We start from the raw sequence: 144,179 nt of genomic DNA, 5'->3' as shown, positions 1-144,179 counted from the left end.
GTATTTTTTAAATATTTTTTTATGAATAAAAACTATATGTTATCGCTTTGTCATTATGGGGTATTGTGTGTAGATAGATTTTATTTTATTTAATCCATTTTAGAATAAGGCTGTAACGTAACAAAATGTGGAAAAAAGTAAGGGGTCTGAATACTTTCCGAATGCACTGTAGCTATGCGGGCTAGCAACTTTCCCTTTGCTAGCCAGCCAACTAAATCTATCACACAATCACATCAAGCAGCTGAAATGACAGAAAACTATCTGCACTTTTGTTTGTTTTACCTTGGATTATATTGCCATTTCTTTGGATATATCCATTACAATGACCCTGATAAATTAATTTGCCTGGCTCAGAAGCTGTCAGTCTGGTCACATTCATACACATGGCACGGTGGAGGTCACCAAAAAAACGGCAACATTGATCCACAGGTCGGAGAGGTAGACAGCAAGGTTTAACAGAGTTTCCTGCGTAAAAGACAGATTATGCACTGGTGCATAAAATTCATGGCATAAAAACACAGGAAGCACACCATGGCGGTAATCAGAAACTCATCAGAGCAAGGAATTACACAAAAGGCTACACAGTGTATTCAGAAAGTATTCAGGCCCCTTGACTTTTACCACATTTTGTTACCTTACAGCCTTATTCTAAAAATGATGAAATCGTTTTTTCCCCTCATCAATCTGCACACAATACCCCATAATGACAAAGCGAAAACAGGTTTTTAGAATAATTGGCAAAAGTATAAAAAAATGTAATTAAAAAAATACATATTGCGATGAGACTTGAAATTGAGCTCGGTTGCATCCTGTTTCCATTGATCATCCTTGAGATGTTTCTACAACTTGATTGGAGTCCACCTGTGGTATATATTGTATTATTGACTGTATGTTTGCTTATTCCATGTGTAACTCTGTGTTGTTGTATGTGTCGAACTGCTTTGCTTTATCTTGGCCAGGTCGCAGTTGTAAATGAGAACTTGTTCTAGCCTACCTTTTTATTTATTTATTTTTTATTTCACCTTTATTTAACCAGGTAGGCAAATTGAGAACACGTTCTCATTTACAATTGCGACCTGGCCAAGATAAAGCAAAGCAGTTCGATACATACAACAACACATAGTTACACATGGAGTAAAACAAACATACAGTCAATAATACAGTGAAAAATAAGTCTATATACAATGTGAGCAAGTGAGGTGAGATAAGGGAGGTGAAGGCAAACAAAATATATATAAAAATAAATAAAAATATAAAAAGGCCATGGTGGCGAAGTAAATACAATATTGCAAGTAAAAAAAAAACACTGGAATGGTTGGTTTGCAGTGGAAGAAAGTGCAAAGTAGAGATAGAGATAATGGGGTGCAAAGGAGCAAAAATAAATAAATGAATACAGTAGGTAAAGAGGTAGTTGTTTGGGCTAAATTATAGATGGGCTATGTACAGGTGCAGTAATCTATGAGCTGCTCTGACAGCTGGTGCTTAAAGCTAGTGAGGGAGATAAGTGTTTCCAGTTTCAGAGATTTTTGTAGTTTGTTCCAGTCATTGGCAGCAGAGAACTGGAAGGAGAGGCGGCCAAAGGAGGAATTGGTTTTGGGGGTGACCAGAGAGATATACCTGCTGGAGCGCGTGCTACAGGTAGGTGCTGCTATGGTGACCAGCGAGCTGAGATAAGGGGGGACTTTACCTAGCAGGGTCTTGTAGATGACCTGGAGCCAGTGGGTTTGGCGACGAGTATGAAGCGAGGGCCAGCCAACGAGAGTGTACAGGTCGCAGTGGTGGGTAGTGTAAGGGGCTTTGGTGACAAAACAGATGGCACTGTGGTAGACTGCATCCAATTTATTGAGTAGGGTATTGGAGGCTATTTTGTAAATGACATCACCGAAGTCGAGGATTGGTAGGATGGTCAGTTTTACAAGGGTATGTTTGGCAGCATGAGTGAAGGATGCTTTGTTGCGGAATAGGAAGCTAATTCTAGATTTAATTTTGGATTGGAGATGTTTGATGTGAGTCTGGAAGGAGAGTTTACAGTCTAACCAGACACCTAGGTATTTGTAGTTGTCCACATATTCTAAGTCAAAGCCGTCTAGAGTAGTGATGTTGGACAGGCGGGCAGGTGCAGGCAGCGATCGGTTGAAGAGCATGCATTTAGTTTTACTTGTATTTAAGAGCAATTGGAGGCCACGGAAGGAGAGTTGTATGGCATTGAAGCTCGCCTGGAGGGTTGTTAACACAGTGTCAAAAGAAGGGCCAGAAGTATACAGAATAGTGTCATCTGCGTAGAGGTGGATCAGAGACTCACCAGCAGCAAGAGCGACATCATTGATGTATACAGAGAAGAGAGTCGGTCCAAGAATTGAACCCTGTGGCACCCCCATAGAGACTGCCAGAGGCCCGGACAACAGACCCTCCGATTTGACACACTGAACTCTATCAGAGAAGTAGTTGATGAACCAGGCGAGGCAATCATTAGAGAAACCAAGGCTGTCGAGTCTGCCGATAAGAATACGGTGATTGACAGAGTCAAAAGCCTTGGCCAGGTCAATGAATACAGCTGCACAGTATTGTTTCCTATCGATGGCGGTTACGATATCGTTTATGACCTTGAGCGTGGCTGAGGTGCACCCATGACCAGCTCTGAAACCAGATTGCATAGCGGAGAAGGTATGGTGGGATTCGAAATGGTCGGTAATCTGTTTGTTAACTTGGCTTTCGAAGACCTTAGAAAGGCAGGGTAGGATAGATATGGGTCTGTAGCTGTTTGGGTCAAGAGTGTCCCCCCCTTTGAAGAGGGGGATAACCGCAGCTGCTTTCCAATCTTTGGGAATCTCAAAGAGAGGTTGAAGAGGCTAGTAATAGGGGTGGCAACAATTTCAGCAGATAGTTTTAGAAAGAAAGGGTCCAGATTATCTAGCCCGGCTGATTTGTAAGGGTCCAGATTTTGCAGCTCTTTCAGAACATCAGCTGACTGTATTTGGGAGAAAGAGAAATGGGAAAGGCTTGGGCGAGTTGCTGTGGGGGGTGCAGTGCTGTTGACCGGGGAAGGGGTAGCCAGGTGGAAAGCATGACCAGCCGTAGAAAAATGCTTATTGAAATTCTCAATTATAGTGGATTTGTCGGTGGTGACAGTGTTTCCTATCTTCAGTGCAGTTGGAAGCTGGGAGGAGGTGTTCTTATTCTCCATGGACTTTACAGTGTCCCAGAACTTTTTGGAGTTTGTGTTGCAGGAAGCAAATTTCTGCTTGAAAAAGCTAGCCTTGGCTTTTCTAACTGCCTGCTTAAATAAAGGTGAAATAAAATCAATTTAAAAAATATTAAATTGATTGGACATGATTTGAAAAGGAACACACCTGTCTAAATAAGGTCCCACAGTTGACAGTGCCTGTCAGAGCAAAAACAAGTCTCGGTGTGACAGAAAGGTGGAATTGAGGAGAAGGAGCCCTCTCCTGGCTCATCGGACTCCCAGACCCTGAGAAGCGAGTCCAACGCCAGCAGCGTTGGGTTCAGTTCAGTTATGTGGGAACACAAGGGGTTCATATGAGGACACTATACAGTGCATTCGGAAAGTATTCAATATGACCTTTTCCCCCCCAAAATTACTTATTCTAAAATCTATTCAATTATTTTTTCCTTCATCAATCTACACACAATACCTCATAATGACAAAGCAAAAACTGTTAAGAAATGTTTGCTAATTTATTTAAAGAAATATAAAAAAATATCACATTTACATAAGTATTCAGACACAGTCTTCTTGGGCATGACTCTACAAGCCTGGCACACCTGTATTTGGGGAGTTTCTCCCATTCTTCTCTGCAGATCCTCTCAAGCTCTGTCAGGTTGGATGGGGAGCGTTGCTGTACAGCTATTTTCAGGTCTCTCCAGAGATGTGCGATTGGGTTCAAGTCCATGCTCTGGCTGGGCCACTCAAGGACATATAGAGACTTGTCCCGAAGCCACTCCTGCGTTGACTTAGCTGTGTGCTTAGGGTCAGGGTCATTGTCCTGTTGGAAGGTGAACCTTCGCCCCAGACTGAGGTCCTGAGCGCTCTGCAGCAGGTTTTCATCAAGGATCTCTGTACATTGCTCCGTTCATCTTTCCTTTGATCCTGACTAGTCTCCCAGTCCCTGCCTCTGAAAAACATCCCCACAGCATGATGCTGCCATCACCATGCTTCACCATAGGGATGGTGCCAGGTTTCCTACCAGAAGTGATGCTTGGCATTCAGGACAAATTCAATCTTGGTTTCATGAGACCAGAGAATCTTGTTTCTCATGGTCTGAGTACTTTAGGTGCCTTTTGGCTAACTCCAAGTGGGCTGTCATGTGGCTTTTACTGAGGAGTGGCTTCTGTCTGGCCACTCTACCATAAAGGCCTGATTGGTGGAGTGCTGCAGAGATGGTCGTCCTCTGGAAGGTTCTCCCATCTCCACAGAGGAACTCTGGAGCTCTGTCAGAGTGACCATCGGGTTCCTGGTCACCTCCCTGACCAAGGCCCTTCTCCCTCGATTGCTCAGTTTGGCCAGGCAGCCAGCTCTAGGAAGAGTCTTGGTGGTTCCAAACTTCTTCCATTTAAGAATGATGGAGCCAACTTTGTTCTTGGGGACCTTCAATGCTGCACATTGGTACTCTGACAAAAGTTTGTGCTTTGACACAATCCTGTCTCGGAGCTCTAGGGACAATTCCTTCGACCTCATGGCTTGATTTTTGCTCTGACATGCACTGTCAACTGTTGGGCCTTATATAGACAGGTGTGTTCCTTTCCAAATCATGTCGAATCAATTGAATTTACCACAGGTGGACTCCAAATCAAGTTGTAGAAACATTGGAAACAGGATGCACCTGAGCTCAATTTCGAGTCTCATTGCAAAGTGTCTGAATACTTATGTAAATAAGGTATTTCTGTTATTGAATTTTTATACATTTGCAAACATTTCTAAAAACCTTTTTTCACTTTGTCATTGTGTGGTATTGTGTGTAGATTGATGAGGGGGGGGGAAACTATTTAATCCATTTTAGAATAAGGCTGTAATGTAACAAAATGTGGAAAAACTCAAGGGGTCTGAATACTTTCCGAATGCACCGTATGCGTCATTTGCGTAGCCTACCAGTCAACCATGACATGTATATAACGTAGCCTATGAATACAATCATAGTGAATAAATACACTCGTAGTGTAAGACAACTGTTGCTTGGGCCGTTTGTTATTGATATATTGAATCTAACCTTATACCACCCTACATGAAGAGCAATGTCAGAAGTAATTTATGTTAAAAAAATGGAAAGGTATATCCACAAGTTAAATTGTATCGAGTTGGTTTGCTGTTGACATTGAAAATACAAAAGGCGCAAAGTCTTTTCAAGCCAGAATGTTGAATAAAATGATATTTAAACATACTTTACCCGTTGTCCGTGCTGTTGGTCCTTTTGTCGGTAGGAAGTCGAGATAAAATGTGTTTTATGCTTTTATGCCGTTTTTATGTGTATAACATGATGTACAAAAATATATATGAGCTGTTTTTAAAGGAAATGCAATAACAAAAACTTTTCCAAAACTCTTTTACATTTTTCTATTTTTTTTATGCACCCATGAGCTCTCGTCAGGTGAACTGGGGCGTATTCATTACGCCTATTCTGTTGCAAAACGTTTCTTAAATGGAAGCAAACGAGGAGGGACCTACCTGAATTTGTCCAATATAAATTCATGTTTTTTCCATTTTGCAACTGATTACACTCCTGTTATACCTAAATATCCTGTGTGTGTGTGTACAATATAGGCTATGCAGTGTGTATTCCATTCAAGTTCATTTCTATGAGCAACCATTTCCTTATCATGCTGTCTGGAAAAATTATTTGGGGTGTGATTAAATGTGTTGGCACTTACATCATTTGTCTTTTGAAGGCCATTTTTTCCTCCTGAATATGCAAGATAACATGGGAACAATGCAGAATTGTATATATTTTATTGACTCTTTGAAACATATTTTATTTTCTTTCCCTGGAGAGCATTTACCATCTAGAGTAATTACAAAGTCTCTATTAGGAAAGCAGTGCACGTGAATGTATGTCGGAATCTGTCTTTTTACATTTGTGCTTCAAATCTCTGGGCTCACAAACACCCGTGATACTACTTTCACAGATTGACGCCTTTGTCCATTCATTCCAGGTGTCCTCCAGCATGGCCGAATGCATGGTTGTTTAGGGCATTACAAGGCATAATAAACTTTCTTTATGCCTTGCTCTTTTTGCAGTTCTTCAAAGCATCGGCCAGGGCAGCCAGTACCATGTCAGCATTGGTCTTCTGGCAGTTGTATCCCATCAGACCCACGCGTATCACCTGGGGTGAAACAAAATGGTGGCCACATCACTGACAGAGCTCACATGATTGCTCAAGACACACCAGTATGCAAAATTACGTTGAAAAGATGTCTTATACAGATGTCAAAGATACGTATTTTCCAGACGTTGAAATCAGGTGCATTTTAGGTGCTGAATGAAAGGGGAACATACATATTTTCCCGGACGTTGAAAATATGTCTTTTACAGACATTGAAAAAATGTGTGATTCTATGGCCAAATTTCAACTGCTATACACTCTCAAGTAAATGTTGTATCACAAAAATAATTTATCATGCCTCTTAATAGAAAATAATAAAAAAGAGGAGCCAACTGAAGACTGCATATGGAGTTGGTTCCCCCTTTGCTGCCATAACAGCCTCCACTATTTTGGGAAGGCTTTCCACTAGATGTTGGAACATTGCTGCAGCCACGAGCATTAGTGAGGTCGGGCACTGATGTTGGCCGATTAGGCCTGGCTCGCAGTCCAATTCATCCCAAAGGTGTTTGATGGAGTTGAGATCAGGGGTCTGTGCAGGCCGGCCAGTCAAGTTCTTTCACACCCATCTCGACAAACCATTTCTGTAAGGACCTTGCTTTGTGCATGGGGGCATTGTCATGCTGAAACAGGAAAGGCATTCCCCAAACTGTTGCCTCAAAGTTGGAAGCACAGAATTGTCTGGAATGTCATTGTATGCTGTAGCGTTAAGATTTCCCTTCACTGGAACTAAGGGGCCTAGCCTGAACTATGAAAAACAGCCCCTGACCATTATTCCTCCTTCACCAAACTTAACAGTTGGCACTATGTATTGGGGCAGGTAGCGTTTTCCTGGCATCCATCGGAACTGGTGAAGCGTGATTCATCACTCCATTGAACGTGCTTCCACTGCTCCAGAGTCCAATGGCAGCGAGCTTTACACCACTCCAGCCGATGCTTGGCAATGCGCATGGTGATCTTAGGCTTTTGTGCGGCTGCTCGGCCATGGAAACCCATTTCATGAAGCTCCCGATGGACAGTTCTTGTGCTGACGTTGCTTCCAGAGGCAGTTTGGAACTCGGTAGGGAGTGTTGCAACCAAGGACAGACGATTTTTACTTTACACGCTTCAGCACTCGGCGGTCCCGTTCTGTGAGCTTGTGTGGCCTACCACTTAGCGGCTGAGCTGTTGTTGCTCCTAGATGTTTCCACTTCACAATAACAGCACTTACAGTTGACCGGGGCAGCTCTAGCAGAGCAGAAATTTGACAAACTGACTTGTTGGAAAGGTGGCATAGGATAGGATGCCACGTTGAAAGTCACTGAGCTCATCAGTAAGGCTTTTCTACTACCAATGTTTGTCTATGGAGATTTCATGGATGCATACTCGATTTTATACTCCTGTCAGCAACGGGTGTGGCTGAAACAGCCGAATCCACTAATTTGAAGCGGTGTCCACATACTTTTGTTTAAGTAGTGTATGTATTATTTCTCCTATCCATCACATGCACTTATGTCAGCTTTTTCAAAAGCTTTAACACTGGCAGCGATAATGTTCAGAATAAACCAACAGACCACTTCAACTACAATAACATTCTGAGTAACGGTTGTTGAATGCACTGACTGTAAGTCACGTTGGATAAGAGCGTCTGTTGAATGACCTAAATGTAAAGCAAAACACTTGCAAAGCATGCTGGGTATAAAATTTAAAAAAGTTGTTTTATTGCCGGTGCAGTGAAATGTGTTGTTTTTTACAGGGTCAGCCATAGTAGTACAGCGTCAGGAGTTAAATGCCTTGCTTAAGGACCCATTGACAGATGTTTCACCTTGACAGCTTGACAGCAATTCAAACCAGCAATCTTTCGGTTAGTGGCCCAACGCTCTAACCGCTAGGCTACCTGTTGTCTCTTATTATTCTAATGAGCTCCGCCCCCAAACAAGTACACATTTGGTCAGTGCGGACCTGATCCAAATCAGAACAAATCATAGACGTCTAGGCTATGTTTCACAAGTTTGAACGTCATCATTTAGTACAGTAGAACACAGTATGGTATGGTACAGGACAGTAAAGTTTTATTCAGTAGAGTACAGTTTAGTTCAGTAGAGTTAATTAGAGTAAAGTAGGGTACAATACAGTACACTGTACTGTATTGTACTGCACTCTACTGTTCTGTACTGTGCTGTCCAAACTTGTGATACATAAATGTCTATGATTAGTTCAGATCTGAACCAATTATAGATGTCTATGTTTGGGCTAATCAAGGCCTGTCCGGATGTCTGTGGACGTTGAAATCAAGGCCGGTCCGGACCAAAAAAAGATGGAGGACCAAAACAGGAGGTCCAAAAGACGTCGCCTGATGTCAAATGCTTAGTGGGACAGCCTTGACAACAACAAGGTACTTTCTTCCCTACATTGGTTGTCTAACCATCCAATTGGTTCTACAGACAGGGTTTCAGCTCCCATATCAAATGCAATGGTTAATAAACATATTCATGTTAGTAGTTATGTATAGGCAATTAGCTAGAACTTTAACATTCCCTTTACACTCACCATGCCAGTGGAGGGCCCCAGGCCCCCAGTGATCTCCATATTGTGGTGCTTCATCATGTACTGCAGCATCTCTCTCCAGTTGTAGCCCTCAGGAATGGCAATGGTGGTGACGGAGGGCAGCCTAAGGTCCTGCATGGAGAAAATACCACGGTCCCACATTTAGACACACCTCTGTGAAATTCAAGACCAAGGAATTACACCAGCCTTGAAATTGGAGGGTGTTAAAAAAAGTGACACTATTATTGTAGAATGTAAATTGTTTGTTGACAATCTGTCTGAAATGGCACTCTATTCCACACTGCACTACTTCATATGAAAATAGCATCTGGACAAAAGTAGTGCGCACGGAATAGGGAATAGGGTGCGATTTCAGATGCATGTCTTTTACCTTGTTCTGGATGAATAGCTTGAGCCCCATGTCTTCCAGGCCCTTCCAGAGGTACCCTGCCACCTCCCTGTGGTGCCTCCAGGACTCCTCCAACCCCTATGGGAAGACAAAGACTAGGTACTGATGGGACAGGCACAGTAAGCCTGAAACTGGTCCGAAACTGCTAGTAAATACTTTTTTCTGATTTATTTAGAGAATTAGAAGCAATGTTCAAAGTAATCAGCTAATAGGACTGCATCATAATAAACATAAACATGGTTTATTCATTAAGGTTATTATTCCATTATGGAGGGCTCAGTGCACCTCATGGAGGGCTCAGTGCACCTCATGGAGGGCTCAGTGCACCTCATGGAGGGCTCAGTGAATCATATGTGCTTACCGTAAAAAATGTATTAATAGCCTGCCGTTTATTTGCTTAAATCACTGAACACAACAGGCACTTGTACTAGAGCCAGGCTTCTATTTGAGCTAGGTATCTATTTCCTTAATGCACACAGCTTTTGCTCATTTGCATAGTTAATTGTTTAATCCCAGCATTCACTTCCAACATTTTAATACATTTCTTAATTTCCTGTACTGTGTTATCATTTACACACTTTCACATTTAAACTCAGCAAGAAAATAAACGTCCCTTTTTCAGCACCCTGCCTTTCAAAGATAATTAATAAAAATCAAAATAACTTCACAGATCTTCATTGTAAAGGGTTTAAACACTGTTTCCCATGCTTGTTCAATGAACCATAAACAACTAATGAACATGCACCTGTGAAACGGTCGTTATGACACTAACAGCTTACAGACGGTAGGCAATTAAGGTCACAGTTATGAAAACGTAGGACACGATAGAGGCCTTTCTACTGACTCTGAAAAACACCAAAAGAAAGATGCCCAGGGTCCCTGCTCATCTGCGTGGACGTGCCTTAGGCATGCTGCAAGGAGGCATGAGGACTGCAGATGTGGCCAGGGCAATAAATTGCAAAGTCCGTACTGTGAGACGCCTAAGACAGCACTACAGGGAGACAGGACGGACAGCTGATCGTCCTCGCAGTGACAGACCACATGTAACAACACCTACACAGGATCGGTACATCCGAACATCCCACCTGCGGGACAGGTACAGGAGGGCAACAACAACTTCCCGAGTTACACCAGGAACGCCCAATCCCTCCATCAGTGCTCATACTGTCCGCAATAGGCTGAGAGAGGCTGGACTGAGGGCTTGTAGGCCTGATGTAAGGCAGGTCCTCACCAGACATAACTGGCAACAAGTCGGCTATGGGCACAAACCCACCGTCGCTGGACCAGACAAGACTGGAAAAAAGTGCTCTTCTCTGACTGGTCGCGGTTTTGTCTCACTAGGGGTGATGGTCGGATTTGCGTTTATCTTCTAAGGAATGAGCGTTACACCGAAGCCTGTACTCTGGAGTGGGATCGATTTGGAGGTGGAGGGTCCGTCATGGTCTGGGGCGGTGTGTCACGGCATCATCGGACTGAGCTTGTCGTCATTGCAGGCAATCTCAACGCTGTGTGTTACAGGGAAGACATCCTCGTCCCTCATGTGGTACCCTTCCTGTAGGCTCATCCTGACATGACCCTCCAGCATGACAATGCCACCAGCCATACTGCTCGTTCTGTGCGTGATTTCCTGCAAGACAGGAATGTCAGTATTCTGCCATGGCCTGCGAAGAGCCCGGATCTCAATCCCATTGAGCACGTCTGGGACCTGTTGGATCGGAGGGTGAGGGCTAGGGCCATTCCCCCTAGAAATGTCCAGGAACTTGCAGGCGCCTTGGTGGTAGAGTGGGGTGACATTTCACAGCATGAACTAGCAAATCTGGCGCAGTCCATGAGGAGGAGATGCACTGCAGCACTTAATGCAGCTGGTGGCCACACCAGATACTGACTGTTACTTTTGATTTTGACCCCCTCTTTGTTCAGGGACACATTATTCCATTTCTGTTAGTCACATGTCTGTGGAACTTGTTCAATTTATGTCTCAGTTGTTGAATCTTATGTTCATACAAGTATATACACACGTTAAGTTTGCTGCAAATAAATGCAGTTGACAGTGAGAGGACGTTTCTTTTTTTGCTGAGTTTATTGTGTCTTAGTATGCTTCTATAAAAAATTAAAAAAAATCCTTGACAATAATTATTCTCCTCTTTGACTGTGCATTTGTCAGTTCTTACTTTTGCCACTAGAGGGCAACCAGACGATGTCTGGGGGCTTGTACTCCCGAAGTTGATTGTTTTTGTGCTTGCCAGTTAGCTAGCAGTTCTCAGTTGTTAGCAGCCAATGGCTGGCCGTTTCTTATTGGCGATAAAAACGGATGATTGCCTTAATTTTTTGAAGTCATTACTGAATTATTCAATGTAACAAATTAAACCTTGTAAACAATACATAGTAATTCATGATAACCTCCTAAACAAATCATTTGGACCCAGCGTTTATTTGAAGCAGGCATTTATTTACTGAAATGTGTGCCATTGCCCAGCTATTAAAAGGGACAGGCGGCTATTTGAGACTCAGCATTTAATTGAAGTTTTACGGTAGTCCAGGTTTACAAGCCTATGAAGAACATGTTGCACGAAACAAATCTTCTGGTCAAGCTAATTCACACAGAGCTCAGAGGAGAGACCATACAGCTGCACAGGTCCCTAACTCAAGTCTGCAGGCCATTAACATGGACAGGGCCAAGGCAGACCTTCTGAACCGACCCATTCACATGGAGTTCATAGGGGAGAGCAAGCAAGAACCCCTACCATACAGGACAACGGTGAACATGACAACCTAACATCTTAAAGAGGTGAAATGGCATAACTGCCATTCTAGTCAAACAGAATCTTTGCCACAGAAGATCACTGTGTTTGTTGAAGATCCCATGCAGTACAGATCTTTATCAGATCATTTGAACATGTCATTGAAAGTAGAACAGACTGTGCTAAGGACAGGCTGTACTTTCTTGAGTGGTACACTCGGGGACAGCCTAGGAGCTGTCAGCATATGTCTCATGACAGAGGCTACCCAAGAGCTAAGGAACTGCTCAAAGAGAATTTTGGTAATGAATATCAGATAGCGTCTGCATTAATGGAGGAGGCCCTTGGCTGGTTAACCGTCAAGGCTGAAGGCCCCAAAGCACAGCAGGCCTTTGCTTTATATCTCAGAGGGTGCTGAAATGCTATGGAGGAAATAGATTACATGCAGGAACGGGATCTTGCATCCAGCATGATAGTACTTGTCATGAAACTTCCATACAAGCTAAGAGAAAGGTGGAGGTCCACTTCCTGTGAGCTACAATAGCGACGGAGCAGCTGGGCAAAATGCAGTGACCTAGTTCAGTTAATTAAAAAACAAGTTAAGACACAGTATTTACTGACCCTGTGTTTGGTAACATCCAAGTGTCAACCGTGACAGAGGTAACATCAAATACAACCTTGCTAAACCCATAGACCACAAGTACACCTTTGCCACCAGTGTAGCAACCGCTGAGTCAGGGTTCAAGCAAGGGTTCAAGCAACAACCACAACAGACCCCATGTTAATCTGTCTGTCTGTACTGCAGTGGTGGTCACACTGCAACTGTGTCCATTACTAAATGAGAAGTTGAGCAGGGAGAAGATACCTCTTCTAAAGGAGAAAGGCATCTGCTTTTGTTGTCTGACAAAGGGTCACATGAGCAGAGACTGTAGTAGGCGTCTCATATGTGTGCAACTAAGTCCCCCTTCGTGTGGAGCTACAGAAAAGAGGACCAGGAATATTGAGTCGGTGAAGAGAGGTTTGTTCTATCCATCATACCGGTTCATGTGAAATCCAGCAAAGGAAACAAGGTATTGCTAACATATGCCTTCTTAGACCCAGGTAGCTCAGCAACATTCTGCACCGACAAGCTGGCTCAGCAGCTGAACGTTACAGGAACAAGAAGGAACGTCCTGCTGCGTACCATGGGTCAGGAAAGGCCTGTCAGAGGTGAGTGGGCTTGACACCAACAAGTTCATTAAACTACCTGAAGTTTACACTCACAAAAACCTACCAGTGACAAAGGAAAACATTCCCAGACAAGATGAGATGTCCAAGTGGCCATATCAGGGAGAGGTTAAGCTGTCACATGCATGCTGACATTGGATTGCTAATAGGAACAAACGCATCACAAGTAATGGAGCCCTGGCAGGTAATCCATAGTCAAGTAGAAGGCCCGTATGCTGTCAAGACTCTACTAGGATTGGGTGGTAAGCTGTCCACTTAGAGAATGCAGTGACCAACGTGACACACAGGTACCGGTCGCTGCCAATAGGATCTCCTTGATCGACCTGCAGGACCCGACTAGCCACTGTGACACTGATTTCGGTGAGAAGGTGGAGAAGTCTGAAAGGTCACAGCGAGTTTGCCATCTGAGGTGGTGAAGCAGAGTGCATCAGCTAAAGCGACACATGATGTCATACCCCATGTCATACACCCACTCATTTTGGCTCTTTCCTAAACAGGTGTAGATAATGGTTGTTGCCTCACGTTACATACAATAAGGGGCCGGTAAGTAAGAGCCAAATAGCAGGTTTTGTTATTTGTATAAATTCGATTTATATTATTGTTTATATGCCATTCTGATTGTTTGTCATATTGTTTGACTGATCTTAATCACTTGTAAGTGTCTATGCCTCCCTCTGCAGGCTGGAGATGGCTTAAATAGTCATGGGCGCAGAGGCCTGCTGGGAATAGCTGGCTTGTCTTTTGACCGTGCTTCCTTTGTCTTCGTGATATTGTTCGATTGTTTGATCCAAGAATTCTTAAGTTATAGCTTAAATATCGTCTTTTGATTTCCTTTTTGCAACATTTTGTAGCCAAGATATGGAATAAATGTTACTTTATTTTTTACAGTAAACGACCTGTGGACATTCGATTTTTGGATTCATGGACTACACACGGCAGGAACAAATAGTCAGCTCATTCTCCACTGTGTAAGGAAAAGAAAATAGGGTTTTAAAATGGTTACAAATAGCCACTACACCTTCTCAGCAAGAATAGCAAGACTTTCCCTCAGGGAAAAGAACCCAGACACTGGTCCTGTGTGGTGGTATCTGAAACGGAGCAAAATGAAAGATTGTTATTTATTTATTTATTATTATTTCACCTGGTTAGGATGGGAGATTTTCTCACAACAAAGTACTGTTCGTTGAGAATACTGTAGACTTACAGTCTGGCTGGTTGACCATCATTTCCCCAATAGTTAGACAAGTGGGCCATGTCAAAGAGGTAGGACACTGGTTTTGTTTTCCTGTTGAACATCTTTTGGCTGTATGGGGGGTTTCAAGAGGGAGTGTGTAAAGTCCACATTTCTCAAAATTCAAACATTAATTTGGTCTCCGTTCAATCATTCCCCCTCGTTCTTCCCTCTCACACGCACGCACGCACGCACGCACGCACGCACGCACGCACGCACGCACGCACGCACGCACGCACGCACGCACGCACGCACACACACACACACACACACACACACACACACACACACACACACACACACACACACACACACACACACACACACACACACACACACACACACACACACACACACACACACACACACAAACCCTCACCATGCTCTTTCATTGAAGGAGATGGGTGCTGTGCCAGGGGGTGCATTCAATGCCTTTTGAGAGCCAGTGTACAGGATGTCAATATCTACAAAGACAAGAAAACGATGACATCATACACCCATACACAAAGACAGACAGACTGAAAATGACATAGGTGTCTGAAGCTGTCTTACTCTGCTGGTCCATGAAAATAGGCGACGCCCCAAGAGACGCGACAGTATCTACAAGAAACAGGGTATTGTGTCTGAGGAGAGAGACGAGAGAGGAATTTAGGCCTTGAATTTGAAGCCGCTGTCATTATTGTGTGAACTGACAGAAATACAGTGGAGATATACTGCAGTATGTTTTGAGATGGAGCAGAGTCTCACTTGCGGCAGAGGTCTCCAATGCCGTCGACAGGGTGGGCGAGGCCAGCAGAGGACTCTCCATGTGTGAGGAAGAACAGAACGGGCTTGTGTTTGGCCAGGGCCTATCGATAGACAGGAGATAGGCAGTCAGATAAACAAAATACTTTTGGCACGAAATACCCTCCATAGTTACCCAAGCCCTTGTCATGTTGACTATATGAACTTAATATATAGGCTATATGACTGCAATCAGGGCAGGCTCTGGCCTTTTGGGGGCCATAAGTGACATTTGGTTGGGGGCCACCCCACCAAGTGGATACATTTTGTTTGTGGCCCCCTCTCTTGAAGGCGGAGAGAAAATATAAGAATAGAATATGTTTCTAAACACTTCCACATTCATGTGGATGCTACTATGATTACAGATTGTCCTGAATTAATCATGTGTAATGATGAGTGAGAAAGTTACAGATGCACAAATATCATACCCCCAAGACACCTCTCACCATTACAATAATGATATTTTTTGGGGGGGGTATGACATTTATGCCTCCGTAACTTTCTCACTCATCATTATTCACGATTCATTCAGGATTATCTGTAATCATGGTAGCATCCACATTAATGTAGAAGTATTTAGAAACATATTATATTCTTATTTACAATAACGGTGACTCCAAAATGACAGAAAACATTATTTACCATTAATTTCTATTGGGTACAAAATGATCTGAAACAACCAAAACAAACAGCAATTGCATCCAACATGTTTGTAGAGTTATAATCTTGATGTAATCATTGTGTGCTAGGAATATGGGACCAAATACAACAGTTTTGACTACTTTAATACACACAAGTGTAATTTCTACAGTGGTGGAAAAAGTACACAATTGTCATACTTGAGTAAAAGTAAAGATACCTTAACAGAAAATGACTTAAGTAAAAGTGAAAGTCACCAAGTAAAATTCTACTTGAGTAAAAGTCTAAAAGTATTTGGTTTTAAATATATTTACACTACCATTCAAAAGTTTGGGGTCACTTAGAAATGTTCTTGTTGTTGAAAGAAAAGCAAATTTTTTGTCCATTAAAATATCATCAAATTGATCAGAAATACAGTGTAGACTATTGTAGCTGGAAACGGCTGATTTTTATGGAATATCTACATTATCAGCAACCATCACTCCTGTGTTCCAATGGCACGTTGTGTTAGCTAATCCAAGTTTATAATTTAAAAGGCTAATTGATCATTAGAAAACCCTTTTGCAATTATGTTAGCACAGCTGAAAACTGTTGTTCTGATTAAAGAAGCAAATAAACTGGCCTTCTTTAGACTAGTTGAGTATCTGGACCATCACCATCTCAAAATGGCCAGAAACAAAGACCTTTCTTCTGAAACTCGTCAGTCTATTCTTGTTCTCAGAAATGAAGGCTATTCCATGCGAGAAATTGCCAAGAAACTGAAGATCTCGTACAACGCTGTCTCGCTTCACAGAACAGCGCAAACTGGCTCTAAACAGAATAGAAAGATGAGTGCGAGGCCTCGGTGCACAACTGAGTAAGAGGACAAGTACATTTAGAGTGTCTAGTTTGAGAAACAGACGCATCACAAGTACTCAACTGGCAGCTTATTAAATAGTACCCGCAAAATACCAGTCTCAACGTCAACAGTGAATAGGCAAATCCTGGATGCTGGTTTTCTAGGCAGAGTTGCAAAGAAAAAGCCATATCTCAGATTGGCCAAGAAAAATAAAAGATCAAAATAGGCAAAAGAACACAGACACTGGACAGAGAAAGATTGGGAAAAAAGTGTTATGGACAGACGAATCCAAGTTTGAGTTGTTCGGATCACAAAGAAGAACATTTGTGAGACGCAGACAAAATAAAAAGATGCTGGACGAGTGATTGACGCCATCTGTCAAGCATGGTGGAGGCAATGTGATGGTCTGGGGGTGCTTTGGTGGTGGTAAGTGGGAGATTTGTACAGGGTAAAAGGGATCTTGAAGAAGGAAGGCTATCACTCCATTTTGCAACGCCATGCCATACTCTGTGGACGGCACTTAATTGGAGCCAATTTCCTCCTACAACAGGACAATGACCGAAAGCACAGCTCCAAACTATGTAAGAACTATTTAGGGAAGAAGCAGTCAGCTGGTATTCTGTCTATAATGGAGTGGCCTGCACAGTCACCGGATCTCAACCCTATTGATCTGTTGTGGAAGTAGCTTGACCGTATGGTACGTAAGAAGTGCCCATCAAGCATATCCAATTTGTGAGTGGTGCTTCAGGAAGCAAGGGGTGAAATCTCTTCAGATTACCTCAACAAATTGACAACTAGAATGCCAAAGGTCTGCAAGGCTGTAATTGCTGCAAATTGAGGATTCTTTGACAAAAGCAAAGTTTGAAGGACACAATAATTATTTCAATTAAAAATCATTATTTACAATCTTGTCAACGTCTTGACTATATTTCCTATTCATTTTGTATGTTCCATGTATGTTTTCATGGAAAACAAGGACATTTCTAAGTGACCCCAAACTTTTGAACAGTAGTGTAAGTATCAAATGTAAATGTATTTGCTAAAATATACTTAAGTATCAAAAGTAAAATTATAAATCGTATCAAATTCCTTATATTAAGCTAACAAGATGGCGCTCATTTTTTTGTGGATAGCCAGGGCCACGCTCCAACACTCAAACATACGAAAAAAGCATGTGTGTTTAGTGAGTCAGCCAGATCAGAGGCAGTAGTGATGACCACTTCTCTTGATAAGTGCATGAATTGGACCATTTTCCTGTCCTGCTAAAGCATTCAAAATGCAATAAGTACTTTTGGGTATCAGGGGAAATGTATGGAGTAAAAAGTACATTATTTTCTTTTGGAGTGAAGTAAAAGTTAAAGTAAAAAAGATATAAATATTACAGTACAGATACCCCCCAAAACTACTTAAGTAGTATCCTAAAGTATTTTTTCTTAAGTACTTTACACCACTGAATATCTAAATGGTTCATCCAATATTGAAGAAAATACCCTTAAATTAAAGCTGCCAGTCATTGTAACATTTCAAATTCAGTGCTGGAGTACAATCCCCCCCCCCCTACCTGGTCACAGGTAAGGGTTGGTGACCTTGAAGTTGCCGAGGAGCCTGTATTGAAACCTGTATTGAACAATCTCTATGTGAATGCTACTTTGGGAGGCCTAATGCATTAACAAACAATTACCTTTTCAATTTCTTCATTGCTGAAAACTCCACCCGGTGCTTTTACCATGATGTGAACATTGGCACCTGGAATAAAGCCAGATGAAAGTCTAATATCCGGACAAAACAGATGTATACAAGACCATAAACAATGTTCTCAAATTACATCAACTCGCAAACACTGGTCTTGTTTCGAGACCGCTGAACTCGTGAGTAAAACCGTGCGTAAAACATACCCATTCTCTCGGCGATTTCAGCCACTCGCTCTCCCCATATTCCATTGACAGCCACGAGCACGCTCTCCCCGGGTTCTACCGTGTTGAAGACGGCGCACTCCATGGCTGCGTGTCCCGAGCCGCTCATCGCTATCGTCATGTTGTTCTGTGTCTGAAAAGCGTACTGGATCCCCTTCTTGATGTCGTTCATGATCTACAAGCAACGCGTCAAATTGTTGAATGAAACAGTTGTAGTTCTAGGCCTACATAGATTAATATATGAGTGGTTCATTAAATCTTTTGTCAAATGTTGATAGATCAGTTGTGAAGGGTAAAATGTGTCAAAATGCTTATTTGACGCATTCACAATTACGCATGAGACTTGTTTTGATAATTCCACAAATTGTGAAAAAATATATATATATTTTATTTCACATCTCAATTTATAAATAACAAATAATATCCTAAACGTGTTCCTTCATATTGACCATGAATTTAAAAGCGCACTGAGTAGTCTATAAATAACAGAACTGCTGGATAAAGAAACCCCTATGGCGGTGCCATAAAGTAAAAAATAGTTATCAAACAATGAACTTATCAGCAATAGGGGTTACACATTTACCTCGTACATTTCTGGGTGCAAATGGCCGATAATTCCCCTACCACCTGCGGCTAAAACGCGGGGCGGCACGTTGGACGGTCCTGGTCCGAACAGGTAGCGGAAAGGAACCTCGAGCGGCCGGAGGATGCACTCCGGGGGCGGGATGGTCACCGAGGACATGGCACGGTCAAGGCGGCGGTGTAGAGGCGCGCTCATCGGGAGCAGCGATACCTCCACAGCCGCCTTTTGCGCCAGCAGCGCTCCCCTGCGAAACAAAGTCCGCTGCATCATCGTTAGCTCCTCGCTCTGGTGTTTACGACGACTGTGACTTGCACTGACAGACAGAGGGACTGGAGTTGACTTCGGGTTTTGGTGAAGATTTAAAACAACAGGTCTTTGACCTCTTGGGCACCGAGCGTTGTGCGTCACGTCATGGACAAAACTGCACAGAGGTGGAATTGGCTCAAGTGTTCTATATTATATTGTCAACCATCAACTGTTAAAGATTGTTCACTTTTACATACTTTTTAACATTATCGACGAATTATTAATGAGAGCATGTGATTATCATGACCATATTCATCTGAAGGCATGTGTTTCCTAGTTTGAATGGATGAAGTTGTAGAGGGGGTTTATACTATTACCAATATTTGCTCATTTGTTAAGAGGCAATGTAATGTCTTTATTGGTAATTAGAGGATATTTTACATGTGAAATGTTTTCTCCTAGGTCATGACATTAGGAGTTAGGCCTACCTGAACGTTATCTCAAACACCTGTTATATGGAATATTTTGGGAACAAATTTTTGCTATACAATGTTCACTAAATATCCACTTATCAATTGAAACGTTAAGAAGCATAATTACATTTATTTCAAATACGCATAGTATAAATAACTAGCTTGTCTATCATGAGAGAAGTGAAGACTTGCACTTGGCACAGTTTGGAAATAGGCATGCTTCGATCCAGTTGAGTTTGGTTTTGAGTTGTTGCAGGAGGTGCATGCTCTGTTGATCTTCCCCACCCCCTTGTGCTGCATTCGCTCGGGATTTTAGAGGAGTCTACCCTTTTAAAGTGAGAGGATTGGCTGAACAGAGGACAAACAAAGAGGCATGTGCCTACACACACATGCGATAGAGAGAGTGCACATTCACTTTCATGTGTACCAAATTAAATCAATATTTCACTCGTCTGTATAGAGCCCTTTCCTCGAAAAGTGAGTTAACACAGGCTTTTGTGGTTAATGGATCATTATTTAAAATGGAATTTGAGTTGGCCATAATTGAAAAACAACTCACAGTAACATTTCCCACTGATTCCTGTGTCAAGAAAAAGTAATAGAACAACTTCATACAGCTCATACTCAAAATCAAATGTGTTAATTCATTCATTCATTCATTGTATAAAAGCAGAGGCTTGCTAGCTGTAACCAGCTCTTTCAGTGAAGCAAATCTCAACGTCACAGAGAGAACTTTCTTTGGTTCCAAGAAGCACGCGTTCTATACTGTAAAAGTCATGGCTACTCAAACTTTTTGAGGAAACCGATTACCTAAAAAAAAGTTAAGAAACCTAAAAAACTAAATACAGCAGTGCTACCTTCATATGAGTAATACAAATGCAGTTTTTTTTGAGTACACTGTACTTAAATGTAATGTCCCCACTAAGCCACACCTCAAATCATTTCCCAGTGTACCTTGTCTTTTCGATTGAATTGTAGAGTTACTACCCATGATTGTATTTGTTAGTGACAGAGACATGGTTGTTGAATTCCTTCATTGTCATTCTTGTGGCCTACATTAAGTGAGTTCCTGGCTGAATACTATTATCATACTTGAACCATTACATATATCATAAGGCCTTATACATTGGCCTGAAACTCGTTGTTTTACAGGCCACATCAGGCTTGCAAGAAAGGTTGCAAATCTCTGTAAATACTTTTCCAGTAATCTTCCAACCAGGGTTTCTGGAAAACTTACTAGAATTCTGAAACACGAACTATTCACATTACGTTGGCTTGGAAAGTGATGAGCAATTCCTATTGGAATCTAGCCAGCATTAGGCTATCCAACAGTTGACATTTGTATTCACCCGCAACCTGCATTCATAATGACTGCCAAGGTTAAGAAGAGTAGGCAAAAACTACCTAACACATTTAAACGGGAACAACCATTTCAGTAACAGGTGCAAAACTGCAATGATTGGATTAGTTTAGAAACAATTATATATTTTTTTATAGCATAACATTTAATCAATCAATCAATGTACATGCAAAAACACAGAAATTAAAAACAATTTTAAAAAAGCTATCTGCAGTAGAGCATGCTGGGGAAAAAGGTCATTTGTTATCACAACTTACAAAAATAGAGTTGGTGTGACTTACATTTACACTAAACAAAAATATAAACGCAGCATGCAACACTTTCAGACTTTACTGAGTTAAACTGAGTTACAGTTCAAAGAAGGAAATCAGTCAATTGAAATAAATTAAGCCCTAATTTATTGTTTCACATGACTAAGCAGGGGTGCAGCCATGGGTGGGTAGGCCCACCCACATAGGCCCACCCACTTGGGTGCCAGGTCCAGCCAATCAGAATGCGTTTTTTCCAACAAAAGGGCCCCCTGGGTTGTGAGGCCGGTTGAATGTACTGCCAAATTCTCTAAAATGGTATTGGAGGTGGCTTATGGTAGAGAAATTAACATTCAATTCTCTGATAGCCCTGTTGGACATTCCTGCAGTCAGCATGCCAATTGCACACTCCCTCAAAACTTGAGACAGCTGTGGCATTGTGTTGTGTGACAAAACTGCACATTTTAGAGTGGCCTTTTATTGTCCCCAGCACAAGGTGCCCCTGTGTAATGATCATGCTGTTTAATCAGCTTCTTGATAACCCACACCTGTCAGGTGGATGAATTATCTTGGCAAAGGAGAAATACTCACTAACAGGGATGTAAACAATTTTGTGCACAAAATTTGAGATTATGTGCGTATGGAACATTTCTGCTATCTTTTATTTCAGCTCATGAACATTAGGACCAACACTTTACATGTTGCGTTTATATTTATTTTTAGTATAGATTTGAGTCAGTATCACATAACTATTTTAAGTAATAATGACTTTTCATTGACTTTGAGTACAGTGAAGTCATTCAGGATGGGAGTTTTGACCAACTTGTCAACTTAAAGGAGTTCAAGGAAAGAAGGAGTAAGTTAAATTAAAGGAGTTACTTGAAGGAGTACTATAATATACATTTGATTCACACCATAAATTGATCGATTGAATGAGAATCCAATGTGATAGCCAGAACTCTATTTTGAGAAATCCATGCAGAAACACATTATAACAATAACACAGTATAACAATTGTGAATGAATGTGTAGTGGACAGGATTAATAATTTAGAATTTTCCTCGCTTGATGAAACAAAGCTGTGAGTTTCTCGAAGTAGGGGGCAGTTCAATTGGCTTCAAGTTTGTCGAGTCTGGTTTAGCTATTATGTTACAACAGGATCTTGAACGATCCGTGTGCCTCCATCTGATGTCCCACGTGGTCAATAATTAGACAGACTGTTTATCTCTGTGGCCTTTGCGCTAGAGAGAGAGAGAAAGCACGAGAGAGAGAGAGAGAGAATGGGGTGAGAGGAAGAGAGAGAGAGAGAGAGAGAGAGAGAGAGAGAGAGAGAGAGAGAGAGAGAGAGAGAGAGAGAGAGAGAGAGAGAGAGAGAGAGAGAGAGAGAGAGAGAGAGACAGAGAAAGAGAGAGAGAGAGAGAGAGAGCGAGAGAATGGGGTGAGAGGAAGAGAGAGAGAGAGAGAGAGAGATAGAGAGGGGGTGAGAAGGGGGTAAGAGGAAGCGAGAAAGAGACGGAGAGGGAGAGGAAGAGAAAGGGTATATTGATTTGGTTTGGGCAAAGCGAAAAAGGGGAAATCAAATTTGGCATGATCATGAGCACCGTCAGGACACCTGTACTGAATCTAAATGTACTTGTCCCACATGTCCAAATAACATGCCAGCTTAATACTGTTTGTCCTGCCTAAATCATGTCTTTCCTTATCTGATGAACAGAAGAGCAGAAGTGACGTCTGTCAGGCTATCAGTTTGTCACTGTTGTCCATCACAAACCGAGCATACAATTTTTGTGATCCTTGCACAGGTCAATACTGCAAAACAGGTTCACAAAATGGTGACCTTCAAACATTTGATTATTTTTATAAGCATGTATTAGTCTTTAATATCTTTTGTCTCTACGTAGCACATTTTCAAATGACTAAAGATGTTAGGTAGCACATTTTCAAATGACTAAAGATGTTAGGTAGTCAGAATCATTACTATATTATGAGAGTAAAATGAGACATGATAAGGTGGTCATAGGTTCTTATGGCAGATCTTACAATGCATTGTAACCACATCATAAAGGATTTGACGGTCTCCTAACCAACTGTGCTATTTTGTGTGTTTTTTCTCATTGTTTGTAACCTATTTTGTACATAATGTTGCTGCTACTGTCTCTTATGACTAAAAATAGTTTCTGGATATCAGAACAGCGAGTACTCACCTCGAACTGGATGAAGATTTTTCTTTAATGAGTCCGACGCAAAGGATATACTGCTCCTCCGAGACCAGGCCCGAATCCCCGTCATTTGCGTGAAGAGAAGACGGAAATACAGGGGGCGGAGAGCGGGGTGCCTTGTGAGAATTCGTTGGCGAGTGGGTAACCCGCCTCTACTATCCGTTCTATTGGCTAACGTGAAATCACTGGAGAATAAAATGGATTATCTCCGCTCGAGACTATCCTACCAGCGGGACATTAAAAACTGTAATATCTTACATTTCACTGAGTCGTGGCTGAACGACAACACGAATAATATACAGTTGGCGGGGTTTCCGTGGGTTTTCCGTGCATTGGCAGGACAGAACAGATACGTCTGGTAGGACGGGTGGTGGTGGTGTGTGTCTATTTATAAATAACAGCTGGTGCGCGTTGTCTAATATTAAGGAGGTCTCGGTATTGCTCGCCTGAGGTAGAGTACCTCATGATAAGCTGTAGACCACACCATCTACCAAGAGAGTTTTCATCTATATTTTTCGTGGCCATCTATTTAGCACCACAAACCGATGCTGGCACTAAGACCGCACTCAATTAGCTGTATTAGGCCATAAGCAAACAAGAAAATACTCATCCAGAAGCGGTGCTCCTAGTTACCGGGGACTTGAATGCAGGCAAACTTAAATTCATTTAACCTAAATTCTACCAGCATGTCACGTGCAACCAGAGAAAAAAATAACTCTAGACCACATTTACTCCACACACAGAGACGCATACAAAGCTCGCCCTCCATTTGGAAAATCTGACCATAATTCTATCCTCCTGATTCCTGCTTACAAGCAAAAACTAAAGCAGGAAGTATCAGTGACTCGCTCAATATGGAAGTCATCAGATGACGTGGATACTACGCTACAGGACTGTTTTGCTAGCACAAACTGGAATATGTTCTGGGATTCATCCAATGGCATTGAGGAGTATACCAACTCAGTCACCAGCTTCATCAATAAGTGCATCAACAACATCGTCCCCACAGTGACCGTACGTACATATCCCAACCAGAAGCTATGGATTACAGGCAACTTCCACACCGAACTAGAGGCTAGAGCTGCCACTTTCAAGGAGCGGGACACTAATCCGGACGCTTATAAGAAATCCCGCTATCCCCTCAGACTAACAATTAAACAGGCAAAGCATCAATACAGGACTAAGATTGAATCCTACTACACCGGCTCTGACGCTCGTCAGATGTGTCAGGGCTTGCAAACTATTATGAACTATAAAGGGAAACACAGTCGCGAGCTGCCCAGTGACGCGAGCCTACCAGACGAGCTAAATGCCTTTTATACTAGCTTAGTGGCAAGCAGCACTGAAGCATGCATGAGAGCACCAGCTGTTCCGGATGACTGTGTGATTACAGCCGATGTGAGCAAGACCTTTAAACAGGTAAACATTCACAAGGCCGCGGGCCAGACGGATTACCAGGACGTGGACTCAGAGCATGCGGAGACCAACTGGCAAGTGTCTTCACTGACATTTTCAACCTCTCCCTGACCCAGTCTGTAATACCTACATGTTTAAAGCAGACCTCCATAGTCCCTGTGCCCAAGAAACCAAAGGTAACATGCCTAAATGACTACTGCCCCATGGCACTCACATCGGTAGCCATGAAGGGCTTTGAAAGGCTGGTCATGGCTCACATCAACACCATCATCCCAGAAACCATAGACCCACTCCAATTGGTATACCGCCCCACAGATGACACAATCTCAATCGCACACTACACTGCCCTTGCACACTTGGACAAAAGGAACACCTATGTGAGAATGCTGTTCATTGACTACAGCTCAGCGTTCAACACCATAGTGACCACAAACCTCATCACTAAGCTAAGGACCTGGGACTAAAAACCTCCCTCTGCAACTGGATCCTGGACTTCCTAACAGGCCACCCCCGTGGTCGTATGGATAGGAAGCAACACATCTACCAAGCTGATCCTCAACATGGGGGCCTCTCAAGGGTGCGTGCTTAGTCCCCTCCTGTACTTCCTGTTCACCCACAACTCCACCACCATCATTAAGTTTGCTGACAACACAACATTGACAACGACAACGACGAGACAGCTTATAGGGAGAAGGTCAGAGACCTGGCAGTGTGGTGCCAGGACAACAACCTCTCCCTCAACGTGAGCAAGACAAAGGATATGATCGTGGACTACAGGAAAAGGCGGGCCGAACACGCCCCCATTCACATCGACGTAGTGGAGCAGGTCGAGAGTTTCAAGTTCCTTGGTGTCCACATCATCAACAAACTATCCTGATCCAAACACACCAACACAGTCGTGAAGAGGGCACAACAACACATTTTCCCCTCAGGAGACTGAAAAGATTTGGCATGGGTCCCCAGATCCTCAAAAAGTTCTACAGCTACACCATCGAGAGCATCCTGACCGGTTGCATCAACGCCTGGTATGGCAACTGCTCGGCACCCGACCGTAAGGCGCTACAGAGGGTAGTGCGTACGGCCCAGTACATAACTGGGGCCAAGCTTCCTGCCATCCAGGACCTATATACTAGGCGGTGTCAGAGGAAGGCCCAAAAAATTGTCAGACTCCAGTCACCCAAGTCATAGACTGTTCTCTCTGTTTCCACACGGCAAGCGTTATCGGAGTGCCAAGTCTAGGTCCAAAAGGCTCCTTAACAGCTACTACCCTCAAGCCATAAGGCTGCTGAACAATTATTCAAATGGCCACCTGGACTATTTACATTGACACCCCCCTTTGTTTTTACACTGCTGCTACTTGCTGTTTATCATCTATGCAAAGTCACTTTACCTCTACCTACATGTACAAATTACCTCGACTAACCTGTACCCCCTCACATGGACTCGGTACTGGTACCCCCTGTATATAGCCTCGGTATTGTTATTTTATTGTGTTGTGTTGTTTTGATTAGATTTGATTATCTACACCGGCTTTATGTAATAGTGACAGCTGTCCAGCAGATGGGGTTGAAACATTGAGCTTCTATTACCCTCCTCAGCTTCCTCTATTTTTTATTTTTTATATTTTTTATTATTTAACCTTCATTTAACTAGGCAAGTCAGTTAAGAACAAATTCTTATTTACAATGACAGCCTACACCGGCCAAACCCGGACGACGCTGGGCCAATTGTGCACCGCCCTACGGGACTCTCAATCACGGCCGGTTGTGATACAGCCTCTATGACCATGCTCTGATAGAGAATATGATCCAAGGATATTGTCTATTCAAAATGATGACTTTGTAAATTGATCTGAGAAAGAGCTTCATTAGAATATCTCGGGAAGAGAACTACAGTATCTTGAAGGGAGGAAAATCCCATTAATATATTTACTTCACAGAGATCACTCACGAAAATACAAATACAAGGAATCACATGGTGACTTCTTAGAGTATTTCTAACATATCTCTGCTCTCTACTCTGTAACAGCGTTGCAGTCCAGTATAATAACACAAATCCTTTGTGTCAATAGACAAAGAAACCATATTTGCCAGAAACAATGACCCAAATTGTTGACTAGTGTCCACACAGCTGAATACTTGAACTCGAACAACAAAGACTTCATTCACTGAACAGCCAGTGGATGCATGTTTGGTGTAGTACTGTATGTGTACATGCATTGACCCGGGATAGAAGTACAGCGTTACTCTCTACTGTTTAGCTTAGTGAGACACCAATGAGATCTACCCCACCTCAAAGTACTGTATCTGTTCTTTGTATAATGGCGGCAACACATGGATCCCTAGCCATTTCCTATCCATCCCAGCCTTTTCATTCCGTTTGCTCTCTCCCACAGTTCCCCCCTCCCTCCTCCCTTCTCTGTGTTGCATCACTGGGTTCGTCTGGTGTGCTATTATTTCATTTTTTCCCTATTGTATTCACAGGAATGTCCCTGTATTGATGTGTAATATTGTTATTATTGTTGCAATACATTTTTTTCTTTCTTAAATAACTGATCTCTACTGCCTGCTCCCACTACGATGATGCTGATGTCATCACTGACTCCCAGCAGCCTTGGCTGAGGCACCTGAGCCATTTTTCTGTGGACCAACCAAAGGTCGTTCTCTTCTGAGCTCGCCTCCTGCGTCCATCTAGCTCTAGCCTAATTCCTCTCCTCTCTCCTCCCTGTCTACTCCCCTACCCTACCCATGTCTGGCTGGCTGGCAGACAGACTGACGCGCTACTGTGTACCAGGCCCTGTTGTTAGAACCCATTCACCCATAGCCCTGACTGGGGTGGTCTAGCTCTGTGTCTCTTTCTATTGCTCGGGGCGGATACTCCCTGCATGGACACACTGAGGGAGGCTGTTAGCTGATATCGACGGGAGGAAAAAAGATCAAGGAGGAACCCACTGCGGTCGTCGAATTCGAGGTGGTTAGGTAAAACGATTGAGATGTGTTATTTTCTGATGAGATGTTGTTTTTTGATCATGGCCTTGGGTTGACGCAGTGGGGAACCAAGGGTGGTGCTCCGCTCTTTCTCAGCGTTGAAACAATTGTTTTTACAGGTTTACAGAATAACCGTGTCAATAGCCTATTTAATTCAATCTGATTCACAGTCAAAATAAACAACTACATATGATAATCCTGGATTTGCTCATGTGTCGCAGGGATGGATTTATGGCCGGATGAATTCAATGACATCGATATTTACAGTGGGCGAATAGCATAGCACCAAATGGAGTGATGGCCAGTAGCCTATTGCTTTGACAGTGCGTTTGCATTGAGGTGCGGCAGCGCAAGATGTTGGAGAAGACAATATTTACGTTATGTCGGGTCTTTTCGAGTGCAAACAGAAAACCACGAACTAGGTCGGTGCATAATATTTGTCACTTTAATATCCTTGTCGATTATGTAATTTATGTACTTATTACGTTATTTTTTTTGCGGGCTGTATGTTTTGTGATGCTGGCAAAAATATGTGTTCTGACGGTGTGCACATGAAAGATATGACTGGGGAGATGTTTCGCAACCACGTTGGGTTGATAGCCTATTGCTTTCTGTAGAATCAAGGAAATCATGAAATGTAACAAGCCAAACTATTTTGTAATGGATGGGACATTATTTGGTCAAGAGGCCTACCGACGCAGGCCCTAATTAGGCTACATATTGGCATTGTCAGCTGCAGCGTTGTAGACGGAACATATTTAAATACCCATCGAGAATGAAGAGAAATAAGAGCAGTGATCGATTGTACAGATAGCCACGCTAGCTTTGCCCTCATGTTGGTGCTAGCAAGCAGGCTATGTAGTGCTACACATTGCTTTAAATTGACAAATTAAAATACTGTATTAAAATACTGTATTATCTATTTTAGCTGTATATTTACAGCAGCATACTGTGAATTATGATGCATTGTGGGAAAATGTGGGTTGAGAAATAATCTCTGGCTCATTAACATATTTTGAGGTGCGCCTTGTAGAAAGGCTATATTTTCTTGCACCCATTAGTTAGAATGCTGTACCCCACATAATACAGTAGGCTACATACCAATATATAAAAATATGTATATATTTGTTCTGTATATCTACAGTAACACACTGGCTACTATACTGTTAGAAATGTACTGAAACACAGTACCACCACCCACAGAATACAGTGACAAACTGTGTTTTGGGAATTTAAAAACCTTTCTCTGTAAAGCTACAGTAATTTACTGTAATTCAGTACTCCTCCAACATAATATAGTACCATACTGTAATTTTGGAGTGCCAAAAGCCTTTTGCGGGTTCATGGTATTGTTGTGGCCCATTAACACATTTCAATAATGGGCAGCTGCAGCCCGCAATTTGGGGCATTCCTGTATGTGGGCATTCCCCCTCAAGCATTCCATTGGTTCCTTCATGAACAGCCCCCCGCTAGCACATGAGGCTGGGGTGACACTATGTAGCTAACTAACTAGCTAACTTGCTCGTTAGGGACACGGTGTGCTAACGAGCTAACTTGCTCGTTAGGGACACCATGTGCTAGCTAGCTAGTTAGTTAGCTAGCGAGCACACGGTGTTGCCACCGCCTCCCGGACTACCAGACTAGCTGGCTAAGCTAGCACATAGTGTCCTTCGCTCTCGCCTGTTGAACACCTGCCCTTGCCATCCTTAACAGAACTGCGAGAAAACAGCGACTGACAGGCGAGGACAAAGGACACTGTCTACTGGTGAATGGTTAGCTAACTACCGTTGTCGCCCCCTCCCCTTCTTCTCTGGGGTTTATCGGCATCCAACGCTATTGTGCATTAACGCCACCTACTGTACTGGGGCGCCCAAAGCCTCCCCCTCCTGTCCTAGCTTAAAAATGTAACAATATACAGTGCATTCGGAAAGTATTCAGACCGCTTGACTGTTTCCAAATTTTGTTACGTTACAGCCTTATTCTAAAATGGATTAAATTGTTTTCCCCCCTCATCAATCTACACACAATACCCCATAATGACATCAGGTTTTTAGGAATTCTTCTAATTTATATTTTAAAAAAAATATCACATTTACATAAGTATTCATACCCTTTACTCAGTACTTTGTTGAAGCACCTTGGCAGCGATTACAGCCTCAAGGCTTATTGGGTATGACACTAGAAGCTTGGCACACCTGTATTTGGGGAGTTTCTCCCATTCTTCTCTGCAGGTCCTCTCAAGCTCTGTCAGGTTTGATGGAGAGCGTCGCTGCACAGCTATTTTCAGGTCTTTCCAGAGATGTTCGATCGGGTTCAAGTCCGGGCTCTGGCTGGGCCACTCAAGGACATTCAGAGACTTGTCCCGAAGCCACTCCAGCGTTGTCTTGGCTGTGTGCTTAGGGTCATTGTCCTGTTGGAAGGTGAACCTTCACCCCATTTTGAGGTCCTGAGCGCTCTGGAGCAGATTTTCATCAAGGATCTCCCTGTACTTTGCTCAGTTCATTTTTCCCTCGATCCTGACTAGTTTCCCAGTCCCTGCCGCTGAAAAACATCCCCACAGCATGATGCTGCCACCACCATGCTTCACCGTAGGGATGGTGCCAGGTTTCCTACCAGAAGTGATGCTTGGCATTCAGGACAAATTCAATCTTGGTTTCATGAGACCAGAGAATCTTGTTTCTCATGGTCTAAGAGTCCTTTAGGTGCCATATGGCTAACTCCAAGCGGGCTGTCGTGTGCCTTTTACTTAGGAGTGTTTTCCGTGTCGCCACTCTACCATAAAGGTCAGATTGGTGGAGTGCTGCAGAGATGGTTGTCCTTCTGGAAGGTTCTCCCATCTCCACATAGGAACTGTCAGAGTGACCATCAGGTTCTTGGTCACCCTTCCTGACCAAGGCCCTTCTCCCCCAATTGCTCAGTTTGGCCGGGCGGCCAGCCCCTGGAGAGTCTTGGTGGTTCCGAACTTCTTCCATTTAAGATTGGTAGAGGCCACTATGTTGTTGGGGACATTCAATTCTGCAGCCATTTTTTCCTACCCTTCCCCAGATCTGTGCCTCGACACAATCCTGTCTCTACGGACAATTCTTTCGACCTCATGGCTTGGTTTTTTCTCTGACATGCACTGTCAACTGTGGAACCATATATAGGCAAATCATGTCCAATCAATTTAATTTCCCACAGGTGGACTCCAATCATGTTGTAGAAACAGCTCAAGAATGATCAATGGAAACAGGATGCACCAGAGCTCAATTTCGAGTCTCCTAGCAAAGGGTCTGAATACTTATGTAAATAAGGTATTTCTGTTTTTATTTTTAATAAATTAGCAAAAAGAATCTAAAAACCAGTTTTTGCTTAGTCATTGTGGGGTTGTGTGTGTAGATTGATGAGGGAAAAAAAGATGTAATCCATTTTGGAGTAAAGCTGTAAAAGGAAAAGGGAAAAGGGAAAGGGGTCTGAATACTTTCCGAATACACTGTAAGTATAAAGAGGGGTTCCTGAAGATGCAGGAATGCCCACATGCCGGAACTCCCCGAACTGCAGTCCGCAATTGCACCCTTCTCACAAATTTGGAGGTATACCTTGGAAGAGGCTATACTTGTTTCACCCGTCAGTGAGAGTGCTGTACCAATGTAAATGAGATGTGTTTGCACATTGTTACAAGACTGTATACAGTCACTATATGACAAATCTTTCTATTCCTTTGGCCTGTTTGTGAGTTTAGTGTTGGTTGTTCATTTCTGATTGTCTAGTTCACTTGCTTTGGCAATGTAAACATATGTTACCCATGCCAATAAACCCCATTGAATTGATGTGCGGTAGTAGTTTCCTAACAATTAAATGTATATAGGGACCAGATCAGAGTGGCGTCAAGTTTCAAACCTTTAATGATTGAGTGTTTAGCCATGTCCTTTCGATCTTTTTCGTCCTGGGAGTCACTGCCAGTTTAGACCTGAGTTTAGACCTTGCCATAACCAAGGTCTAAACTGGCAGTGACTTGACAAGTTCAAGTGAAACAAAACACCAAATTGGTATGCTGATATATATAATTACCTATTTGCTGTTAGCAATTGCTGTAATTTTATTACAGTAACATTTAACAATAAAGTACTGTCTGCTGTATATTTACTGCAGCATTCTCTAAATGATAGTGTATTGTATGAAAATGTTGTGGGAGGGGAAAGCATCACTGGCTCATTAACTTATTTTGAGGCGTGCCTTGTAAGTGGCTATATTTGATGCACCCGTTATTGAGAATGCTGTGTACCAATTGAACTGATATGTTGGAGTAGTTTTCTAGCTCTTTAAGGTGTATAAAGAACACGTCAGTGACAGCAGGTCTTAAACTTCAAATGGTCGAATATTTATATGTGTCATTTTGATCTGTTTTGCACTGTAATCACAGCCAGTTTGGAAGACTTTGTAGGCCTCTAGAAGTGCAAGTGCTAATCAAATGCTAACATGCTTACAGTGCGTTTACTTTTTTTACAGTGTTGGTGCTGTCATTGCTCAGAATTTTACAGTAACGTACAGGACGCTAGTGGCAAGTTACTGTGAACATAGCAATGTGCTTTGCACTAGCCAGAGATGTGCAAAGATACATCAGAACGGTATCTTGTAACAAATCCAGGTTAATTTGAAGACCAATGTATCCTTAACTACAACAACATTCCCAGTAACGGTTACAGAAACGGGTTACTTGCTATGACTTTGCTAAATACTGCCTGTTGTTGGCACTAGCTACTGGTGCTGAAAATCTTCAACAGTTTACTAACCACTGTGCTTCCTGTAATGCACTGTAAATTCTAGAAATACATAATGGTACTGTAGTCAGGTGTTCCAGTAATATGCAGTACATTTGTGTTACAGTAAAGGGCCTGTAAATCTACAGTGATTTACTGGTTTCTGTGCTGCCAGTAATTTACTGTAAACATGACAGGATTTTTTCCCTTTGTACATTCGCTAAGAAAATCTGCGAAAACTTAAAAACAACATCAATGGAGAAGTCAACATACAAGTGTAAGTAAAAATAAATGCAAATAAGTTAGAAATTGTGCTACTAATGACGGCACAAACACGTCTCGTAAATGTTTTTGTTAGGTTATTATTTGGAAATTGTACAGATAAAACATTTTCCTTCTTCAGAAGTTCCAGCTAGGCAGGCTGACGTTAGTTAGCTAATTCATTTGCTAGTTATCACACATTAGGTGTATATTAATAATGATATACAGTATGATGACACTCATTTTCATAACAAAAAAACAGGAAGATAAATATAATAGCAAGGTTCAATAATTTGCTGTTAGTGAGAAAAGGGAAAATCTATTGTAACAGAGACGTAGGGAGTCATGAAGCAGGTGCAGTTGGTGAGTTTAATAATAACTAATGTGGCGAGATACAAAACAAGAGCAGCGTCTGGACAAGAAAACAGAACCAATACTGTCTGTTGAATGAGGCTACAGAGTGCTAGATAAAGGGGAAGTAATCAAGGCAGTGATGGAGTCCAGGTGTGTATAATGATGGGGCACAGGTGTGCGTAATGATGGTTGCCAGGTGTGCGTAATGATGGTTGCCAGGTGTGCGTAATTCTGGGTTGCCAGGACTGGCGCTTAGTAAACCGGCTACGTCGTGCTCCGGAGTGGGAGAGTAGGAAATAGATGCCTATTTCCCATGATTTATTTCATTTCCATGATCATTGCAGAATAAATTCCTCACCTTTTCTGACTGTGATGTTTTCATATTTGCGAAATAGCCTATAGGCCTACAACAAGTTAAGATAGGTTACCATTTGTCCCATCTCTCATTTAATTGCACCCAGTTCACAGTAGTAAATAGATAAGCTATTTAAAGTATTTTGCTCTATTTGATCTGAGATGGTTCACCTTTTCCATTGACGTTTGAAGGCTACGTCTGAATACTGTATTGTCAAATTTCCAGAGCAGACAATATTTCACTTTTAAACATAATACATATATCATAACCATTGCAAAGTATATTCCTCACCTTTTATGGCCATGATGAGTTCGTATTCCCCAAGTAGCCATATAACAAATTATCGTGCGCATCTCTCATTGTGCCTATTCGATATTATAATTTCACATTTTTATATCCGAAATAGAGTGCAGTCTACATACAGTAGAATTTAACAGGTGAACAGACAGTTGATCTTTTGCATTCATGTGTGTAGGCTACCACTGTATGTGGGCCTACTGTAGGCTAGTTTAGGTTAGAAAGTAGAAAATGTTTCAGAATTGGCAGACAGTGCAGCATATTTAGGTTCATGAAAAAGTAAATACAAAACATTATTGAATTCAAACAATCTGTTTACAGGTTCACAACAATGTGCACTTGTTTTTGTCTTTCAGAAAAGGTCAGATACAGCAAATGTCACTGCAAAAGAAAATATTCTGTCAACACCTCTAAAGACATTTGATCAAGTTCGCCATGCAATGCTATTTCCTTAGATACTGTCTTGGCCTAATTCCAATTCCTCCCCAGTATACAGAAAACAAGGGTGTTATTGTGACTATAAAAGGGGTTATTTGCGGAGGGATAGGATTCTACCAAGAACCGTTTTGATCAGAAGAACCCTTTTTGGAAAACTACCTAGAACCTTTAACATCCTATGAACTGTTTTTGGAAGTCTTTGATGATTCTTTGGAAGGCAAGAAGTGTTCTACAAAGACCCATTATATCATTTTTACCCAGCATGCTCTATTGCAGGTAGCGTTTCAGAATTGTTTGTTTTACTGTAATATCTGTGTTTTTGCATGTACATTGATTGGTTGATACATTTTATGTTACACACATATAAATAACAGACAATTTTCTAAACTAATCCACTCTGTTAGTAATTGGATGTATGGCACCCGTTACTGAGATGGTTGAGACAGTCTCAATATTCAATCTTCTCTACCTTGGCAGTCATTCAGAATGCAGGTTACGGGTGATTAACAATTCCACTTGTTGGATATCCTAACTCTGGCTGGATTGCAGTAAGAATTACACATCACTTTACAAGCCAACATTATGTGACTTGTAAACCAGGAGATTCTTAACACCACTGTGTTAGGATATAACATGGCCCTTAAAGAAAGGTCTTCTGATACAGTAAATATGATGTATTGTCATAATAAGGCTGATGGGCTCTCGTTAGAAGCCTTCATAGATGGTTTAGGAAGAACCTTTAGATGATCAAATGGTTCTTGGTAGAACCCTTCATAGACGGCTCTAGGCAGAACCATATTTTATGCATGGGGTTCCTTGAAAATGTCACGTTCCTGACCTGTTTTCTTTTGTCTTGTATTTATTTAGTTGGTCAGGGCGTGAGTTGGGTGGGTTGGTCTATGTGTGATTTTCTATGTTGGGATGTTTGTGTTCGGCGGGTATGATTCTCAATCAGAGGCAGCTGTCAATCGTTGTCCCTGATTGAGAATCATACTTAGGCAGCCTGGGTTTCACGTGTGTGTGTGTGTGTGTGTGTGTGTGTGTGTGTGTGTGTGTGTGTGTGTGTGTGTGTGTGTGTGTGTGTGTGTGTGTGTGTGTGTGTGTGTGTGTGTGTGTGTGTGTGTGTGTGTGTGTGTGTGTGTGTGTGTGTGTGTGTGTGTGTTGTGGGTGTTTGTATCTCGTGTCAGTGTTCGTGCCACACGGGACTGTTTTCGGTTTTGTCACGTTTGTTGTTTTTTGTATTTGTAAGTGTTCAGTTTCGTTTTAATAAATTATCATGAGCACTACCCACTCTGCGTGTTGGTCCGATCCATGCTCCTCCTCGTCTGAGGAGGAGAACGACTATGACGACCGTTACAGAAAAACCCTACATAGAACCCTCTGCAAAGGGTTCTACCCAGCACCAAAAGGTGTTCCTCTATGGGGACAAACCGAAGAACCCTGTATGGTTCTACTTAGCACCTTTTTTCCCGAAGAGTGTATAATGCTCGTTCACAGTTTCACGACATGTCTGATTTATAACGGGAAACATGCGTATACGTATGGCAAGTTTATACATCTCAATGTTTTTGTGCGTGCGCAGTCTTTTCAGACATTTATTTAAAAAAACATTTCTTAGATGATGGCATTACAAATTCGTTCAAATTAGATCTTCATTCAAATCACCATCTCACTATGGCTTCCCTCTCCACAGGTGTTAGGCATCTACCCGGTGACAAGCCCCTCCTGACTGAACCCCTCTATAGTCGCGGGCGCATCCCCCTCACTGACAGGCATCATGGCGGGGGCTTCAGTGAAGGTGGCCGTCCGGGTCCGTCCCTTCAACTCTCGAGAAATCGGGAAGGACAGCAAGTGCATCATCCAGATGTCAGGGAACACCACAAGTGAGTATTGCATATTTGTATTATAAGAAATGTCTACTATATGTTATTGGTGTAAGAAAACACATGGACCTGAGGACTTCAGCTTTGCTCTTTCGGTGTAGGTTACTTCTTGATTAACCTGGGCTGGATGTTAATTGGCCCCCGAATCAGAAGGCCTATCCAGGGTTGGGCTACCACAACCAAAACAAAACATTTCTATTGAAAAATATTTTGGTTGGGTGATTGGGGGTCCGCCCTGCCTAAGTACTGTTAGGGGAAATGTTAGAGTCTATGTAGCTAATGTTCTATACTAGTAATATCTCTGGAATATGTATTGATGAATCCTTGAAAGGCATTCTATTGGGATATACAGCATTTTCCAGTCTGATAACTCCAGGCAAAGATGTCCTCATCAATAATGAATTGATTTGATTAAATATTTACTAATATGGTCTGCTTTAGATTGGGCTTTTAGGAGACAGCCTCATATGGCATTTTAAATGGTTTTGGAGGTGCTATACATTCGATCTAACACCATCTCAAGCTTATTTTAATAAATTCATCACTTCACAACATAGACCCTTCATGGTGGATTCCGATCATCTCTACTGTAGAGAATCACTGAAACATTGCGCTTCTGCCATTTTCTGCTTGGTGCTCGGAACACATGCTTGAAAGCAACAGGATGGTGGGTAGTGAGGCGTGCAACACATGAGACATAGCCTCCAATGGGAACTGAGAGCCTGTCTCTGTGTGTATGTGTTTGTGGGGGTGACCTCTAGAGCTTCTCATCCCTCATCACATGACCCAGAGGGTCCAAAAGGCCTCGTTGTTTCTGTCTCAGCTGAGACGCTAAGTCAGATGATGTGTGTGTGTGTGTCATATTCTGCTTCTTTTTGCCTTTCAACAGTCTGATGATGACCTCATTCCCACAGTCTTTAGCATGGCCCAGATTCGGAATACTCAAAAACGGTTTCCTTTCCTCTTCCTGACCGATGTGAAAGTACTGGATTCGTGAAAGTAGTAGGGAGGATGGCCAATAGCAATATCAACCATCCTCTTCAATTTCACCTTTCCAGTCAATACAAGCGAACAAGGATGAGGAACTAGAAAATAGGGAAGGAAGCCACTTTAGAATATTTTTATTTAGCCAAGTTGTCCTACCCTCTCTCTTGGATGCAACTGTCTCAGGAGGACTGAACCACATTATTCTGTTCCACACAACAAAGACTTCCAATTTGGCTGATTACATATCCCTATGAATACCTGATATACAATATATAACCCACAAACCCAGTCTATTGAAGTGCATAAGTGACATCATCATAGGTCAGTCACCACTGATGATGCTGCTGTATTAATCAGAGGAACATCATCACTCACTGCACACTGCAGTTCCTACACTGAGTGTACAAAAACACTATGATCCCTTATTGATGTCACCTGTTACATCCTCTTCAATCAGTGTAGATGAAGTGGAGGAGACAGGTTAAAGATGGATTTTTAAGCCTTGAGACATGGATTATGTATGTGTGCCATTCAGAGGGTGAATGGGCAAGACAAAAGATTTAAGTGCCTTTGAACAGGGTACGATATTAGGTGTCAGGCGCACCGGTTTGACTGTGTCAAGAACTGCAAAGCAGCTGGGTTTTTCCATGTTCAACAGTTTCCCGTGTGTATCAAGAATGGTCCACCACGCAAAGGACATCCAGCCAACTAGACAGAAATGTGGGAAGCATTGGAGTCAACATGGGCCAGCATCCCTGTGGAACGCTTGCTACACCTTGTAGAGTCCACGCCCCGACTAATTGAGGCTGTTCTGAGGTCAAAAGGGGTGCAACTCAATATTAGGAAGGTGTTCCTAATGTTTTGTACACTCAGTGTATATGGACCACAGACAGTAGCTGCTACCAGGAGCATGCTCAACTTTTGTGCCTTGGCCATTCAAGCCTTCACAGAGAGGCACTTGCTCAGCTTTCCCCAAACGCCTGGCCTAATTTCAGATTCCACCAGGTCTACAATTATCCCTAAAATGATGACAATGCATTTTCCACTAATGATATCTATGTAGCCAGCCAAAGACTCTTTCTAGTTGCTATTTACATTTGGTCTGCCATAGCCGAGGACTACACAGTGTTTCACCATAGCTTACTTTCTGCTAGTTTATGGGTTTGGTCTGGGCACTTCTCTAACCTTTGTTTACTTCCTGTCTGTGCTTTTAGCAATCATAAACCCCAAACAGCCGAAGGAGAACAAGAGCTATAACTTCGACTACTCTTACTGGTCACACACAACAGTGAGTTTCACCACATACACCTGAAAGACTTGAATATCATGCGTTTCAAGACCATGCAAGCCATGAGCTCTACATTCACTCCGTAATAGCTAACTAACGGTGTATTCATACTCAAACTCTGTCTTTCTCTCTGCAGCCGGAGGACATCAACTATCATTCCCAGAAGCAGGTGTACAAGGACATTGGGGAGGAGATGTTGCTGCATGCCTTTGAGGGATACAATGTTTGTATCTTTGCCTATGGCCAGACTGGATCTGGGAAGAGCTACACCATGATGGGCAAGCAGGACCAGAAGGATCAGCAAGGCATCATCCCTCTGGTAATCTGGATGGCTGGATGGATGGGTGGAAAGGTGGATGGATGGAATGATGGATGGGTGGGTTTATGGAAGGGTGGGTTGATGGATGGATGGATGGGTGGAAAGGTGGATGGATGGAATGATGGATGGGTGGGTTGATGGAAGGGTGGGTTGATGGATGGATGGATGGGTGGGTGATGGGTTAATGGGTGGAAGGGTGGATGGATGGAAGGATGGATGGGTGGGTTGATGGAAGGGTGGGTTGATGGATGGATGGATGGAAAGGTGGATGGATGGAATGATGGATGGGTGGATGGATGGGTGGGTGGGTGGGTGGGTGGGTGGGTGATGGGTTAATGGGTGGAAGGGTGGATGGATGGAAGGGTGGGTTGATGGATGGATGGATGGGTGGGTGGAATGGTGAAGGATGGATGGATATATGGGTGGATGGATGGATGGATAGATGAATGAATGAATGAACGACAAAATGTAGTTAAACATCATATAATGTAAAGTTACTTCATCGTGTCAGATACTGGATCTTTGGAAACCCATTTAGTTTTATGCCAGAAACATCAAAGCCTTTTATTGATAATACATGTGCTGTGTTCATATCAGGGTTGGGGTAAATTCCATTTAAATTCCAGTCAATTCTGAAACTAAAACAAATTCCAATTCCACATTTTCCTAACTGAAAAGCATTGAAGATAATTGGAATTGGAATTTCAATGTATTTCCTTAATTGGATGGAATTGAAATGGAATTGACCCCAACCCTGGTTCATATCCGAGTCTAACAATGCTTCTCCATGTTCTATGTCTGTCAGCTGTGTGAGGACCTCTTCACCAAGATAAGTGACAGCAATAAGGAAAACAGCTTGTCCTACTCCGTGGAGGTGAGTGCTCCCTCTAGTGGTTTGAGAATGAGCTTCTATACAGGACAGGCCTACTGCTTTTCAGTGGGTTAGGGCTTTTACCTCCTGGGTGATACATACTGAATGAAAAAGTGTTTGTCCCATTTTTCATGAGCTCAAATCAAAGATACCAGAAAAGATCCCATACTGTATGCACAGATTTGTTTACATCCCTGTTAGTGAGCATTTCTCCTTTGCCAAGATAATCCATCCACCTGACAGGTGTTTGCATATCAAGAAGCTGATTAAACAGCATGATCGTTACACAGGTGCACCTTGTGCTGGGGAAAATAAAAGGCCACTCTCTAAAGTGCAGTTTTTGTCACACAACACAATGCCACAGATGTCTCAATTGGCATGCTGAATGCAGCAATGTCCAACAGAGCTGTTACCAGATAATTTTAGGTTGATTTCTCTACCATAAGCCGCCTCCAATGTCATTTTAGTGTACATTTCCGAGTTAAATGCACACCATTAATTTTTGCTGTGCATATGATAAGAGTTCAGATAAGAGTGTCTTCTCTGCCCCAAGGTGGTGCTGCTCAATAGACATTTGATAGGCACTTAGTTCTCTTGATTGGCACTTCTATAGAGTATTGACAACCTCCACAGGTGAGCTACATGGAGATCTACTGTGAGCGTGTGCGTGACCTGCTGAACCCGAAGAACAAGGGGAACCTGCGTGTGAGAGAGCACCCCCTGATGGGGCCCTACGTGGAGGACTTGTCCAAGCTGGCAGTTACCTCCTACAATGACATCCAGGACCTCATGGAGTCTGGCAACAAGGCCAGGTAAATGGGGCTTTGGATGGATGATGGATGGGTGGGTGGGTGGGTCGGTGGATGGACTGGATAGATGGATGAATAGGTGGATGGATGAATAAATGGATGGATGAGGGATGGATTGATGTCATAAGGTTCAATTCTTTCTTCCTTCAGGACGGTGGCAGCCACCAACATGAACGAGACCAGCAGCCGCTCTCATGCTGTCTTCAACATCATCTTCACTCAGAAGAAACACGACATGGATTCAGAAAACACATCTGAGAAGGTACTGTGCAGACTTAATAACCAGGTTCAACCTCATATTCAAGCTACTGCAATAGGTTGAGGCCATGGAGTTATAAACCCCTACAGATGTAGGATCTTAATTTGATCACTCTTGTTGCTGTGAAATTTCCTGCATTGCAGGAAATGCACATTTGTAGTACATTCAAGGTTTAAAAGGGCTTCTAACGTTTGTAATTTCCACACAAAAAATTCGGACTTGATTCGCCCTGAAGAAAAATGTATCAACCTCTACAAAAAATATCAATTAATTATAATCCACATAATAACTCACATTTCCTCTTGCTGCAGGATTATTTTCCTGCTGTAGCAAACTGTCTCAAATTAAGATCCTTCAAGATGCCTCACACTAGGGTTTTGTAACACTTTGACCCATGCATGGTTTATAACTCTATGATTGAGGTCTATTGCTATGCTCTCTGGACATTCACTGTGTTATCGATCATGATAACAGTACTCATTACAGATAAGTCCTCAAAGAGAGTTTCTTGGGGCTACCACTGTGCATTTGGAATCTGGGCATTTCCCACTGTGATACAGAGTATCAAAGCAGATTCATGCCAAAACAAATGATAACAGAGAGTTTCTTGTTGCAGGTGAGCAAGATCAGCCTGGTGGATCTGGCTGGGAGTGAAAGAGCAGACTCTACAGGAGCCAAAGGAACCAGGCTGAAGGTGAGAGGGTATTTTGGGTCAACTTTATGAGCTGAATCCGACCCCCAGTGATATCAATGTATGAATTCCTCCATTTCAAGTTAACATTTCAAGTTGACATGTCTATGAACTTTACAAAGCCTCTAGGCTCTGTTTCTCAAGATTGTGGAGTGTGTCGTTTTTTGTGTTGCACGCAAGGCTTTTCGTTTGATTAAGTATGCCACGTCTGTTCATTTTCAGGAAGGAGCAAATATCAATAAATCTCTGACCACACTGGGGAAAGTCATCTCTGCTTTAGCTGAAGTGGTGAGAGTCTGTACTTTTCAGTACACAACTCTTCGTCTGTTTGGTCATTGAAGCAATTTTGGTAAGACTGCCAATTAATTAAGTTCTGTCAATTTCTTATTTTTCTAGGACTCAGCACCAAATAAGGTACACAGTTTCAATGACTTCTTCCATTTTTGTTTTCAGAAAATATTTGGGGAAATGGTATTAAGAGATTGGGACGTAGATGATTCACGAGCGTTTCTTCTTATATTTCCCAATAGGTAAATGCACTTTTATTGAGGCAGTATCCTTGTCCTAATTGTTAAAACGAACTGTTAACAGAACAAGAAGAAGAAGAAGGTGGAGAACCACATCCCCTATAGAGACTCAGTGCTGACCTGGCTTCTTAGAGAGAACCTGGGTACGTACTTTCCACCTACTAGCCCAGAACCTGCCGACTACGCCAAATGTAGCGTCCTTATCACTGTTTGCTATTTTATTTAATTCCCCTGCAGATGATGATTCAAAGCTTTTATTCAACTTTTCCATCATTTCCAGGGTGAACAATTCACACGTCTATAAACATATTAGATGCCCATATCCAACCAAGCAGCTTACAACTCAAATCCCACTGGTTTTCAAATACCTGTTTGGTTGTTTCTAGGAACCAACGCCGCCCCCCCATTCTTTTGCAGGGGGCTGCAGCAAACAAAACCCTGAAACATCAATAAACATAAGACATCCAAAGCACACAAGACCTACCAACCTACCTTCGAGTCCTCCCTCACCTACCTGACCAGCCCCAGCCCCCCTTTCCACCTACTAGCCCCGATCCTGCCGACTACGCCAAATGTAGCATCCTTATCACTGTTTACTCTTTTGTTGAATTCCTCTGCAGATGCCCTTTAAATAATCCTTCTCCTCTCGCCCTCATCCCCAAATAACCTCTTTGCCCCTTTCTGTCCATTAGGAGGTAACTCTCGCACCGCCATGGTGGCAGCCCTCAGCCCTGCTGACATCAACTATGACGAGACCCTGAGCACCCTCAGGTAACAACCCAGCTCTGAGGTCAAATGCTCAGGTTAAAAAACCTTCAAATCCATAGTTATTCTGTGACCCTACAGTACTTCGGTATCACTGTCATCCACTGTGAGGAGCAGTTTTAGTTCCAACCACCTGCCTCCTTATAAAGTAATGTACACAAGTGTAATGACTACACACAAAAGTGGTTCTAAATAGTACAAGACAGGGGTTATTTTTGGTGCTTTATAGAACCCTTGTTTGAAGGTTCAATAAAGAACCATGCTCATCAGGTTCTAAATGGAACCTGTATGGTGCTAAAAATAATAATATCCTAAGGTTCTATAAAGAACCATTAACAGGCAGCTCAACTGGGCGGTTGAGCTAATTTTGACAACCAATTTTAAATGAAATTAAGCATATGCATTTTGTTTGGCATATTTTATCATCTCATCCAATGTAATTTAGTAAATTGATCATGCGGTTATCGATATTGGACTCCCATATTTTTTAAAACATGCATTCAAAGATGGTTGAAAACCAGCAAGTGAACGTGAGCAAAACCTAACCTCATTTACCAATTATTATTCTTAATTTTTAACTAATTGTGTATAAAATGGACAATTACAACGTTGCAAAATGTTGTTGACCTCTAAAACATCATTTAAGAATGATTCAATTACAAATGTGTTGTTGTTACTAATTTAGGAACTCTTGAAATCTATGCTCTACCAGGCGGTTGAGTTGCCCATTAAAGGAATGCTATTTAGTCAAAGCTAGTGATAATCGACAATGGAGAAATATTGTTATGGGACTTTCTTTGTCTGTGCAAATACAAAATCCTTTAAAATTCATATCCTGATTCAATGTCTGCCTGTTATCTTCTATATGTTTCACAATATCATTCAATACATGTCATTTTACTGGTTTTCTAAGCATATAAACTGTAAACACATTAATTGACATGCATTGCAATATTCATATTTTGACACACAAATGTATCCTATTTTATTAATAATTGATATAAGTCCTCATTTAACTAGGGATATCTTCCATTATAAGTAAATGAAGCATACATAATGTAAATACATGTATCATTTTTGGGTGTTTTAAAAAGTCTATGCAAATTCCGATACAAAACTAGTTTACTCTAAATGGGCAACTCAACCGCGTGGTTGAGATGTTTGCAATGCATTATCTCTTAAAGTTTAAGTCTTGCAAAGAAAAGTCCTTCAATTATGGCCTGTACTGAGGCTAATACACATCTTTTACAGAAAAAGATATATACGTTTTTCTTGGTGTGCCAGTTAAAGGGTTAATTAAGAAAGGTTCTATATAGCACCATTTATTATTATCTTTAATTAAAAATGAAAAAATGAAATGTCTTGAGTCAGTAAGTATTCAACCGCTTTGTTATGGCAAGCCTAAATAAGTTCAGGCTTAACAAGTCACATAATAAGTTCGATGGACTCACTCTGTGTGCAATAATAGTGTTGAACATGTTTTTTGAATGACTACCTCATCTCTGTACCCCACACAATTATCTCTAAGTTCCCTCAGTCGAGCAGTGAATTTCAAACAGATTCAACCATAAATCAATCAAATGTATTTATAAAGCCCTTCTTACATCAGCTGATGTCACAAAGTGTTCTACAGAAACCCAGCCTTAAACCCCAAACAGCAAGCAATGCAGGTGTAGAAGCACGGCGGCTAGGAAAAACTTCCTAGAAAGGCCAGAGCCTAGGAAGAAACCTAGAGAGGAACCAGGCTATGAGGGGTGGCCAGTCCTCTTCTGGCTGTGCTGGGTGGAGATTATAACAGAACATGGCCAAGATGTTCATAGATGACCAGCAGGGTCAAATAATAATAATCACAGTGGTTGCAGCAGGTCAGCACCTCAGGAGTAAATGTCAGTTGGCTTTTCATAGCCGATCATTGAGAGTATCTCTACCGCTCCTGCTGTCTCTAGAGAGTTGAAAACAGCAGGTCTGGGACAGGTAGCACGTCCAGTGAACAGGTCAGGGTTCCATAGCCGCAGGCAGAACAGTTGAAACTGGAGCAGCAGCACGGCCAGGTGGACTGGGGACAGCAAAGAGTCATCAGGCCAGGTAGTCCTGAGGCATGGTTCTAGGGCTCAGGTCCTCCAAGAGAGAGAAAGAAAGAAAGAAAGAAAGAGAGAGAGAATTAGAGAGAGCATACTTACTGTAAGACAGAAGAAATACTCCAGCTATAACAGACTGACCCTATCCCCCCGACACATAAACTACTGCAGTATAAATACTGGAGGCTGAGACAGGAGGGGTTGGGAGACACTGTGGCCCCGTCCGACGATACCCCCGGACAGGGCCAAACAGGCAGGATATAACCCCACCCATTTTGCCAAAGCACAGCACCCAGACCACTAGAGTGATATCTTCACCAACTTACCATCCTGAGACAAGGCCGAGTATAGTCCACAATGTTTTCCGCTACGGCACAACCCAAGGTGGGGCGCCAACCCGGACAGGAATCTCACGTCAGTGACTCAACCCACTTAAGTGACGCACCCCTCCTAGGGACGGCAGGGAAGAGCACCAGTAAACCAGTGACTCAGCCCCTGTAATAGGGTTAGAGGCAGAGAATCCCAGTGGAGAGAGGGGAACCGGCCAGGCAGAGACAGCAAGGGCGGTTCGTTGCTCCAGTGCCTTTCCGTTCAGCTTCACACTCCTGGGCCAGACTACACTCAATCATAGGACCTACTGAAGAGATGAGTCTTCAATAAAGACTTAAAGGTTGAGACCGAGTCTACTTCTCTCACATGGATAGGCAGACCATTCCATAAAATTGAGCTCTATAGGAGAAAGCCCTGCCTCCAGCTGTTTGCTTAGAAATTCTAGGGACAGTAAGGAGGCCTGCGTCTTGTGACCGTAGCGTACGTGTATGTACGGCAGGACCAAATCAGAAAGATGGGTAGGAGCAAGCCCATGTAATGCTTTGTAGGTTAGCAGTACAACCTTGAAATCAGCCCTTGCCCTAACAGGAAGCCAGTGTAGAGAGGCTAGCACTGGAGTAATATGATCACATTTTTTGGTTCTAGTCAAGATTCTAGCCGCCGTGTTTAGCACTAACTGAAGTTTATTTAGTGCTTTATCCGGATTGCCGGAAAGTAGAGCATTGCAGTAGTCTAACCTAGAAGTGACAAAAGCATGGATACATTTTTCTGCATAATTTTTTGGACAGAAACCTTCTGATTTTTGCAATGTTACGTAGATGGAAAAAAGCTGTCCTTGAAAGTCTTGATTTGTTTGTCCAAAGAGAGATCAGGGTCCAGAGTAACGCCGAGGTCCTTCACAGTTTTATTTGAGACGACTGTACAACCATCTTGATTAATTGTCAGATTCAACAGAAGATCTCTTTGTTTCTTGGGACCTAGAACAAGCATCTCTGTTTTGTCCGAGTTTAAAAGTAGAACATTTGCCGCCATCCACTTCTTTATGTCAGAAACACAGGCTTCCAGGCAGGGCAATTTTGGGGCTTCACCATGTTTCATCGAAATGTACAGCTGTGTGTCATCCGCATAGCAGTGAGGTAAAATTTACCTCACCAAGAGGTAAAATATATAGTGAAAACAATAGTGGTCCTAAAACAGAGCCTTGAGGAACACTAACATTTACAGTTGATTTGTCAGAGGACAAACCATCCACAGAGACAAACTGATATCTTTCCGACAGATAAGATCTAAACCAGGCCAGAACTTGTCCGTGTAGACCAATTTGGGTTACCAATATCTCCAAAAGAATGTGGTGATCGATGGTATCAAAGGCAGCACTAAGGTCTAGGAGCACGAGGACAGATAAAGACCAGGTAGGTTTTCCAAGGCCTCACAAAGAAGCATAGACATTGAATATTCCTTTGAGCATGGTGAAGTTATTAATTCCACTTTGGATGGTGTATCAATACACATTGTCACTACAAAGATACAGGTGTCCTTCCTAACTCAGTTGCAGGAGAGGAAGGAAACCACTCAGTGATTTCACCATGAGGCCAATGATGACTTTAAAGCAGTTAGGGTTTAATGGCTGTGATAGGAGAAATTGAGGATGGATCAACAACATTGTCGTTACTCCACAGTACTAACATAATTGACAGAGTGAAAAGAAGGAAGCCTGTACAGAATAAAAATATTCCAAAACATGGATGCCGTTTGCAACAAGGCAGTAAAGAAATACTGAAACAAATGTGGCAAAGCTATTAACTTTTTGTCCTCAATACAAAGTGTTATGTTTGGGGCAAATCTAATATAACACATTACCGAATACCACGCTCCATATTTTCAAGCATAGTGGTGGCTGCATCATGTTATGGGTATGCTTGTAACGGGACTTGGGAGTTTTTCAGGATAAAAAAGAAACAGAATGTAGCTAAGCACAGGCAAAATCCTATAGGAAAACCTTGTTCATTCTGCTTTTCACCAGACATTGGGAGATTAATTCACCTTTCAGCAAATAATCTTAAACACAAGGCCAAATCTACGCTGGAGTTGCTTAATTAACAAGAAGACAGTGAATGTTCCTGAGTGGCCGAGTTACATCTGTTTGAAAATCTATGGCAAGACCTGAAAATGGTTGTCTAGCAATTATCAACAACTAATTTGACAGAGCTTGAAGAATTTAGAAAATAATAATGGGCAATTGCTGTACAATTCAGGTGTGGGAAGCTCTTAGACCCAGAAAGACTCATAGCTGTAATCACTGCCTATCATCATGTGTCCACATAGAACCATCACCCTTCCCAAAGAACCCTTGAGGAACCCTCATTTTTATGCATTGAGAGACTAAACCAGGAAGTAATCCAGGAACTGCAAATAATGATACCTTCAACCTATGTTGTCCCTATCAATGACGATGTTTCTCCCATCATATAAACAGTGGACATATTTCGGGGCGAACCTGCCTTTTAATGGTTTTGATCCTTCCCAGGTATGCTGACCGCGCCAAACAGATCCGCTGTAACGCCGTCATCAACGAGGACCCCAACAACCGTCTGGTGCGTGAGCTGAAGGAGGAGGTGTGCCGACTCAAGGACCTCCTCTACGCCCAGGGTCTGGGAGACATCATAGACAGTGAGTACCGACACACACACACACAAACACACACACACACACACACACACACACACACACACACACACACACACACAGGATGAGAGCCATACAGATGTGTGTGTGAGTGTCTCACACACTCTTCTCTCTCCTCTTTCCTCTCAGCGTATCGATGTCCCGATCCTGTGATAGCTGGTTTGAAAAGTGTGTATATTCTAGCAACCCCCCGCTTTGCAGCTAACTGAAAACAAAGCTAAACCTCTACCATACTAAAATCCTATAACACCCCAGAGCTATATGGAAGGACTCCAACCCAAAACCCATCTTAAATCTATAAATCCAGTACACACTGAAGAAAAGAACCTCAGATTTTTACTGTCCACCTCTTGGGGACTGGAATGCGTCTCAAAAGTCTAACATGGCATCTTCTCCTCATCTCCTTTTTCTTCATCTGCACTGATCTGCAAACATGGGATAGGTGAAAGCAAGATGGTGGACTCTTCTAAGAGAATAGACTTTCCCCTTTCCAGTCCTTTCAGATCAGTGCAGATGAAGATGGGGGGGGAGGAAGCCATTTTAGACTGTTGGGATGCAGCCTGTGTTACACTCTGGATCTCTGGGTGTGTAGCTATCTGATTGGACGCTCTGCTTCTGTAGAGGGTCTTTGATATGCCAGGTTCTTAATGTGGGCTCTGGCTAGGGCTCTAGAGCTCTGCTGCCTTACTTCTAATTCACACTGCTTGCCCTGCATAATTGTCGCTTGCGGGATACATTTATTTTTTGGGAATTGCATTGACTTTAATTGAATAATACTTTCACAGCCTTTCAGCCTGGAGATTATGCTGCAAGTAAGAACTAAACTACATTTATTCTAGATTGGCTGCCCTATATATCATATGACATTGCTTGTTTTTAGCTTGTTACTGTATGTATTTTGCATATGAACGGCAGAGAAAAGCGATTGCTCTCTTAACTTCTCGTATGCTTTGCATATCCATCAGTGTAAGTTGCTCTTTTCTCGCTCTCTCTGCAATGCCTTTGGTGAGCACCGGTCTCTGCTTCTACGATACATCTTTTTTTGAGCTCTCTTCTTCTGTTTTTACTCCTCCCTTGTTTCCCCTTTCCTCCTTATATCCACTTCTCTGCGTTTTTCTCTCCACCCCCCAATGTCTCCTCCTCCTCACCTTCCTGCTGTTTGCTCCTTCTCTTTCCTTCTCTCCCCCACACACTCCCGCTCTTCTTCTGGCAGACTTGTGCGATTACAAGAACTTTGTCAATAATCGCCAGGCTGTCAATCAAACGGGTGATCTATCCACAGTGACCAATGCCATGACTGGGATGAGCCCTTCCCCCTCTCTCTCCGCCCTGTCCAGCCGTGCGGGCTCCATGGCAAACCTGCATGACCGCATCTTCAGCCCCGCCTCCGAGGAGGCCATAGAGAGACTCAAGGTAGGGAGGGGGAAGGGAGGGAGGGTGAACTTAAGAGGTGGTGAGTGAGTGAGCGAGCGAGCGAGATGGAAGGAGAAAGAGACAGGGTGGGAAGGAGAGGGAGAGGAAGGGCAGTGGAGGGATAGTTAGACAGCTGCGGACAGATGGAGAAAGAGATCAGGGAGGGGAGCCAGGAGGTTAGAGATAGATGGTAAGGGTCATGGAGGCTAACCATAGTGTTATGGCGTGTATGTACCACGCCAACTTAGACATTTGTCGTTCTTTTCACTCTAGGAAACAGAGAAAATCATTGCGGAGCTCAATGAGACATGGGAGGAGAAGCTGCGCCGTACTGAAGATATCCGGATGCAGAGGTGTGTCAGACGGATTTAACCATGAACCATTATCCTTATCTGAGTCCATCTGTCTCAAATAACTGTGGTTCTGTGCTATATGTAGGGAGGCCCTACTGGCTGAGATGGGTGTGGCCATGAGAGAAGATGGAGGCACTGTGGGCGTGTTCTCCCCCAAGAAGGTCAGAACCCCAGTACACATTCCTTATGGCAACTGTAGTGAGATGTACTACAGTACCCATAATCCTCTGTACATGATATCCATTTCCATCATGCTACAACAACCCCCGTCAACAATATTTCAACACAAAATGTCAACATATGTGGGTGAAAAGTCACAATGTTCTTGTCCTTCTTTTAGACCCCTCACCTGGTAAACCTGAATGAGGACCCACTGATGTCTGAGTGCTTGCTCTACTACATCAAAGATGGGACCACCAAGTGAGAACTACTCCTTAATCTGCAGGAAATGTGTACCTCTTTTGTATTGAAGTGGCCTCCAGTCCTGTAGTACAGTGCAGATGGATTTGGAGTAGGGAGTCAGCTGTTTAAGTTTACTACCTGGAATATCAAGGATAAAAATGGTCCTGTGAAGTGGGCCACAATATTTCCTTCAGAATTTGAAGAGTGAAACCGTGTTCTTAACAAGAAAGACATCTATGTAAAGCAAATCGATCTACTCCATATCCTATGCATCTTTCCCTCAGGGTTGGACGTGAAGACGCCAGAAGTCGCCAGGACATCGTGCTCAGTGGTCATTTTATCCAAGACGAGCACTGCACCTTCAGTAGCACCGCAGGCTCCGGGGGAGAAGGTGAGACTGAACTGACCAACTGTGGACGAACCATGATAGTTTCTATTAGTTCTAGTTCTATGAGGAAAAATCAGCAGCAGATTTTGCTTGCGTGCACCAGAGGTTATAGGGTCTGTAGAGACTGGGACTAGTGAGACTGGGTTATGGACTAAAGAGACTTTGACTAGTGAGGCTGTAGTTATAGTGAATTATAAACTGGGTGGTTCGAGCCCTGAATGCTGATAGACTGACAGCCGTAGTTTATCAAACCGTATACCATGGGTATGACAAAACATTTATTTGTACTTCTCTAATTACGTTGGTAACCAGTTTATAAAAGCAATAAGGCATGAGGGGGGTGTGGTATATGGCCAATATACCACGGCTAAGGGCTGTTCTTAGGCACGACGCAACGCCATATAACACACGGCGATATGTCATGCCTTATTGCTTTTATAAACTGGTTACCAATGTAAAATGGTTAGCATGGCAACTACTGTAGCTATCTAGTAAACTTGCTAGCTACTTCAGTGAATGTTGAACACGTTTCTTCCGGCAAATGAACACATTTCAAGCGCAAATGTGTTCAATTATAATCATGGTACAAAAGAGATAATCAACTCGGGCCTCTATGCGTTCTCTGGAAAATCGTGTAACACCGTGGAAGGTCAGTTGCATTCCGCTAGCGCTTCGTGGAACACACCTTCCACCTCATTCATTATTTTCCAAAGAACGCAAAGCCCCTCGTTGATTATCCCTTATGTAATCACAGCAGAAAAAGACAATAGTTAGCCGACCAGTTGCCTTTTACCCTCTTGCCTTTACCTATGCAGGCTTTGTAGATCACAGCTCATTAAGGGCAAGCAAATGATACATTCAGTACATGTACATCAGGGCTGCCCAATTCCCGGTCCCGGAGGGCCAAAACACGTCTGGTTTTTGTTTCTATGCGGTAGTTAATTGCACTCACCTGGTGTGACAGGTCTGAATTAGTCCCTGATTGGAACGAGAGGATGAAAACTAGAAGTGTTTTGGTCCTCCAGGACTGGAATTGGGCAGCCCTGATGTAGAGTAAGAAAGGGAGCCATTGTAGAATGGCCAAAGGCTCACCATCCCCGGTGGTTCTTGTCTGTTGATGATGATGACACAGGGAACGTCATCCTGGAGCCCTGCGAGGGGGCTGAGATCTACGTCAACGGGAAACTGGTGACCACGCCTACTCTGCTTCGTTCAGGTAAGGCTTAAACCCCTCAGAATCTTCCACTAAGTACGGGAAAAGATATACAACAGACACAAAACATACTGAAAAACACTACACTGATTTTAATTCAATATTTTGTATTCGTCTTGGCATGAATCTGCTTCCATATACAACATCATAAATACACAAAGAATCCCCATAGGTGATTCACACTTGAACAGTCCAAGGTTAAAATCATTACAGTTTTTGACAATTGCTTAGACATGATTTCTGAAACTATGGCTCCTCGTCTCTAGACTCTACACACAAAACCCCAAAACACACACGCACAACATGCAAAACGTCACATCTCTTGCAAAACCAAACACTTTATTCAAAACGATTTGAACTCTTCTTAAAGTGGTCACAACTCTACACACAAACCATCAAATAATTAGCTCTTATACACGCCAACTACATTTACATTTACATTTTAGTCATTTAGCAGACGCTCTTATCCAGAGCGACTTACAGTAGAGTGCATACATTTTATTACATTTTTACATACTGAGACAAGGATATCGACTTACAGTAGAGTGCATACATTTTATTACATTTTTTATTTTATTTTTTATTTATTTTTTACATACTGAGACCAGGATATCCCTACCGGCCAAACCCTCCCTAACCCGGACGACGCTATGCCAATTGTGCGTCGCCCCACGGATCTCCCGGTTGCGGCCGGCTGCGACAGAGCCTGGGCGCGAACCCAGCCCAGCCTGGGCGCGAACCCAGAGACTCTGGTGGCGCAGCTAGCACTGCGATGCAGTGCCCTAGACCACTACACACGGATGTGACAAATGTAAAACACTACCGCCTTGTGTCTTTTGCATGTTCAGCGGAGACCACGGCAGTTTGTCATAGCACTCACACGTACATGTATGTGCACAAATATATACAGTATGTATGCATATTCAGTATATATTCACACTATAAACAGAAATGCAAGGAGGGAAAAAATAAAATTTCTTTCTCAAAACATTGTGTTTTCATCCTCCTTCTCCTTGTCCTCGTCTTCATCTCACTCCTCTTCCTCCAACTCTCCAAAATTGGCCTCCTTTGTTGTCCAAACCAAGCAAGACAACCTGAAACCTATTTACAGTGCTCAAGCTCTGATTTCTAAGTGAAGAAATTAGCTATAAGTGTTTTCACACGTGAGCACTGGGTGTAGGTAATCGCTAAATGAGTGTGGCATTTTGAATGGCAGTGTTTTCCAAACGAAACACAAGACCTGTTAGTTTTGAATGATGTGTCTAATATAGAGAACTGTGTTTAGTGTTTTGCAAAAAGTGTATTTTACAATTTGCAAACTGAGTGTAAAGCAGATAATGTACTTGCAGTTTTGTAGACTTGGTCTGAATTTATGTACATGAGTTAACTGTGTGCCTCAAGTACCACTTTTAGTGTGTAAGCGATTGTAAAAAACTGTAATAGGTTTGTGACATTGATGAAATGACGGAGGTGTGATGCGATTGACCTGACTCCTGACCTCAGGAAATCGCATTATCATGGGGAAGAGCCATGTGTTCCGCTTCAATGACCCGGAGCAGGCGCGGCAGGAGCGGGAGAGGACCCCCTGCGCTGAGACCCCCGTGGAGCCCGTGGACTGGGCCTTCGCCCAGAGAGAGCTGCTGGAGAAACAGGGCATCGACATGAAGCAGGAGATGGAGTCAAGGTACAATAACAGATGGACTGCCTTTGGCAAAGCACCAGCTGTAATAACATATCATCCCTTTGTATGACTTTGTATGACTTTGCTTGAAAATGATTTGCAATAATTTTGTTTGCAGGCTTCAAGAGTTGGAAGATCAATACCGCCGAGAACGAGAGGAGGCCAGTAACCTTCTGGAACAACAGAGACTGGTAAGACAGGCCACTAAGAGATACCCCTTAAAAAGCGAATCTTTTGTTTTTATAAATACAGGTAACTGCGTAAATAAAGGAAACACTTGAGTAAACAAGGGACACAAAGTACTGTATATTGAAAGCAATTGCCTCCACACAGGTGTGGCTCCTGTGTTAATTAAGCAGTTATCATCCCATGACTAGGGTCATGTATAAAAATGCCCAGTTGCCCATAATTTTCTCTACCATGGCTAGAAGAAGACATCTCAGTGACTTTGAAAGAGGGGTCTCAAATGAGCATAAGGAGGGGGTTTAAAGGGTGTTTGTGTCTCAGTCACCAGATCTCAACCCAATTGAACACTAATGGGAGATTCTGGATTGGCGCCTGATACAGTTTTCCACCACCAGCAACAAAACATCAAATGATGGAAGAATGGTGTCACATCCCTCCAATAGAGTTCCAGACACTTGTAGAATCTATGCCCAAGGCGCATTGAAGCTGTTCTAGCTGCTCGTGGTGGCCCAGCGCCCTATTAAAACACTTTATTGGGTGTTTCCTTTATTTTGGCAGTTACTTGTATATGGAGACACTTCGTGGCCAGTTTATTAGGTACACCCATCTAGTACCGGGTCGGACCCCTCCTTTGCCTCCATAACATCCTGAATTCTTCGGGGCGTGTATTATACAAGGTGTGGCGTTCAAACGTTGCTCATTAGATATCAAGGGACCTAACATGTGCCAGGAAAACGTTCCCTAAACCACCGCCACCAGCCTGTACCATTGATACCAGGCAGGATGGGACCATGGACTCATGCTGCTCACACCAAATCCTGACTCTGCCATCAGCATGATGCAACAGGAACCGGGATTCCTCGGACCAGGCAATGTTGTTCCACTCCTCAATTGTCCAGTGTTGGCGATCGCGTGCCCGCTGGATGCGCTTCTTCTTGTTTTTAGCTGATAGGAGTGGAACCCGGTGTTGTCGTCTGCTGCAATAGCCCATCCGTGACAAGGACCGACGTGTTGTGCGTTCCAAGATGTGGTTCTGCCCACCACTGTTGTTAGGACTGCCACTTACTAGATGTTTTTTGTCTCACCATTCTCAGTAAACTCTAGACACTGTCGTGTGTGAAAAGCCCAGGAGGCCGGCCGTTTCTGAGATACTAGAATCGGCGCGTCTGGCACCGACGATCATACTACGCTCACAGTCGCTTAGGACATTAGTTTTGCCCATTCTAACGTTGAATCGAAGAGTAACTGAATACCTCGATGCCGGTCTGCCTGCTTTATATAGCGAGCAATGGCCACGTGACTCACTGTCTGTGGGAGAGAACCTTTTTCGTGAACGGGGTGGTGTACCTAATCAAATCAAATCACATTGTATTAGTCACATGCGCCGAATAAAACAGGTATAGACCTTACAGTGAAATGCTTACTTACGAGCCCCTAACCAACAATGCAGTTAAATAAATAAAATAAAATAATCAAATCAAATCAAAATATATACAAAAATAATAAAAATATATATATATATATATATATTAAAAAGAAAATACGAATAAGAAATAAAAGTAACAAGCAATTAAAGAGTAGCAGTAAAATAACAATAGCGAGACTATATACAGGGTGGTACCGGTACAGAGTCAGGGGGCAATGCAAATAGTCTGGGTAGCCATTTGATTAGATGTTCAGGAGTCTTATGGCTTGGGGGTAGACGCTGTTTAGAGGCCTCTTGGACCTAGGCTTGGCGCTCCGGTACCGCTTTCCGTGCGGTAGCAGAGAGAACAGTCTATGACTAGGATGGCTGGAGTCTTTGACCATTTTTAAACTGGCCAGTGAGTGTATATGGTCGTTATTCTGTCATGTGATTTGATGTGTCTGTACCGGGGTCTCTCCCAGGACTATGAGAGTAAACTGGAGGCCCTGCAGAAACAGGTGGACAGAAACTCCCGTTACCTGGAGTCCCCAGACGAAGAGGAGGAGCCTGAGGAGGAAGGTGAGACATTGATTGACAGTTACCCATCTAGAACAACCTCTATCAAATGTTTACAATGATTTTGAAATCAAATATCTATTTCTGAGGTAAGGCCAGAGAATGGAGTATTTTCTGAATTATGGAATGTTTTAAGTTTTTCCCGTAGTTCCGTGGACAAAGCGTGAGATGGAGCTTGCATCCTGGGCGTTCCGTAAGTGGCGTTTCTACCAGTTCACCTCCCTCAGGGACCTGCTGTGGGGAAACGCCATCTTCCTCAAGGAAGCCAACGCCATCAGTGTGGAGCTCAAGAAGAAGGTACACTGTCATTGTATACAATCTATAAAGTAGAACAAGGATTCAGTGGTGAAACTGGGCGGTATCAGTCAGTTCAGTCAATCTACCAAATGAGTGTACATCGAATGAGTCTATTCTTAGAAAACAATGAATCGATTCAATGAGTCAGCAAAGACTGGTATTGCGAAACAGTGACCCTGCAAATTCATTGAATCAGATCGGCTCTATTGTGAATCGGTTCGATGAGTCCGCAAAATGAGATTTGAATTGACAACAACGATTTTTGTCGCTAACCTGCTCACATGCTAAAATGCTAAAAGGGTCCTCTCCTTTACAGGTCCAGTTCCAGTTTGTGCTGCTGACAGACACACTGTACTCCCCGTTGCCCCCGGACCTGCTGCCCCCCAGCGTGGCCATGGAGCGGGAGAAACGGCCCTTCCCCAGCACCATCGTAGCTGTGGAGGTCCAGGACCAGAAGAACGGTGCCACACACTACTGGACCTTGGAGAAACTCCGGTATGTGTGTGAGGGAATTGTGTGTGTGTGTGTATGTGTGAGTTTGTACAGTATTACTATTCTTGTGAGGACCTTGACATTAGACTGTGTGAGTGCGTTTGTGTCTCTGAGCATTTGTTCCGGTTATTTATCTACGGCTTTACATTATGATATGTGTCTCTGTACACACGAGGCCCTGGTATGTAGGCCTATATGGACTTACCCAGTCTGCGTCTACTTTACAGTGTCTGTTGCTCTGATGTGCTCTGTCCTGATCGTGTGCGTTGTCTTTGCTGCCCCCTATAGACAGAGGCTGGACCTGATGAGGGAGATGTACGACCGTGCGGCGGAGGTGCCTAGCAGCACTGTGGAGGACTGTGACCAGGCCCTGACTGGAGGAGACCCCTTCTATGACCGCTTCCCATGGTTCCGTCTGGTTGGCAGGTCAGTCACCGTCCCAGTTCCTAGTCTTTTCAAGTGTCATTCCCTTCCTTTCTTGAGGTAATCACTAAGTAGCCAGTGGTTTCCTAATAAGAGCAAAAGGATGGAAACGGATACAATACACTTACAGGAGGATGCACATGATAAATATTTGAACAGGTCCAGGGTCAGTAGACTTGCCCCACTAGAGATTACCTCAACATTCTACGACGGTCCTCTGCTCTGAAATGATTGCCCTGTGTCTGATACAGCTCCTCCTCTCTATCTATCCCTCTATTCCCCTCTCCCCATCTATTCCTCTCTCCTCCTCTATTCCTCTCTCCCCCTCTATTCCTCTCTATCCCTTTCTCCCCTTCTATTCCTCCCTTGTCCGCAGGGCCTTTGTGTACCTGAGTAACCTGCTGTACCCCGTGCCGCTTGTGCACCGCGTGGCCATCGTCAGTGAGAAGGGAGAGGTGAAGGGCTTCCTCAGGGTGGCAGTGCAGGCCATCTCAGGTACCAGCTACTGTGCCATATTGTCATGGCTCTATCCTCCTTGTGCGATAAATTGTGTTAACATACAGTATTAGACACAAATGTTTAGTGTTTTGTAAAGGACACCCAAGTGGATGCTGAGAGAGTAGTGAATTGCTGTTTGATAAAAATGGCCTTCAAAAAGGACGAGGTTACAACATCTTTATTGTCTCTCCCCAGCTGATGAAGAAGCCCCGGACTATGGTTCTGGTGTAAGGCAGTCAGGAACCGCCAAGATATCCTTTGAGGACCAACAGTTTGAGAAGGTAGAATCCGTAAGAAATGATACATGAACTTGAATACTTGCCAAATCGCTGTCTGCATTCAGTATCTAGATTATGAAAATGCTGTGTCATTATTTAAAAGGCCATGTGTTTGGCTGGTCAGTTCCAGACAGAGTCGTGTTCTGGCGGCATGTCCCATTCTAACACCTCTCATGAAGAGCTACGCTTCGTGGAAGGGGAGGGACAGAACTCTGATATAGGAGCTGACCCTGACGAGGTCAACAACAACACCTGTGCAGGTAAGGAGATCCTACCAATCATATTGTTTTTCGACTACATAATTGTGGCGGTAGATATGAACAGCACACATTTGTTTAGTAGGGGAAGACTTAACTGAAAGGTCATGTACTTATAATTTGTGTAAGTCATGGCGCAGGAGTAAAGCACTGTGTCTCCCCGTCATACTGTGTGCAGGACTGCAGGCATTTACTGTCTTTATCATGTGTACTTACCATGACCACAGACTTGTCCCCCATCACAGCCACACCAGAGGTTCCCAGGAGCCCACTGAAGGGTGGTTTGGGTCTGGAACTGCCCCTGGAGAAGGCCCTGTCCCACCTCCACATAGGCTCCACCTTCACCTTCAGGGTCACAGTGCTGCAGGCCTCCAGCATTTCCGCTGAGTATGCTGACATCTTCTGCCAGTTCAAGTAAGTGCCTCCCATTCGTTCAAGCCCTTTCATTTTGTTGTATTTTAGCTTTGACCAAGACGGTTTTGTAGGTTTTAGGGAGAGACTTGACAAGATGTCAGTGAGGAAAAGTGTTTTGAATGATGATGACAAGATGATGCATAAAGAGGCATTTGTTTCTAAAATCTCTCCTTAGGAACATCTGCAAGTGCCAGTGGTTCAGGTACTTTAAGAATGTAAACTCCCTGAATTCAGGGAGTACCATGGGTATTGGACCGGTTCTGAATATGTTTTTACCTTGTAAATGTGTCTGTGGACTGTTTCGAAACAAAACATTTAATTTCGTACCATTCAACTCCATAGGTGTATGTGTGAGTCCGGTCGCTATCCAAGGCAGTACGACCTTGAGAGCACAGGCAGCGATGTCTTGCGTGTTTTGGCCTATCCAGATCAGTATGTCGCAACCCCTCGTGGGGTTTCCTGAAACCCAACACCCATACTATTCCATTGATGTGAGTTTAATCTCTCTATGATGTTCACACTGGGATTTAAACCGACCCAACATGAAAAAAATTTAACTGAAGAATAGAACTGAGACAAGACCCCTTTCTCTTGAGCACAGACTGACGAAAAGCTGCAGTTATAACGTCTCTGCGTCACATGGCGGAACATTCTTTGCCGTCAGTGCTATAATGATATTAATAATACATTTTATTTGCATCTTTCAAGATACCCAAGGACACTTGCAGAGTAAGAAAAAATTGCTAATGCATAAACATGACGATACTAAAAGCAAGGCGCATGACACCCGAAAAATGGACAACAAAGAAAGAACAGCAACGACAGCGACAAAGTCATCAAGGCAGTTCAAATTGAGAGGCTTACTTGGACAATCTCTGTATCCCTTACACGATAAGAATATTAAAAAGACCAAAAAACAGCTAGGCCAAGGTTTAAAACGCACCAGGACTTCAGGGGTGAGATCGTTCCAGAGAGTAGGGGTGGCATTGCTGAAGGCACAATCCCCCATGGAGTGTAGTCTGGTGAAGGGGGGTGACCAGTAGACAAGAGACAGAGGATCGAAAGCTGCGGGTGGGGGTGTAGATGTGTTACATGTTGGAAAGATAGAAGGGAGCCAAGTCATGCATGGATGTGTAGGTGAGGAGAAAGAATTTGATTGGAAGCCAGTGGAGGTAGAGAAGTATGGGTGTGATGTGCTCCCAGGGTTTGGTGCGGGTGAGGAGTCTTATAGCTGAGTTCTAGATATACTGACGTTTGTTGAGGGAGCTGACAGGGAGTCCATTGCAATAGTCCAGGCGTGAGGTAATGAAGGCATATATAAGGGTTTCAGCAACCGAGTCGGTTAGTGAGGGGCTGAGACTGCCTATGTTCTTGAGATGGAAGAAGGCAGCTTTTGTGATGGTTTTAATGTGGGCATCAAAGGTGAGTGTGGAATCGAGGATGACCCTCAGATTATTCACCTGAGAGGTAGGACAGATCGAGCAGCCGTCGACCTTAAGGTCAAACTCCTCAACCTTCTTCAGGAGAGATCTAGGTGCCACCAACATAGCTTCTGTCTTATTGCCGTTGAACTTCAGGACGTCGAGCTCATCCATGTTTTTATGTTTTTTAGACAGTTGACAAGTGATGATGGGGGGGCTTTGGTGTCTAGACCAGAGATGAACACCGCATCAACAGGGGAGAAGGTGGAGAGTGAGGGGGGGTCGTTACGTGGCAGTAGTAGCTTCTAGATCATGGACAAGGGAGCTCTCGGGTTATGACCTTTACTGATGTTAGAGTAGTGGGAGACTTGGCCTTGTAGAGAGTGTCAAGGGTTCTCATGGGACTGAATCAGTTCAATCAGGGGGGTTGAGAGTTTTTGCATTTCTGAGGGTCATGGTGCATTTGGTACGGGGCTTGGGGAGGGAGATGGAAAGATTAAATAGGATGGCCACGTGGTCAGAAATGGTGAGGTTCAGGCCACACATGTCGGAGAGATCTATGCCAGTGTAGCACACCAGGTCCAGGTTGTAGCCTTTGACATAGGTTGTAAAATTCACATGCTGGAGTGTACACGAACGTTTAAGTTCCCAAGCAGCACATGGAGCAGGAAGATGTTCGTGCCTTAACTCTTGAGTGGAAGAAAAGGGAGGATATGGGAGGCCTGGATATCAAAATGAGGAGCGGTGGTTTTGAGCCAAACAGTTTGAGCGCTAGGCATTCAAATGAGGTCAGATTCTGTACCTGAGTTAAAGCCAGTTTGAGGTCTGATCTCAAGGTTAAAAGACAAACATTCATAAGGGTTGTTGCCAGGTTTCAGTCCAAGACGTGACATCAATTGCATTTTCTGTGATGAGCCCCTTTGAGAATAGCCAACCCGACGCACAATCCTTTAATAACGGCGAGGCCAGAGGGAAAGGGGGGCTTTATAGCGACACTATTGGAATTGATACAGTTCAATGGAGAAGTACCCCATTAGAGCCACGTCCAGTGTTGAATGGGCCAGTTACATCCATAGAATTGTTAGAGCAGAAATCCCCGCGGCAGTCACTTGACCAATCACCGCCGCAAGCCGCATATGGACACTCGGAAGAGGTCGGTAAGCGAGAGTCTTGCTCACTGCTATGCCAACCGAAAGGCTAGCAAAGCAAGAGAGGTGATAGCGCTGTAGACATGACATCAACAGTAACACATGTCACTGCCAGAGTCATGAGGATGTGGGGAAAACAATCCAGGACGGCTTGTTTAGGTGCAGGGAGGCAGAGTCTATGAAATGGTGGCAGTTTTGTACTGTCACTAAATATGATCATCTATTTGACAGTTATAACGAAGGTGAAATCTTATAGTTAGTCATTTATGATTTGATTGTTATGTGTAGAAAGCAAATGAGTCATTTCAAGGCCTATTCCTCAACTTTATTTCATGTCTTGACTATGTACTTGAGTTTGTCTCCTCAGCAATTTACAACGATTTTTATTTAGGCAGGAATCTACATTTTAGATGACATCTAACACGTTAACTATTTGAAAGCTATGCTATGGTAAAGGGCGGCAGGTAGCCTAGTGGTTTAGAGCATTGTGCCAGTAACTGAAAGGTTGCTGTCTCAAATCCCTGAGCTCACTCGGTGAAAATTCTGTCTGTGCCCCATAAGCAAAGCACCTTCCCATAATTTCTACTGTAATTCTCTCTGAATAAGAGCATCTGCTAAATGACTAAAATGTAAATGCAAAAGCCTTGTCTTTCAAGACCTTTCACTTCTCTCTTTTCTTCACCCAGAAACGACTCCATCCTCTCTTGGTTTAAACAAACAAAATTCTTATGGTTAGTGTTATTCCTAAAGTAGACTCGTCTGATGGTGCAAGACAAGTGTCCACTAAATGTGATCATAATCAGTGCGGCATATTGAGAGTAGTCAATAGTCCATAGTAGTAATGCAACAGTGTCGTAGTTTTAATATATATGTATAGTGAATATGTACGCATATTGATTGAATGTGGTTTCCCTACTTCCAGCTTCATCCACCGACATGATGAGGCTTTCTCCACTGAGCCACTCAAGAACACTGGCAGAGGACCTCCGCTGGGATTCTACCATGTACAGAATGTAAGCGCTGACCAGAAATAACATTGCTATTCATTATTATTCATAGGTTACTACAAGTGTTATTTCTATGATATTACCATGAAGGAATCATGAATTACAGATGGTTGTTGTATTGCCTTGTAATCATCCTATTGTCACTGGCCTTGTTAAGGAACTTTATTGATAGCCTACCTCGCTTTTGATGATCTATTAGATCACGGTAGAGGTTACCAAGTCGTTTGTGGAGTACATCAAGACCCAGCCCATCGTCTTTGAGGTGTTTGGCCACTACCAGAAACAGCCGTTCCCACCCCTCTGCAAAGACCTCATCAGGTGAGAAAACTCTACTTGCCCTCTTCTTCTTCAAATGATCCCGTTTCACTGTCTTGCTAAAGTAGACCATTTTAAAAGTTCACACTTCTATTTCAGTCCCCTTCGACCTTCTAGGAGGCAGTTCCCAAGGGTCATGCCCTTGTCTAAACCAGGTGAGTGATTTGTTTGGTATGTGTCTCCTTCTACATCTTTGTGAAAGTGCCAGCCACCAAGCTGAGCAAGTTGGCACTGCAGCCATTTTGTACGAGAATGCTAACCAGATATTGGTTAGTAGTACAAATGTGACGGCCCATCACAAATGGGGCTTATGACAGAAAATGCTTATGGCCAACCATCAGCATGGTCAACCCCTCCATTATCTCAGCCAATCATGGCTAGCCAGAAAGGATCTTGTCTTTCTCCCTATTTATCTCAGTGCTTTCTCCTTGGCTTAAACTCATCATTTAATATTTGTATTAATATTTACAGATCCCATGCAAGTTTACAATTGAGGCACATGAAAGTTCACATCAAATCACATCAAATAAAATCAAATTGTATTTGTCACATACACATGGTTAGCAGATGTTAATGCGAGTGTAGCGAAATGCTTGTGCTTCTAGTTCCGACCATGCAGTAATAACCAACGAGTAATCTAACCTAACAATTTCACAACTACCTTATACACACAAGTGTAAAGGGATGAAGAATATGTACATAAAAATATATGAATGAGTGATGGTACAGAACGGCATAGGCAAGATGCAGTAGATGGTATAGAGTACAGTATATACATATGAGATGAGTAATGTAGGGTATGTAAACATTATATTAAGTGGCATTGTTTAAAGTGGCTAGTGATACATTTTTCCATTAATTTTTCCATTATTAAAGTGGCTTGAGTTGAGTTAGTATGTTGGCAGCAGCCACTCAATGTTAGTGGTGGCTGTTTAACAGTCTGATGGCCTTGAGATAGAAGCTGTTTTTCAGTCTCGGTCCATGCTTTGATGCACCTGTACTGACCTCGCCTTCTGGATGATAGCGGGGTTAACAGGCAGTGGCTCGGGTGGTTGTTGTCCTTGATGATCTTTATGGCCTTCCTGTGACATCGGGTGGTGTAGGTGTCCTGGAGGGCAGGTAGTTTGCCCCCGGTGATGCGTTGTGCAGACCTCACTACCCTCTTGAGAGCCTTACGGTTGTGGGCGGAGCAGTTGCCGTACCAGGCGGTGATACAGCCCGACAGGAGGCTCTCGATTGTGCATCTGTTCAAGAAGGCATTACTGGAGAATTTAAAAAATATATATATTTATATATGTTTTATATATCAACTCAGCAAAAAAATAAACGTCCTTTCACTGTCAATTGCGTTTATTTTCAGCAAACTTAAGATGTGTCAATATTTGTATGAACATAACAAGATTCAACAACTGAGACATAAACTGAACAAGTTCCACAGACATGTGACTAACAGAAATGGAATAATTTGTCCCTGAACAAAGGGGAGTCAAAATCAAAAGTAACAGTCAGTATCTGGTGTGGCCACCAGCTGCATTAAGTACTGCAGTGCATCTCCTCCTCATGGACTGCACCAGATTTGCCAGTTCTTGCTGTGAGATATTACCCCACTCTTCCACCAAGGCACCTGCAAGTTCCCGTACATTTCTGGGGGGAATGGCTCTAGCCCTCACCCTCCGATCCAACAGGTCCCAGACATGCTCAATGGGATTGAGATCCGGGTTCTTCGCTGGCCATGGCAGAACACTGACATTCCTGTCTTATAGGTAATCACGCACAGAACGAGCAGTATGGCTGGTGGCATTGCTGGAGGGTCATGTCAGGATGAGCCTGCAGGAAGGGTACCACATGAGGGAGGAGGATGTCTTCCCTGTAACGCACAGTGTTGAGATTGCCTGCAATGACAACACACTCAGTCCGATGATGCTGTGACACACCACCCCAAACCACGATGGACCCTCCACCTCCAAATCGATCTCGCTCTAGAGTACAGGCCTCGGTGTAACGCTCATTCCTTCTAAGAAAAATTGTGCGTTCCTGGTGTAACTCGGGCAGTTGTTGTTGCCATCCTGTATCTGTCCCGCAGGTGTGATGTTCGAATGTACCGATCCTGTGCAGGTGTTGTTACACGTGGTCTGCCACTGCGAGGACGATCAGCTGTCCGTCCTGTCTCCCTGTAGTGCTGTCTTAGGCGTCTCACAGTACGGATATTACAATTTATTGCCCTGGCCACATCTGCAGTCCTCATGCCTCCTTGCAGCATGCCTAAGGCACGTTCACGCAGATGAGCAGGGACCCTGGGCATCTTTCTTTTGGTGTTTTTCAGAGTCATTAGAAAGGCCTCTTTAGTGTCCTAAGTTTTCATAACTGTGGCCTTAATTGCCTACCGTCTGTAAGCTGTTGGTGTCTTAACAACCGTTCCACAGGTGCATGTTCATTAATTGTTTATGGTTCATTGAACAAGCATGGAAAACAGTGTTTAAACCCTTTACATTGAAGATCTGTGAAGTTATTTGGATTTTTACGAATTATCTTTGAAAGACAGGGTCCTGAAAAAGGGGCGTTTCTTTTTTTGCAGAGTTTATATGTATTTTTAAGCATCCCTACCTTCATCCACCTCATTGTGCTTGCGTGTTACAAATATTCAGACACATTTCTGACCTTCTCTTTCACAGTACCAGCCACCAAGCTGAATACCCTGACCCGTTCCACGGCTGGCCCATGCCACTCCAAATATGACCTCATGGCCTTCTTTGAGATCTGTGAGCTGGAGGCCAATGGAGAGTAAGTATTGTCGTGTCTCTGACTATGATAAATTATATGACATGCTATTTTATCAAATCGATTACCTAACGTTTAATTGATTACGTGATTGAATTAAACCATGCAACAATTAAACCATTAATAACCTCGTTCTGATTGTCGTAAGTACTTGGTTATCTTCACGAACCCTAGCTAACAAGTTGAATCAGCAATACACAAATTGGCTTAATTATTTATTTACTAAATACCTAAATAATGACACAGTACATATATATATATATACACACAGGATATATCACACATCGATTACTAATCATGTCATGAAAAGCCCCTAGTGGGCTAACCCGATATGACAGCTGTTTACACAAAGGAAGGGGGTTGGGTTTGAATGAAAGAGCGGGAAGACTGAGGGACAAAGGGATTGGGTCTCTATCGGACCTTAAGAAGCTATGCTACCGTAAATACAGAATCTTATGCATTCTAATAACCGTCCATTCGGAAAAGGAAAATGCAAGATATATATTTACTCTGAGCTGCGCTTCGATAGATGGGTCGAAGATGGAAGACTGGTTTACCCAGCAGAGATCGCCATTGTCCTTTGAAGAATCTTTCTGGTCGTAGTGTTGTAGAGTGGATACGTTAAAGTACCCTGTTGTTCTTAGGAGATGTCTGTTCTCTCCTAGGCCACGTACGTTTACAGCTGCAGCTGATAACTCGATGTCTAGGATGTATCACTTCTTCTTTGTGTATAATAGTTCATAACAAGTTGCCATAAATGCTCGTGCAGAATTCTGGCTGGTCTAGTCGAAATTCACCATTCCAGCGTTGTGATTGTCACCTCCACGTTGAAATTCAGCCATTTAAATGTACGGACACCAGTCCTCACGTCATCGGGAACTGACGTTGACTTCTGTCAACGGGCTTTTGTACTGGGGGAGAGAAGGGCGTGTTTCATAGTTCTCAACCAATGTCTGTTCACTTGGATGTGGCCACTGACTGGGCCTACGTTTTACTATGAAACAATGATCTTATTTAGGAGGCAAAAATTACATTTAATATTTTCACAAATAATTTCATATTTTAACATTTAAATTGCACAACAATTCCATGTGAATCTGATAACTAGAATGTGTAGACTTTCCAAGATACAATTTATGTCGTCCTATCATCAGATATAATGTCCCAGACAACAACTGATCTGACATCATAATCTTTAAGTCCCAACAGACACTTTCAACTGGTTGAGAAAGGGAAATATTGTTCCATTCCCCAACCTTTTGATGTTACCATACATTCTCTACGTTCACAAAGGGCTTTCCAATAATCCATTCTGTAGAGTGGAGAGAACAGGGGGAAAGGTAACGTCATGACAGTATTTTAACCCCAAGTTTGTTATTTGGGGCAGCAGGTAGCCTAGTGGTTAGAGCATTGGGCATTGGGCCAAGCTGATGAGGTAAAAATCTGTTATTCTGCCCCTGAACAAGGCAGTTAACCCACTGTTCCTAGGTCGTCATTGTAAATAAGAACTTGTTCTTAACTGACTTGCCTAGTTAAATAAAAAAATAAAACATTTGTTCTCTTCTGTCAAGGCAGCCCAATCAGTGTCCTCTCCAAAGCACCTTGAAAAATATTTCCCCTTCTTCATGGTCATTAAAGCTGCAATATGTCACTTTTTGGGCAACCCAACCAAATTCACATAGAAATATGAGTTATAGAGCTGTCATTCTCATTGAAGCAAGTCTAATAAGTGGTAGATCTGTTATACATGCACTATTTCTATGCTTTCCATTCTTAAGTTTTTACTTTCAGTTTTGTATACCAGCTTCAAACAGCTGAAAATACAATATTTTTGGTTATGGAAAATATATTTCACAGCGGTTTAGATGGTACAATGATTCTCTACACAATGACTGCTTGTTTTGTCACATCAACTGAAATTAGGCAAACTATTAAGAGTTTTTGCAACCAGGAAATTATGGATTGATTTCTACACATTGCACCTTTAGCCATTGAAATTGCAGCATTTTCTCATTAAGTAATTTCATGGTAAATACCAGTGGTAATAGAACTGCAAAATAAAGCGTTACTGACAGTTTAGGGGCATTGATGTGTGTCATTGATGAATATGCCATTTTTTTCCTTAGCTACATCCCTTCAGTGGTGGACCACAGAGGGGGCATGCCCTGCCACGGAACCTTCCTGCTTCATCAGGGCATCCAGCGGAGGATCACAGTCACCATAGCGCACGAGACAGGAAATGACGTGGAGTGGAAGGAGGTCAAGGAGCTGGTGGTGGGTGAGTACGGATGAAAGTAGATGACAATGACATGTGCACAGTAAATTCATCTTTACCGCACGTAAAGATCCCATAGATCCGTCTTTACGGTGCATAAAGATTGCATAGATTCATATTTACAGCACATAAAGATCCATCACTGACCTTTGACCTCTCAGGGCGGATCCGGAATACTCCAGAGGCTGATGAGACCATCATCGACCCCAACATCCTGTCTCTCAACATTCTATCTGCTGGCTACATCTGGCCCTCATATAATGACAAGTACGTCCCCTCTCCTCTTTCACAGCTAGTTCCTGTACATACTGTAACACCTAATAACATGGTTGTGTATTAATGGCCTTTTCCATAATGGAACGTTTTGAGTAAGTTTGTTTTCTCTCGTTCTCTTTTTCTCTTTTTTTACCGTATTCTCTTTATTTTACCGTATTTTGGCGCTGAAGACCACATGTATTTTTACCCAATGTTCTATTGTGTTACTGTAAAATCCACAGCCAAGCTGCTTTGCTTATAACTTCTCGCCCTTTTCTCTTCGCGCTTCGCTGTATGGCAGTGTGTCCCTGGGAGTTGAACATAGGTATAACACACAACCTTTCTCCTTCTCTCTTCTCAATTGTATGTTCCCCGAATCCGCTTTCTGTTGTTGTTGTCTGTTTCCTCATGATTTCATTTGACTTCACTCTAAAAGGTGAACTCAAAGGTGTTAGTTTCTGTCCTTGTAAATATGTGTATACATAGTTTGTTTGAGTGCCCCTTGTTTTTGAGGGTCTTGCGCAACTCAATCATTTTTTCCCACTGATACGCTGATGGAGAACAATCATATCACCTGTCTCCATTCATTCACCATTGACCAAATGAAAACAAGTTCTATACACAAAACCCCTGTAACGTTTGCCTGTATGTTGACTGAACAGGACGTTTTACCGATTTGAGGCGGCGTGGGATAGCTCCATGCACAACTCCCTCCTCCTGAACCGTGTCACTCCCTATGGAGAAAAGATCTACATCACTCTCTCCGCTTACCTAGAGGTAAACGGATCAACAATCGAACCTAAACATGACATCTAAACCGTAACCCAAGTGAATATCGGCTTGGATTAAGTGCGTTCTGATTTGGATACATTTTGTTCTAACTTTCTTCAGATGGAGAACTGCACCCAACCGACAGTGATCACCAAAGACTTCTGCATGGTGTTCTACTCCCGTGACGCCAAGCTCCCCGCCTCACGCTCCATCAGGAACCTCTTCAGCACCGGCTGTCTCAGGCCCTCAGAGAGGTTCGACCTTCTTTCTGGAACTCTGAATCTCAACTTTATTTCTATGTTGTTTATAGAGTAGACACAACTCATTCTCTCCTCTCTCTCTCTCTCGCTCTCGCTCTCGCTCTCGCTCTCGCTCTCGCTCTCGCTCTCTCTCTCTCAGTAATCGTGTCACTGGAGTGTATGAAGTCAGTCTCTGCCATGTCGCTGATGCCGGAAGTCCCGGTAAGTTAAAGAATGACACAGTTGAAGCTTGAGAAAAATGAACGCTCCACCATGTTGTCACCCTTACACAATTTGTCACAAGCATGGATGCCGCATGTCTGTCATCCTGTGTGCATCAGAACCTTGATTTAACCACAGGGCATATCACCAAATGATCTCTTGGCAGTATGTATCTGTTATTCTACAGCCATATATAAAACACTCTGTTGCCCTCTTGTTCACCTCAGGCATGCAGCGGCGGCGCAGGCGCGTCTTGGACACCTCGGTGGCATACGTCCGTGGGGAAGAGAACCTGGCTGGGTGGAGGCCCCGTAGCGACAGCCTCATCCTGGACCACCAATGGGAGCTGGAGAAACTCAGCCTGCTGCAGGAGGTGAGGCCTGGCATTGGTGGGGTCTGTAGGGTGTTTGGGGCGAAGACTCCACAGAGTAGGTGGAGTCAAGTGTGATAGAATTGGTTGGTCAATAAATAGGAACACATTATGCATCATGGTTGGCATTCATATACAGTAGCTGTTTTCAAAGTACCTTTTATTGAATAGAGTTAATACTCAACAATGAAGGTGACTCACCTGGACGATGCATGGCGGCCATTTTGTGCCAAAAGAAAGTCAATGGTTTCTCTGGTTGTGTCTGTACAGGTGGAGAAGACCAGGCACTACCTGCTGCTGCGGGAGAAACTGGAGGCCACCCTGGCAGTGGGGCAGGACGCCCTCTGCAAGAGTGGTGACATTAGCGACTTTGCCAAGAGCCCCATCCTCAGCCACTGTCCCGGGGGTAGCCCCGCCCTGGAGAGCCCCAGCCAGAGGCAGAGGGAGCTGGCTGCCAAGGTGACTACCAGTCCCTGGCTTCAGTTAGGAACCAGGCCTAACACTTGCTTGGCCACCTTTTTGGTTGTCTCTCTTTGTTGGATTAAAATGCATTATAACTTTTATTGGTAGTTGTTATGAGTAATAATATTCTTTGTTTTTCCTCCTCCTCCTCCTCTTTTCCTCCTGGGGTCTCAGTGTCTGCGGCTGCTCATGCACACCTTCAACAGGGAGTACAGCCAGGTGAGCAGCAGTGCCAGTGAGAGCAAGGTGAGCCCCAGCCCCCAGGCCCTTTAACCCCCTCTATAACCCACTTCCAGTACCCCATGCAGGCTACTTTTAACCAGCCAGGCCCTAGCCCAAAGCATCCCATAAAAACTTGCCCCCTGTAGACTCCGGCCCATTGTCACTGATCCCACCCAAGATTCTTGTCATCTTCGTTCTTTCCCCTCCTGATCCCCTGTCTCGTTCACACACTCAGCCTCTCCGAGAATTTAGTATTCCAACAAATGACTGAATTCTAACGAGGAATTGCATTCTAACAAAGTACTTGAACTAAAAACAAAATAACTAAACGATTCACCGCACTCTGTTCCTTCATTCATTACGTGTACTTGCTCATATCCTCATCAATCATAAACCCCATCCCCTAAGCCAAGGTCCCATATTCTCTGTAGATTTACCTCTGGCATATGGAATCGTTCACCCAGACCCTCCTTAACCTAGCCTTTTTTGATCATACCCCTAGCCCCCTCCTTTCTCACCCCCCCCCTCTCAGAGAATGGCAGGCTTCTTTGTCCCTACTACAGCATGTTGTCTGTAACATGTTTAACCAAAAAGCCTGGGGCAGAAACCTATCTCTTCTCATGACCTCATCGCATTGCCTGATTAGTATCAGACCTTGCAGATCCTTCAAAGTGCAATACAGTACATGGGAGCTGTTGATTTATGTATAATGGTGTCACTGTATGTGTGTGTTTGTGTGTGCTTATTTTTGTGTGTTTGTTTGTTCTCGTGTACGTGCATATCTCTGTGTGTGTGTCTGTGTGATTATCTGTATGCGCTTGTATGTGTGTGTGTGTGTGTGTTTCAGCTGTCTGAGATGTCAGCGTCGCTGATGTCTCCGTCCTCTTCTAGTCTGAGCACTCTAACTCCGTCCTCTACTTGCCCCTCATTGGTGGAGGGACATTATGACATCAGGTATGTGGCCTTTCGCCTTTCAACTGTCACCCCTTACTCCCATTTTATTCACCCAAGACTTGCTCCTGGACAAATAGTATATGCAAATGAGTTTGTTCTCTTTGTTGAGAGGACCTTGTTAATAGGGCATTGATAGAACATTGAGAGAGCACAGAGAATATTTTGAGAACGTTGAGAGAGTGTTTTTCCCTGGTCTGCAGACACACTGAGCCCAGCTCTGGCGCTTCCACCCCAGACCTGGACCCCTTCAGTCCTGTGGACAAGAAGAGGACCCTGGGTAGAGGCTGCACCTTCGTCCCTGACATCCAGGAGATCCGCGTCAGGTGAGACCAGACCATTTTTGGTTATCACTATGGCAAAAGCCTCCAGGTAGAATAAAAAAAACACAATGTTTACATCTTACAGTTAAATGACAAAATTAGGGAAAGGAATATATCAAAAATATGATTGAACTAGGACTACTGTACAGGATTCCATAGAGACCAGATGAGTCATGCACTATGATATTGTGGTGAATTATGATTGACAGTATCCATGCTAGATTAATTATTTAGAATCAAGTTAATGTTGGAAAATATATAAACAACACCTGAGTTATTTGGATAATAATCAATGTATTGAATGGGCTTTTTTTTTTTTTTACTAAATCAACAACAAATAATCAAATAGAAATTATGTTTATTTCAGCCCCATCATCTCTAAGAAAGGCTACCTACACTTCCTGGAGCCCCACACCAGTGGCTGGGTGAAGCGCTATGTAGTGGTCCGCCGGCCCTACGTCTACCTGTACCGCAACGAGAGGGACAGCGTGGAGCGTTCCGTCATCAACCTTTCCTCCGCCCAGGTGGAATACAGCGAGGACAAGCAGACTCTGCTCCGGGTATGACCGACCAGAACTACTTTCAAATATAACATACAGTGCATTTGGAAAATATTCAGGCCGCTCAACTTTTTACACATTTTGTTACGCTACAGCCTTATTCTAAAATGGATTAAATTGTTTTTTCCACCTCATCAATCTATACACAATACCCCATAATGACAAGTTGAAAACTTTTTTGCAAATGTATTAAAAAGAAAACACAGAAGTACCTTGTTTACATAAGTATTCAGAACCTTTGCTATGCGACTTGAAATTGAGCTCAGGTGCGTCCTGTTTCCATTAATCATCCTTGAGATGTTTCTACAACTTGATTGGAGTCCACCTCTGGTAAATTAAATTGATTGGACATGATTTGGAAAGGCACACACCTGTCTGTCTATATAAGGTCCCACAGTTGACAGTGCATGTCAGAACAAAAACCAAGCCAGAGCTCCGAAACAGGATTGTGTCGAGGCACAGATGTGGGGAAGGGTACAAAACTATTTCTGCAGCATTGAAGGTCCCCAAGAACACAGTGGCCTCCATCATTCTTAAATGGAAGAAGTTTGGAACCACCAAGACTCTTCCTAGAGCTGGCCATCCGGCCAAACTGAGCAATTGGTGTGAGAAAGGCCTTGGTCAGGGAGGTTACCAAGAACCCGATGGTCACTCTGACAGCGCTCCAGAGTTCCTCTGTGGAGATGGGAGAACCATCCAGAAGGACATCCATCTCTGCAGCACTCCACCAATCAGGCATTTAGATTCTCTGGTCTGATGAAACCAAGATTGAACTCTTTGGCCTTAATGCCAAGCGTCACGCCTGGAGGAAACCAGGCACTGCTCATCACCTGGTCAATACCATCCCTACGGTGAAGCATGGTGGTGGCAGCATCATGCTGTGGGAATGTTCTTCATCGGCAGGGACTGGGAGACTAGTCAGAATCGAGGGAAAGATGAACGGAGAAAAGTACAGAGATCCTTGATGAAAACCTGCTGTAGAGCGCTCAGGACCCCAGACTGGGGAGAAGGTTCACCTTCCAGCCAGAGCCCAGACTTGAACCCAATCTAACATTTCTGGAGAGACCTGAAAATAGCTGTGGCGCGACGCTCCCCATCCAATCTGACAGAGCTTGAGAGCATCTGCAGAGAAGAATGGGAGAAACTCCCCAAACACAGGTGTGCAAGGTTGTAGCGTCATACCCAAAAAGTCTCGAGACTGTAATCGCTGCCAAAGGTGCTTCAACAAAGTACTGATTAAAAGGTCTGAATACTTATGTAAATGTCATATTTCAGTTTTTTATTTTATGTAAAAAAACTGTTTTTACTTTGTCATTATGGGGTAGGAACAAAAATCTATTTAAGCCATTTTAGAATGAGGCTGTAACGTAACAAAATGTGGAAAAAGTCAAGGAGTCGGAATACTTTCCGAATGCACTGTAAATATGTTAATTTATTAGAATTTTTACAGGATGAAATCTCTTGAGATGCACCATCTCATTTTCAATTGTCCAAATGAAAAAATATGTAACACATACACTAGTATGTGGACACCCCTCCAAATTAGTGGATTCGGCTATTTCAGCCACACCCAATGCTGACAGGTGTATAAAATTTGAGCCCACAGCCATGCAATATCCATAGACAAACATTGACAGTAAAATAGCCTTAATGAAGAGCTCAGTGACTTTCAACGTGGCACCGTCATAGGATGCCACCCTTCCAACAAGTCAGTTCGTCAAATTTCTGCTCTGCTAGAGCTTCCCTGGTCAACTGTAAGTGCTGTTATTGTGAATTGGAAACGTCTAGGAACAACAACAGCTCAGCTGCGAAGTGGTAGGCCACACAAGCTCACAGAAAGGGACCGCCGAGTGCTGAAGCGCGTAGCGTGTAAAAATTGTCTGCCCTCGGTTGCAACACTCACTACCGAGTTCCAAACTGCCTCTGGAAGTAACGTCAGCACAAGAACTGTTCATCGGGAGCTTCATGAAATGTGTTTCCATGGACGAGCAGCCGCACACAAGCCTAAGACCACCATGCGCAATGCCAAGCATCAGTGGTGTCAAGCTCTCTGCCATTGGACTCTGGAGCAGTGGAAACGCGTTCTCTGGAGTGATGAGTCACACTTCACCATCTGACAGTCCGACGAACTAATCTGGGTTTGGCGGATGCCAGGAGAACGCTACCTGCCCCAATATATAGTGCCAACTGTAATGTTTCGTGGTTGAGGATTAATGGTCTGGGGCTGTTTTTTTATTGTTCGGGCTAAGCCCCTTAATTCCATTGAGGGGAAATATTAACACTAGAGCATAAAATTACATTCCAGACGACTCTGTGCTTCCAGCTTTGTGGCAACAGTTTGGGAAGGCCCTTTCATGTTTCAGCATGACAATGCCCCCGTGCACAAAGCAAGGTCCATACAGAAATGGTTTGTCGAGATCGGTATGGAAGAATAGCAGTGAAGCGGGGACCAAATCCATATTAATTCTCATTATTTTGGAATGAGATGAGCAGGTGTCCACATACATTTGGTCTTGTATTGTACAGTACCAGTCAAGGGTTTTTCTTTATTTTTACTATTTTCTACATTGCAGAATAATAGTGAAGACATCAAAACTATGAAATAACACATATGGAATCATGTAGTACTCCCAAAAAAGTGTTAAACAAAATGTTATATTTGAGATTCTTCAAAGTAGCCATCCTTTACCTTGATGACAGCTTTGCACACTCTTGGCATTCTCTCAACAAGCTTCATGAGGTAGTCACCTGAAATGCGTTTCAATTAACAGGTGTGTCTTGTTAAAAGTTAATTTGTGAAATGTTTTTCCTTAATGCGTTTGAGACAATCAGTTGTGTTGTGACAAGGTAGGGGTGGTATTCAGAACATAGCCCTATTTGGTAACAGACCAAGTCCATATTATGGCAAATAAGCAAAGTGAAACGACAGTCCATCATTGCTTTAAGACATGGTCAGTCAATCCGGAAAATTTCTAAAACGTTGACAATTTCTTCAAGTGCTGTCGCAAAAACCTTCGAGCCCTGTGATGAAACTGGCTCTCATGAGGACCGACCACAGGAAATTAAGACACACGGTTACCTCTGCTGCAGCGGATAAGTTCATTAGAGTTACCAGCCTCAGAAATTGCAGCCCAAATAAATGCTTCACCGAGTTCAAGTAACAGACACATCTCAACATCAACTGTTCAGAGGAGACTGAGTGAATCAGGCCTTCATGGTCGAATTGCTGCAAATTAATCACTACTAAAGGACACCAATAAGAAGAAGACTTGCTTGGGCCAAGAAACATAAGCGATGAACATTAGACCGGTGGAAATCTGTCCTTTGGTCTGATGAGTCGAAATTTGAGATTTTTGGTTACAACCACCGTGTCTTTGTGCGACGCAGAGTAGGTGAACGGATGATCTCCACATGTGTGGTTCCCACTGTTAAGCATGGAGGAGGTGTGATGGTGTGGGGCTGCTTTGCTGGTGACACTGTCAGTGATTTATTTAGAATTCAAGGCACACTTAACCAGCATGGTTACCACAGCATTCTGCAGCGATACGCCATCCCATCTGGTTTGCACTTACAGGCTGACTACACAAAATCAAAAAAATCTAATCAAATGTATTTGTCACATACACATGTTTAGCAGATGTTAATGTGAGTGTAGCGAAATGCTTGTGCTTCTAGTTCCGACCATGCAGTAATATCTAACAAGTAATCTAACCTAAAAATGTCATAACAACTACCTTATACACACACACAAGTGTGTGGCCGAACGGCATAGGCAAGATGCAGTAGATGGTATAGAGTACAGTATATACATATGAGATGAGTAATGTAGGGTATGTAAACATTATATAAAGTGGCATTGTTTAAAGTGGCTAGTGATACATTTATTACATCAATTTTTCATTATTAAAGTGGCTAGAGATGAGTCAGTATGTTGGCAGCAGCCACTCAATGTTAGTGATGGCTGTTTAAAAGTCTGATAGCCTTGAGATAGAAGCTGTTTTTCAGTCTCTCGGTCCCCTCTTTGATGCACCTGTACAACTGTGCAGTTGCAGTACCAGGCGGTGATACAGCTGCACCTTCTTCACCACACTGTCTGTGTGGGTGGACCATTCCAGTTTGTCCGTGATGTGTACGCCGAGGAACTTAAAACTTTCCACCTTCTCCGCTACTGTCCCGTCGATGTGGATAAAGAGGCTGCTCCCTGCTGTTTCCTGAAGTCCACGATCATCTCCTTTGTTTTGTTGACATTGAGTGTGAGGTTATTTTCCTGACACCACACTCCGAGGGCCCTCACCTCCTCCCTGTAGGCCGTCTCGTCGTTGTTGGTAATCAAGCCTAACACTGTAGTGTCGTCTGCAAACTTGATGATTGAGTTGGAGGCGTGCATGGCCACGCGGTCATGGGTGAACAGGGAGTACTGGAGAGGGCTAAGAACGCACTGTTGTGGGGCACCAGTGTTGAGGATCAGCGGGGTGGAGATGTTGTTACCTACCCTCACCACCTGGGGGCGGACTGACAGGAAGTCCAAGACCCAGTTGCACAGGGCGGGGTCGAGACCCAGGGTCTCGAGCTTAATGACGAGTTTGGAGGGTACTATGGTGTTAAATGCTGAGCTGTTGTCGATGAACAGCATTCTTACATAGGTATTCCTCTTGTCCAGATGGGTTAGGGCAGTGTGATTGCGATTGCTGAGGAGGTGATATGGTCTCTCAAAGCACTTCATGATGACGGAAGTGAGTGCTACGGGGCGATAGTCATTTAGCGTTGTGTGCGCTAAAATAGAAGTCAGTTCTATTTGTGACGCAGATCTCGCTGCAAGTCCTGCCTCTCCCATCTCCTCATTGGTTTATAGAAGCAGGTACCCACGTGCCATCTCCTCATTGGTTATACCCACGTGGGTGACTGAAAGACGAACGAGGTCGGTGGCGGTAATGCACCTAATTTATGAAAGTTGCCAATCGCAATATAAAGTCAAAAGAAGAAAAAGCCTAGAAGGAGGAGAGAGGACTAGAAACGATTCGGTTGACTGTTTTATGTGTAGATTAATTGACCAAGAGGGAGAGAGCCAAGAGTGTGCAAAGCTGTCATCAAGGCAAATGGTGGCTACTTTGTAACACTTTTTTGATTACTACATGATGTGTTATTTCATAGTTTTGATGTCTTCACTATACATGTAGAAAATAGTAAAAATAGAGAAAAACCCCTTGAATGAGTAGGTGTGCAAACTTTTGACTGGTACTGTATATCATTAATGTATTGCAAATACATCATACATTTTTCAGAAATATACTATAAATATACCACAAATACAATATTCCACAAATATATTTGCTGGAATATACATTCGTTCTGTCAATATATTTGTAAATATATAATACATATACCCTTACGTAATGTTATCCTGGATCTTTCCAAATGTAGCTAATTTACCATGTGTCATCCTCCTAGTAACCACAGAATATGCTCTCTGTTTTTAGACTCCAAACACATTTGCAGTGTGCACCGAGCATCGTGGAATACTCCTCCAGGCCAGTAACGACAAGGAGATGCATGACTGGCTGTATGCTTTTAACCCCTTGCTCGCCGGAACCATCAGGTATAGTAACCCCTCACTGCCTCAACCTTGTTACCTCATGTGTTCATTAATAAAAACCTTAACTCAAATCTTTATTTTTAGTGTAATACCAGATTACTTCAATCTCCTTGTAAACACTTATTTAAGATTAACCCTCCCCTCTCTTACCTCTTCAAGGTCTAAGCTCTCCAGAAGAAAGTCAGGCCAGAGGATGTGAGAAAGGAACACCCGCTGTGGGGGGGGACAAAAAAAACAAACAGCTGAAATCTCCACTGACCCTCTGCTGTATATAGCTTATCTAAACAGCTTTCTCCTGCGCTGCTCTCTGCCCTAACAGTGCTCCATCCTGTCGCTGATACTTCCTCAAACAGCACTTAAAACCATCCCAACTGATCTCCTATTTGACGCCTCTTCCTGGTTACCTGGATCATGCATGGTATTAACTACCCATTAAAGACCATTCAAACCCATATACTGTAAGAGTAGCTAACAACGCAACCCTGAGTAGTGGGGCTTAACCTCCGCTGGCTGTGATGCTCCCTATTGTCATGTGTATGTAGACTTTACCTTCCAGGCTTACAGTCCCTGTAGGGTTTAGCCAAACAAAGAAAGAATATAACGTTTATGTCTTAGTCCGAGTTGTTATCAGTTCCAATATCATGCAACTTACTACTACCACCCTCTATTTGTATATGATGCCCCATATCCAAACCTCTCATGTATTTCTTATAAACACTGTAGTCTAATAAGAAAAAGAATAATGGGAAAATTGTATATTCCCTTTTCTAGTCCTCTCATAAGAGATCTCTGTTTCTGTGTGTGTTTAGTGGAGGGAAGATAGCAGTACCTATCAATGCTCTTTCTCATGTTAAAACAGCATATCCATATTACCTCATGTTGAAAATCGCTGGGCTGCAGGCGCGTACTGTAACTCGTTGTCATTGCATCTGTTTTGTATGCAAGGTTTTGGACAATATACAGTGTGATAGATGGGATGCTGTGAAGGTACATTGGACAGTGTAGGGTGAAAAGTGACATAATAGGACAATGTTTTGTATCCAATGTTTTGGACAGAATACAGTGGGATAGAATTGTAATAGTTGGATAATACGATGGACAGAATAGAATATGATAGGACAATAGGATGACTCTTTGGCTTCCATGTTTGGATAATGGTGAGTTTGCTGTGCTGACATTTGATAGTAACACGTTTGCTACAGTAGAGTATAAAGCATATAATACGCAGGCTGCCTGACAGTGGAGAGCAGCTGTGTCCTTGACTTATTTTCACCTTGTGTGTTTTTCCGTATTATTTGTGTATGTACCATTATTTATATTTATTTATTTTTGTATGGGATCACTGACCAGTTTTGTCGCATCGCACTTTATTGTTGCATTATATACACTTTATTTCATGAGTTGGTGTCTGTCCTAATCACTCAGTTGCTTCAAACCAAAGCATTCCAATCTCAATTTTAAATAGTAAAGATATCCTCTGTTGTGTAGACTTGACAAAATGGCTCCCAGGTTTTAGAGAGATATTAATGTAATCTTCAAAACATCAAAACCTACTATTCTACTCCTCGATGTTGACCCTGAATGTCTGTTTATAAGTGAATTATACCATGTGGATACACTGAGAATTGCTCGACTCGAGCAAGTTGACGTTTATTCCGTTCTATGGTGGTAGGTTACAGTATGTTGAATAATTGTAAGGACTAATTTGATCCTACTGTATTGATGGGTTAGTGGGATGTTTTTGACCTTTTTTTCCGACAGTCGAGTTGTGAGTCTGAAAGTACATCATTATGCACCAGGTAGTGCCTCCTTTTTCCCCTTCTCTCTCTCTCTTTCCAGTTTTTCATCAATCCCACCCTTTCACATCATTGACGTCCACCACGTTAGCTCAATACTACATGTATCAAAGCAAACATTTATTTACTGGGATGCTATGAACCTTATATTGACGCTATGTGTCCATGTGAATCTATCCGTTTTGATTAAATAGGCCTAATACAGTATATCGCCTACATCAGCTCCTTGTGTAAAGTAGCGTCTAACATCCTTTGCTCTGCTTTTTGTATAGCTTGTTTTACAGCCTGGTGTTTGTATCTGAAACCTATACAGTATGAACCTGTTGATGTTATGAAGCCTCACATCCAGGGACTTAGGAAGACGTTTCTGTGACCATACTGCTACATCCAGATGACCACAAACTGCTCTCTGAAACAAAACTAGTCCAAAGTCAATCAAGGGGGCACTGCCGACTGAAGTTAAAGCAAAGTGACTCTTCAGCGCTACGTTGGTCTAGCAGCCATAAAAGATGGGCCATTTCAAACTAAAGTTGCCGGTTGTCTCCTAGTCTAGCTGTGCTATGCTCTCGCGTGACCATGCTTTATTGAAAATCAAGTGCTAGTCTTGTGTTTACGGTAACGTCGTGTGTTAGCGCAGCAGACCGGCCATGGCCAGACAGCCAATTGGATCATGTCCTACTGTTGTTCCTTGTTCTTACTGCGAGGGTCGTGGTTCGGTCAAACACAATTCTCCCGTGTAGCACATAGTGCATGCTTTAGGCCAGCCAACCTACAGAGCATGCTGAGATAGCCACGGCAAGGTAAAACATGCAAGACATGGCATGCTCACACGCTGTCCCATACTAAGTGCTTATAGTCTCCAATTATGAACATATCCTCCCAATAAGGAATATATTGATGTTATACTGCAGTGCAATATTTGGATGGTTTCAGTGGAAAATCACGCCTCCCCCCCAGCAGTTCTTTCTGTTTTCTGATTCTAGAACGCTGACATCAAAAACACGACCTATCGCTAGGTAAATACCATTAACTACGGAATCTGGGATTCATATGAAGGGCTAGGTTGTGGTCATCTTGGTGTATGCATTTTAAGCTTTGTTGTACACTGGTATGCCACTTTATTTTGTCTGCTCGAACAATGGAAGAAAATAAAGCTTTATTTATGAATTATTGTTGCTATTTGGAGGTGGGGTATGTAAAGCAGGGAATGTTTGAGCTATTGAATTGTCATCCAAGTATATTTTATTGTATTTATCACATATCATCATTTAATCAATAATGTGTGAGTAAGATTGGTTGGGAGGGTACGATATCCTTCAACAGAAGGAGATGTTTTTTCAACTGTACTATTGTCGCTTTAACGTGTAGCACCTTAAATGCACCTTACTGCATCTACTGTAAAGAGGACTCTTAACTCTACTTGTTACTGCTAGGATAGCTGACTTTCTGTCCTCAAAGAAGAACTCACTACAAGTTAAAACAACGCATTTGAAGTTCAGTGATCTGGCTGTAGACGAATATGGATCGGCTCTTTCACTGATTTGACTGTTTTTTTTTTTACGTGGCATTAAATTTCCTGGATCCAAGCATGTAGATGTGTCTCTTCCTCACCCTGGTCTCTCTCTCTCTTTCCCTTACTGCTTGCTATTGATGTCCTATCCCCCTCAGTGCAGCCCTGTAGAGAAACGCCCACCTCCATGACTCTGTATTGACTCTTCTTGACATTTGATTGGCACCTTTTCTTGTAAATAATTAACCTGATTGGCTGTGATGGATCCTATCGCACAGATGTAACCCCCCCCCCCCCCGTTCCTTTATACCATAATAACTGGCCTGTGACATCATCTCAGTGCTCACGTTATCTTTGAGTGTTGGAGTTCTAGTGTCTTCTAATGTTTGTGGACACGTAACCAGTTGTCGAAATAAATGTGACATTTATGCAACACTTGCTTGTGTCCTTTGTTTGGATTTTGTTTGGCATCATTTATTAGCTAAAGATCACAGATGTGCTGGTTTGGACAACTCAACTGGACACCTAGAACTCTAAGCATCTCTAATGCAGTGCTGTTCATTCCTCTTCCTGGGGAACCTACATGGTGTGCATGTTTTTGGTCCAGTCCAGCACTAACACAGCTGATTCAACTAATCAAATACTTGATGATTCGTTTTTTGGATGAACAGTCAATGTGTGTGTCCGTGTGTCTTGTGTGTGTGTTTGGTCCTACCTGTTCAGTGTGTGTGTGTGGCCCTCGACGCCAGTGATGGCCTCCCTCCATAATTGATAATGCACTCAGGATGTTCTCAGGCCAGACAGACAGGTCATTAAGCCTAATCCCTTAATAACAGAGACATAAATGTTTTGCTTATTACTCCACACAATGGGACCCAATAGTGTGCCATGGTGGGGATGGTGCAGATGGGATTACAGGACAATTCACAATTCAGGGATTAAAAGGCTTTTGTAATCTGTCACATATTTGGGGAGGATGGCCTGTTGTATGTGGGATTGTATGCGGCAGCATGTGTGTGTGTGTGTTTGGGGGGGGGGGCAGCACGTGTGTGTGCGTTTCTGGCTTTAGTGCTTTGCCTTTTCTACCCCAAAAGTTCTCCCTACAGCCTCCATAATTTTATTTTGGCCCCATCACTGCAAAGCCAAATCTATTTATCAATCAATAGCCTGATGCCAATGAATGTCTCCGACGCTACAACACAATGGCTAGCCAATCAGCCAAGCGGTATTCAATGCCTCGCTGCCTTCAATCTGACTGACAGGCATTGCTCGCCTTCCTTTGTCACATGTCATTTCTTTCACCTGCCCCCAGCCTTTGGTTCCCTCACATACATACATCCACATGACATTGGGTCTACTGTACTTCCATATCCCTGGACATCCAATCCCACCCTTGAATAATTAACATTAAGAAGGCTCCTATCTGAGGGTTTGGAACATGGGCCACTCTTCCTTGTTCATTGGCTGGCCGGCTAAAGAGGGCGTCAAAGAAGTTGAAGACCGTTTCTCAAACATACCAGCACTTAATCTATGCCGGGAATCCAGCAGTTATTGTAAGTACACATTTTTGCTTAAAGGAATCTCTGGTATAAAAAAAATGATGTGTGAACCATGTTTTGAAAGGGCAAAACATGTGATAATTGGAGTACTGCAGGGTAGAGTTTCACCAGCAGAGATCGATCTGTGTCTAGACATATTATCAGTAGTTTTAGTATTTACACAACTGACTTTCTGAAATAATGAATGCCAAGCCATGTTGTCAGATTCCTTGAACAAAAGGATGGTTTTCTTTTATAAAACAGGGAAATAATCATAGTAGGGACACTTACACCATTACATTTGTCTCATATTTCTGTTCAGTGTGTCAGTCTCCAGGTGAGGTGACTGATAAACTCCTGCTACTGTAAACATATAGTGATTTATTTTGTTTCATATTGTCCTATTACTGGAAGATAGGGTATCATTGCTGTGATTGTGTGGGGGGACTTACGGATGCTTATAAAACAGCTAAACATATGGAAAGCTCTCTTAAAATTAGATATGGAAAGCATATGTTTGCTTTCCATACTGCTTTGCTTTATCTTGGCCAGGTCGCAGTTGCAAATGAGAACTTGTTCTCAACTAGCCTACCTGGTTAAATAAAGGTGAAATAAAAAAAAATATAAAAAATATGTGTTCATGCATTCAATGAATCATTCTTTCAATTGGGCTCTTAATATCTTAATATTTACTAATTAGAGTGTGTACTACTGTAGCTAAGTAACCACAGCACTTGGATTAAGTGCCAGTGTAGTGTTATTGGGTGGCACAGCCTACCCTAAGTGGACCTTGTAGCATTTAGGCTAATGAATAGCATTAAGTCCTTAAAAATCCTGTGAATCACTAAGGTTACCTGAACCGTACTATCAGGTGTCTGACCTCTTACACACTCACTGTCTGTCTCTCCTACATCCCATGGGGGGGTATGCTACATTCAACAGTCTGGGCTCACGTTTCACCTCTAGCTTATACCTCTGGACTTTGTGTACAGTAGCGCGTGTGTGTGTGTTTGTGTGGGTGTTTGCATACTGTATGTATCCTCCTTCCTGGGGGTCTTGGACTCTTAGAAGATTGGTTTGGGGCCTCTTATCGACTCGTGGGTCATGTTCTGAGGTCACGTTTCTCTCTAGGTGGGGTACTCTTGGCCAACTCGGGTCTGTGAGTTGCTGATGCCGCTGTTGTTCTTGTTAAAATGCTTAATGTAGGTGAAATGTCATGTGAACAGTATGGCTAACCCAATTCACCAGTGGTTATCATCCGACAATTACGGCAACTGCTATGTCATGTGGTGTCCTTCCTCTCTGACACTGTCTTTCAGAGAGTGTTCCCATCCAGAGAGAACGAGAGGAGTGGGAGACCAACGGTGTATCAGAGGCTCTGGGTCTGAAGATACTCCTTGAACTCGACCTTGAACTATCCTGCCTACCTGGACAAAAGGAGGAACCTATTCACGGGCTGAAATGGAGAACAGCAAGGTGACCGACCCTGAAGTCTGGGAAACCAGTCACTGTTGTCAAATCAAATCAAATTAATTTGTCACGTGCGCCGGATACAACAGGTGTAGACCTTACAGTAAAAAGCTTACTTACAGGCTCTACCCAACAGTTCAAAAAGGTATTAGGTGAACAATAGGTAAGTAAATAAATAATAACAACAGTAAAAAGACAGTGAAAAATAACAGTAGCGAGACTATATACAGTAGTAAGGCTATAACAGTAGTGAGGCTATATACATGCACCGCTTAGTCGGGCTGATTGAGGTAGTATGTACATGTAGATATAGTTAAAGTGTACTATGCATATATGATAAACAGAGAGTAGCAGTAGTGTAAAAGAGGGGTTGGCGGGTGGTGGGTGGCGGGACACAATGCAGATAGCCCGGTTAGCCAATGTGCGGGGGCACTGGTTGGTCGGGCCAATTGAGATAGTATGTACATGAATGTATAGTTAAAGTGACTATGCATATATGATGAACAGAGAGTAGCAGCAGCGTAAAAGAGGGGTTGGGGGGGCACACAATGCAAATAGTCCGGGTAGCCATTTGATTACCTGTTCATTAGTCTTATGGCTTGGGGGTAAAAACTGTTGAGAAGCCTTTTTGTCCTATACTTGGCACTCCGGTACCGCTTGCCATGCGGTAGTAGCTTTGTACGAGTCTCTGTGTGTGGAGTACAGGTGATCTAGATTTTTTTCCCTCTGGTTGCACATTTAACATGTTGATAGAAATTAAGTTTCCCTGCATTAAAATCTCCAACCAGTAGGAGCGCCGCCTCTGGGTGAGCTGTTTCCTGTTTTCTTATTTCCTTATACAGCTGACTGAGTGCAGTCTTAGTGCCAGCATCCGTCTGTGGTGGTAAATAAACAGCCACGAAAAGTATAGCTGAAAACTCTCTAGGCAAATAGTGTGGTCTGCATTTTATCACAAGATACTCTACTTCAGGCGAGCAAAATCTAGAGACTTCCTTAGATTTCATGCACCAGCTGTTGTTTACAAATATGCACAGACCGCCCCCCCTCGTCTTACCGGAGTGTTCTGTTCTATCTTGCCGGTGCAGCGTATATCCCGCTAGCTGAATATCCATGTCATCATTCAGCCACGATTCCGTGAAACATAAGATATTACAGTTTTTGATGTCCCATTGGTAGGATATTCTTGATAGTACCTCGTCTAATTTATTGTCCAATGATTGCACGTTGGCAAGTAATATTGACGGTAGCGGCAGCTTTCCCAGTCACCTTCTGCGAGTGATTGTGTTGTAATACATATTATATGAATATACACTGAGTGTACAAAACATTAGGAACACCGGCTCTTCCATGACATAGACTGACCAGGTGAATCCAGGTGAAAGCTATGATCCCTTACTGATATATATATATATATATTACGTTTTATTGTTGCATTTCCTTTAAAACAGCTCATATATATTTTTGAAACGTCATTTGATACACAAAAAAACGGAATGAAAGCATAAAACACAGCATTTGAATATTACATTTAAATTAGTTCAAAAGTACATGTTGTTAAAAACAATAGAAACAACCATGAATAAAAATACATTTTCTTGTAAAACATCCAATCTGTAAAAGCCATTTAAAATGGGGGGGTGCAACTCAATATTAGGAAGGTGTTCTTTATGTTTCGTACACTCAGTGCACATATACATACAGTGTATATAATATTAGAAATATATTGTAAATATATATATTTCTCTATATATATTACAATACTAAATATATGTGTAATATATTTGTAATATATCTTTGTTCCAATATATTTATCTATTACTGTTTATTCATTGACATATTCCTCATCCCTGTCCCGTATGTGTCCCCAGCAGCCGGTGAAGGAGGTGCCTCCCCAGCCTCGCTACCCCACCCCGCCCCTGGCATCATCCTCACCTTTGACCCCGATATACTCCCCCTCAATGAGAAACGCCACTGGCTCCATGCAACATGTACAGGTGGCCTCTTCTGGTAAGGAGCATTGAGGACTTTGCAAGACACCTCCAGATAATTGTTCGAACTGGATGGAATATGGGGAAAAATGCACCAAACTATTTTTTTATCTTCAACATGGAAATGATACCAAAAATGATTTACTGAAACTTTTTACAAATGATGGAGTCACTCATGATTCACCAAACTATATTTTGAAAGAGGAAGCAAAATACTTTAAGCATATGTTTTTGTTTCAGTCTCCTCTATCTCCACTAATTGAAGATAATTGAATAAAAAACAATTATATTAATAATGTCAAATTAACAGCTGTACAGAAAGACTCATGTGAAGGCCAAATTATAGAGGAGGAACTTCTTGATGCAATTAAAGCCTTTAAATCCAGGAAACTCCAGGGCTGGATGGCATACCAGTGGAGGTATACCAAATATTTTTTTGATATACTCAGAGGACCGTTATTTGCATGTTTTACCACTCCTATATAAATGGTAGATTATCAGGCACTCAACAAGAAGGTCTGATTGAATTATTACTGAAACAGGACCCAAGTGGTATATATAAAGATCCAGTCAATTTAAAAAAAAATGTAGGCCTCTTACACTTCAGTGTTGTGATGCAAAAAATTTTAGCAAAATGTATCGCACATAGAATTAAAAAGATATTGTCAGATATTTTTCATCCTAATCAGACAGGTTTTTTACATGGACGATACATTGGAGATAATATAAGACAAGTACTGGAAACAATAGAACACTATGAAAAATCTGGGAAACCAGGCCTGGTATTCATAGCTGACTTTGAAACGGCTTTTGATAAAGTACGACTGGAGTTAAATATAAATGCCTGGAATCTTTCAATTTTGCAGAATCAGATCCAACAATAATATCAAGGGGCTAGAAATCCTTAAAAACAATGGCGTCATTGTATGCTGATGATTCATGTCTTCTTTTAAATCCATAATTTAGATCCCTCCACAGCATCATATAGGATCTAGATCATTTTTCGAACCTCTCTGGATTACAACCAAATTATGATAAGTGTACTATATTAACTAATTTAACTTTTACATTACCGTGTAGTTTACCAATAAAATGGTCTGAGCAAAAAATATTCCATTTTATTTGGAATATCAAGCCAGACAAAATTAAAAGAACCTATTTATATAATTAATATGAATTCGGGGGGCAGAAATGATTAAATATTAAAGCAGTAGACATCTCACTAAAGGCGTCAGTCATACAAAAGTTATTCTTAAATCCGAATTGGTTCTCTAGCAAATAAGTAACAATGTTTCACCACAAGTTCAAGAATGGCCTTTTTCCCTTTATTCAGATTACAACTGCTCACTTTCAGTTATTTGAAAATAAAATCATCTCCAAAATATCGCTATTTTGAAAACAAGCCATAGAAATTTGGCTGCAATTTCAGTTTAATCCACCAGAAAAGACAGAACAAATAATACAACAAATATTGTAGTTAAAAAAAACATTATTTTTTGATAACATAAAAAAAAGAAGGTATAATCTTTGTAAATTATATCATAAATAGGACTAGTGGAGTTATGTCACAAAAATATATGGAAATGTCTGCTCTACCCAAAATTACAACCAACTAATTGCAGCGTTACCGCAAAAATAGAAGAAGCAGTGGAAGCAGGGAAAAGTAAGGAACATGTCTGTCGGCCCTGCATTAAAGACCAAAATTGGTTAAAGAACATTTTTATCAATAAAAAAAGTATACCAGTTTCATTTAAGGACCAAACAATTGACAGCTGTGCACTCCTCCAGCATCATTTCATTTTTTTCTGCGTCTCACGAATGTTCTTCTTTGTGATCCAAACACCTCACACTTAGATTCCTCTGTCCATAACACTTTTTTCCAATCTTCCTCTGTCCAGTGTCTGTGTTCTTTTGCCCATCTTAATCTTTTCTTTTTATTGGCCAGTCTGAGATTTTTCTTTGCCACTCTGCCTACAAGGCCAGCATCCCGGAGTTGCCTCTTCACTGTTGACGTTGAGACAGGTGTTTTGCGGGTAAGTCCTCAACTGGTAGCTTCATTAAATAGTACTCGCAAAACACCAGTCTCAACGTCAACAGTGAAGAGCCGACTCCGGGATAGACACTCTAATGTACTTGTCCTCTTGCTCAATTGTGCACCGGGGCCTCCCACTCCTTTTTCTATTCTGGTTAGGGCCAGTTTGTTCTGTGAAGGGAGTAGTACACAGCGTTGTATGAGATCTTCAGTTTCTTGGCAATTTATCGCATGGAATAGCCTTAATTTCTCAGAACAAAAATAGACTCAGAAGTTTCAGAAGAAAGGTCTTTGTTTCTGGACATTTTGAGCCTGTAATCAAACCCACAAATGCTTATCCTCCAGATACTCAACTAGTCTAAAGAAGGCCAGTTTTATTGCTTCTTTAATCAGGACAACAGTTTTCAGCTGTGCTAACATAATTGCAAAAGGTTTATCTAATGATCAATTAGCCTTTTAAAATGATAAACTTGACAAAAAATGTGCTTTTCTTTCAAAAACAAGTGACCCCAAACTTTTGAATGGTAGTGTGTGTATTTCTTAAAAATATATATTTTCCTTCATTATTTTTCACTAACCCTAAATATATATATATATATATATATATATATATATATATATATATATATATATATATATATATATATACATGTGTGTGTATTTATATGTATGTACAGTATGTATGTATGTATGTATGTATGTATATTTATATATATATGTGTATGGATGTATTTATGTGTGTATGTGTGTATGTATGTATGTATGAATGTAAGTTGTATATTGTATATATATTTACACACACTTACATACATACATACATACATACATGTATGTAAGTGTGTGTATATATATATATATATACACATATACACACACATATATATATATTGTATATATATTTACAAAAAAATATATGGGGGATTGGAAAGGATGCAGACAATTACAATGACGGAAGCTACAATCTATCTGCAATATTAAAGCTGATCTACCCGCTCAAAAAAAATTAAATACATTTTAAAAAGATGCCTCTCGCTTCCAAAAAGTTTAGGATAGGATATCGATTGCTTTGCTATCTAAAATCAAAATAATTCAGAATTGCTGAAATTACTGCAATACTGTTAAAGAGCAACTGAGTTGAACAACCACCTTCTCTGGTATGAGTCAGAAACATTCATTCTAGTATCAGAATTGGCTACAAAGTACGATCATTTTTGTCATAAAGTCAGTATCGTCCAAAACTGAGATTTGCAGATGTAAGGAATATATTGTGCGTATCACTTTTCCTTGTGTTGGGTTTATTTCAATCCTGCCCACATGCCCATAGCTGTCAGCACCCAAGTACTCATCAATTCAGAGCGAAGCTGCACGCAACCCAATAGTTATGCCCACGCCAACCATGGTGAATTTGGTTTGACTTTGAATATCCTCATGGTGCTAGTTAGGGGCCATCAGTAAATTACACAATTACACAGTAAATTGTACATGGTGCAATATCAAAAAATGTCAATAGCTCCAAATTTAAATTACTTAAAAAACCTCAAACAACTTATAAATTGTAGAAATTGATATACAAATATTAAAAGGATTTAACAAGAAAACTAAAAGGTGTACAAGATGAAAATATTGTCCCATTTACATTGTGTAATTTATTGACAGTCCCTCACTAGACCCACAGATGGGCTACCCAAAATCAAACCAATTTTGCCATGGTCGCACACCGGCTGAAGCTGATTGGCAAAAGAAGTTGGCTAGTTTGCTTAGGTTACTTCCAGACACAAGAACTGGTTCAACTGTTTCAAGTTATTTAGAGTGACTGCAACTGTGTACTGTTTTGGCAGAGTGAATGTACAAATACTTCCCACGTGCGAACACACACACAAGAGACACCCACATCAAAGCAAGTCTCCAAGCCCCAAATCTCATTCTCAGTCACATTTCCTAACGAGTAGGTTTGACACAGAGTAAAACAGTCAGCTCAGCTGCTCTTTAATACATTTTGATCACTTTTCATGTCATTTTGGCCAGCTAATAAAAGTGTGAACCTCTTTTATTAATGAATTACCGTTAGCTCCAGCAAACGGCAGGCTACATTTTGGCAAAATAAAAATCCGCCCCATTTGTATTCAGAAATACATCCTTGATTGTAAATTACAACTTTATAGTAGTATATTACTAACTAGCTAGCTAATTATTTTGTGTCTAAACCAACCAGATTTTATTGATCTGCAGCACGTTATCTTGAATGGGCCAAGTCAGCTGCGACACTCTCACCAGGGGAAGTTTGAGCTAGCATTTTCACTTTGGGTACGCTAGCCAACATGTCAAAAAACCTTGGACTTGAACTATTAACCCCAAGTAATCATACACTATTCTTACATTACAATAAACTACAGTGTTTAAAGTATTCAAAACAACTCAAATCAAAATTTCCACAAAGATACATTTTTGTTGAAGCATGATATAACAGACTGTGTTGTGTTTGCCTTTGTAGTTGTTGGCTCCTTTAATTTGCTGAAGCCTCCAGAGAGGGACCAAACCCTGTTCTCCCAGATGAAGTCTATCAAGTCTCTGAGACAGGCTGGGATCACTGCTGTCTTCACTGGACAAAATGTCAGTCCTTTCATGGAGCTTGTTCTGATAGATGTTATCTGTGCTCTATTGTTTCTTTGCATTTTCACCCGGGAGTGTTGAGCAACACAAGTCAATGTAGGCCTATATAAATAAAGTAAAATATCATTTGTATGCTCCGTGTAATATAATGCTCTATAACGATTCCAAAACGCTATATATCCATTTTCAGAAATGTTGGTAATTCAGTATTTTTTTATACTTCTGAAAGAGATTGGTGTGTATTTTTCATATCTAATCATGGCATGGGGTTGTTAAATGACAGACATGTGTTTGTTTGGAACCAGTTCTTTTTCAGAGAGACAATCACATTTATTGCAAAACAAGATATACAATGCATTCGGAATGTATTCAGACCCCTTGCCCTTTTCCACATTTTGTTACGTTACAGCCTCCTTCTAAAATGGATGAAATAGATTTTTTTTCCTTCATCAATCTACACCCAATAGCCCATAATGACAAAGAAAAAACAGTTTTTAAAAAATAAAATAAACTGAAATATGACATTTACATAAGTATTCAGACCCTTTACTCAGTACTTTGTTGAATGCACCTTTGGGTTGAATGCACCTTTGGCTGCGATTACAGCCTTGAGTCTTCTTGGGTATGACACTACAAGCTTTGCACACCTGTATTTTGGGAGTTTCTTCCATTCTTATCTGCAGATCCTCTCAAGCTCTGTCAGGTTGCATGGGGAGCGTCGCAGCACAGCTATTTTCAGGTCTCTCCAGAGATGTTCGATCGGGTTCAAGTCTGGTCTCTGGCTGGGCCACTCAAGGACATTCAGAGACTTGTCCCGAAGCCACTCCTGCGTTGTCTTGGCCGTGTGCTTAGGGTCATTGTCCTGTTGGAAGGTGAACCTTCGCACCAGTCTGAGGTCCTGAGTACTCTGCAGCATGTTTTCATCAAGGATCACTCTGCACTTTGCTCCGTTCATCTTTCCCTCGAGCCTGACTAGTCTCCCAGTCCCTGCCACTGAAAAACATCCCCACAGGATCATGCTGCCACCACCATGCTTTCCCGTAGGGATGGTGCAAGGTTTCCTCCAGACATGATGCTTGGCATTCAGGCCAAAGAGTTCAATCTTGGTTTCATCAGACCAGAGAATCTTGTTTCTCATGGTCTGAGAGTCGTTTAGGTACTCTTTTGGCAAACTCGAAGTGGGCTGTCATGTGCCTTTTTTACTGAGGAGAGGCTTCCGTCTGGCCACTCTACCTTATTAAAGGCTTGATTGGTGGAGTGCTGCAGAGATGGTTGTCCTTCTGGAAGGTTCTCCCATCTCCACAGAGGAACTCTGGAGCTCTGTCAGAGTGACCATCAGGTGCTTGGTCACCTCCCTGACTTAGGCCTTTCTCCGCCAATTGCAAGGTTTGGCCAGGCTGCCAGCTCTTGGTGGGTCCAAACATCTTCCATTTAAGAATGATGGAGGCCACTGTGTTCTTGGGGACCTTCAATGCTGCAGACATTTTTTGGTACCCTTCCCCAGATCTGTGCCCCGACACAATCCTGTCTCGGAGCTCTACAGACAATTCCTTCGACTTCATAGCTTGGTTTTTGCTCTGACATGCACTGTCAACTGTGGGACCTTATATAGACAGGTGTGTGACTTTCCAAATCATGTCCAATCAATTGAATTTACCAGAGGTGGACTCCAATCAAGTTGTAGAAACATCTCAAGGATGATCAATGGAAACAGGATACACCTGAGCTCAATTTCGAGTATCATAGCAAAGGGTCTGAATACTTAAATTCCGTAAATAAGATAAAGAACTGTACAAATGATACATTTAAAAAATTACAACAAAAAAGATCTTTGCAGTAGTATGAGATCTGGGCTCTGGTCAAAAGTAATGCACGTCTTGGTATGACGCCACAAGGGAATAGGGTGCCATTTGGGACGAGGCCTAACTCTAACCAAACACTATAGAATGAGGCACGATTCATGATGGGTTGAATTTATATTTGAAACATAACGGAATTTGAACATCCATTCCAGCTAAACAATGGATATATAGCATTTTGCAACAAAACCCATTTGAATACAAAAAATCTATTAAATCTGAGAACAGTAATATTTTACATACACATAAAGGTACCCATACGCCTTTATTTCTGTTGAAACATTGGTGGATATAGCTTTTTGGAAATAAACTATCTGTTGGTGGTATAATATCTCCTCAGAGGGCTGACAGTGAGGGGGAGCTACTGGAGCTCATTCCCATAGAGGAGGTGATCCTGGCGGACATAGACTCTCTGGTGCCCACCCACGACGAGAGTGGCCGGCCCATTGCAGAGTGGAAGAGGCAGGTTATGGTGCGCCAACTCAAGGCCAGGTTACAGGACGAGGAGGAGCAAAGGATGAAGGTATGTTTTCAACACATGCATGTAGCATTCTGTACAGTCGTTATCTGCGATGGAAGCAGATTCATGCCAAAAAATACACATTTGCTTCCATAGTTCTCAGGATATGGACTGGAGTAAATTACCATTGGGTGTCTGAGGATTGTGCCATTTATAGTGTGGAAGAATCTCTAACAACGTCGCAAAAAAGTATTTTTCATGTGTAACACTAGTTTTGTTGAGCATGTAGATAGCTAAAATTAGCATGTAGCTGATGATGCTCACCATTAGCTTCAAACTTTTCATTGTTTTTAAGTTGAGACCTTTCCTTCCTTTGCTCACCACCAGGACATGGCTAATAGCTACACTGAAGCAGATGGTTGGAAGTACTCACAGGCCCACAACGCCATCCTGGGCCCGTTCGGCGAGCTGCTGACTGAGGACGACCTGCTCTACCTTGAGAGGCAGATTGAGAACGTGTCCATGCAGAAGCGCTGCCAGGCCTACGAGCTGGAGCTGGCACGTCTCACCGAGGAGCTCCGCGCCATCCTACCCGACCCCATCGCCAACATCACTGTCAACAATGAGTTCCTCCAGCAGATGGACGCAGACGGACATCTACCTCTTCCTGTGTGGTGTAGTCGTGTCTCTGGCATTGTCAAGAGTATGTACCAACTCCTGGCCAGTCTGACGCGCCGAGATGAGGAAGTGGTGATGGAGGTGGTGGGCGAAGGGGAGGGGGAAACGGTGGGGGTGGGGATTGAGAGGGGCTTGTGTAGGCTTCAGCGTGTTGAGATGGTGTCATCCTTCAGCCACCGCTTGGAGAGCCAGAGCTACAGCAAAGGGAGGAGGGAGAGGGTGGAGAGGGAGATCCAGCAGTCCGGGGTGTCGGTGAGGAGTTTGAGGTCCAACTTTGAAGGTCAAATTGGGGGGATTTACCCGTTTGGGGGGTTTGTGAATGACTCGCATCGACCGGTCACAAGGAGCCAGACTCCGAGGGGGAGGGTGGAAGCTTCTGAGTTAGCTGTTCAAACCCCTAACACCGCTCTAGGCTGTGAACTTGAACTAGCCCGCCATGACATCCCTACCCCAATCCGGGTCATGGAGACGACCAGCCTGAGAAAAGAACGCATTGTCGTCCTGTTCTTGAGCCACTGGAAGAAGTCAGCATACGCCATCTCTGTGAGAGCCAGGGTGAGAAAGGAGGCAGTCGAAAGAGCAGAGGCCGTGGTCGACACAATAAGGAACTCGACACAGTCAGGGACACCACATCAGACAACAACAATACAATCAGGGATACAAAATTGGACGACACAAACGGGGACGCCACACCGGACCGGCTCTCTCTTTCTCTTCTACCGCCAAAAAACTGCAGTAGACAAGATGCTCAACACCTGGCGGAGCGCCAAAATACAGTCTTCGCCGGTATCCCCAAGCCAGTGGTGCCCCACCACCTATTCCCCCGAGCACTTCCTGCCTCTCCAGGTGGACGGGGCGCCGGTTGCCTACGACAGCCTGACCCTTGACCTTTTCATGCTGGGCTACTTCCACATCCTGGAGCAGGATTTGCTGGCTGAGGAGCGGAAAATGAGGCACCTGCTGTGCTTCGAGGTCTTCGATCACGTAGGTTGTTTCCCATGGGAGACCGTCAGGGACTTCCACAAGGCCATCCTCCAGGAGATCCAAGAAGGGAAGCGGCAGTGGAGTGATGGATTTGAGGACATCAAAGCCAGGTTCTTTGGGAATGCTGCAGTACCTGGAAGGTACCATCCTGGGGTTGCCAGAGAGTGCCAGTATCCAGACACAAGGCTAGTGCCCGAGGTCATAGTGCAAACTGCCACTCCGGAAGAAGAAGAGCTTCTCAAGTGTAGCAGCGGCACGGACTTCTCCTGTTTCAGCAATGATGAGATCTGTAAATACATCGACCGTAGCTTTGCTTTCTGGAAGGAGAAAGAAGCTGAGCTGTTTGATTTCAAACACTAGTCCTTGTTTTCACTTTGTCTTTTGATATTTTTGTATAACGCTGTTGCATTTCTAGATTTTTCTTTGCTAATCGGGTGCTTTCAGAGGGTAAAGTGGAAGATTGAATGCTCTGAATTTAGTTTATGAGTGTGCGTACATGTTATGCAATTATGAATCAATTGAAAGAAGCCGAGTCTACTGTAATTAAATCCAAATCCAAATCGTTTTTGGCATGAATCTGCTTCCATAATGAGTATATTATGATATCGATACTGCAAATGGTAAGACCAAGAGCATACATCCCTACAACATAACCTAAGGTCTTCCCACGCCCAGCGTACAACATGATTTACTGCAGTACAACATGATTTACTGCAGCTCAAACTGTTTCTTATTGAACCACTACAACACTAAAGTACCTTATGTTGAATGACCTTTGAAGGATCAAGTTCTCTGGATGTTCTCTGATGTTAAGCCATTCTTCTGTTGGGTGTAGACCAGAATGTCCATCAGATCTTAGACCAGAATGTACAACACTCCAGGTTGGGCCATACAGTTAGCTAAACATGTACCTTCCCGGGATTTGATCGGAGTTGCTTTGCTCACATTTTTTAAAGCCAAAGGCAGTCATGCCAATCCGTGGGGGGGGGGGAAACCCATTCGGCCAATTACTGACTCAGATGTTACCATGTGCTTGCGACAACTCTCTGTTTCTGTACTCTCTGACACATTGGACGTTTTATCACTTTCCTGTCCAGGTGTTGTTTGGGAAGTGACTTTTTGTTCTCGGAGGCATCTAAGGGTTAACTCGAAGAATTTGTTGTGACCACCCAAAGCACATGCACACCACGATTCCACCGTGACATCCACACACACACTCTCACACGCAGTAGACAAGAAGCTTGGAAGTTTGGATTGTTTCCCGCTGTTGGGGTGAGTGAACATTGCCAGCTGTCAGAATGGAGGAGGAGAAAAAAGAGAAGTCAAAACCATCTTGTAACATAAAGGTATGTATGAATGCATCCTGGTACATTCTCAGATGTTTCTACGTCTCAAAAATGTTAGAATCTCTAGATGAGTTCGTGACATCGGCTGTGCAGATCCGGCTACAGGCCTATCGCTCAATACCAAATACATGTAAAAGATAAGCACGTCTGTAAATTGCATGGTGCTTATATTTTCCATTCACTTTGAAATGTGGCGTATAGTTTGATCTACAAAACAGATGGCCTGGGACGTGGACTTATCTGAGGTCTGTAAACATCTGACAAACTTTGATGTTGGAGTTGAACATCCCTTTAATTTATATCTGCAGCTTAACTCTGCTGACCAATTTGATTCAAAACTAAAATGTCCATTAAGCAAGCAAGCAGTTTTGAAGTGACTGATTCAATTGTCCAACAAGAATAAAGGGGAAAAAATTAGGAAAAGTGCTAGTGTTTTAGGGTGAGGGAAACAACTTTGAAGATCAACACAAATATTGCTTCAAGATCCCACTTGTTGCACGGACTACAAACGTTCTATACTTAGGCTCAAAGTCGAGATCAAAAACAGTTTCCCCTCATTCTTTAGTCACAGCAAGACATGAGGTAGAACAAAGGTTACCAGAGAACACACAAGGACAAAGAATGCCATGTGGGTTTTCAGTGCCTACAGACTTACTATTGGTACACAGAGAACGTCTATAAGCAGTGAAGACCTCCAAGTACCAAGAGAACATCTGCAGGTAACTCCATGACTGATGGGATTCAGGTAGTAGCAGTAGCAGAGAATATCTTCTTTGCTGTGGGCTGACAGTTTGAGTTATGTCTGCTCTCTCTCTCTCTCTCCCTCTCTATCTCTCTCTCTCTTCCTTCCAACATCTCTCTTTTCATCCCCTATTCCTCTCTCGGTCTCCGATCCTCCCTCTGTCTCTCTCCTCCCCTATTTCCCTCTTTACCATGCGACTACTACCCCCCCCCCCCCCCCCAACACACACACATAGATATTTGTGCTGTGTCACAGTCTGCTCCAGCTCACCCAGTTGCTGCACAGTGCCTACTTCAAGAGCTGCATCACCACCATTGAACATCGCTTCGGTTTCAACAGCATGTCTATGGGCACCGTCTCCTCTCTGCACGAGGTACAGCAGCCCCTGCTGGTCTCCACTGGGATAACCACCTGCATGTACAACTCAATGCACTCCAGCACTTCTATATAGCCTGGATGAGTACAACAATACTTGAAATCACTAAAGAATGTATTTTTTAATACATATGTATGACAGTATAGATACGTCAAAAGTAAATGGGAAATATAGTGTCAATACACAGGTATAAGAGCCACTTTGAAGTCACATTCTTTAAAATTCTATTAAATAAAAAAGGAATTTATTGTAACATATTATGTAGTGCTCCATTCTCACTTTAGAAGGGTCTCTCTCCTGTTCTACCACTCTCCCAGCAGACATGGCTGATTGAAATGACATAATTACAACCAGTTTACAACCTTAATCTGGCTGAAATGACAGTCCAACCAGTTACAGTTGAAGTCGGAAGATTACATACCCTTAGGTTGGAGTCATTAAAACTCGTTTTTCAACCACTCCACAAATTTCTTGTTAACAAACTGTAGTTTTGGCAAGTCGGTTAGGACATCTACTTTGTGGATGACACAAGTCATTTTTCCGACAATTGTTTACAGACAGATTATTTCACTTATAATTCACTGTATCACAATTCCAGTGGGTCAGAAGTTTTCATACACTAAGTTGACTGTGCCTTTAAACAGCTTGGAAAATTCCAGAAAATTATGTCATGCTTTAGAAGCTTCTGATAGACTAATTGGCATCATTTGAGTCAATTGGAGGTGTACCTGTGGATGTATTTCAAGGCCTACCTTCAAACTCAGTGCCTCTTTGCTTGACATCATGGGATAATCAAAAGAAATCAGCCAAGACTTCCGAAAAAAAATTGTAGACCTCCACAAGTCTGATTCATCCTTGGGAGCAATTTTCAAACGCCTGAAGGTACCACTATCATCTGTACAAACAATAGTACGCAAGTATAAACACCATGGGACCACGCAGCCGCCATTCCACTCAGGAAGGAGACGTGTTCTGTCTCCTAGAGATTAACGTACTTTGGTGCGAAAAGTGCGAATCAATCCCAGAACAACAGCAAAGGACCTTATGAAGATGCTCTAGGAAACAGGTACAAAAGTATCTATATCAACAGTAAACGAGTCCTATATCGACATAACCTGAAAGGCCGCTCAGCAAGGAAGAAGCCACTGCTCCAAACCACCATTAAAAAAAGCCAGACTACGGTTTGCAACTGCACATGGGGACAAAGATCGTACTTTTTGGAGAAATGTCCTCTGATCTGATGTAACAAAAATGGAACTGTTTGGCCATAATGACAATCGTTATGTTTGGAGGAAAAAGGGGGAGGCTTGCAAGCCGAAGAACACCATCACAACCGTGAAGCACGGGGGTGGCAGCATCATGTTGTGGGGGTGCTTTGCTGCAGGAGGGACTGGTGCACTTCACAAAATAGATGGCATCATGAGGCAGGAAAATTATGTGGATATATTGAAGCAACATCTCAAGACATCTGTCAGGAAGTTAAAGCTTGGTCGCAAATGGGTCTTCCAAATGGACAATGACCCCAAGCATACTTCCAAAGTTGTGGCAAAATGGCTTAAGGACAACGAAGTCAAGGTATTGGAGTGGCCATCACAAAGCCCTGACCTCAATCCTATAGAAAATGTGTGGGCAGAACTGAAAAAACATGTCGGAGCAAGGAGGCCTACAAACCTGACTCAGTTACACCAACTCTGTCAGGAGGAATGGGCCAAAATTCACCCAACTTATTGTGGGAAGCTTGTGGAAGGCTTGTGGAAGGTTTGACCCAAGTTAAACAATTTAAAGGCAATGCTACCAAATACTAATTGAGTGTATGTAAACTTCTGACACACTGGGAATGTGATGAAAGAAATAAAAGCTGAAATAAATCATTCTCTCTACTATTATTCTGACATTTCACATTCTTAAAATAAAGTGGTGATCCTAACTGACCTAAGACAGGGAATTGTTACTAGGATTAAATGTCAGGAATTGTGAAAAACTGAGTTTAAATGTATTTGGCTAAGGTGTATGTAAACATCCGACTTCAACTGAATGTCCGCTGGGCTGTGACTGTGTCCTACAGATGGGGAACATGGTGCTGGTGGTGTTTGTCAGTTACTTTGGGAGCCGGGTCAACCGGCCTCGTTTCATTGGCTTTGGGGGGCTGCTCATGTCCTGTGCTGCTGCCACCTTGGCCCTACCTCACTTCCTGTCCAGGCCCTACCAGTACCACTTTATGTCAGCTGGTAAGAAGACAAAACCCTATATATTACTCTCAATATATTACAGTGCAGTTTTGCAAAAATTCAATGCATTACAGTGCAGGAAGTCCATGAAACCAATTTGATTATGAATACAGGTCTAATTGTGTCTGGCTGGCTCGCGATAGTACACTTTAGAGAAAATCTTGATGTATAAAATGTTAAGTTAGATTTTATCAACACTTTTATCAATTTAGTTATATTTCAATTAATCTCTCATGGACAGATGAAACGGTGAGAATCTGTCAAGGCTCACATAGAATTATGTGAATACGAGCAGCAGTATTTAGTTCCTGGTTTGGTAAAAAAATGTGGACGAATCAGGATTGGGCGAAGGCGGTGTGTGAAATGGTCCAGTGATTTTCAAGCCTGTGTGTGGACGGTTTCCACTAGATTCCACAGCTACAAAGTCAAAATTGTCTGTATTGCAAAAATTCATGAAAACAAAAATGTGATTCTTGGCCATGATAAACACGGTGTTTAAAGAGAGGTGTTTGTGTGAGAGTTTCCATTCACGAGGAAGCCTTCCTCACGAGCCTACCCTTCCTCACGAATTCACAATTGTTAACTGCATTCCCCCCAGAAGTAAAACAGGAAAGGAAAAACTTTAGTGAGATAATTGTACTTCTGGGTAACCGAGGGGGGGGGGGGGGGGGTGCAACTCAATATTAAGGTGTCCTTTATGTTTTGTACACTGAGTGTAAATATTTTTTTGTTTTTGTACTTCATAGGTTGGCACAAGTAATAATAAGGCTCAATGCATGTTTCTCAACGTGACTGAACTGATCACCACACAGAAATATATATATGAATGTGCTTTTAGCCGGTGGGTCATGGGACACGTGTGTTCCAAGGGAGAATTCCTCTGCCCCTGAAGTGTGCAGACAGGGGGGCGGTGGGGACCCCTCTGAGGTGCGGACCCAGTGGCTGACCATGGCAGCTGCCCAGGTGCTGTTTGGCATTGGCTCGGTGCCCATCCAGCCCTTTGGCATCTCCTATATAGATGACTTTGCTGAGCCTGGGAATTCAGCTCTTTACATTGGTAAGATACTGCTACAGTGCTGCCTGGGTGCTGCTTTACTTGAATCTGTTATGATCAGGGATCAGTGCTAGAGGCGTCACTACAGACCCAGGTTCGATCCCAGGCTGTATCACAACCGGCCGCGATCGGGAGTCCCATAGGGCGGCGTACAATTGGCCCAGTGTCGTCCGGGTTAGGGGAGGGTTTGGCCGGGGTAGGCCATCATTGTAAATAATAATTTGTTCTTAACTCACTTATCTAGTTAAATTAAGGTTAAATAAAAAATACAAATATGTTTCTGGCAGGAGAACCAGACAAACTGTTAATTGAAACATTTGTTAGATTTAAATGTTTTGTTGATGATTTTGATTTGATCTGAGGATATGATCAATTAAATCATTTATGGGGCTTCATTGAATCTGGTCCTGGTGAGGAGAATATTTCAAGTTTCACCTGATTGGAATTTAAGTCATGATTTAGTTTTTGTGTGTTCTAGCCATCCTTTTCTCCATCTCTGTGTTTGGGCCAGCCTTTGGGTACCTCCTGGGTTCCATGATGCTCCGAATCTATGTCGATGTGGACAAGATAGGTTTAGGTAAGTCACTGCTGAACTGTTAGATCCCGTTTGTGAGAATGAGAAGAGCATATACAGTATACAAAATATGAAGCAATGAATTTAATGTTCTCTACCTTTCTTTCCCTGCTCTTGGACCCCATCCCTCTTCTTCTCCCCCATCCTCTCCTTCCATCCATCCATCATCATCCCAATCCTTCTCCCCATCCCCTCACACCCCTCTCTCCCTCCCCTCCTTCTTCCCTGTCTCCCCCATCCCTCTGATCCCCCTCTGTCTCATCCCAGACAGTCCGTTGGACCTAACCCCGTCTGACCCTCGCTGGGTTGGGGCATGGTGGATGGGCCTACTGGTCTCCTCTGGATGTCTGGCTCTGGCCTCCATCCCCTACTTCTTCTTCCCCAGGGTCAAGGTCCCGGCCCAGGCCAAAGTAGGTGGTCAACCACTTCCTGGGTTTGGGTTCATTCTATTCTAAGTCGATTCAAGAGATAACTAATACCTCATTCTCAAAATGTTTCAGGCTATTGACTGATTATCCTCATTCTCAAAATGTTTCAGGCTATTGACTGATTATCCTCATTCTCAAAATGTTTCAGGCTATTGACTGATTATCCTCATTCTCAAAATGTTTCAGGCTATTGACTGATTATCTGGCTTTTTTTCAGGCACCTAAGACTGAAAGTGACCCTTTGAAAGATGAGACCTCTTCAGAGACCTCTTTAATTGACTTCTTAAAGAGTAAGTTCCTTTAAAGGGATAAAGTCGATGTTTGTGTGTATGTTCTTGTGTATGTTAATATACACTACATGACCAAAAGTATGTGGACACCTGCTCGTCGAACATCTCATTCCAAAATCATGGACTTTAATATGGAGTTGTTCTCCCCTTTGCTGCTATAACAGCCTCCACTCTTCTGGGAAGGCTTTACACTAGATGTTGGAACATTTCTGCGGGGACTTGCTTCCATTCAGCCACAAGAGAATTAGTGGGGTCGGGCACTGATGTTGGCCGATTGGGCCTGGCTCGCAATCCAATTCATCCCAAAGGTATTCGATGGGGTTGAGGTCAGGCCAGTCAAGTCAAGTTCTTCCACACCGATCTCGACAAACCTTTTCTGTTTGGACCTCACTTTGTGCATGGGGGCATTGTCATGCTGAAACAGGAAAGGCCCTTCCCCAAACCTTTGCCACAAAGTTGGAAGGACAGAATCACCTAGAATGTCATTGTATGCTGTAGCGTTAAGGTTTCCCTTCACTGGAACTAAGGGGCCTAGCCCAAACCATGAAAAACAGCCCCAGACCGTTATTCCTCCTCCACCAAACTTTACAGTTGGCACTATGCATTGGGGCAGGTAGCGTTCTCCTGGCATCTGCCAAACCCAGATTTGTCCGTTGGACTGCCAGATGATGAAGAGAATGGCCAGAGAACGCATTTCCACTGTTCCAAAGTTCATTGGCAGCGAGCTTTACACCACTCAAGCCGATGCTTGGCATTGCGCATGGTGATCTTAGCCTTGTGTGCGCCTGCTCGTCCATGGAAACACATTTCATGAAGCTCCCGGCGAACAGTTCTTGTGCTGATGTTGGTTCCAGAGGCAGTTTGAAACTCGGTAGTGAGTGTTGCAGCAGAGGACAGACGATTTATACGCGCTACGCGCTTCAGCACTCGGCGGTCGCGTTCTGTGAGCTTGTGTGGCCTACCACTTCGCGGCTGAGCCGTTGTTACTCCTAGACGTTTCGACTTCACAATAACAGCACTTACAGTTGACCGGGGCAGCTCTAGCAGGGCAGAAATTTGACAAAGTTACTTGTTGGAAAGTTGGCATCCTATGACGGTGCCACATTTAAAGTCCCTGAGCTTCAGTAAGGCCATTCTACTATGGAGATTGCATGGCTGTGTGCTCGATTTGGCTGTCAGCAACGGGTGTGGCTGAAATAGCCGAATCCACTAATTTAAAGTGGTGTCCACATACTTTTGTATGTATAGTGTATATGTGTCTTGCCGTTGTGTGTGTGTTAATGTGCATATCCCAGTGTTCCCGCGTCTGCTCCTGAGGATGCTGCTGCGGCCTGTCTTCCTGCTGCTGATCCTGTCTTAGTGTTGTTTCTCCTCCTCCATCGCCGGCCTCGCCACCTTCCTCAGCAAGTTCCTGGAGCACCAGTACGGCACCACCGCCACCTACGGCAGCTTACTCATCGGTGAGGAGTTACATACGCTACACTTACACAGGCACACGTACACAAACCTATGCCCACCAAACACACCCATGCACACATGCACGCAGGCACACACACACACACACACACACACACACACACACACACACACACAGTCTTGTACAGCTAACCTTGTGGGGACATACAATTCAGGCCCATTCAAAATCCTATTTTCCCTAACCCCTAACCCCTAACCCCTAACCCTAAACCTAAACCTAAACCTAACCCTAATCCTAACCCGTATTCTTACCCTAACCCTAACCTTAACCCTAACCCTAACCCAAAAACCTAAACTTTATCCTAACCCTAAACCTAACCCTAGCTCCTAACCCTAACCCTACAACTAACCCTAGCTCCTAACCTTAATATTTAACTTAATTCTAACCCTAACACTAATTCTAACCTTAACCCTAAACCCCCTAGAAATAGCATTTGACCTTGTGGGGACTAACAAAATGTCCCCAGTTGGTCAATTTTTACTTTGTTTACTATTCTTGTAGGGACTTCTGGTCCCCACAAGAATAGTTTAACACGTCCACACACACACACACACACACACACACACACACACACACACACACACACACACACACACACACACACACACACACACACACACACACACACACACACACACACACACACACACACACACACACACACACACACACACAGACACACACACACACACAGACACACACACACACACACACACACACACACACACACACACACACACACACACACACACACACACACACACACACACACACACACACACACACACACACACACACACACACACACACACACACACACACACACACACACACACACACACACACACACACACACACACACACACACACACACACACACACACACACACACACACACAATGTCTCTAAGTAGTTTGCAACTTTCCATCATTTTTTCTCTATAACCAGCTGTGACCTCCACCCTGTTGTCTTTCTACAGGAGCCATCAACCTGCCCATGGCTGCTGTAGGGCTGCTGCTGGGCGGGGTGGTGATGAAGCGTGTACGCCCACCTGTTCGGACCCTCCTCTGGCTGTGTTTGGTACCTCTCTCCCTCTCCATACTGCTCTGTGTACCTCTCTTCTTCATGGGCTGTTCCACTCAGAGAGTGGCGGGGGTCAACACAGACTACGGTCACACACAGGACCAGTGGGCTAATAGGTGAGCTGGATCTGTCTATACAAAAATACCCCTCGTTACTGTGGTGCGGTATTCTACTGTGTGATTATTTTTTTTTAATCATCGGCAGCACAAATCCTCAGCTCTCAATTATTCATGTTAAGTCTCCTTATACTCTCGCTACGTCATGACCTTTATATAGATCACTGACTTTATTGTACACTCAACATGTTGCACCATTGTAGCCTATACTCAGTACATTCCTAATCAACCATCAAATGTTGGCGAATATTATTTCCTATTCTATCACTAACACAAATAGTATATTTTGAAAGGAACAAGTCAGCCATCATCAAACTCTGTGATTCTATTCCTGTGATTCTATCAGGACCATCCGATCTCACTAGTGTTGTTATTTTCCCCAGGTCTCTATCTCTCTGTAACTCCAACTGTTCCTGTCTGAATAACGTATTTAACCCTGTGTGTGGAGAGGACAACACAGAGTACATCTCTCCCTGTCACGCTGGCTGCACCAATGTCACCATCGATACACTAAACCCTCACAGAGTCCAGGTACTACATAGGTCATCCTTGAGATAGACTATGTGAAACCTAGCCTGGTCAATAGATCTGTGGCAAGATAGCACAAACCAATTTGAAACCAAACTATGTGAAATTGGTATTTGAAATACATTTGGAAGCCTCTGTAACTCATAAACGAGTCAAAGGCTACTTGTCCTTTTGCTTACAGACGTAGGATCTTAATTTGATCACTCTTTTGTTGCTGAGAATTTTCCTGCACAGCTGGAAATGCACACTTGTAGTTTATTCCACTTTAAACTGTCAGATTAGATTTGCTTTATCCAAAATGTATCAACCCCAAAAAAAAATGTTCATGGATTATAATACACATAGTAAATCATATTTCCTTCTGCTAGGATTATTTTCCTGCTGTAGCAAACTGGCTCAAATTAAGATCCTAATTCTGTATGCAGTGTGGGACATCCTTTAAGACTGTAAGAAAATACTGTTAAAATAATGTACCCTTACTCTCCTCTCTAGACTTACACCATGTGTAGCTGTGTGACCACTCTGTCTGCTGTGCCCGCTGGCGCGGCTGGTATGGGGATAGGTAGGGCCCTCCCAGGTTCTTGTACCAAGAGCTGCCCTCACCTCGTCCTGCCTGCCATTCTCCTCATCGCCTTCGCTGGCTTCATTGCCAGCCTCTCCCACAACCCCATCTATATGATGGTGCTCAGGTACTGGTGATGACGGTTGTGGTGGTAATGATGATGATGATGGTGGTGTTGATGATGGGGCTGGTGGTGATGATGATTATGGTGTTGATGATCGTGGTGGTGGGGTGAAGATGATGATGATGATGATATGTATGCATGATTTATTCAATTTGTTTTTCAGGACAGTCTTTCAAGAGGAGAAATCTTTTGCAATTGGAGTCCAGTTCCTGCTGATAAGAATGCTAGGTAAGTTAGCCTCTAAGCGCATGTGATTGCTGGACAACAATGCCCTATCCTTCATTTTCCATTATGTTCCAGTCCCCCAAAAAAATCCAATGTCTGAATATATTTCATATATGTTTCAGCCTGGCTGCCAGCCCCTGCTGTGTTTGGGCTGGCCATCGACTACTCCTGTGTCTGGTGGAAGCACGCCTGTGGGAATAAACAGGGCGCCTGTGGTTACTACGACAACAACATCCTTCGGAACAGGTGCGGCCGCACTTGATGTGCTTGCAAATTAGGGGTCACAAAGAACAACGTCTTGTTGTCCTTGTGAGTGTTTTTTTTATTGAGATTGGGAATAAATAAAGACACTTATCATGATGAATATACTGAATATGGTACATGTTGTTCTTGCTGTGTCCTCTCTCCCAGGTACTTTGGGCTGCAGGTGGGTTATAAGTGCCTGGGGTTGGTGCTGCTAGCTCTGGCAGGCTGGAGAGTACAGCACACACCTTGTCTGAGTATTGAGAAGGAGCCTGAGGTGCCGGTGTGAGAGGCCAGCACTGACCCTGAGGGGCCACTGGGGAAAGGGTCAAGACCATTGGTTCCTACGGCTCAAGTTAGAGCACAATACTGGCAACACTAAGGTTGCAGGTTCAATTCCCGCATCGGCCAATTAAACTGAATATGTGTCACTGTTAACGACAGCTGTCTTAGTCGCGTTGGATAAAAGTGTCTGCTAAATGTTATTATTATGTAGTATCATCAATGAACGTGTTTTATTTTGGAATATAATCAATATTGACATAGTTTCTTCCATTATTTTAAGGGACTTTTGATAACCTCACATGCGACTTTGATAAAGGAATGTTTTTGGTTTGCTTATCATGAAAACCTGTATACACTACTGTTTTATTGTACAGTATTTACATTGTCTTTATGTGTATCAATGACACTATTTGTGAATGAATCTGAATGTCATATTACTATAAAAAAAAAATATTGTGGTTTATAACACAGTCTTTTTGAATATAAAACTAACCTGAAATCTTCAATATTTTATTATGTTACTTAATTTACTGTTGAGTAGCTCTACATTGTGTAATTAACGGGAGAAAATGCAATAATATTCAAGAAGGTGAGAGGATGAATAAGGTGAGGTCACGCAGGCGCACACGCATCCTAAATTGACAGGACGATGCTGAGCTGCACTCCCATCATTCTATGAGCAGAGGAGGATCCCGACACACCGATAGTGATAGAACCAACGCCTCTGGATCAGAAAAGCTCTATTATAATCCGATAGAGTTATCGCTGTAACCATGTCCGCCGGAGGAGACTTGGGGAACCCTCTGAGGAAATTCAAACTGGTCTTTTTAGGAGAACAGAGCGGTGAGTTGAGTCTTTTGGAACGCCTCGGAGGCTTGGTTATCAGTTGCCAAACATGATAACGCATCTTGAAGGCCATAACTGTATTCTTTGGTCTATTTTAAAGTTTTCACTATTTTGTATATGTGTTGAGAGTTTGTGTCATATGTTAACTCAATCAACCAATTCACTGGTTCCTGTCACGATTTTGTTTCTGTAGAAAATCTGATTAGTCATCCACTTCGATCTAAAACGTCATGAAATACAATGTAGGCTATCCTCCGCATTTTACCGATGTTATTTTGTAATTTCTCTATTTAATCATGTTTCATTGTATTTCATCATCATTGGTATTACAGATACAGTAAGCGACGTGATATATGAATTTGTATGTTTTGATGTGGTGCAGTGGCCGGCAGAAATATTCGCTCCGTTTCAAGATTACAATAACAATTTATCACAGTTCCATCGTTGACTATAGACTTCAACATTTAAACTTATTATATGATTAGCTATGATTCCCCCCCCCCCCCCCCCGGTTTAAAATGGTTAAATAGATAAATAGTTCCCATGTGTCATTTCGGGACACACCCAGGTTGGGCGATGTCTGTCGATTTTATAAACCTCGCAGTCACTGTCTCCAATCCGTTGACTCACCGTTCCAAATCATAATATCCTAATGGTCACGAATGGTCTGTTAGTGTCATAACATGATGATTTATTCAAGAATTCAATAATTTAGAGAACAATGACTGTTTACGTGGTTGATATGGCGTAGACTCTAGAGATCGATAGCTCTATAAACCTCTTAGAATACGTGGTCAGACATCAGACAGTCGGAGTGGCTATCCACCTCTGCTCGATCATGGTATTGAAGTGTAAAATACTATACATTTGGGCATTGTAATGGTTTATTTATAATATAATGGATTTGTGTGTGTGTGTGCATGCGTGTGTGTGTGTATGAGAGAGAGAGAGAGAGAGAGAGAGAGAGAGAGAGAGAGAGAGAGAGAGAGAGAGTGTGTGTGTGTGTCATGTCTATTCCATAACTGAGTGTATGTTCTTGTATGTTTGTGTGTATGTAATGGTAGCTGTCATGGCTTTCCATAGAAAAGGATGCTGAGATGTAGCTGTCCATGGTACTGCGCGTGTATGTGTGTGTGTTTGTTTCTGTGTGTGCATGTGTGTTATTGCATTTGTATGTAGCAGCCTAGTGGCTTTCCATAATGTATGCTGTTATGTAGCTGTCCGTGGTGCTGATTTCAAGCCTGTATTGGCCACTGCCAATTGTTTTCTGTAGGCTACTAATTGTGATGAGTGTCCCCTAAAACACTCACAGACCATTGATGATCTTTAGATCTTCAGGTTTTAACAATTAGCTTAACCTCATATTGTTTTGGGCTGTGAGTGATGAACATTGAGTAATGGGTGCTAACTAGGCTGTCATTCAGTGTACCTGTGATTGTGGGTTTCGTGTGTGTACGCGCGAGGGTGCTTGTGCATGCATACATACATTTATGTATGTATGTATATGAAGAGTTTCATCCCAAAATACTATATAGTATAACCATTTTCAGAAATGTTGGCAAATACGTTTTTTTTTGTTTAAAGAACTTCTGAAAGAGATTGGGGTTTCATGGCATGGGGTTATTAAATGACACTAGATGGGGTTTTTTTTCAGAGAGACAAACGGTCCCAATTTGTTGTATAACTACTTGTGTCTCTCAGAGACACAAGTAGCACTGCAAGGTGTTACACAGTCAAATGTGACAAATAATTACATTTTTTAATAAAGAACTGTACAAATGATACATTTGTGACATCAATGTTGAAAATATATATATATTTTACTAAATTAATCAATACAGTAATATGAGATCTGGGCTCTGGTCTAAAATAGGGCACTATAATAGGGAATAGGACTCTGGTCTAAAGTAGTGCACTATATAGGGAATAGGGCTCTGGTCGAAAGTAGGGCACTATATAGGGAATAGGGCTCTGGTCTAAAATAGGGCACTATATAGGGAATAGGGCTCTGGTCTAAAGTAGGGCACTATATAGGGAATAGGGCTCTTGTCAAAGTAGGGCACTATTAGGGAATAGGGTTCTGGTCTAAAATAGGGCACTATATAGGGAATAGGGTGCCATTTGGGACGAGCCCTATCTCTCTCTGAATATACGAATATTCAATTCCAGCAACAACAAAAAATTATATATAGCCCTTTGCAACAAAACCCATTTTAATACACATCTAAAATCTAGGAATAGAAATTCAGAAACCAGTAAAATTGTACACACACAAAAAAGTACCCATAAGCATTCATTTCTGATGAAAAAACACAAATGTGAAAAATTGGTGCATAAAGCTTTTTAGAAAATAACTTTGATATTCACCCCTGTGTTCTGTTCCTCTTCCAGTGGGGAAGACATCCCTGATCACCCGGTTTATGTACGACAGCTTCGACAACACATATCAGGTAAGACCTGGCTGCTTTATGTCATGTTCTGGTACAAACAAATGATAGGACAAGAATTACAGCACAAAGGGCAATACAAATCTAATTACAATAGACATGATTAGATTTGTGCGCTTGGCCTTCACACAAAATATATTTTTTAGGTTTCCTATCTATCACAGTACATCCTTTCCTTTGTGAATAACAAAAGATAGAGGGTGACACACTTTACCCTGTGTGCTATTATTGTGACACACTGTAACCTGTGTGCTGTTATTGTGACACACTGTAACGTGTGCTATTATTGTGACACACTGTAACCTGTGTGCTGTTATTGTGACACACTGTAACGTGTGCTATTATTGTGACACACTGTAACCTGTGTGCTGTTATTGTGACACACTGTAACCTGTGTGCTATTATTGTGACACACTGTAACCTGTGTGCTGTTATTGTGACACACAGTAACCTGTGTGCTATTATTGTGACACACTGTAACCTGTGTGCTATTATTGTGACACACTGTACCCTGTGTGCTGTTATTGTGACACACAGTAACCTGTGTGCTATTATTGTGACACACTGTAACCTGTGTGCTGTTATTGTGACACACTGTAACCTGTGTGCTGTTATTGTGACACACTGTAACCTGTGTGCTGTTATTGTGACACACTGTAACCTGTGTGCTGTTATTGTGACACACTGTAACCTGTGTGCTGTTATTGTGACACACTGTAACCTGTGTGCTGTTATTGTGACACACTGTAACCTGTGTGCTGTTATTGTGACACACTGTAACCTGTGTGCTGTTATTGTGACACACTGTAACCTGTGTGCTATTATTGTGACACACTGTAACCTGTGTGCTGTTATTGTGACACACTGTAACCTGTGTGCTATTATTGTGACACACTGTAACCTGTGTGCTGTTATTGTGACACACTGTAACCTGTGTGCTATTATTGTGACACACAGTAACCTGTGTGCTATTATTGTGACACACTGTAACCTGTGTGCTATTATTGTGACACACAGTGACCTGTGTGCTATTATTGTGACACACTGTAACCTGTGTGCTATTATTGTGACACACTGTAACCTGTGTGCTGTTATTGTGACACACTGTACCCTGTGTGCTGTTATTGTGACACACTGTACCCTGTGTGCTATTATTGTGACACACTGTACCCTGTGTGCTATTATCGTGATACACTGTAACCTGTGTGCTATTATTGTGACACACTGTACCCTGTGTGCTATTATTGTGACACACTGGACTTTTATTGCACAATTATTACGAATATCACTTTACTCTTGTTTTATTTGACAGGCGACCATTGGGATTGACTTCTTATCAAAGACCATGTACCTGGAGGACCGAACAGTAAGAAACTCTGTCAGTTACCTGAAATGAACACAGATCAACATGGACTACATTATTACATTTTAGGGGCCTAGCACCCTAACTAGTACAAAGCATCCTATTTGTCCTAGCATACTACACATACTAACTATACATACTATACATATTACTGCATACTGTAAATGAGTCATTCATAAATGATTATGGTGAAAGGAAGTTAAATGAACATGTTTGTAAAAGCTTGTTGTAGTTTAACAGTGTTGCTTAGCCAGTACTGTAGCTCAGTGGGCTTGTGTGTGTCTAGGTGAGACTGCAGCTGTGGGATACAGCAGGTCAGGAGCGCTTCAGGAGCCTCATCCCCAGCTACATACGGGACTCTACTGTCGCTGTGGTTGTGTATGACATTACAAGTGAGTGGCAGAACTCACACGACGAGCAGAACCGGATGGATGCACATACACACGCATGCGCACACACACACACACACACACACACACACACACACACACACACACACACACACACACACACACACACACACACACACACACACACACACACACACACACACACACACACACACACACACACACACACTGTGCCCTACAATGGCGTACATTGTAATACACAGTAACATCCAGTAAAAAGGTACATGATATATTTCCTTCCCAGACGTGAACTCGTTCCAGCAGACCTGTAAGTGGATTGACGACGTTCGAACAGAGAGGGGCAGTGATGTCATCATCATGTTAGTGGGCAACAAGACAGACCTGGAGGAGAAGAGGTGGGTGATCGTTTATGTCTGGTACACATGTTATTTATATATTAGGCCTACATACTGAATACATGCTGTATACAGGTGTTCTATCTTAATTTGACCAGTTTCTCACAGCAGGAAAATAATCCTGCAGCAACAGGACATGTGAATTTTTATGTGGATTATAATGAATGGACATTTTTATAGGAGTTGATACATTTTTTTGTTAGGATATTTTTGTGGCTTCTAAAGTTTGTAGGTGGAAATGAAAAACTTTAGAAGCCTTTTAAACCTCAAATACACTACAAGTTTGCAAAATTCTCTGCGACAAAAGAGTGATCAAATTCAGATAGTACATCTGTATCTGTTTTTGAATGCTTTGAACTTGGATAATCCTATCAAAGGGGTCTTTTGTCTGCCTTATTTTTACTTTTTCAATCCTTTAAAATTGACTACATATGGATTGAAATGATGAACATAAGTTACCTGATTTGATTTAATGCATCAATTGTTTAACGCCATTGGTTCTAAAAAAAACTGTTCAAACTTTCTAGAAAGTATTCCCCTTTAACATCTGAATGTATGCTTTGGTCTGATTCTCCCACAGGCAAATCACTATCGAAGAGGGAGAGCAGAGAGCCAAAGAACTGAACGTGATGTTCATCGAAACTAGTGCCAAAACAGGCACCAATGTCAAACAGGTGATTCTTCCTATAAACATTTTCAATTTCTTAATTAGGCACTTTATATGCTTCAAGTTTGACTCACTCAAGAATACACACTAAAAAAGTAGGGTTCCTCAAGGTTTTTTGGGGGAAAGATGATGGTTCTAAACTCAGAAAAAAAAGAAACTTTTTCAGGACCCTGTCTTTCAAAGATAATTCGTAAAAAATCCAAATAACTTCACAGATCTTCATTGTAAAGGGTTTCCCATGCTTGTTCAATGAACCATTAACAATTAATGAACATGCACCTGTGGAACGGTCATTAAGACACTAACAGCTTACAGACGGTAGGCAAATAAGGTCACAGTTATGAAAATGTAGGACACTAAAGAAGCCTTTCTACTGACTCTGAAAAATACCAAAAGAAAGATGCCCAGGGTCCCTGCTCATCTGCGTGAACGTGTCTTAGGCATGCTGCAAGGAGGCATGAGGACTGCAGATGTGGCCAGGGCAATAAATTGCAATGTCCGTACTGTGAGACGCCTAAGACAGCATTGCAGAGACAGGACGGACAGCCGATCATCCTCGCAGTGGCAGACCACGTGTAGCAACACCTACACAGGATCGGTACATTCGAACATCACACCTGTGGGACAGGTACAGGATGGCAACAACAACTGCCCGAGTTACACCAGGAATGCACAATCCCTCCATCAGTGCTCAGACTGAGAGAGGCTGGACTGAGGGCTTGTAGGCCTGATGTAAGGCAGGTCCTCACCAGACATCACCGGCAACAACGTTGCCTATGGGCACAAACCCACCGTCGCTGGACCAGACAGGACTAGCAAAAAGTGCTCTTCACTGACGAGACGCAGTTTTGTCTCACCAGGGGTGATGGTCGGATTCGCGTTTATCGTCAAAGGAATGAGCGTTACACCGAGGCCTGTACTCTGGAGCGGGATCGATTTGGAGGTGGAGGGTCCGTCATGGTCTGGGGTGGTGTGTCACAGCATCATCGGACTGAGCTTGTTGTCATTGCAGGCAATCTCAACGCTGTGCGTTACAGGGGAGACATCCTCCTTCCTCATGTGGTACCCTTCCTGCAGGCTCATCCTGACATGACCCTCCAGCATGACAATGCCACCAGCCATACTGCTCGTTCTGTGCGTGATTTCCTGCAAGACAGGAATGTCAGTGTTCTGCCGTGGCCAGCGAAGAGCCTGGATCTCAATCCCATTGGGCACGTCTGGGACCTGTTGGATCGGAGGGTGAGGGCTAGGGCCATTCCCCCCAGAAATGTCCGGGAACTTGCAGGTGCCTTGGTGGAAGAGTGGAGTAACATCTCACAGCAAGAACTGGCAAATCTGGTGCTGTCCATGAGGAGGAGATGCACTGCAGTACTTAATGCAGCTGGTGGCCACACCAGATACTGACTGTTACTTTTGATTTTGAACCGCCCTTTGTTCAGGGACACATTATTACATTTTTGTAAGTCACATGTCTCTGTGGAACTTGTTCAGTTTATGTCTCAGTTGTTGAATCTTGTTATGTTCATACAAATATTTACACATGTTAAGTTTGCTGAAAATAAACGCAGATCACAGTGAGAGGACATTTCTTATTTTGCTGAGTTTATGTGGAACCATACTGACCGAAGAACCCTTTGAGCCCTTCAGTAGTTCTTTGCATTTCAAAAAAAGGTTCTTTACAATTTTTGTGATAATTTAAATTATGGCGGCGGCATCATTCAAATATTTTTGGGCGTGGTTTGTGCCCTGCTCTTTTTGTGCAACCGTGAGTGAGAGTGTCATTCCAGTTTGTCTAATCTGTTGTGTAATGGTTTAACATGTTATAGCTGTATGTTTTGTGATTAATGGTGTTAATGAAAGACTCATGTATGGCCTTGTGTAATTTGAGAACAGTTGATTAAGTCAGTAGTTCTCAATAAGCTCCTCAGGGACCCAACTGTTGTCCCAGAGCTAGCATACCTGATTCAACTTGTTGATTTACACAATAGTAAAACCTATGGAATTTTTACACTACTAAAACCAAATTTAAAAAATTGTGTGGTTCTACCGAGGACTTACGAGGTTGAACCCCATAATGGTTCTATATTGCCCCAAAAAGGGTTGTAACCAATATAGATACAATATAGATTTTTTTTTTAATGGTTCTTTATAGAACCTTAGAAAAGGGTTCTTTATAGCACCATAAAGTTTCCACTTAGAACCTGATGAGCATAGTTCTTTATAGAACTTTCAAAAAAAGGTTACCTATAGCACCAAAAAGGGTTCTGCTGTGGTTGCAAGCCAAATAACTATTTATTTGGCACTATATAGAACCATTTCTTTATAGTGTGTAAGATTTATGCAGTGGAAATTCCTTTTAAGATGTAGTTTTATGTTAATTAAATTATATATTTTCAATGTATTTTCCTTTTTCTCTCTCCCCCTTTCTCGCTCCCTCTCTCTATCTCTAGCTGTTTCGACGTGTTGCAGCAGCCTTACCTGGGATGGAGAGCTTGGACGATGCGAACCCTGAAGGCAGTATCCTTTAGAACAGAGAGTCCCTGAGTGACTTAACAATCTGTCAACCAAGGCCCAGAACAGCAAAGAGAAACTCAGTGCAGAGAAAAATGATTTAACTCATTGTGGTTGCTGGCACTGTCACAAAGAAATAAGTAGAAATAAGCAGACATCTTCAGTGCAGTGAACCAGTAATATTACGTAGTTGATTGGTATGAATTCTATAGGACAGGGGGAGAGGATGCCCCCTAGTGGCGGTATAGCAGGGTAGCACCCTGTGCCTAGGGAAACATGATGAAGGACAGTGTGCGAGAGAGAGAGAGAGAGAGAGAGAGAGAGAGAGAGAGAGATCTGAGAGGAGTGTCTATTATGTTGCATTATAGTCTTCTCTGTTGACTCTTTTGGACCATAGTTTTGTGGTTAAGAATGGAATATGCAGATAATGTTTTATGTATTCCCTAAGTTTTTCCTTAATTGGATACTTTCCAGTGATTGACATTAAGCTGGACAAACCAGCAGAACCCACTGTCCCTGAGGGTGGGTGCTTGTGTTAATGCAGAGCTGTCGGACAGCTTCCTTCACACCATAGGCTTGTTGTGTTGCTTCCTACTGGTTAGCTTCCAGTTGACTTTTCTGATTGGATATGGGCTGCGTACCGTATATCTGATTGGACGAATCAAGTGTTATTTCAGTCTTCAGTTGTAAAATAGTGTATACTTTGTCAATACGTAAGTGCCAGAGAAGGAAAAAAAGAGAAAAAAAAGTTTTAGAAAATGAAAAAAGGGAGGAAATGGAATGAAACTCAAATTCTTTTCGCCATTATGTTTTGTATTTTTTTATATAAAAGGGAAAGCACCAAAAATGACACGTAAATTGGGAAAAGTGGGGAAGTCCATTTCCAAGATGGCTGCCCTGTCTGAATATCTGCAGCACGCATGCACGCCGATCTCAAACCTACAACCCTGGAGTGGCTCGACTAACTTAGAATGTTTTATAGCATATTAATAGCATACTCATATCAACAATGTGTTCCATTTGATATTCCCCACAGGCGTTGATTTACCATAGATTCACCCTTACTTACAGTACTATAGCTGTGAAAATATGTCACTCTCAATGGGCAACTTTTATAGAACACCTGTGCTGTGGTGAAAGAAGAAGAAAAAAACCAATGGAATTTCACAAGCCCTCCCCCTCTCCTCTCCTCCCCCTCTCCTCCCCCTCTCCTCTCCTCCCCCTCTCCTCTCCTCCCTCTCCTCCCTCTCCTCCCCCTCTCCTCTCCTCCCTCTCTCCTCCCCTCTCCTCCCCCTCTCCTCTCCTCCCTCTCTCCTCCCCCTCTCCTCCCCCTCTCCTCTCCCTCTCCTCTCCTCCCTCTCCTCTCCTCTCCCCTGCCCCTCTCCCTCTCTCCTGCCCCCTCCTCTCCTCCCTCTCTCCTCCCCCCTCTCCCCCCTTCCCCCCCCCTCTCCTCTTCTCCCTCTTCCTTCCTCCTTTCCCCCGGTAAAACACATTAAGCTCTACTGTACTGCACTGCACTGTATATAATAATGTAATATGTATGTTATGAACGTCCCTCGGTAGAAGTGGTCCTTGTTCACTGGTATGAATAATGTAATAATGTTTAATTATTAATAAATGAAAGATTAAAGGGCTTCACTTTCCTAACCATCCACACTTACCCATTGCGAAATGGTCTCGTCTGTCAAAATTGAATGATGAATTATTATAAACCTACAAAAAGATCTTAGAATATCTCCAGACTACTGTAATTACTTGAAATGCAGACCTGTAAGGTGTGGCACATTGAAATTCAATTGAAATTCAAGAATTAATTGGAATTAAAGAACAATTCACAACTCAATTCAGAATTGGCCCCGACCCTAATTGTTAAACTACTGAGTCAACCCGAGCAGCAGTGGACTGGCCTGGCTACACCTCCTACACAGTTGCTGGAACCGTGCTTGAAAGGACAATGTGAAAAGAAAATCACTGAGTCAACACAGCACTGTTCGCACAATAGTGTGAATAGGTTATATCTGAAATTACATTTGATATTTTAGTCATTTAGCAGACGCTCTTATCCAGAGCGACTTACAATTAGTGCATTCATTTTAAGATAGCTAGGTGAGACAACAACACCTCATACTCATATCAAGTACATTTTCCCTCAACAATGTTTTTTTATCAGCTAAGTCAGTGCTAGTGGGAAAAGACAAGAAAAGACCTTCGCGTCGTCATTTAGGGTGGAATCCTAACTTGAGATACAGGATGTCGACAATCACGTAAATCATGCATTGAGTCAATGAAAAATTAGTAATGGGAAGGGATCTCAAGTTAGGTTTCGGGCCAAAAGCAGAGGCCTGATTAGGAATGTATAATGTAATCTGTTGAGGGAGTGATAAGTATTTGAGGATGAGAAACAAAGGTTTGCAGTACCTTTAGAGACTTCAAGGGTTGACTTCAATGTAGTTATGCCGTCCAAATTGTTTCGCTCCACACCAGTATGTTCCAGCGTCGTTTGACGTCAAGTTGGTGACGGTCACAATGAGGACTCTGTCCCTTTCGTCAGCCCACGGGGGATTATCTCCCTTTAGAGGTCCATTTTTTTCCGTCCTCAGTCTCAATAACTTTGTTTGCCCAAAGAATACACATCGAAATGTATGCCTTTGCGGAGATACTTCTGGTGGCTCTCATCATAAGAGTATCTGATGTCATGGCCGTAGCTACATAAGACTCTGTATTTTTTTTGCATTCAAAAAAACAACATAAAAGTAGAAAACACAAGACACAACTTCAAAAATGGGTTGTTTTCCTCTATATGTCACTCATTGACAGTCACTCAATTAACCTATGTCAGATAGCCAGCTATCTAAACTTGTAGTGATCATTACTGACCTGGCACTCAGGTATTAAATGATAGTATTAAATGATAGTTTTGAGTTAATGTGAGTTAATGTGTAGCGGCTAATTGTATAGCTAATAGGCTATGTGTCTGTAGATCAACTGAGGTGAATGAAGCTACAGCATCCAAGGTGCTTGTTATCGCTGTTCTCCAAACAGCATTTTAGAGTTTTTAAATTGCATAGAAATGCCTTAACATAAAATACATCGCGGGGAATAGTCACTGTTTATGAATGGTTTATAACACATTTAGAAAATGATTAAATAAACCATTAATTGTGTAATTACATGTCAAATGTTACCCATCTGGAGACAGTATCAATATGACCACACATTCACGATTAATACTTGTGGCCGAGATCATAGCAGACAAACAATGATACATTTTGGGGGAAGTTGAAGTGGAAAGCACCTTCAAGTAGATTCGTATCACAGTGACGTGTAGACTGCCACTCATCTGGGCTCTCAGTCCCCATGGGTTTGGGCTTTTCTAGTGAGACTAGAATCAGGTATTCCCCTGCAGGAGTTAGTGGTGGTCTTTAGTTACCCCCCCCCCCCCCCCGAGAGACAGGTGGACACAGGCAAGGCGGTTAGAGTACTAATGTACATGTGGACCCTGCAGAGGTGGCAGAGCGGCAGTGTCCACCAGTGGCAGAGCAAACCTCAGTGGTTTAACTGAGGACTTTCTTCATAATCTTTGAAATGTGTTTGTGTGTGTGTGTTCATCTGGAAAAAAAGGAAACCAGAAACACTTTTGAGCAACCATGGAGGACATACCCGTCAAGTGACCCTCACCTGGACTAGCCACACCTCCGACACTGAGGTCACAAACCAAAGGTCACTTCAATCATTTCAGATTCTCCTGTTACACTTCGCCGGTGCGACTTAACAGCGACACACCACACATAAAAGCCAGACAACATTAGACCACTTGAATATGCTGTATGAATGAACACCACACATATTAACTGTGAGCCATGTCCAGAGTGGAGGCTTTTGAGGATCCCGACCCCCGTTCCCAGCTCAAGGAATTCCGCACGGACATCTCCATGGTGATTGATGATCCCTTCCCACTGCTCTATGGGTTGGTGGACCGCAGCATCATCAGCGACCAAATTCTGAAGGTGAGCTATGGGAAGTATATAATAATAATGGTATATTTCATATTGATGTAAGAGCTCTTGTGGAGAAAGTTTGAGCATTTCATGATGTCAGCTTGGACGGAGGTCACGTACAATTATAATATTTTCTCTTCAATACATCGCCTTGTAGATTGTCTCTCGTAACAGCCTTAACTGAGTTGGTTCTGGGTGCTGAGAAGACCTTGCAGATCATCTAAATCTTATTCTTATCTATAAACAACAACAAAAATCGGTGTATATTTCACTCTGTACCATTTTCTACAGTACATGGAACATTGAATGACAGTTGGTAGAGCATGGCGTTTGCAACATCAGGATAGTGGGTTCAATTCCCAGCACTAGCCCCAAGTAAGAATATATGCCCGCATGACTGTAAGTCGCCTTGGATAAAAGTGTCTGCTAAAAAGTATTATTATCATAAAAATTTGCGATGACCACCCATAGGAGACCCTGGAGAGGGAGGGCAGAGAGGGGATCCACAAGGCCATGTACTCCCTGCTTTCCAGGCTCCTGGAGCAGAGTAGGACCACCATCCAGGCCTTCTGGACCAACCTGGCCAAGGACTACAACCAGCACAGCTACCCCAGACTGCAGGCCCTCCTGACCAGCATTCAACCAGGTTGGTAACCCCATCTTAAGCAATTTCTCATCCAGTGGCACTAGAACCCCTGAGGGTACTTGGGTTAGTGATCAATTGCATATGAGGGGGTACTTTGGGCAGAGAAAAACAGTTGATTGAAAGGCTGTGTCCCTGAAGTGAGGGAGTTGAGTTGAAGTGACATAGGAGCGTTGCTTTAAAACCTCTTAAGGATCCGACAATTTTCGCCTAAAATGACTTACCTAAATCTGCCTGTAGCTCAGGACTTGAAGCAAGGATATGCATATTCTTGATACCATGTGAAAGGAAACACTTTGAAGTTTGTGGAAATGTGAAATTAATGTAGGAGAATATAACACATTAGATCTGGTAGAAGATAATACAAAGAAAAAACCCTGTTTTTTGTTTGTTTTTTGTACCATCATTTTTGAAATGCAAGAGAAAGGCCGTAATGACTTATTCCAGCCCAGGCGCAATTTTGATTTTGACCACTAGATGGCAGCAGTGTATGTGCAACGTTTTAGACTGATCAAATGAACCATTGCATATCTGTTCAAAATGTTGTATCAAGACTGCACAAATGTGCCTAATTGGTTTATTAATACATTTTCAAGTTCATAATTGTGCACTCTCCTCAATAGCATGGTATTCTTTCACTGTAAAACTTATTGTGAATTGGACAGTGCGGTTAGATTAACAAGAATTTAAGTTTATTAGAATTATAATTTATTCTGTGGGTGGTGTTCCATTTTGTCAGGTAGGGAGATGGTGGGCTCCAAGCAGGGGAAGAGATCCCCAAGAGGTTCTCGAGAGTCCCACAGCAGGAAGAGGAGCCTGGGGGAGAGACACCCTCATCACCCTCACCACTCTCAGCACCACGGCAAAAGTAACAACAGTTTAGGTGTGATATAAGATATTGTACCAGATACCCATTATAATGCACTCTGTAGCCATATGACAACTAGTTGTACTACAATATACTCAAAACTCAAGTGTTTCTTAACCAAGCTCATTATCCATGTTTTGGTGTCATTGATCCAGGTGGCAAAGTGAAGTCAGTGAAGAAAAGTGAAGGTGCTGCAGTGGTCTCTCAGATACCTGCTGGAAAGGGTCATCAAATCGGTTTTATATTCCATTCTCTGTTTGTGATTCTGTTACGATTTGAGGAAGGCACAAAATATTTGATATCAGCATAAATGTATCAACATCATCACTGTAAACTGACCATTATTACTGTGCTATTACCTTTTAGCAGGTGTCCAGGCGGTGTCCACCTCGGTCCAGAGGGCAGTCACTCTGTCGTCCAGTGAGCTGCCGGTCAGCTGTGGGGCCAGAGAGGAGATCCTCATCAAACAGGTGTTTGGATCTGGTGAGTAACACTGGAATCACAACACTATCCTGATCACAACCCTAACCTGATGACTGTAAACCTTGTATTGCAAGTTCAAATCAAATCAAATTTTATTTGTCACATACACGTGTTTAGCAGATGTTATTGGGGGTGTAGCAAAATGCTTGTGTGTCTAGCTCCAACAGTACAGTAATATCTAACAAGTAATATCTAACAATTTCCAACAATACCCAAATCACACAAATCTAAGTAAAGGAATGGAATTAAGAATATATAAATATATGGATGAGCAATGTCAGAGCGGGAAAGACTAAGATACAGTAGAATATAATAGAATACAGTATATACATATGAGATGAGTAATGCAAAATATGTAAACATTATTAAAGTGACTAGTGTTCCATTTATTAAAGTGGCCAGTGATTTCAAGTCAATGTATATAGGCAGCAGCCTCTAATGTGCTAGTGATGGCAATTTAACAGTCTGATGGCCTTGAGGTAGAAGCTGTTTTTCATTCTCTTGGTCCCAGCTTTGATGCGCCTGTACTGACCTCGCCTTCTGGATGATAGTAGGGTGAACAAGCAGTAGCTCGGGTGGTTGTTGTCCTTGATGATCTTTTTGTCCTTCCTGTGACATCTGGTGCTGTAAGTGTCCTGGAGGGCAGGTAGTTTACCCCCAGTGATACTTTGGGCAGACCGCACCACTCTCTGGAGAGCCTGGCGGTTGCAGGCGGTGCAGTTGCTGTTCCAGGCGGTGATACAGTCTGACAGGATGCTCTCGATTGTGCATCTGTAAAAGTTTGTGAGGGTTTTAGGTGCCAAGACCAATTTCTTCAGTCTTCTGAGGTTGAAGAGGCGCTGCTGCGCCTTCTTCAGCACACTGTCTGTGTGGGTGGACCATTTTAGTTTGTCAGTGATGTGTACACTGATGAACTTGAAGCTTTCCACATTCTCCACTGCGGTCCCATCGATGTGGATAGGGGGGTGATCCCTCTGCTGTTTCCTGAAGTCCACGATCATCCCCTTTGTTTTGTTAACGTTGAGTGAAAGATTATTTTCCTGGCACCACACTCCCAGAGCCTCCCTGTAGGCTGTATCATCATTGTTGATAATCAAGCCTATTACTGTTGTGTCATCTGCAACTTGATGATTGAGTTGGAAGTGTGAAGGCCACACAGTCATGGGTGTACAGGGAGTACAGGAGGGGGCTGAGCACGCACCCTTGTGGGGCCCCTAGTGTTGAGGATCAGTGAAGTGGATGTGTTGTTTCCTACCTTCACCACCTGGGGGCGGCCCGTCAGGAAGTCAGGAAGTCCAGTTGCAGAGGACCCAGTTGGTTTCAGACCCAGGGCCTCAAGCTTAATAATGAGCTTGGAGGGTACTATGGTCGTGGTCAGATTTGCCGAAAGGTGGGCGGGGGAGGGCCTTGTAGGCATCCAGAAAATGTTGGAGTAGCAGGGGTCGAATGTTTTAGCAGCGCGAGTGTTATTGTCAATGTGTTGACAGAACTTTGGCAGCCTTTTTCTCAAATTTGCTTTGTTAAAATCCCCAGCTACAATAAATGCGGCCTCAGGATATGTGGTTTCCAGTTTGTATGAAGTACAGTGAAGTTCTTTGAGGGCCGTCGTGGCATCGGCTTGAGGGGGGATATACACGGCTGTGACTATAACTGAAGAGAAGGCTCTTGGTTAATAATACGGTCGGCATTTGATTATGAGGTATTCTAGGTTGGGTGAACAAAAGGACTTCAGTTCCTGTATGTTATCACAATCACACCATAAGTCGTTAATCATGAAACAACACCGCCTTTCTTCTTCCTGGAGAGATATTTATTCCTGTCTGCGTGATGAACTGAGAACCCAACTGGCTGGACGGACTCAGACAGTATATCCCGAGTAAGCGTTAACTTTATTATCCAGAGACTGAACATTAGCGAGTAATATACTTGGAAGCAGTGTGTGGTGTGCACGCCTCCTAAGTCGGACTAGAAGTCAGCTCCGAGCACCTCTCCTCCGCCGGCGGTGTTTTGGGTCGGCCTCTGAAATCAGTTCAATTGCCCTGGGGGGTACGAACAAAGGATCTGATTCGGGAAAGTCATATTCCTGTTCGTAATGCTGGTAGTGCTGGTGAGTTACCACTGCTCTGATATCTAATAGTTCTGTAATAACACAAACAATTTTCTGGGCTAATAACATAAAATATAATACATACAAAAATAAAATACTGCAAAGTTTCCTAAGAGCTAGAAGCACGGCAGCCCTGTCGGCACCATTTTATGCACCAACAGAGAGTTTATAGGAGTGCACAGTAAATATGCATTGCAGTTGCGCTGTAAATATGTGGCTTATTGCACTTCCATATGAATTGTATTGTATATTATTCTATGTTTTTACGTATTATGTACTTTGTCTTTTTAAGCACATAACCAAATGAATTTCCCCCTGGTGGGATACTAAAGTTGATTTTAATCTAATCTAGATAGCCGTCAGCCAATGAACCTCCACAGACACCATAAGACACCATCTCACCATATCAGGTTTTATTGTAGGCATTTAAATATTAAGACCACAGGGGAGCGTAGGACTACATTTTGTTGTCTTTCTACAGGAAGTGCCAAAAAGTGCATTAAAGTGGGTGGTGAGTATTACACCTCTGGGCCATTGGATGAGCTGACTGGAGGCCTCAAGACAAAGTCTGTAAATACTAAATACCACCACAAGGAGGAGTCCAGTACCAGGGTTAGAGACGTAAGTGACTGTTCAAGCAATACTGTTGTATTCATATATGATTTTCTCAGGTAAATAACCAATCATTTTGAGAGGGAGTGTGTTTCTGTATTTGCCTCATGTAGTTGACAAAGAAAATGCACATTCATCAACATTTACATTTTCACATTGATTTGAAAATAGATTGCATATGAAAGATGAGTGTCTATCAGTGTGTGTGTGTGTGTATCCAGGCCCAGCGTAATGATGATGAGTGTGCAGTGTGTAAAGATGGAGGTGAGCTCATCTGTTGTGATGGCTGTCCCAGGGCCTACCACCTGACCTGCCTAGACCCTCCCCTCACCACAATACCAAGGTATACTTTATGTGAAGAATCCTTATGTGAAGAATCCTTTGTTGGACAGAATCCTTACTTGACTTCTGTGCATATAACTTTGTTTTATTTGTGTGTTTTTTTTTACATTAGTCCAACAAAAGTCAACATCTTTCATAAGACCCAAGGTTTGGGACTCATCTCTGTTCCTTTCTCTAGTGGTACCTGGCGCTGTCAGTCATGTCATAGCAATAAGGTGAGAAGAGAGAGAATCTACCCAGTACTACCTGTTCAGGTCAGTGTCAAAAGTTGGTAATTTCTTCAATACCATATAATTTTACTTCCGCTACTATTTCTACTACTTCCACCCTAAAGGTATGACATTGAGGTACAATGGTTCCACCTCAGCATTATAATGAGGTATACCTCAGTATGATATTGAGGTATATGAATTTTAACTCAGTATTACGGTTCTACCCTGGGGTTGGAACCGGTTCAGGGAACAAAACAGAAAACCGGAAAAGAAGAGAACATTTCAACAAACGGAAACAGAATCGGGAACAAAGTGATCTTATAGTGTTCCGGAACATAACCATTATTTTAAAAGCATGAGCCAACTCTTGGATGTTCAAAGTTATATAATTAAGTATAATTATGTAATTCAGTGAAGTAATGATAGGCCTGCTAATATCCTAAACACATTATAATGCAGGTCGTATCATGATGCCTAGCGCTTCAAGTCAAGCCTCCTGAATGTCCACCGCTCTCTCTCACTCCCACCTGCACAAGAAGTGGAATGTTACAGAGACCGGTACCCAGACTAGTAAACAACTAGCTTGCCCAGTCCATAGCAAGCTGCTCTATCCGCACTGATTTGTGGAGTTATTTGTCGAGCTAAATGTAAGAAACAATGTCTATTTCGCAGGTTAAAACCCCTCTAGGGTACGTGAGACGGTAGCGTCCCACCTCTTCAACAGCCAGTGAAACTGCAGGGCGCCAAATTCAAAACAACAGTAATCCCATAATTAAAATTCCTCAAACATACATGTATTTTACACCATTTTAAAGATACACTTGTAAATCCAGCCACAGTGTCCGATTTCAAAACGGCTTTACGACGAAAGCAAACCAAATGATTATGTGCCTATTCACAGAATAACACAGCCATTTTTCCAGCCAAAGAGAGGAGTCACAAAAGGCAGAAATAGAGATAAAATTAATCACTAACCTTTGATGATCTTCAGATGACACTCATAGGTCTTCATGTTACACAATACATGTATGTTTTGTTCGGTAAAGTTCATATTTGTCACGCCCTGACTTTAGTTATATTTGCTTTCTTTATTATTTGGTTAGGTCAGGGTGTGACAAGGGTGGTTTGTTTAGTTTTTGTATTGTCTTGTGTTTTTGTCTTGTCTAGGGTTTTTTGGTTATCTATGGGGATTTTGTATTGTATGTAGGTTTATGGTGGCCCGAATGGGTTCCCAATCAGAGACAGCTGTTTATCGTTGTCTCTGATTGGGGAGCCTATTTAGGTTGCCATTTTCCATGTTGGTTTTGTGGGTAGTTATTTTCTGTTTAGCTGTTTTGTTTGTCTGACAGAACTGTTCGCTTTCGTTCTCCTGTTTGTTGTTTTTGTTCGATTGTTTTTTTGGATTATATCATGAACACTTTAAACGTTGCGCCTTGGTCCACTCCTTTAAACGGCCGTGACAGAACTACCCACCACCAAAGGACCAAGCAGCGTGGCCAGGAGAGGCAGCCCCAATATTTTTTTGGGGGGTGGCACACGGGACGGTCGGCGGAGCCGAGGATGGAACCAGAGCCAGTCGGGGTGAAATTGGAGGTGAGCGAGGGGAGCGAAGCAGAGACAGTGAAGGAGTTGATGGGGAGATTGGAGGAGAGAGCTATGAGAGAGCTGCTGTGTTGGTGCATGAGGCACGACATTCGCCCTACGGAGCATGTCCTCGAGTTGATGTCACTTGAGTCAGCTCTCCATACTCGTCCTGAGGTGCGTGCTAGCCGTCTGGTGAAGACTGTGCCAGCCCCACGCACCAGGCCTCCTGTGCGTCTCCCCAGCCCTGCACGTCTTGTGCCAGCTCTACGCTCCAGACCTCCAGTGCGCCTTCAGAGCCCGGTGAGTCCTGAGCCGGCGCTAGGCATGGTTTCCCCAGTTCGCCAGGAGAACCCAGTGCGGCCTCATCCAGCTCCCCGCACGTGCCGGGCTAAGGTGGGCATGCAGCCAAGAGGAGCGGTGCAAAGGCTACGCACCAGAGCTCCAGTGCTCCCCCACAGCCCGGTTCGACCTGTGCCTGCGCACTGGAGGTGCCGGGCTAGAGTGGGCATTCAGCCTGGAAGAGTGGTGCCAAGGCTACGCACCAGATCTCCAGTGCTCCCCCACAGCCCAGTGTATCCGGTGCCTCGGCCAAGGAAGAGGCCTCCTGGATGTCTCCCCAGCCCGGTGAGTCCTGTGCCTGCCTCCTGTCCGGAGCTGCCAGAGTCGCCCTCCTGTCCGGAGCTGCCAGAGTCGCCCTCCTGTCCGGAGCTGCCAGAGTCGCCCTCCTGTCCGGAGCTGCCAGAGTCGCCCTCCTGTCCGGAGCTGCCAGAGTCGCCCTCCTGTCCTGGGCCAAGCCTAAGGTGGAGCGGGGTCCACGTCCCGCACCAGAACCGCCACCGCGGAGAAATACCCACCCAGACCCTCCCATATAGGTTTAGGTTGACTTTAGTTATATTTGCTTTCTTTATTATTTGGTTAGGTCAGGGTGTGACAAGGGTGTATTGTTTTTGTATTGTCTAGGTTTTTGTCTTGTCTAGGGTTTTTGGGTTATCTATGGGGATTTTGTATTGTCTAGGGGTAGGTTTATGGTGGCCTGAATGGGTTCCCAATCAGAGACAGCTGTTTATCGTTGTTTCTGATTGGGGAGCCTATTTAGGTTGCCATTTTCCATGTTGGTTTTGTGGGTAGTTGTCCATGTTTAGTTGCCTGTGAGCACTACGTTGGCGTCACGTGTCGGTTGGTTGTTTTATTGTTTTGTTGGCGACATCGGTAAATAAACAAGTATGTACGCTCAAAACGCTGCGCCTTGGTCCACTCCTTTAAACGGCCGTGACAATATTTATGTCCAAAAATCTGAGTTTACATTGGCGCATTACGTTCAGAAGTTCCAAAACATCCTTTGATTTTGCAGAGAGCCACATCAATTTACAGGAATACTCATAATAAACATTGCTAAAAGATACAACTGTTATGCATGGAATTGTAGATGCACTTCTCCTTAATGCAACCGCTGTGTCAGATTTCAAAAAAGCTTTACGGAAAAAGCAAACCATGCAATAATCTGAGTCGGCGCTCAGAGCCCAATCAAGACACAAATATATCCGCCATATTGTGCAGTCAACATAAGTCAGAAATAACATTATAAACATTCACTTACCTTTGATGATCTTCATCAGAATGCACTCCCAGGAATCCCTGTTCCACAATAAATCTTTGTTTTGTTCGATAATGTCCATAATTTATGTCCAAATTCCTCCTTGTTGTTCTAGCGTTCAGTACACTTTCCAAACTCACGACGCGCGGGCAAGTCCAGCGGAAAGTACGGACGATAAGTTTAAAAATATATATTACAGTCCGTAAAAACATGACAAACGAAGTATCACGATTGAATCACTTCAGAGTGTTTTCTATCCAAATCTACTAATAATATGCATATTGTAGCTTTTATGGCTTTGTAGCAGGCCGTTTACTCTGGGCATGCTTTTCATCCGGACGTGAAAATACTGCCCCCTATCCCAAAGAAGTTAAAGAAGGAACTTAAAGGAACTCTATAAACAGCTACTTTTTTGGGGTTCGAAACGGTTCAGAACTTTATTATGCTGGTGGGAACAGTGGAACGGAACAGAATTTTTGGGGGTTCTATTCAGAATGAAATGCTTGGAAAAAAGATTTAGGTTCCAACCCCTGTTTCTACGCCAATATGACATTGAGGCATAACGGTTCTAACTCAGTATGACGTTGATGTAAAAGAGTTATACCATATTATGATATTGAGGTATAATGGTTCTACCTCAGTATGACATTGAGGTATGACAGTTCTCGTCTTCTCTCCCATAGCCCTTGGCTCAGAGCCAGTTGACAGAGACCAGCTCCAGTAACTCCACCATAGACTTCTCCTTCTTCTCTTCCTTATCCTCCACCTCTCACTCCAGCGTCACCACAACCAAGAGCGGTCAGGTCTGTGCATATCAGGTGATTCTTTATTTTTGTTGTCTTTAGTCTCCTCCAATTTTCTATTCTATTTTCTCTATTTTTCTTCAAACGGTTAGTGTTATCGTTAGTCATTTCAAAGTCTCTTTCAGATTATTTTGTGCAATTTATAATAACACCTTGTAATAAAGCTTTTATAACGATTAGTACATAGTTTATTAATAATTTATTCAATCATTACTTTATGTTTGTGTTTCGAGTGACCAGTGTCATTTCTCACAAAAAGGTGGACATGCCATTGGTAGACATCGCCATTGGTAGACATTCCAGCAGTACCTGATGCTCTTTAAAATAGCCTAGAACATATCAATGGTAAAAGAGTAAGGACACAACACAGGACGTTTGAAAGAAATCTATCAACCATTTCATTCACAAAACTGTTGCAAGGACATGGGGAAGAGTTGTAATGCAAATGTTTTGCTGTTGTTGTCAACCTCGAACAAATCCCAGGGAGATAGTCGACACACGACCGCGGTCCATAACGGCCCGTTTTTCTCGAGTGGATTTTTATTCCTTCATTACTAGTGATATGTGACTGAGGTAGAATGTTATATGTATGACTTGCAGGTAGAAATGTGGCATGTAGAATCTTTACATGCTTCCAGTGCTTCGGTCTTTAAAAGCGCAGACTATTTTCACATTTGCTTTGTTTTGGGGGCACTTTTACTGAGCCTTTAGAAGTAGTAACTCTTTCCACGTAATGTGATGGCAGTCTATGGACTGCTCCAAGGAGGGACTGCAATCAACGCATTGGTTTTGGTAGAAAAGTCCATGCCAATAAATGCTAATATTAGCATTTTCAGACGAAAAACGTTATTTGTCTCTGCGTAGAGTGTGTCTGAATTTAGACTTCACACTACTACAACAGTGTGACTGTCTTGAAATCCCATTTTTTATATAGTGCCTTAAACATCTTCTGTACTGTGTGCTTATTGTTTTACCATTGATATGTTCTAGGCTATTTTGAGCATCAGGTACTGCTGGAATGTCTAACAATAGCATGTCCATCTTTTTGTAAGAAATTACACTGGTCAATCAAAACATTTCTAAAGTATTTCTAAAGTATAAATAGCTCTCACTTTAGATGAGGCCCTGCAAAAATACTTTACTAATGATTAGTGTGTGGTTTATAAGGACCCATATTAAAAAATCTTATGCATGATCTTATGAATCCTTATCACATATTTTAAAAGTTGTTTATAAATGTTTCTATAACCGGTTGGTCAGAACAAGCATTGTGGTTGGTTGAGATGTGTTCTAAGCCACACTGAAAAACATGTTTAGCACAGGTAAGCCTATGATGCAAAAAATGGGCATCTGGTTTTCTGTTCCATCTGAGAAATCCCTGTGCATCAACTGTCCCATCAGTCCAAATCATTAACTTGATCTCCACTGTAAAAATCATCTAGACATTTTTTCCCATTGCTTCTAGCCTAACATTTGGTTTGTAACAATGGAGGGTTTGTACACACTTTTATGTATGTTTCTCGACATTTGCAACAATGCTTCAATACAATACAGTGTCAGGACGAGATGGACATATTTTCTCAGTCAGTTGAAATCATGAATCAGCATAATTTTTATGGATATATACAAAGAAATGTCAATAGAAGAACAGGTCAAACGAAACGAAATGCAGCTGCTTTGCTGTGTTAGCCATAGTTAGCTAGCTAGCAAGCAAGGGATAAGAGCTTTGCCAGATAGCATGGCAATAGAACATTTAGAACAAACGACTGGGTCGTGTCCATAGATATAGAACAAAAAGACTTCACGAATGGTTTGCTGTCTTACCAGCTTCAGTTTGAAATGATTGCATTAGCTGTGTAGTTGGCTAGCTCCTCTGAACGGTGTCCTGAAGAGAGAGCACATTTTCTATGCCAAGCGAAATCACGCATCATTAGCTCATTGCCATGGATGTATCCAAAACAGCTTAAACAAATGCAAATGCAGCTACTTTGCTGTTATTTTAGCTGCCTGTAGACCTTTAGCTGTACTTGGCTAGCTAGCAAGGGATAAGAGCGTTGCCAGCAGGCATGGCAACCAAACATTTAGAACGACTGATATAGATATAGAACAAAAAGACTTCACGGCTGGGTCGTGTCTATGGCAACCTAATCGATAGAATGATGCCAACCTAACTGATAGAATGAACGGCCACCCGGCCTGGCTTACAACCATAGATGTGTCGGGACCAGGCCTATATTTTCATTGAGGGCTGAAATAGTAGCCTATGACTGCATTTATTAAAAAAAACATTTTTTATTTAATAGGAAACCCATATTAGAAAAGCAAATGTACACATTCGAGGTTGTGCAAAACTACATTTTTAACACGGCTATGCTAAAAAAAAAAGTAGTTTAGTACGCATTCTCGTGTACAATTGCATTAGTGAATAACTAGCTTACTAACATTACCTAATATGGGAGTAATGATTTATAGATGATGAATAAACTATTTACTTATCCATTATACATGCTTTATAACAAGGTGTTATAAGTGCTACAGTACAAGTGCTACAGTTTGCTAACAGTGTGTGTGTGTGTGTGTGTGTGTGTGTGTGTGTGTGTGTGTGTGTGTGTGTGTGTGTGTGTGTGTGTGTGTGTGTGTGTGTGTGTGCGTGCGTGCATGCATTTGTGTGTACCAGTGTGCAGGTGGCGAGGTGGTGGAGGTCAGGGAGACGTGTGGGGTTTGCCTCCTCAGTGGAGGAGACCTGACCCTCTGTCTCCAGTGCCTACAGAAGTACCACACCTACTGCCACTTCCCAAAGTAAGACCACCTCTAAATCCATCTCGTCCCACCTCACTCTTTTAACCTATCAAGTCACACCGTCTGTTTCTGATAGTGTATTCACCAGTTCATTCAATAATATAAGCTGCACATCTATTTTCTAAAAGCAACAGCGTTCTTTACTGTACATCAACTGAACGTTTGCGGTCACGTGATCATTTGTGTGACGCTAATGGCTACTAATGGCTAGTAATGGAACGTTCAACAGTATATCAGTCAGCATTCCTCTGTCTTTGTCTTTGACAGTGGGAGGTCCATCTGCTCCTCCTGCAGTAGGCCCTGGGGCAGCTCAACAGACAGAGAGGCGGAATCCAAGGGCTTACAGGTACTGTGTGTGTGTGTGTGTGTGTGTGTGTGTGTGTGTGTGTGTGTGTGTGTGTGTGTGTGTGTGTGTGTGTGTGTGTGTGTGTGTGTGTGTGTGTGTGTGTGTGTGTGTGTGTGTGTGTGTGTGTGTGTATTTGGTCATTATACAGTCTTATTTTCTCTCTCAACCACTGTACACCCAGGTTGGTCTGACTCCACACACTCAGGAGCACTCGTCTCTCTCAGAGCCCATCCTACACAAGGATGAACTAGACTCCATCATGGGAGAGGTGAATCAGACCTCCATGTGAATCAAGATAAGGGATATAAGATGTGAATAACGTGTCATGACATCCCTCAGCTATTTCATATAGAGAAAGTTACTATCTCTCGGTGATAGACAATAGACATGTCTGTGGCAGGGAACTATTATTTCATGATGTTTTGTATTTGTCCTCTTTCAGCAGGGCTCCATCGACGGGATCCTGCAGTGGGCTTTCCATAACATCTCCAGGCCTCTCTCGGACACTCAGGGCTACTTCCAATGACATACACACACTCGCGCACACACACGACAAGCTCAAAACACATGCTATGATCTCACACAAGCACAATCCCTCTTTCTTATTATCTCTCTATCTCTCTGTATCTCTCTGTATCTCTGTCATTCTTGAAAGAAGGAGCCACAGTTCAACATAACAGATGATTTCATTTCTATTGCTCCCGACACTGAGAATGCCTCAGTTCTAGAATTTCCTGAAGACCGTCACTTAGCTCAGGAATGTTGTTTTTGTACATTTTCAGGAGTTTAGCATAACTCCACGATGGACGCAGTGCAATGGGCGTTTATTCTCGACGGCACATTAAAGAAACCGTCAATATTTTGAGACTCCTAGCGGGGGCTCACTTCTCATAGGCTAGATGTCAGATGTAAATCCGGGACACTCAAATGAGAATGATTCATGTATGCAGATGATACAGTGATATATGTGCATGCAAAGAGCAAACAACAAGCTGCACAAGAACTCACTACTGTAATGGTCCAGGTTACAAAGTGGCTCAGTGACTCGTGTTTGCATCTCAATGTGAAAAAAACTGTTTGCATGTTCTTCACAAAGAAGGCAACATATGCTACTGAGCCAGATGTCTGTGTGTCAGGGGAGAAACTCCAGGGGGTATCTGATTTTAAGTACCTTGGCATCATAGTTGATTCCAACCTCTCTTTTAAAAAGCATGTGAAAAAGGTAATTCAGATAACCAAATTCAACCTAGCTAATTTCTGATTTATACGAAATTGTTTGACTACAGAGGTAGCAAAACTGTACTTCAAATCTATGATACTCCCCCACTTAACATACTGCTTGACTAGTTGGGCCCAAGCTTGCTGTACAACATTAAAACCTATTCAGTCTGTCTACAAACAGGCTCTCAAAGTGCTTGATAGGAAGCCCAATAGCCATCATCACTGTTACATCCTCAGAAAGCATGAGCTCCTGAGTTGGGAAAATCTTGTGCAATACACCCCTCCACTCAGTATTTTTGTTAAACAGAAAACCCAAACATATGGCAGCAGATCCACAAGGTCTGCCATGAGAGGTGACTGTATAGTTCCCTTAAGGAAAAGCACCTTTAGTAAATCCGCTTTCTCTGTCTGGAATAGACTGCCATCAGACACACATAACTGCACCACATATCACACTTTCACAAAATGCATGAAGACATGGCTAAAGGTCAATCAGATTTGTCAACATAATCCCTAGCTGTGTATTGCCGCTTTCCATGTTGTCTGTTGTCTGTAGCTTGTGAGGTGTGGAAACACTTTGTTGCTTTTATGAATTTTGTCTTACTGCTTTTTGTTCTATGTTGCTCTGTCTGTATGCTACGTCTTGCTTGTCCTATGTTGCTCTGTTTGTATGCTATGTTTTGCTTGTCCTATGTTGCTCTGCGTGTGCTCACTGCTCAATGATTGTTTATATTGTAACTATTTTTAATAACCTGCCCAGGGACTGCGGTTGAAAATTAGCTGGCTGGCTAAAACCGGCACTTTTACTGAAACGTTGATTAATGTGCACTGTCCCTGTAAAAATAAAATAAACTCAACTCAAATAAACTCATATGTTACGTTTGGTATGGTTACTTAAGGCTAAAATGAAAGTAGGGTGGTTGGTCGGGGTGGATGGATGGACATATAAGCAAACGTCTAGCAAACCAAAGGTTGCGTGTTAGAATCTCACCACTGACAACTTTAACATTTTAGCATCTACTTACTACTCTAACCCTAACCCTAACCCCTAACCCCTAGCTTAGTTAATGTTAGCCACCTAGCTAACTTTAGCCACAAGAAATTGGAATTCATAACATATCATACATTTTGCAAATCTGTAACATATTGTACAAATTGCAATTCATGTAACGTATCATAGAATTTGTAATTCTTAACATATCATACGAAATGGATGATGGACACCCATAAATTAATACATACCATACAGTTTAATGGGGTGTTTCCATTAAACTGACTTGTTGTGGATAAAAGGCTGTGGGTGATGACGTAGTGCACATAAAAATATCTTTCAATCCCATGTATCGCATTTTCCCCTCTACTGTTGGTTTTGTCTGTAAAAATGTTGTGCCCCCTCTAGTCATGGCACGTGCGCTCCAGCCAATAAAGGTTGGATTAAAACCTGGTTAGTGAGTCACTCAATCTATGAAAGGCCCATCATCATGTGCAATCTGTCATGCTTCATTGAAACAAAACATTTGTGATACTTCTCAATAAACAGTATCACCAGCACTGTTTAAAAAATAACTCAATATTTTTTTGGAGGGAGAGGAGAAGAGTGACTCTGAAGGAGAAAGAGAGAGAGAGAGAGAGAGAGAGAGAGAGAGAGAGAGAGAGAGAGAGAGAGAGAGAGAGAGAGAGAGAGAGAGAGAGAGAGAGAGAGAGAGAGAGAGAGAGAGAGAGAGAGAGAGAGAGAGAGAGAGAGAGAGAGAGAGAGAGAGAGAGAGAGAGAGAGAGAGAGAGAGAGAGAGAGAGAGAGAGAGAGAGAGAGAGAGGAACTTGCCAATGCACAGAGCAGGGGGACGTTGGTTGCCATTCTTCTTATTTCCAAAACAAACATGAGATGTGAACATTGTGAACCAGATGGGTTTAATGTATCTGGTATTTGCACAAGATCAGGCCTGGATGTACCCTGGCTCTGTTAAGTTCTGCAACCCTCTATGTCATGTGTTTCCACTGTTTTTTAATAGTAATTTGCCAATCTTAGATAATATTACATTTTTTGCCATTTCTGAGACTCACAACAGTACCTTTGATGATACAGCATTAGGAATACAAGGATATAACAACTATAGAAAGTACAGGAATGTCTATGGGGGAGGTGTTGCTATATACAGTACCAGTCAAAAGTTTGGACACATGTTATATTCCAGGGTTTTTCTTTATTTTTACTATTTACTACATTGTAGAATAATAGGGAAGACATCAAAACTATGAAATAACACATATGAAATCATGTAGTAACCAAAAAAATTGTTAAACAAATCAAAATATATTTTATGTTTTAGATTCTTCAAAGTAGCCACCCTTTGGTGGGGCTATCATTTGTTTTTCAACTGGACAATGACCCAACACACCTCCAGGCTGTGTAAGGGCTATTTGCCCATGAAGGAGAGTGATGGAGTGCTGCATCAGATGATCTGGCCTCCACAATCACCCAACCTCAACCAAATTGAAATGGCTTGGGATGAGTTGGACCGCAGAGTGAAGGAAAAGCAGCCAACAAGTGCTCAGCATATGTGGGAACTCTTACAAGACTGTTAGAAAAGCATTCTTCATGAAGCTGGTTGAGAGAATGCCAAGAGTGTGCAAAGTTGTCATCAATGTGGCTACTTTGATGAATCTCAAATATAATTGTCACGCCCTGACCGTAGAGAGCTTTTTATGTCTCTATTTTGGTTTGGTCAGGGTGTGATTTGGGTGGGCATTCTATGTTCATTTTCTATGTTTTGTATTTCTTTGTGTTTGGCCGGGTGTGGTTCTCAATCAGAGGCAGCTGTCTATCGTTGTCTCTGATTGAGAATCATACTTAGGCAGCTTTTTCCCACCTGTGTTTTGTGGGTAGTTATTTTCTGTTTTGCGTTTCTGCACCGGTTTTCGTTCATTCTCTTTGTTATTTTTGTTATTAGTGTTCAGTTGTAATAAAAAGCATGAACACTTACCACGCTGCGCTTTGGTCCGATCCTTCTTCAACAGACGGCCGTTACAATAATATATATTTTGATTTGTTTAACACTTTTTTTGGTTACTACATGATTCCATATGTGTTATTTCCTAGTTTTGATGTCTTCAGTAGTATTCTACAATGTAGAAAATAGTAAAAATAAAGAAAAACCCTTGAATGACTAGGTGTGTCCACACTTTTGCCTGGTACTGTGTATATTCAGAGCCATATTCCTGTAAAGCTCAGAGAGGATCTCATGACAAATGAAGTAGAAGTGATGTGGTTGCAGGTTCACCTGCCTCATCTGAAGCCTCTTCTTTTAGCTATGCTGCTATAGGCCACCAAGTGCAAACTGTCAGTATCTGGAGAATATATATGTGATGTTAGATAAGGTTTCTGATGCTGACAGATACATTTATTTTCTTGGTGACCTTTTTCATTTTTTACATTTTATTTCAGCTTTATTTAACCAGGTAGGCCAATTGAGAACAAGTTCTCATTTACAGCTGCAACCTGGCCAGGATAAAGCAATGCGACAAAAACAACAACACAGAGTTACACATAAACAAACGTACAGTCAATAACACACACAAAAAAGAAACATTTAAAAATCTATGTACAGTGTGTGCAAATGTAGAAGAGTAGGGAGGTAGGCAATAAATAGGCCCCAGAGGCGAAAATAATTACAATTTAGCATTAATACTGGAGTGATAGATGTGCAGATGATGTTGTGCAAGTAGAGATACTGGGGTGCAAAAGAGCAAGAGGGTAAGTAATAATATGGGGATGAGGTAGTCGGGTGTGTTATTTACAGATGGGCTGTGTACAGGTGCAGTGATCGGTAAGCTGCTCAGACAGTTGATGCTTAAATTTAGAGAGGGAGATATAAGACACCAGCTTCAGAGATTTTTGCAATTTGTTCCAGTCATTGGCAGCAGAGAACTAGAAGGAAAGGCGGCCAAAGGAGTGTTGGCTTTGGGGATGACCAGTGCAATGTACCTGCTGGAGCGCGTGCTACGGGTGGGTGTTGCTATGGTGACCAGTGAGCTGAGATAAGGTGGGGCTTTACCTAGCAAAGACTTATAGATGACCTGGAGTCAGTGGGTTTGGCGACGTATATGTAGTGAGGGCCAGCCAACGAGAGCATAGAGGTCGCAGTGGTGGGTAGTATATGGGGCTTTGGTGATAAAACGGATGGCACTGTGATAGACTACATCCTGTTTGCTGAGTAGAGTGTTGGGGGCTATTTTGTAAAGTACATCACCAAAGTCAAGGATCGGTAGGATAGTCAGTTTTACGAGGGTATGTTTGGCGGCATGAGTGAAGGAAGCGTTGTTGCGAAATAGGAAGCCGATTCTAGATTTAATTTTGGATTGGAGATGCTTAATGTGAGTCTGGAAGGAGAGTTTACAGTCTAACTAGACACCTAGGTACTTGTAGTTGTCCACATATTCTAGGTCAGAACCGTCCAGAGTAGTGATGCTAGTCGGGCGGGAGGGTGTGGGCAGCAATCGGTTGAAGAGCATGCACTTAGTTTTACTAGCATTTAAAAGCAGTTGGAGGCCACGGAAGGAGTGTTGTATGGCGTTGAAGCTCGTTTTGAGGTTTGTTAGCAGAGTCCGAAGAAGGGCCAGAATGGTATCGTATGCGTAGAGGTGGATCAGAGAATCACCAGCAGCTAGAGCGACATCATTGATATATACAGAGAAAAGAGTCGGCCCGAGAATTGAACCCTGTGGCACCCACATAGAGACTGCCAGAGGTCCGGACCACAGGCCCTCCGATTTGACACACTGAACTCTATCTGAGAAGAACTGAACATTGACTGGTTATCATCTAGTTGTCCTTCAAGAGGGAGCTTCTTATTGTGACTAATGCCTGTAACATGAACCAGGTTATCACTCAACCAATGATACATTGAAAAATGGTATGGTGCAAAAACGGTGGCAAACAAGTCAGGCTGCTCAGCTGATTGGTTTACATACTGGCAATTGAGACATTTTGTGACTAAACTTAACACAAAAAAAAGAAATTAAATTACCAAAACAAGATACATAAATAACTATGGGAAAAGACGTTGGAGCAACTTAAATGACATTATAGACAGAAAAAAACATTTTTTTACCTTTAGGCAAGTCAGTTAAGAACACATTCTTATTTTCAGTGGGTAGGGGTAGAACAACATATTTTTACCTTGTCAGCTCAGGGATTCGATCTTGCAACTTCTCATTTCCTAGTCCAACGCTCTAACCACTAGGCTACCCTGCCGCCTAATTAAGCTCCATCATTCATTGAAGTTGATGGGTCATTTATAACAAAACCTTTTCAATGACTATTTCATAGGTTCAGTGGACAAACTGAGCAGTGAAATGACAACATTGAACAGTGAACCATCATATTTGTGTATTTAAGATCTAATAATGATCTTAAATAAGGACTGCCGTTTTGAATTTGGTCAAGTTTGTCTGGAAGAGGTGGAAAAATGGTTCCATCAATAATGTTCCCGTTCTCAAACTATTGAGAATAGTAGCAGACTGTATTGCCACCCCTATTTGCCATGTCTTTAACCAAAGCCTATAGGAGTGTGTGTGTCCACATGCGTGGGAGGAAACTAAAGTAATTCCACTACCTAAAAATAGTAAAGCACTCATTGCTGGCCCTAACAGCCCCCCAATCAGTTTGCTGTCGGTTCTTAGTAAACTGATGTAGAGAATGTTTGAACAAATACAATGCTATTTTTATAGGACAAGTTAACTACTGACTTTCAGCATGTATGTAGGGAAGGGTACTCAACTTGTACTGCACTGCCTCAGATGACTGATGATTGGCTAAAATAAATGGATAATACGGTTATAGTTGGAGCTGTATTGTTAAATTTCAGTGCAGCCTTTGAAGTTATTGATCATAATTTGTTATTGAAAAACTCACTTGTTTTGGCTTTATATCACCTGCCATCACATAGTTGGAGTGTTACTTATCCAATAGAACTCAGAGAGTATTCTTCAATTGAAGCTTCTCTAACATCACATATGTAAGTGCGGTATCCCTCAAGGCAGTTGCCTTGGGCCGTTACTCTTCTCTATTATTACAAATTATTTACCACTTGTCTTACAAGAAGCTAAAATTACTATATATGCTGATGAATGCACACTCTACACATCAGCACCTACAGCCAGTGAGCTCACTGAGAATCTTGTTGAAGAAGTTGAAGAAGCTGAACTTCTAGTAGTAACATTGGATGGTCAGTTATCATGGTCAAGTCATATTGACAAAGTTGTTGTGAAGATTGGGACAGGTATTTGTGTTATAAAAATATGTTCTGTGTTTTTGACTCAAAGATCAACTGTACTAGTTGTTAAGGCTTTGATCTTGTCCCATCTTGAGTACTGTCCGGTAATATGGTCAGGTGCAGCAAAGAAACAGCAAAGAAAGACCTAGCAAAACTGCAGCTGGCTCAAAACAAAGTAGCACGCTTTGCCCTTACCTGCACACACAGAACTAACATCAACAACATGCATGATAGTCTTTCATGGCTGAGGGTTGAGGAGAAATTGACTACTTGTCTCCCAGCCTTTTTAAGAAAAATGTGTGTGTTGAAAACACGTGTATAATCTATTTGCATACACTTCAGACATACATAACCCACCAGACACGCCCCTGTGGGTTTCGTCACGGTACCCAAACCAAAAACAGATTTAATGAGTCGCTTAGTTAAGTATAGAGCCATGTCATCGTTGAATGCTCTGCCACAAGAGTTTTTTTTTAAAACAACATATTGTATCACCGTGCCCCTCCTCTTTTAAAGATCTACTTTAACTGTACTGTATATAAGAATATATGAATATGTATATATGAATTGTGTGTAAATAGTATTTTTCTTGCCTCTTGGTATCTTTCCTATAACTCTTATTTAATTTACATTTTTAATTTCATGTAATATCTTATGTTGTTCTTGTCTATTACTGTCCTGTACTTTGTCATGTATTTGTATGTGTTCTGTGGACCCCCGGAAGAGTACTGTAGCTGCTGCATGTGCAGTAGCTAATGGGGATCCGAATAAACTAAACTGTTAGAACTCTCATAACAAGGCCTTCATGAACTCTTTATAAAGCTTATATAGATTATGCAGAAATTGTTCTTAAGCACATGTCATGGGTGGCAACAGGGTCATGCCACATTTGCCAAAGAACAAGACATTGTTACATCTTTCTGCAGGCTAAAGTAGACTGTATATGCCAGCCTTACGTGACAAGTTTAAGACATACATTGGAACAAAACTACATACAGATAGATGTATGATTGTTTGTTAGTGAGAATGTTCTTGGAAATGCAAACAGGTAGTGTATTTGAGGTCTAAAAAGGCTTCTAAAGTTAGTAATTTCCACTTTAAAATATCAGACTTGATTTGCCCTAAGGAAAACTGTATCAACCCTTAAAAAAAGATTCTATGAGGTAGAATCCACATAATAATTCACATTTCCTGTAGCTGCAGGATTATTTTCCTGCTGTAGCAAACTGTCTCAAATTAAGATCCTACATCTGTATATGTTGCTGTTTACAAATGTCCAAACTACTGTACTCCCTCTACCACTAAGTATCTTTGTGGTTCAACCCTACGCTTAAGTCATCTTTGTTTTTGTGAGTTGTGATAAAACGGGGCCATATGCGTGCACATACAGAGGTGATCTCTCATTCTACTTCTCAAGGTGAGCTTCCACCAGATCCCGTCACTGTGTTGTTGCTCATGCCCTGGAATTCTTTGTAATAATATAATATCCAAAATTCTAACTCTTTTTCACAGCTTTTTCGACATTGCAGAGAATCGACTCAGGCGTTATTTGGGTGCAGCTTTCACACAGGTGTTCCTGTTGTGCCATGACTGATCTGAGGGGGATGAGGTGAGCTTGAACTCCAGGCAGGACCCCTCTCTTACAACACCAACATTAGTAGAGACGAAGTGGTGCTTATTGTCTTTGCCTCTGTGGGTCCAGCCTAGGCTGGGGTCCTCAATCAGTAAACGGCAGGGCAGTGGTTGGGTGGGCTCTGGGGCTGACACTGGGGGTAAGACTTCAAAGTCAACAGACATGCAGTTGACACTTGACGCTGGAATTCAATTGACGCTGCCAAAGCAAAGCCGTCATTTACAAACTACTACCAGATCAACACATCTTAGCCAGAAAACTGATAGTATCTACCTGTGAAGTCTGGTGGTAATAGTAGTATTAGTATTATTAGTAGTAGTAGTAATAGTAGATGTAGCGGTAGGTTTTTACAGTACTGGAAAATGTCAAGCAGTTTTATTTGATTGAACTGAGCCCTACAGGTACTGTACATGTACATTTACGGTATTTAAGTGCTAGTGAATGGATAGTTTGTTGACGTAGAGATAATTTATTACATGGATCCAGTACAGTCCTAACCCATGGATTTTGCATTGTACATTCCATTTCCTGTGGAATGTGACACTCAAGCCAGCTTTGGTATAGTATTCTACTCTATTTACTACTACTCTATTACATAACAGTGTTTAAAAGTCAATCAAGCCAGCTAGACTTTGTTCCTATTTGTTCTTTCACATCTCACTGAAGTGGAACAGAACATAGAGTCACGGGGGCAAATTCCCTGCCAACACACACACACGGAAGAACTTACGCACGTGAACGAACACACACGCGGATACATGCACAAATACACGCAGGCACGCACAAGCACACACACTCAAGCACAAACACACACGCGTGCATACACACAATCAAAACAATCGTGCATTTAGTGATAAAAGCACCACACTTGGCAAAGAGTTAGATTTATAGACCCTGAAAAGATTTAGATATGAAGCCTACCCTGATTTAGCCACTGAGGGACGTGGTAGCCAATATCCAAAATGGACGCATACGGTAACACTATTTTACAATTCAGAAAGACTATTTTACACCAAATTTGTCACAGAGGTAGATTCATGTAGCTTTAAAAGATTTTGATTTGGAGCCACCACAGATTTGGCTCCTGGGGGCCTTGGCAGTCATCTTATGAATTGGCCACTGACAGTTTAGAAGGCATATTTTGAGATTAACACACCAAATTTGGCACAGAGGTAGATTTAGGCACCCTGAAAATATTTAGATATGAAGCCACTACAGATTTGGGGCCGTGAGGGCCATGGAAGCTTTTTTTCTAAAATGCTGCAGACTGTACCACTATTTTACAAACCTTTAATCTACAAAAAGTAATTATATATACTCCTTGCCCTGGATCTACTGAAAGTCAAAGGTTTAACAGTAACACACAGTATATTACAGTATAATATTACAGAGTGAAGCACAGCAGTCATGTAGGCCAAATTGTAGAAGAAAGTAAAAATGTACAGGACGAGTGTAGCGGACGTGAGTTAAAATGCTCTAGGGATGAGGTAGCACTGCCTGCAACTTAAAGGGTAGGTAGCATAAACGTAACCATATGTAACATGGATTTGCATTAGTATACATTTTTATATGCATCAAAAGTCCCGATGCAAAGTTACACCTCACTTTTCTATTTTTGTAATTATTACATAAAACCGATCAGAATTCTGAAAAATGTTGAAGTCATGCCAGAAAATATTTTTCCAGGGGGTGTGACTTAATAAGGAGGACCCGGCAAGCCAGCCTTTTCAATGTAATGTAAACCCCATGTATAACTTAAAATTAAACCAAATAATTTGCACTCATGACTACTGGTTTTAATAAAATGTTCACTTACAAGCAAATACTTTACAAATGTATTGTTACAAAATAACTTGCATGGTTGCTAGCTAATTAGCCTGCTAACAATAGCCTTACAAGCCTGATAACGTTATCCCTACCAGCCTGCCAACATTACTTTCGCACTGAATGAGTCATTCAGTTGCTATCAACCACCAGCTTACAGCTACATTGAAGTAAACCAAAGTTTTGGAAATACATAGTGTCATCTAACCAAATATCAAAGAATGTTAACTATATGCAGTTAGCTATTAACTATAATGTTAGCTATTAGCCTAGCCAGCCTAGCCAACCAGTACGGTTATGGTCGGCAAGCTAGAGCCCAACTACCAGAGACCAGTTAGAACACAACTAAAACAACACAATTAAAACATAACCGCAGATCAAAAGAGCAGAGACTTACTGATTGATGGTTGGGGCCCATCTGATGGTAAGAGTCAGGGAAAATCCAATAGATATAGCGGGAAAAATCCAAAATAGATTGATTACAGATGTCAGTCAGCTAGCACGCGAGCACTAAGCCAAGGTGGAAAAAGTTATACAACTCCCGTAACCTACTTCACAGAGAACATGACAAAAAGTTGACAAAACAAAAAGGCGAACAGGCGAGGTACTATCGTTACACAATTAGAGCAAGTAGGTAGGATTTTCTCTTTGTTTTAAGCCCATGGCAAGAAGTCACCAGAGCCTGCAGTGCTAACGAGTTCCCACTAGATAACACAGCCACAAAGTCAGTGAAGCGCATGTGGTGTGGCTAACCAGCTTGAGCTAGCTACCGAGCTAGCATACGAACTCGGTAGCCCAGAGTAGATCCTATGAAATTGAGAAATAGCGTATTGTGGGTAGTTTAGAAGATAACCGGAAATAAGTTATAAATATGTAACAGACTCCCAAGTGGCACAGCGGTCTAAGGCACTGCATCGCAGTGCTAGAGGTGTCACTACAGATCCGTGTTCGATCCCAGGCTGTGTTGCAGCCGGCCGCTACTGGGAGACCCATGAGGCGGCGCACAATTGGCCCAGCGTCGTCCGGGTTAGGGAAGGGTTTGGCCGGCTGGGAGGCGCCTCAAGGTGGCCGACCGCCTTGAGGCGGTCGGGCACATGCACGCTGACTTCGGTCGCCAGCTGTATGGTGTTTCCTCTGACACATTGGTGCGGCTGGCTTCCAGGTTAAGCGAACAGTGTGTCAAAGCAGTGCGGCTTGGCGGGGTCATGTTTCGGAGGATGCAAGGCTCTCAACCTTCCTCTCATAAGTCCGTACGGGAGTTGCAGCGATGGGACAAGACTGTAACTACCAATTGGGGAGAAAAAGGGGTAAAAAAACGAATTTGCTATGTTTGTACCTATAGGTAACCAGATCGTGACTGGGGGGGGGGTTCTGTGGGGTTATTTAAGATACTCTGTGAAGAGGTAGGGTTTCAGATGTTTTCGGGAGATGGGCAGGGACTCAGCTGTCCTAGCCTCAGGGTGAAACAGGTTCCACCATTGGGGTGCCAGGACAGAGATGAGCTTTAATTAGGTTGAGCAGGAGCTGGAGGGCCAAGAGACCATTTACATTTGACATTTTAGTCATTTAGCAGACACTCTTATCCAGATTGAATTACAGCAGTGAGTGCATACATTTTCATACTTTTTTCATACTGACCAGAGATGGCAGAACGGAGTACTCAGGTTGGGTTGTAGCGTTTCAGCATAGCCTGAAGGTAGGGAGGGGCAGTTCCTCTTGCTGCTCTATAGGCAAGTACCATGGTCTTGTAGTGGATGTGAGCTTCGACTAGAAGCCAGTGGAGTGTGTGGATGAGTGGGGGGAAATGGGAGAACTTGTGAAGGTTGAGCACCATGCGGGCAGCAGCTTTCTGGATAAGTTGCAAAGGTTTGATGACACAAGCGGGGAGCCCAGACAACAGTGAGTTGCAGTAATGCAGACGGGAGATGACAAGTGCCTTTATTAGGACCTGCACTGCTAACTGTGTGAGGTAGGGTCGTACTCTACGTATGTTTTAGAGCATGAACCTGCAGGAGCGAGTCACTGCTTTGATGTTTGCAGAGAACAACACGGTGTTGTCCAGGGTCACAAGGTTCTTTACACTCTGGGAGGGGGACACCGTGGCAATGTTAACCGTGATGGGGAGATCTTGGAGAGGGCAGGCCTTCCCCAGGAGAAAGAGTGGCTCCGTCTTGTCGAGGTTGAACTTGAGGTGGTGGGCCGATATCCAAGCTGAGATATCTGCCAGGCACGCAGAAGGTGGGAGGACAAAAGGCATTGAGTGTCAACCAGATACAGCTGTAACTGGGAAAATATCGCAGCCAATACGTTGGAATAGTTCACAATGGCCGTGGACTATT

At 42.7% G+C, this 144,179-nt stretch overlaps 5 protein-coding genes and 1 pseudogene across 41 annotated transcripts; 5 read left to right on the top strand and 1 right to left on the bottom strand.

Annotated features, from left to right (window-relative positions):
• Positions 1–5,945: 5,945 nt before the first annotated feature.
• On the bottom strand, positions 5,946–19,564 carry agxtb (alanine--glyoxylate and serine--pyruvate aminotransferase b). Its single transcript, XM_071362459.1, has 11 exons — positions 19,221–19,564; positions 18,620–18,812; positions 18,406–18,470; positions 15,212–15,312; positions 15,017–15,087; positions 14,844–14,928; positions 14,438–14,536; positions 14,252–14,321; positions 9,251–9,346; positions 8,863–8,991; positions 5,946–6,336 (listed from the first exon to the last, which is right to left on the bottom strand). The coding sequence occupies exons 1-11, from the start codon at positions 19,488–19,490 to the stop codon at positions 6,229–6,231; spliced, it is 1,287 nt and encodes a 428-aa protein (XP_071218560.1). The 5' UTR covers positions 19,491–19,564; the 3' UTR covers positions 5,946–6,228.
• Positions 19,565–27,662: 8,098 nt separating this feature from the next.
• On the top strand, positions 27,663–81,034 carry kif1ab (kinesin family member 1Ab). 36 transcript variants are annotated; one of them, XM_071362440.1, is made up of 50 exons: positions 27,663–28,160; positions 36,307–36,496; positions 38,698–38,771; positions 38,908–39,090; positions 39,896–39,964; positions 40,595–40,773; positions 40,921–41,032; positions 41,646–41,723; positions 41,943–42,008; positions 42,117–42,134; positions 42,312–42,390; positions 42,940–43,018; positions 47,948–48,090; positions 48,235–48,273; positions 48,891–48,917; positions 49,388–49,518; positions 49,792–49,871; positions 49,957–50,032; positions 50,212–50,291; positions 50,558–50,664; positions 51,779–51,877; positions 53,378–53,558; positions 53,674–53,746; positions 55,629–55,725; positions 55,859–56,019; positions 56,336–56,514; positions 56,800–56,937; positions 57,311–57,429; positions 57,628–57,722; positions 57,835–57,970; positions 58,195–58,381; positions 61,637–61,681; positions 61,873–61,963; positions 62,157–62,275; positions 62,354–62,427; positions 64,945–65,053; positions 67,177–67,328; positions 67,487–67,592; positions 67,882–67,905; positions 68,243–68,357; positions 68,472–68,605; positions 68,751–68,812; positions 69,040–69,185; positions 69,453–69,641; positions 69,819–69,890; positions 70,714–70,820; positions 71,021–71,143; positions 71,508–71,700; positions 77,178–77,296; positions 77,453–81,034. In XM_071362440.1, exons 2-50 carry the CDS (start codon positions 36,391–36,393, stop codon positions 77,490–77,492), a joined length of 5,211 nt encoding a protein of 1,736 aa, XP_071218541.1. In that variant the 5' UTR covers positions 27,663–28,160; positions 36,307–36,390; the 3' UTR covers positions 77,493–81,034. The 36 variants fall into 36 exon arrangements, with proteins under 36 accessions (XP_071218541.1, XP_071218534.1, XP_071218533.1 ...); XM_071362433.1 differs by having other exon boundaries at positions 49,319–49,518; positions 51,794–51,877; positions 55,871–56,019; positions 57,628–57,713; XM_071362432.1 differs by having other exon boundaries at positions 49,319–49,518; positions 51,794–51,877; positions 55,871–56,019.
• Positions 81,035–83,598: 2,564 nt separating this feature from the next.
• Positions 83,599–94,578, top strand: LOC139551279 (espin-like protein). Its single transcript, XM_071362747.1, has 7 exons — positions 83,599–83,613; positions 85,476–85,614; positions 90,119–90,258; positions 92,482–92,609; positions 92,931–93,303; positions 93,361–93,804; positions 93,871–94,578. Exons 1-7 carry the CDS (start codon positions 83,599–83,601, stop codon positions 94,576–94,578), a joined length of 1,947 nt encoding a protein of 648 aa, XP_071218848.1.
• A 723-nt stretch (positions 94,579–95,301) lies between these two features.
• On the top strand, positions 95,302–106,405 carry LOC139551065 (solute carrier organic anion transporter family member 2A1-like; annotated as a pseudogene).
• Positions 106,406–106,534: 129 nt separating this feature from the next.
• Positions 106,535–116,151, top strand: LOC139551067 (ras-related protein Rab-6B-like). Of its 2 annotated transcripts, none has more exons than XM_071362421.1 (8): positions 106,535–106,742; positions 109,137–109,195; positions 110,505–110,558; positions 110,842–110,947; positions 111,210–111,321; positions 111,902–111,995; positions 114,439–114,505; positions 114,974–116,151. In XM_071362421.1, the coding sequence occupies exons 1-8, from the start codon at positions 106,673–106,675 to the stop codon at positions 115,036–115,038; spliced, it is 627 nt and encodes a 208-aa protein (XP_071218522.1). In that variant the 5' UTR covers positions 106,535–106,672; the 3' UTR covers positions 115,039–116,151. The 2 variants fall into 2 exon arrangements, with proteins under 2 accessions (XP_071218522.1, XP_071218521.1); XM_071362420.1 differs by having other exon boundaries at positions 106,537–106,742; positions 110,505–110,570.
• Positions 116,152–118,359: 2,208 nt separating this feature from the next.
• Positions 118,360–133,555, top strand: aire (autoimmune regulator). Its single transcript, XM_071362746.1, has 13 exons — positions 118,360–118,506; positions 118,969–119,143; positions 119,880–120,025; positions 120,088–120,232; positions 120,378–120,491; positions 123,080–123,219; positions 123,432–123,553; positions 123,731–123,800; positions 127,638–127,760; positions 130,423–130,544; positions 130,812–130,890; positions 131,072–131,158; positions 131,336–133,555. Exons 1-13 carry the CDS (start codon positions 118,360–118,362, stop codon positions 131,414–131,416), a joined length of 1,551 nt encoding a protein of 516 aa, XP_071218847.1. The 3' UTR covers positions 131,417–133,555.
• The last annotated feature ends 10,624 nt before the right edge of the window (positions 133,556–144,179 follow it).

Source organism: Salvelinus alpinus, chromosome 23, assembly GCF_045679555.1.
Source record: "Salvelinus alpinus chromosome 23, SLU_Salpinus.1, whole genome shotgun sequence".
NCBI classification, from domain to species: Eukaryota; Metazoa; Chordata; class Actinopteri; order Salmoniformes; family Salmonidae; genus Salvelinus; species Salvelinus alpinus.
Note: the sequence above shows the minus strand (reverse complement) of the source record. Positions and strands in the feature narration are given on the sequence as shown.

Coding starts and splice junctions, on each gene's coding strand:
- agxtb (XM_071362459.1), bottom strand. CDS start 19,490: ATGATGCAGCGGACTTTGTTTCGCAGGGGAGCGCTGCTGGCGCAAAAG. Junction 18,813..19,220: donor TGCACCCAGAAATGTACGAG/GTAAATGTGTAA, acceptor CGTTGCTTGTAG/ATCATGAACGACATCAAGAA. Junction 14,537..14,843: donor TCCTTCAATGAAAGAGCATG/GTGAGGGTTTGT, acceptor CCCCCCATACAG/CCAAAAGATGTTCAACAGGA.
- kif1ab (XM_071362422.1), top strand. CDS start 36,391: ATGGCGGGGGCTTCAGTGAAGGTGGCCGTCCGGGTCCGTCCCTTCAAC. Junction 56,938..57,310: donor TGGTTCCGTCTGGTTGGCAG/GTCAGTCACCGT, acceptor CCTTGTCCGCAG/GGCCTTTGTGTACCTGAGTA. Junction 61,964..62,156: donor GATTCTACCATGTACAGAAT/GTAAGCGCTGAC, acceptor ATGATCTATTAG/ATCACGGTAGAGGTTACCAA.
- LOC139551279 (XM_071362747.1), top strand. Junction 85,615..90,118: donor TGTACAGGTGGCCTCTTCTG/GTAAGGAGCATT, acceptor TTGCCTTTGTAG/TTGTTGGCTCCTTTAATTTG. Junction 93,304..93,360: donor TGACGCGCCGAGATGAGGAA/GTGGTGATGGAG, acceptor GTGGGGATTGAG/AGGGGCTTGTGTAGGCTTCA.
- LOC139551067 (XM_071362420.1), top strand. CDS start 106,673: ATGTCCGCCGGAGGAGACTTGGGGAACCCTCTGAGGAAATTCAAACTG. Junction 106,743..109,136: donor CTTTTTAGGAGAACAGAGCG/GTGAGTTGAGTC, acceptor TTCCTCTTCCAG/TGGGGAAGACATCCCTGATC. Junction 110,948..111,209: donor GGTTGTGTATGACATTACAA/GTGAGTGGCAGA, acceptor TTTCCTTCCCAG/ACGTGAACTCGTTCCAGCAG.
- aire (XM_071362746.1), top strand. CDS start 118,360: ATGTCCAGAGTGGAGGCTTTTGAGGATCCCGACCCCCGTTCCCAGCTC. Junction 130,545..130,811: donor ACCTACTGCCACTTCCCAAA/GTAAGACCACCT, acceptor TGTCTTTGACAG/TGGGAGGTCCATCTGCTCCT. Junction 130,891..131,071: donor CGGAATCCAAGGGCTTACAG/GTACTGTGTGTG, acceptor CTGTACACCCAG/GTTGGTCTGACTCCACACAC.